At 46.3% G+C, this 136,782-nt stretch overlaps 40 protein-coding genes across 40 annotated transcripts; 14 read left to right on the forward strand and 26 right to left on the reverse strand.

Moving 5' to 3' along the window:
• Positions 1-3,546: 3,546 nt before the first annotated feature.
• Positions 3,547-5,788, forward strand: NECHADRAFT_73198 (uncharacterized protein; the record flags this gene model as incomplete). Its single annotated transcript, XM_003040472.1, has 3 exons — positions 3,547-3,622; positions 3,672-4,328; positions 4,374-5,788. The coding sequence occupies 3 exons, from the start codon at positions 3,547-3,549 to the stop codon at positions 5,711-5,713; spliced, it is 2,073 nt and encodes a 690-aa protein (XP_003040518.1). The 3' UTR covers positions 5,714-5,788.
• Positions 5,789-5,821: 33 nt separating this feature from the next.
• Positions 5,822-7,137, reverse strand: NECHADRAFT_102246 (uncharacterized protein; the record flags this gene model as incomplete). The annotated part of the gene is made up of 2 exons (XM_003040487.1): positions 5,822-6,954; positions 7,020-7,137. The coding sequence occupies 2 exons, from the start codon at positions 7,135-7,137 to the stop codon at positions 5,960-5,962; spliced, it is 1,113 nt and encodes a 370-aa protein (XP_003040533.1). The 3' UTR covers positions 5,822-5,959.
• Positions 7,138-11,938: 4,801 nt separating this feature from the next.
• NECHADRAFT_88401 (uncharacterized protein) lies at positions 11,939-12,902 on the reverse strand (the record flags this gene model as incomplete). The annotated part of the gene is made up of 2 exons (XM_003040488.1): positions 11,939-12,405; positions 12,890-12,902. 2 exons carry the CDS (start codon positions 12,900-12,902, stop codon positions 11,939-11,941), a joined length of 480 nt encoding a protein of 159 aa, XP_003040534.1.
• A 756-nt stretch (positions 12,903-13,658) lies between these two features.
• Positions 13,659-13,880, reverse strand: NECHADRAFT_9735 (uncharacterized protein; the record flags this gene model as incomplete). The annotated part of the gene is made up of 1 exon (XM_003040489.1): positions 13,659-13,880. A coding segment is annotated over one exon (222 nt), but the record flags the coding sequence as incomplete, so codon positions are not given.
• A 2,158-nt stretch (positions 13,881-16,038) lies between these two features.
• Positions 16,039-16,215, reverse strand: NECHADRAFT_55098 (uncharacterized protein; the record flags this gene model as incomplete). The annotated part of the gene is made up of 1 exon (XM_003040490.1): positions 16,039-16,215. A coding segment is annotated over one exon (177 nt), but the record flags the coding sequence as incomplete, so codon positions are not given.
• Positions 16,216-26,681: 10,466 nt separating this feature from the next.
• On the reverse strand, positions 26,682-27,933 carry NECHADRAFT_55099 (uncharacterized protein; the record flags this gene model as incomplete). The annotated part of the gene is made up of 5 exons (XM_003040491.1): positions 26,682-26,761; positions 26,816-27,221; positions 27,280-27,344; positions 27,403-27,523; positions 27,607-27,933. 5 exons carry the CDS (start codon positions 27,931-27,933, stop codon positions 26,682-26,684), a joined length of 999 nt encoding a protein of 332 aa, XP_003040537.1.
• An 8,970-nt stretch (positions 27,934-36,903) lies between these two features.
• NECHADRAFT_88404 (uncharacterized protein) lies at positions 36,904-37,575 on the forward strand (the record flags this gene model as incomplete). The annotated part of the gene is made up of 1 exon (XM_003040473.1): positions 36,904-37,575. One exon carries the CDS (start codon positions 36,904-36,906, stop codon positions 37,573-37,575), a length of 672 nt encoding a protein of 223 aa, XP_003040519.1.
• Positions 37,576-37,722: 147 nt separating this feature from the next.
• Positions 37,723-38,943, reverse strand: NECHADRAFT_88405 (uncharacterized protein; the record flags this gene model as incomplete). Its single annotated transcript, XM_003040492.1, has 2 exons — positions 37,723-38,389; positions 38,609-38,943. 2 exons carry the CDS (start codon positions 38,941-38,943, stop codon positions 37,723-37,725), a joined length of 1,002 nt encoding a protein of 333 aa, XP_003040538.1.
• A 272-nt stretch (positions 38,944-39,215) lies between these two features.
• On the reverse strand, positions 39,216-43,992 carry NECHADRAFT_88406 (uncharacterized protein; the record flags this gene model as incomplete). Its single annotated transcript, XM_003040493.1, has 7 exons — positions 39,216-39,687; positions 40,132-40,463; positions 40,533-41,051; positions 41,124-42,838; positions 42,907-42,983; positions 43,188-43,722; positions 43,785-43,992. The coding sequence occupies 7 exons, from the start codon at positions 43,990-43,992 to the stop codon at positions 39,216-39,218; spliced, it is 3,858 nt and encodes a 1,285-aa protein (XP_003040539.1).
• A 379-nt stretch (positions 43,993-44,371) lies between these two features.
• Positions 44,372-45,682, reverse strand: NECHADRAFT_88407 (uncharacterized protein; the record flags this gene model as incomplete). Its single annotated transcript, XM_003040494.1, has 1 exon — positions 44,372-45,682. The coding sequence occupies one exon, from the start codon at positions 45,680-45,682 to the stop codon at positions 44,372-44,374; it is 1,311 nt and encodes a 436-aa protein (XP_003040540.1).
• Positions 45,683-46,208: 526 nt separating this feature from the next.
• On the forward strand, positions 46,209-46,988 carry NECHADRAFT_88408 (uncharacterized protein; the record flags this gene model as incomplete). The annotated part of the gene is made up of 1 exon (XM_003040474.1): positions 46,209-46,988. The coding sequence occupies one exon, from the start codon at positions 46,209-46,211 to the stop codon at positions 46,986-46,988; it is 780 nt and encodes a 259-aa protein (XP_003040520.1).
• A 307-nt stretch (positions 46,989-47,295) lies between these two features.
• On the forward strand, positions 47,296-48,714 carry NECHADRAFT_88409 (uncharacterized protein; the record flags this gene model as incomplete). The annotated part of the gene is made up of 2 exons (XM_003040475.1): positions 47,296-47,326; positions 47,369-48,714. 2 exons carry the CDS (start codon positions 47,296-47,298, stop codon positions 48,712-48,714), a joined length of 1,377 nt encoding a protein of 458 aa, XP_003040521.1.
• A 1,814-nt stretch (positions 48,715-50,528) lies between these two features.
• On the forward strand, positions 50,529-53,557 carry NECHADRAFT_18507 (uncharacterized protein; the record flags this gene model as incomplete). Its single annotated transcript, XM_003040476.1, has 3 exons — positions 50,529-50,719; positions 53,185-53,256; positions 53,377-53,557. Coding segments are annotated over 3 exons (444 nt in total), but the record flags the coding sequence as incomplete, so codon positions are not given.
• A 2,437-nt stretch (positions 53,558-55,994) lies between these two features.
• NECHADRAFT_88411 (uncharacterized protein) lies at positions 55,995-57,778 on the reverse strand (the record flags this gene model as incomplete). Its single annotated transcript, XM_003040495.1, has 2 exons — positions 55,995-56,179; positions 56,236-57,778. 2 exons carry the CDS (start codon positions 57,776-57,778, stop codon positions 55,995-55,997), a joined length of 1,728 nt encoding a protein of 575 aa, XP_003040541.1.
• Positions 57,779-59,644: 1,866 nt separating this feature from the next.
• Positions 59,645-61,899, reverse strand: NECHADRAFT_88412 (uncharacterized protein; the record flags this gene model as incomplete). The annotated part of the gene is made up of 2 exons (XM_003040496.1): positions 59,645-61,049; positions 61,295-61,899. 2 exons carry the CDS (start codon positions 61,897-61,899, stop codon positions 59,645-59,647), a joined length of 2,010 nt encoding a protein of 669 aa, XP_003040542.1.
• A 1,665-nt stretch (positions 61,900-63,564) lies between these two features.
• On the forward strand, positions 63,565-64,050 carry NECHADRAFT_55115 (uncharacterized protein; the record flags this gene model as incomplete). The annotated part of the gene is made up of 1 exon (XM_003040477.1): positions 63,565-64,050. One exon carries the CDS (start codon positions 63,565-63,567, stop codon positions 64,048-64,050), a length of 486 nt encoding a protein of 161 aa, XP_003040523.1.
• Positions 64,051-66,576: 2,526 nt separating this feature from the next.
• NECHADRAFT_55103 (uncharacterized protein) lies at positions 66,577-67,427 on the reverse strand (the record flags this gene model as incomplete). Its single annotated transcript, XM_003040497.1, has 3 exons — positions 66,577-66,828; positions 66,855-67,105; positions 67,163-67,427. Coding segments are annotated over 3 exons (768 nt in total), but the record flags the coding sequence as incomplete, so codon positions are not given.
• Positions 67,428-68,626: 1,199 nt separating this feature from the next.
• Positions 68,627-70,553, reverse strand: NECHADRAFT_88415 (uncharacterized protein; the record flags this gene model as incomplete). The annotated part of the gene is made up of 2 exons (XM_003040498.1): positions 68,627-68,689; positions 68,733-70,553. 2 exons carry the CDS (start codon positions 70,551-70,553, stop codon positions 68,627-68,629), a joined length of 1,884 nt encoding a protein of 627 aa, XP_003040544.1.
• A 1,618-nt stretch (positions 70,554-72,171) lies between these two features.
• Positions 72,172-74,307, forward strand: NECHADRAFT_593 (uncharacterized protein; the record flags this gene model as incomplete). Its single annotated transcript, XM_003040478.1, has 1 exon — positions 72,172-74,307. A coding segment is annotated over one exon (2,136 nt), but the record flags the coding sequence as incomplete, so codon positions are not given.
• Positions 74,308-74,727: 420 nt separating this feature from the next.
• On the reverse strand, positions 74,728-76,194 carry NECHADRAFT_55114 (uncharacterized protein; the record flags this gene model as incomplete). The annotated part of the gene is made up of 3 exons (XM_003040499.1): positions 74,728-75,137; positions 75,183-75,779; positions 76,017-76,194. 3 exons carry the CDS (start codon positions 76,192-76,194, stop codon positions 74,728-74,730), a joined length of 1,185 nt encoding a protein of 394 aa, XP_003040545.1.
• Positions 76,195-78,701: 2,507 nt separating this feature from the next.
• Positions 78,702-79,870, reverse strand: NECHADRAFT_102248 (uncharacterized protein; the record flags this gene model as incomplete). The annotated part of the gene is made up of 2 exons (XM_003040500.1): positions 78,702-79,716; positions 79,767-79,870. 2 exons carry the CDS (start codon positions 79,868-79,870, stop codon positions 78,702-78,704), a joined length of 1,119 nt encoding a protein of 372 aa, XP_003040546.1.
• Positions 79,871-81,714: 1,844 nt separating this feature from the next.
• On the reverse strand, positions 81,715-81,948 carry NECHADRAFT_19726 (uncharacterized protein; the record flags this gene model as incomplete). The annotated part of the gene is made up of 1 exon (XM_003040501.1): positions 81,715-81,948. A coding segment is annotated over one exon (234 nt), but the record flags the coding sequence as incomplete, so codon positions are not given.
• Positions 81,949-84,118: 2,170 nt separating this feature from the next.
• Positions 84,119-85,249, forward strand: NECHADRAFT_73201 (uncharacterized protein). The gene is made up of 2 exons (XM_003040479.1): positions 84,119-84,502; positions 84,563-85,249. The coding sequence occupies exons 1-2, from the start codon at positions 84,173-84,175 to the stop codon at positions 85,070-85,072; spliced, it is 840 nt and encodes a 279-aa protein (XP_003040525.1). The 5' UTR covers positions 84,119-84,172; the 3' UTR covers positions 85,073-85,249.
• A 1,783-nt stretch (positions 85,250-87,032) lies between these two features.
• NECHADRAFT_98109 (uncharacterized protein) lies at positions 87,033-88,420 on the reverse strand (the record flags this gene model as incomplete). Its single annotated transcript, XM_003040502.1, has 9 exons — positions 87,033-87,051; positions 87,090-87,363; positions 87,393-87,493; positions 87,546-87,683; positions 87,736-87,773; positions 87,827-87,981; positions 88,036-88,077; positions 88,142-88,234; positions 88,366-88,420. The coding sequence occupies 9 exons, from the start codon at positions 88,418-88,420 to the stop codon at positions 87,033-87,035; spliced, it is 915 nt and encodes a 304-aa protein (XP_003040548.1).
• Positions 88,421-88,780: 360 nt separating this feature from the next.
• On the reverse strand, positions 88,781-89,890 carry NECHADRAFT_88422 (uncharacterized protein; the record flags this gene model as incomplete). The annotated part of the gene is made up of 1 exon (XM_003040503.1): positions 88,781-89,890. The coding sequence occupies one exon, from the start codon at positions 89,888-89,890 to the stop codon at positions 88,781-88,783; it is 1,110 nt and encodes a 369-aa protein (XP_003040549.1).
• A 2,414-nt stretch (positions 89,891-92,304) lies between these two features.
• Positions 92,305-93,596, forward strand: NECHADRAFT_88423 (uncharacterized protein; the record flags this gene model as incomplete). Its single annotated transcript, XM_003040480.1, has 3 exons — positions 92,305-92,722; positions 92,779-93,219; positions 93,331-93,596. The coding sequence occupies 3 exons, from the start codon at positions 92,305-92,307 to the stop codon at positions 93,594-93,596; spliced, it is 1,125 nt and encodes a 374-aa protein (XP_003040526.1).
• A 418-nt stretch (positions 93,597-94,014) lies between these two features.
• On the reverse strand, positions 94,015-95,334 carry NECHADRAFT_88424 (uncharacterized protein; the record flags this gene model as incomplete). Its single annotated transcript, XM_003040504.1, has 1 exon — positions 94,015-95,334. One exon carries the CDS (start codon positions 95,332-95,334, stop codon positions 94,015-94,017), a length of 1,320 nt encoding a protein of 439 aa, XP_003040550.1.
• Positions 95,335-95,906: 572 nt separating this feature from the next.
• On the reverse strand, positions 95,907-97,106 carry NECHADRAFT_88425 (uncharacterized protein; the record flags this gene model as incomplete). Its single annotated transcript, XM_003040505.1, has 1 exon — positions 95,907-97,106. The coding sequence occupies one exon, from the start codon at positions 97,104-97,106 to the stop codon at positions 95,907-95,909; it is 1,200 nt and encodes a 399-aa protein (XP_003040551.1).
• Positions 97,107-102,732: 5,626 nt separating this feature from the next.
• On the reverse strand, positions 102,733-104,825 carry NECHADRAFT_102250 (uncharacterized protein; the record flags this gene model as incomplete). Its single annotated transcript, XM_003040506.1, has 4 exons — positions 102,733-104,100; positions 104,149-104,238; positions 104,312-104,609; positions 104,643-104,825. The coding sequence occupies 4 exons, from the start codon at positions 104,823-104,825 to the stop codon at positions 103,127-103,129; spliced, it is 1,545 nt and encodes a 514-aa protein (XP_003040552.1). The 3' UTR covers positions 102,733-103,126.
• Positions 104,826-106,057: 1,232 nt separating this feature from the next.
• On the forward strand, positions 106,058-107,220 carry NECHADRAFT_88427 (uncharacterized protein; the record flags this gene model as incomplete). The annotated part of the gene is made up of 3 exons (XM_003040481.1): positions 106,058-106,419; positions 106,585-106,857; positions 106,977-107,220. The coding sequence occupies 3 exons, from the start codon at positions 106,058-106,060 to the stop codon at positions 107,218-107,220; spliced, it is 879 nt and encodes a 292-aa protein (XP_003040527.1).
• A 640-nt stretch (positions 107,221-107,860) lies between these two features.
• NECHADRAFT_88428 (uncharacterized protein) lies at positions 107,861-108,457 on the reverse strand (the record flags this gene model as incomplete). The annotated part of the gene is made up of 1 exon (XM_003040507.1): positions 107,861-108,457. The coding sequence occupies one exon, from the start codon at positions 108,455-108,457 to the stop codon at positions 107,861-107,863; it is 597 nt and encodes a 198-aa protein (XP_003040553.1).
• Positions 108,458-110,162: 1,705 nt separating this feature from the next.
• NECHADRAFT_88429 (uncharacterized protein) lies at positions 110,163-111,417 on the forward strand (the record flags this gene model as incomplete). The annotated part of the gene is made up of 3 exons (XM_003040482.1): positions 110,163-110,532; positions 110,583-110,905; positions 110,953-111,417. The coding sequence occupies 3 exons, from the start codon at positions 110,163-110,165 to the stop codon at positions 111,415-111,417; spliced, it is 1,158 nt and encodes a 385-aa protein (XP_003040528.1).
• A 2,362-nt stretch (positions 111,418-113,779) lies between these two features.
• Positions 113,780-114,391, reverse strand: NECHADRAFT_25866 (uncharacterized protein; the record flags this gene model as incomplete). Its single annotated transcript, XM_003040508.1, has 2 exons — positions 113,780-113,853; positions 113,899-114,391. Coding segments are annotated over 2 exons (567 nt in total), but the record flags the coding sequence as incomplete, so codon positions are not given.
• A 351-nt stretch (positions 114,392-114,742) lies between these two features.
• NECHADRAFT_55110 (uncharacterized protein) lies at positions 114,743-115,198 on the forward strand (the record flags this gene model as incomplete). The annotated part of the gene is made up of 1 exon (XM_003040483.1): positions 114,743-115,198. The coding sequence occupies one exon, from the start codon at positions 114,743-114,745 to the stop codon at positions 115,196-115,198; it is 456 nt and encodes a 151-aa protein (XP_003040529.1).
• A 523-nt stretch (positions 115,199-115,721) lies between these two features.
• Positions 115,722-117,833, forward strand: NECHADRAFT_98111 (uncharacterized protein; the record flags this gene model as incomplete). Its single annotated transcript, XM_003040484.1, has 3 exons — positions 115,722-115,793; positions 115,827-117,314; positions 117,369-117,833. 3 exons carry the CDS (start codon positions 115,722-115,724, stop codon positions 117,831-117,833), a joined length of 2,025 nt encoding a protein of 674 aa, XP_003040530.1.
• A 1,794-nt stretch (positions 117,834-119,627) lies between these two features.
• NECHADRAFT_106579 (uncharacterized protein) lies at positions 119,628-123,017 on the reverse strand (the record flags this gene model as incomplete). Its single annotated transcript, XM_003040509.1, has 9 exons — positions 119,628-120,986; positions 121,032-121,049; positions 121,089-121,203; positions 121,252-121,376; positions 121,422-121,694; positions 121,936-122,315; positions 122,349-122,374; positions 122,429-122,543; positions 122,618-123,017. 9 exons carry the CDS (start codon positions 123,015-123,017, stop codon positions 119,628-119,630), a joined length of 2,811 nt encoding a protein of 936 aa, XP_003040555.1.
• A 4,044-nt stretch (positions 123,018-127,061) lies between these two features.
• On the reverse strand, positions 127,062-127,366 carry NECHADRAFT_55105 (uncharacterized protein; the record flags this gene model as incomplete). Its single annotated transcript, XM_003040510.1, has 2 exons — positions 127,062-127,190; positions 127,241-127,366. Coding segments are annotated over 2 exons (255 nt in total), but the record flags the coding sequence as incomplete, so codon positions are not given.
• A 1,241-nt stretch (positions 127,367-128,607) lies between these two features.
• On the reverse strand, positions 128,608-132,072 carry NECHADRAFT_98112 (uncharacterized protein; the record flags this gene model as incomplete). The annotated part of the gene is made up of 8 exons (XM_003040511.1): positions 128,608-130,007; positions 130,083-130,386; positions 130,417-130,457; position 130,548; positions 130,603-131,431; positions 131,486-131,742; positions 131,803-131,943; positions 132,010-132,072. The coding sequence occupies 8 exons, from the start codon at positions 132,070-132,072 to the stop codon at positions 128,608-128,610; spliced, it is 3,036 nt and encodes a 1,011-aa protein (XP_003040557.1).
• Positions 132,073-133,785: 1,713 nt separating this feature from the next.
• Positions 133,786-134,234, forward strand: NECHADRAFT_98113 (uncharacterized protein; the record flags this gene model as incomplete). Its single annotated transcript, XM_003040485.1, has 4 exons — positions 133,786-133,854; positions 133,929-134,004; positions 134,059-134,060; positions 134,097-134,234. 4 exons carry the CDS (start codon positions 133,786-133,788, stop codon positions 134,232-134,234), a joined length of 285 nt encoding a protein of 94 aa, XP_003040531.1.
• Positions 134,235-135,036: 802 nt separating this feature from the next.
• Positions 135,037-135,788, reverse strand: NECHADRAFT_88435 (uncharacterized protein; the record flags this gene model as incomplete). The annotated part of the gene is made up of 4 exons (XM_003040512.1): positions 135,037-135,113; positions 135,150-135,301; positions 135,547-135,608; positions 135,753-135,788. The coding sequence occupies 4 exons, from the start codon at positions 135,786-135,788 to the stop codon at positions 135,037-135,039; spliced, it is 327 nt and encodes a 108-aa protein (XP_003040558.1).
• Between the last annotated feature and the right edge of the window lie 994 nt (positions 135,789-136,782).

A 136,782-nucleotide genomic window follows, 5' to 3' on the forward strand; every position in this document is an offset into this window, starting at 1 on the left:
AGGTCTTAGATCTTTGCCCTTATTAAAGCTATCTTATATATAATTATTTTTATTCCCTTTATAAGAGATTTTAATACTTTTAGAATTAACTCTAGGGAGCTATTTTAATGCCTTTTAATTTATCTCTTAAGGTATTTAGACTAAGATTTAGCCTTAAGAATAATCTTTAAGTTCTTTAAAACCTAAGGGGTTAAAGGGCTAGCTTCTTCCTCGGTAAGTATTAAAATCTATAGCTATATATTAAGCTTTAAAATTATATTTTCTAGGTTAAGAGGAATAAGCCTTATCCCCCTAAAGGCTACCTTAATATTCTTTTCTATTATTATAGCTTAAAATATAATCTAAAAGGCTAGAAAGAACTTAGTCTTTGAAATATAAGTTATAGAATATTTAATTAGATACTTTATTTCTTAACTATAAGTATTTTTAAGTATATTAAAGTATTTAATATTAAGGAGCTAAAATAGATAAGATAAATAAGGTAATATATAAAGCCTAATAATCTTATTTTCCTTATAATATCTCCTAAAGTTAATAGAATAATAACTTTTATAGCTATTAAGGATTAAAAAATAATAATAATTATTTAATTATTTAGCTATATACCGGTCAAAGTGCTTTAGCTACTTAAGACTAGTCTTATTATTAGTCTAGCTATTTTAAGTTATTATAATAGCTTAATCGCCCGGGAGGTTACTTTCTTAGTATTAATTAGCGAGGTAATATTAGTCTATATTAATAATAAATAGCTAGATCACTTAGCTATTTATATTAATTACCCAAATAACTATAATTTATTCTTAGTTTCTAGGCTATATTAATTTTAGCTTTTTATGCCTATCTATGCCTATAATAACTATTCCGCTATGAATTATACTTATTATAAAGCTAGTTTTATTAAAGTTATAAATATTATCTAATTAGATATTATATTTCGCGATTATATTTAATATAAGCTTAAATTAATTATAAATAATTATTAGATGTTTATATTTAATTCTTTAATAATTATATTTTTAAAAAAAATATATCTTAAGGTCTAAGTATTACTTAATAAAATTTAAAGCCTAATATATCTTAATTAATAGTATATTATAATTAATAAGTAATTAATTAGCTATTTCTTTTATATTATATAGCCGGGGGGGAAATCCTCGCGAATCTAAGTTAAGAATAAACTAAATAATAATCTATTTCTCTAGATTAGATAATCGATGCGATTAAGGGATCTAATTATATCGGGATTAAATGCCTTACTTATGGCAATATAGCTGTTACTTATTAACTCTATAGAGGGTTATAGCGCGTTAGATGCTAAGTTTTAGGTTATTTTAGAGGGCTTAAAGAGTAAAAAGGGTTCTAGCCTTAGTATTTAGGTCTAATATATTTAGTAATTAAGGAATTAATTAATTAAATATTGAGTTAGGTATAGGAGGGAGAAGTGCGATATATACTTGCCTATGGCATATACTTATTATATATGTTAAGCTTTAAAGTTATATCTTATTTCTATTATTCTTAAAAGTACTTAAAGTATAAAATACTTAAGGGTATTTATTATTACTCTAAGTATATTTATTATAGCCGCGCTTATAATAGTTTAGGTATATTAGTTTCTACTAATAAGTATAATTTTTATATTTATTACTTTTTTATTATTAATACTTTATATAATATTATACCTAATAGTAAAGAAGTATTATTTAAAGTCTAAGGAGGAGAGAGTAAAAAAGAAATTCATTACTCTTTAGTAATAAATAAATAAGTAATTGTCCTATCTAATATGCCTTTATTACTAAAAGAAGTAAATCTATAAGCAGGGTATAAAGATAATATATTAATAGTTAAATTCTCTAGATAAATTAGAGGAATTAAATCGCTAATAGGCTAATATTATAATAAATACTTAGTCTTTTAGGGCTATTAATATTATTAATTAATTAGCTATTCTTAATTTTAATATTAATTCTTTTTTAAAGTTATTAATAAAAATCTTATAATAGCTATTATATATTAATAAGGTATTTTAATAATTCTTATATATTTCCTAAGTCTAAGTAATTTTATTATTTAATAAAATATATTATTTTATTATTAATTTTATTCATATTAAAGATAGCTTTTATAATATATTCCTTTAATTTATTAATTTCTATCCCTAATTTACTACTAATTTTAATTTAGATAGTATCTTATATTAACTTAAATTAGGAAATATAAAAGATTGAATAAAGCTCAACTTTTAATAATAAATCTAATTTATAATTATATTTTAAGATTTTTTATTTAACTTTATAAGGTCTAATATACTTATAATTAAGGTTTTTATTTTATTATTTTATTTAATATTTTTTATTATAAAGTAAATTATATCTCTCTTTAAGAAAATTAATCCCTTAATTCTTTTTTTATTAGTATAACGTACTTAATAAGCAAGTGTCTCAGACAAGCAAGTGTCTTAATTTGCCTTATAGAGGGATTTATATTTATTATGAAATTAGTTTAAAAAATTCTAAGAAAATCAAGCTAAGCCTAAAATAGCTAAAATCAAAGGTTTAGTTATATTATATAATAAGCTACTTATAATAATTTTAATATATTTTTAAAAAAATCTTAGTAAGCTAGTATTTAAAAAGTATATTTATACTGTGTAAAAAGCTATTTCTCTATAAAGAAACTTTTCTAAAAATCTAATAAAATTATATATAGTTAATATAGTAGTTAAATACCTAAAATAGCTTTTTTTAAGTTTATAGCTATCTTAAAGCTATTTTTATTAAGCTTAGAAATCTCTACTTTTAGTGCATAGTATACTTGAGACATTTGCTTGTCTGAGACACTTCCTTATTAAGTACGTTATATAAGATATATTATTATATTAAGACTTAGCTTATAATTATATTAGGCGAATTTAATATTAAGATAATACCTTAAGGTCTATTTAGTCCTATATAAACTCTCTTTTACTATAATAAAGAAGAGGTATCCTATATGGCGCATTAAGGTCTTTTACTAATATGCCTTTAAGGATTTAAAGGGGATATACTCTATGCCATAGTTATAGCTATATATAATATTAATCCTCCTATTAAGAGTCTTCTAAGAGGTCTTTATAGCAAAGGCATAGCCTTATAGCGCCGCCTAAGTATTAATTACGATAATTAACTCCTCCTAGGAGCGATATTTATCTTCTAGAAAGAATATATTATTAGGGAAGGCAAGGGGAGTATTAATTAGGTCTATTATATAATAATAAAGGCATAATAAGTCGAATTACTATTATAGAAGGTATTAATTAATAAATTAAGGGATATAATTAGCGGTATATTATGGTATTATAAGAAGGCCACGTTGCTTCTTATATAATAGATCTTATTTGCATCGCCGGCTATGCGCCGATCACGTGGTCTTATTTGCATAGCCGGCTGTGCATGTAATGCTCGCCCCTGTTTTGAGGCTGCTTAGTCACCGATACCCTACCCCGCGCTCGAGGATAATGCCGATTATTCTTTTCCCGCTCCTTTCCACGCTCCTTTAACACCCAAGATGAGCTCGTCAAGTGAGGCAAAAGCCAGAATCCAGGCTAGAAAGATTCGCAAAGGCACACATAGTTGCTGGGAATGTTGGTCTGACACCCCTGATACATATGTTTGTTTCCTAACCTGTACAAGGCCGCCGCCGAAAGATACGATGCCAGTTCTCAGCACCAGGCGACCTGGTGTGTACGCCTTGCAGGAACCGCGGCTCGATATGCCGCGGTCAAGAGGTCGCCGACGAATCAGAGGCATCGCAGCTGTCCATGCGGCATCTCGCACGGCGCCTCAGTAGGCTCGAAGAATTGATGGAGAAGCTTGCGGAACAGTCCACGCTTGGATCATCCACTGATGTCTTCACTCAACACTCGCCCGGGTTCTCGTATGTCAGCATGGACGAGTTCGAGCAATCACGTGCAACGAAGACGGGGGGCAACGCTGTTCGTCCCGGGGTGTCAACCTTCTCCAGTTCCTGCGACGCAGCATCATCCTTCACTTCTGGGACACCACAGGAGACCAACGTGGATATCGATGGAGACCGTACCCTTGCGCTTTCGAAGACGCTATACAAACTCTTCCCCACCCAGGGCGATGTCAACGCCATCCTCGAAGCCAGCGTCGGATCGATATTTGTCACAAGATTATTTCATCGCCAGGCGGACGTGGCGGACGGCAACTCAGAACCTCCGGAGGCCGTCGGAGCCATACCGTCGCCGTCAAGCCGGCCTACTCTGCTTGCCAAGAGGCTTTTGCAGCTGGTCATCTGCATGCAGCAGATTTCCCCAACGTTCACTGGTCCACTGCCTTCCGTCCGTACTTCATTGTTGAGAACCATGGAAGAAATTGTTGACCGCGTGGATAAATTTATCACTGCTGATCGGTTTGTGTCTACATTCGAAGGACTGGAATGCCTACTGCTCTTAGGCTATTGGCAACAAAACGCGGGCAACCTCAGGAAGGCCTGGATTATCTTCCGAAGAGCTCTCAATGTTGGACAACTCATGGGCATTAACACCGCCGCAGGCCCCCCTCCGAGCACGCCATTCTCAAGCCGATATCCGCCGTCGCCGGCTATGCTATGGTTTCGATCAGTCGCTTGCGATCGCTACCTGTCCCTGCTACTTGGTCTTCCAGCTGGCAGCCACGATAACTCCTTCGCCGCTCCGCCACAAATGGTCAGAGATGCTCCCCGGGAGAAACTGGAGAAACTGCATGCGGTGGTATCGGAAAGGATGATTGAGCGCAACAATTCTACCCAGGCACAGGCTTATCGCTGGACCCAGCTGATCAGTCGTGATCTCTTAGCAGGTCAGGGCCTCATGGGCGAAGAATGGTGGAAACTTCCCCTCGTTGACTCTGAGCAAAGTCTGAGATCGGTACCGGAGGTAGCAGGACGGATTATTCTGCAAATGAATCATCATTTGCTCTTGATTCTGCTGCATATCCCGTACTTGCTAAAAAACCCCTCACCTCTTCATGGCGAGCAAAGCAGCAAGGCTATCTGCACCAGCTCGAGTCGCAATGTTCTAGAGAGGTTCCGTGCCTTTCGGAACTTGAACGATTCGGCATTTTCTTGTCGTCACGTTGATTACACCGCCCTAGTCGCGGCAATGACGTTGCTGGTATCGCATGCCCAGCATGGAGAGAGTAGGGATCCAGCCAACGATGAAAGCATACACCGGAGCGCAGATGAGGCACGGATCACTGCGGTCAAGGACCGTATGAAAGACCTCGCGTACTTGAACAGCGACAAGTTGTTCGAGGAATCCTCGGATATCATCGATCGGTTGTTGCCTCTGTTGACCTCCCCAGAGTCAGAATCTCCTAGCCCTCCTTCGCTAAACTATCAACTTATTGAGCTGCGAATACCCTATTTCGGCACCATCAAGATTGCGACACCCCCAGCTCAGCTGAGACCAGTGCACGAGACGAAAGAAGCGCAGCGTGTCGAGCCACTTGAACTGCGTACGGACAAGGACGCTAAGACACAGACGGTATCCACAGAATCTTCGCACCTAGCAAGCAGCGACATGGAACCTGTGGTTCCAATTCACTTCCATCCTGAAAATGACCAGAACAGTTTCAGTGCGACTGATATCACCGCCGGGGCAGACGCATGGCCACTCCAGGGGATAGATGCGACTTACTGGGCATTACTTCAAACGGAGTGGAATGCGTGACGCGTCATTTAAGCTGGGAAACGATCCTAAGGAATTGAAACTCGAAAATACTGCACTAAATATACAATGAGAAAGAAAACAAGGACCGAATTCTTGTCTGCCGTGAACACACGGTCAGCGGAGAACAACCGCGGTACGGCAGATCTTGCAACTTCCATTCGTAATGTAAGGAGAAGACTTCAAACTTGCTACGAGTCTTTTGATCATCCGCATTCAGTTCTTACTCAACTTCAGCCGGTATATGGCTTATTCGAGCGGAATCCCGAGCGAGCCAACAATACCAAAGATATCAGCATTGATGCGCATTTCCACGATCTTCCCATCCTCCCACCGGCAAATAGTGTAGTGGAGCAAGTCGAACTCTTTGCCATTGGGTTTGGCAGGCGAGGAACCCAAATACGAGGGCAGCTCAAGAGGCCCCTTGAAGGTGCCGCTCAGCATAGCAACCGTGGCAGTCCAGTCCCCTTGCGCGATGATCTGCCTGTAGGGCTTGTTCTCCAGATGCAGGTCCGGGAAAGTCTTCTTGAGACTTTTTAGCGCTGTGAGATAGCCCTTGACATCGAGAGGCTGATCGGTGAGCCCGTAAACCTTCAAGTCTTTTGAGAGGTGCAGAGCGTCTGCAGTGAAGGTGCCCGCGTTGAGGGCGTCGTCGGACTCGGTCATTTTAGCCTTGTTGGTTTTGGCGTTGTTTACGCCTGGCTTAGCGGAAAGAGGAGCAGTGTAAGAGTTGAGCTCGATATCGGGGAGGGCATCGGCGGGCGGCACGGGCAGAACGCCGAGCTGGCGGTACATGAGAGGACTATCGGACCACAGATACTCCTCCATCATCCACCCGCCGTCCCAGCGGGCAATTGTCATTAGATCAAAATGGACCGTCCGCATGGTGGGTGGTAGCCAATTTCCGGAGAGATCAGGTAGAGGGCCATCATTGACACCGCCCGCATGGGCAAGCACCACAGTCCAGTCACCTTCGCCAAACATGACTTGGTAGTTGTGGTTGTGAGGAGCCGCGTCCGAGTAAGTGGAGAAGGTGAGGCGAAGGTCTTCGATGTGCTCGGTGAGGTTCATTACGACGCCGCCGGTGTAGTACATGGTCGAGTTGGGATGGTGGTTGAACCGGGCAAAGTCTCTTCCGATGAAGGCATCGTCTGAAACTTGCATCTGGCGTGTGTTCTCGGCCACGGTCCAGTGGTCCTTACTGTTCTGATTGACCGGGTGTGGCGAATAATCGCTTGCGGCGCCTTTTGAGTGAGTACTTGTTAGCTGGCGATTGCAATAGTGCCTAGTCATTTTGGGCAAGACATACGCTTCGCAAGTGTTTGGGTCTCGCCACGAGCGATGAGATGGATGGCCGGTGGAATGGCGAGGCCACAGGCTGAGACCGTGGCCAAAGACGCCAGAGAAATGAGAAGTGGGAAGTACATGTTGGAGAAGTAATTGAAAGAGTGTAATGATTAGTTGTTCTGATACTCCCGGGACAGGTTGTTCAACAGTTCTATTAAATACTTTCACACAGGAAGGCTCGGCGTTCTCAGACGCCAAGGACATTGCACTAACCGCGGCAATTACTAAGATATGTCGTCAACAGCTGCCTCTAGGTAATTTCTTTTGATGTAATTTCGATTGAATTATGCCCATTTCCCCGCCGCTAAAGATGCCGCCTGCAGGGCCCGAGTTTTCGGCCGATCATTCTGAATCATCATGAGTGCAGGGGGCTCAAAATGGCCGGGTATGACTTCAACTACAGAGTAGTTAGGCCGCATTCTCGGCCGTCGAGTGTGATTTTAGTCATAACGAGTAGACTAAAACTTGAAAGAGCCTAGGGTTGTTTTCCCCCTTGTTTTCGGCCGACAGATCCAAGGTCTCGCTTAGTTACTGCTAGAACTGCTTACGAGAGACAGCGTCGTGCCGCGGAATTACCGAGCCGGCGGAGGGTGCGACGGTCAAGGTTCCCAACGTACAATCACGTGCCAAAAGTCCGACAACACCCACCTTCCAACCCCGCTTCTCAATAATACAGCGCGACAACTTCTTCTTTTTAACCACGCAGAATGCCACCTAAAATGCCCCCAGAAAGACATAATTTTGGCACTGAAATAAGCGGAAATCGCAGGAAGAACTAAGAATTTACTCCCGAAGCAAGGGCTGCCATAGTTGCTGAGTTGTACGCCGGCAAATCCACCTGGGAGGTCGCGAAGGATTACGGCACCGACTCGGCTACCATCCACTGTATCAAAAGGCGATGGGAAGAACAACACTACAACCACTCCAGCCCACGAAAAGGACGTCCGAAGAAGCTCTCGGCTTTGAAGATTATACGTATTAATTCGTATATTAATCGGCACCGCAGTCTCACATGGAATGATCTAATTCAGCCCGAAGGGCGTTTTACTTAGTTAGAAAGAATCAAGCGTAAAACTTCCTCTGATTAGCTAATTAGCATAGCCTATGCTTAACTTATGCTAGAATTAGTCGGCTATTAATACTAACTAAATAAAGACTATAACCCCCCTAAGCATTAATAAGGTAATTAGCTAGCTAGCTTAATAAGCTCTCTGAGAGTACTTAGGTTCTTCTTTTCTTTAATGCTTCTCTTTCCTATTAAATAACGTATGTGATAAGCGAGTGCAACATGCAAGCGAGTGCAACAGCATACTGTGCACCTAAAAATCACTAACTTTAAATTTCTAAAAACAGCTATAAAATAGCTATAAGCTTAAAAAAAGAATTTTTATAAATTTAATTAAAAAAGTTATATAATTATGATTTTTTTTAGATTTTTAAAAAATCTAATTAATATTTAAAAAATAAAAGATTATAAAAAAACAGTGCGAATAAGACTTTTATAAATAGCTTACTAAGAAATTTTTTAAAAATTCTAAAAAAGTTCTTTTTATAAGATGATTTTTAAACCTATATTAATATAAATTTATAGCTATTTTAGGCTTAGTCTAAATTTATAAGAATTTTTTAAAATATTCTTAAAATAGAGTGTAATTACTAAGAAATAAAAAACTGTTGCACTCGCTTATCATGTACGTTATATAAAATCTATTAGGTTATTAATAGTTTCTAGGCTTATATATTACCCCTATAGCTAACCTACCTCCCTATATTACCTAATTATCCTACCTCTAAGCAAGTAATTTAATATCTTCCTTCTATTATAATAATAGATTATTAGACTATTAGATAACTTAACTTACCTATATAAGATAAAGCCTCTCTGCCTAAGCGATATCTAATAGTCTAGGTAGGTAAGAAGTAAATATATATATATAGCTAGATAGAGGATAATATACCCTTGGCAGTTTAAAACTATTATACCTATAAGTATAACCTACCTAAAGTTAAATTTTAAAGTATTAAGAACCCTATAAAGCTTATAGGATAATATAATACCTATAGGGCATACTAAAAGGAATAAATAGCTAAGTCTAGAGCCGCGGTTATTACAATAATAACACGATTAATCAGCCTTGGCGCTCTTAGCGAAACCCGAAATAGACCTTAACTAGCTTAACATGGACAAAAGCCCTCCTTCTTGCTTGAAAACTTACCTGGATTTCTCACCTTGTAAATGCATATTTCTAGTTATTGTCAGGCAAGACAGGCGGATATTGACCCACGAACTTAGATTAGTATGTTAGCAGGTCCTTCATGCTGCTGGCACCTATAACGTTGCACCTGTCGAGCAGGGACAGCAAAACCACTAGGGGTCAACTGGGCCCGCACATGGTAAAGTAGTGCAGCCACTGTGGTGCCCGCTATATGCCGCCGAGCGACTAGTCATTATTGTGTATAGTCTGCATGTCTTACGCATACTTACTGCACTTCCCACTGGATAACATGGGTTGCATTGAAATTGAGAGAAGCCTTTAGAAATACTAGGCGGGAAGCTTAAGCTGCTCCTGCGGCGACTTTCTTCGTAACCTAAGGACCGTTCTCTACCGTTTCATAATACGACTTTTCTCACTTCTGGACATTATGGAGCAAATATTCTAGGATGCTAAAAAGAATTTATATCCTAGACTTGCTCTCTATGAGGTAGTTGCGAAATATAAAGGTGAATATGAGCGGCGGCGACTAGTAAGCGACCGCATATCCGAAACTCGAAGAGATTTTCTGGACTCCTTTGTATATCTATGTGATATCGAAAAGGGCGGTGTAACTGTAACTGCTGCAGGGCTGCAGAGGTTACCATATAGCAATATCCTCTGGCTCGCAGCAAATGAGGGAATACGAAGTGCGGTAAAGTCATACGCTAATGACCTAAGGGATATACTCGTTAATATGAATTCTGAGACCGAGGTGAAAGCTCGTGAAGATGTGTTTCAGTGAGCTGTACAATGTGCTCTCCTAGGCTTGCATTCTATAAGGAAGAGCTTCGCACATACGCAACAAGGTGCCGGATGGAACTAAGAAAAGAATTACTAGATGACTTGGGTAGGACGTCATGAGCTTCAAAGTCTAGCAAGCGCTAACCTTACTAGTGAGCGCTCTCCGGACTAAGCTCAAGAAGCTTTCTGAGCCACGAATTTCTTTCACCCTCGCGCGAATTGTTAACCTCTGCTATGATATGCGAGGGCATGAAGTTGACGCCATTAAGAAGAGATCAATAAACTCTAAGGATGATTTCGGATCACTAGCGCACTATATCGGCCGTCTTGGCGCAACTCGCTCCTCGGTGAATATAGTTGTAAGGGCGATGAGTTAGGTCCCTTCTCTCCGCCAAATCTCTGATATTCGTGTCATGGACCTACCTAAGGTTCGGTTTGTTACACTGAGCGCAGAAGATATAGTACCATACGAGATCGTATGGACAATCAGCAAAGACTCTGCGTCTCAGAATACCTTAGCTATCTAGTTAGCTCTTCATAATCTTATCTATCTCGATCCTCCGTCGACTGATGGCTCGGATAACCCCGTTCGCATCGTTCTGGCTGCCCGAAGAACGATTTAAATGAGAGTATATGCTGAGCTGCAGATTGGAGATTACTTTAGCCGTCGCAGCTTTGAATTCGTGGATGGCGACAAATATATCGGGTGCAGTAAGCCAGCTTGCTACTTCTGCTACATTTGGCTCATCAGCCATAACCACCACTACGTCCGGCCTGCGACGCACTCTAAGATTATTCCAGGCTGCCGAGGCCCAGATAACCATATCAACGAGTCCGGCGTTGCAATACTGAAGGAGATGTATAGAAAAATGAGTCTGCGCGTGGGTCAAGATATTCTCGACTTTCTACTTAATGAACGGAACGACGAGGCTGCAGGTCGAAGATATCATTATATGTCAATAGAAGGCATAAGTCGCGCAATAAGCATAATTTAGAGCCCATATGTATCTATATACCGGAGAACGCTTAATGTCCTTCTACCTAATGGTCAATAATGCTACCGGTACTGTGGGGGTCTCTAAATCGACTATCCCCTGACCTCCGTACCTCCGGCAGGGGGGTGGTCTGACTAGCAAATGGAGGATTGATTCATAAAAAATAGGTACTTCCGCCGCCACCTAATTTACTAGTGATTCGAAGTCACTTTATTTAAAGTATGTCCTCCAAATTTTGCAAATCAACCACCCCGTACGCAACTAAGCAGCCCCTGAATTGGCACTCAAGGAGACGGCCAAGAAGTCGGATTTTTTGCACACTGTTAAGGAATTACATAATAAATCAACTGGACAAATGAAACCCGGGGTAACTAAAAGTCTTTCTCCTCGTCTTCGCCCTTGACAACGATGAATTCCTCTCCCTCGCTCTCACCGTCAACTTCCTCTGTTATCTCTAGTCCGTTAACTTCATAGTCTAGCAACAGGGCTCTTCTTGCTTGCCGTTCCCGTTCCTCTAGGATGATGAACCTCATCGCCTCTCTAATAACCTCAGTATCGTAGATAGGGGGCCACGGCATAGCCGGCTCCTAGTCAGGAAGAAGCTTATTCTGTTCGTGAAGCTCACGATGCATCACATAGCGTTGACTTAGCCGCTTAGTCGAATCTAAGTGAAGTCTCCTATCGGTCTTTGACCACTAGTTAGTCTGTTTCCTAAAGGAAAGAAGAGGCTTCTAGTGCCTCCTCCTATGGCTATAAATCGCGTTGATCTTTACCTCTGTGATGCTGCGCCGGGCCCTCGATCTAACCTCTGCTAACCACCTTCTTATATACTTCACTTCTTTATGTGTATCTCTCTTTATAGGGCGGCGTTGTTCCTCGACCTGTGCTGCTTATCGATGGTATTCGTCACGGGCGACACGGAGCCTCGTATCAGAGACGCGAATTGGGCTATATTTGCATATAAACGACGTCTCCTCATTAAGCCTCTCTCGTCTTAATGCCTTCTCTTTTAGATGGTGCATCTCCTGAGTGGCGGCGATTCCGTTGAGGGCGAGGGTTACGTGAGCTTTCCTCATTTTATCGTATTTATGTGTGACTGACGGTGTGAGAGGCACCCCGGAAGCCACTGACGCCTCTATTCGCAACCTGACATACTCGGAATAGCTCTCAATTGTGCGCATACTTAAGGGGGGGTATAGTCGTTCCATGTAAATTGGCGCCTTGATAGGGGAGTTTGTGGCCCAAGAAGCCGCATAGAGGGAAGGGTGTAGTCTGATGACTTGGTGCCTTCTCTGACGTAGCCGGGAAGCCCCCGTGGCGATACTTGCTCCGTTAATGACGATAGAGGATCCTTGAGCTGTTCTAACACCACAGAAGGTTGAAAAGGGGAGATTCCGCACTTTTCCCAAGTCTTGAGGATAATGGACTTCTTAAGGTGCGATCACGGGCCTCCTGATCCTGTGAAACTACGGAAGCATATAGCACGCACTCATTTGCACTTTCTTATGTCGCAGCTACCTCAGCTATAAATACAACTTGGTTACACTCAACACCATTTAGCACATTACCAGACGTGACTTACACCCGCTCAGAGCCACGCAACCTGATCCTCTGCCAACATAAACCCAGCACGACCGGTTTATCCCTTGGGAAATCCTACGATCGTCACAGAATCCCACTGTACCGGGTCAACGTTATAGCGGTCCAGCAGGGTCTTATCTTATCATTAAAGTGGGAATGACAGGGGTTTTGCAACATAAACTAATTCTGACTGGCTCGCAGAGATTTGATAGGGATATATCGTTCGCCCCATGGTCTGACCGGGGTAGACTTGGACTTACCCTGTACATCCATGTTGTTAACTTAAACGAAGAATAAAAGGTTTACTAAGGATATACAAATATTAAATTTATTTTCGTCAAATTGGCTGACTTTTTATCTATTAATTAATGGGCTTTTTACCTTATGCATTATTATGGCTGATTTTTGATTGACTTAATTGCGTTTCTTACCGTTTCGGAACACACGTGCTAACCCGCAACCCGAAGCCCAACTTTGATTATCGGCTTATCCTTCTCTCCGTAGGTTTCGCAAGGGGGATTTCTCGCACTTTCTCGTGAACTGAATATCATAGAAAAAAAAAAACAAGGGCAACTGATCAATTGATAGTAATGAAAATCACTTCGAGGAAGAAAGCCCAAAGCTCCCCTTTCTCGTTGTGACCTCTGAAGAAGATGATGATGTGAAGTGCTCGCCAGCCTCTGACCCTTTTCTACGTACAAAGAAGAATGCCAAGTTGCCCAAAATGGCCTAGCACGCTCTTCTCCCAACCCACTAAGCTAGACAGCCTTATTGTCAGGCCTGTCACCCGCCAACAGCCGGGCTGTGTTAGCAATGCCTCTTTGCCTGATACTTCCTCACAGGGAATCTCAAGCCAGGTGCCGCCCAGATGTTCCGGAAACAGGACATTATCCAGGCCCATGGTAGGTTTCTTTCTATTTCTAATGTTCGTCGCAAAGGGAGGCTTAGTAGTCATGTCAAGTTTCGATTCTATCTAATAGTGAGAGTTCCAGACCCATCCCGTACTGATCTTCGTCATTCGTAGTCATTCCTCTCCGAGGACACCAAACTATCCAAAAACGCCCTTGTGCATGCTGCCGCTGTTGCTGCCGCGTACCGCTGAAACGATTTTGTCTTGCGGCTATCTGCGTAGTCGCAAGCTCCTTTGATCACCAAGCAGGGGAAGGTTTCCCATACTGCCGCGCCCTCCATCTCAAAAGCGATAGTATTTTCTCTTTTCGCGATCTCGTCTCTCTGCCTTTCCGACTTCATCACCGTGTCCCCTGATGCAATAAGACCAAAGTGTATGGTAGGCTTTGGCATATCAACAGAGTTCTGGCCCGGACGACGGCGAGATGTTGGCTCAGCTTGACCTTTTCCACCCTGGCTTGCAATTCTTCCAGGATAAAGCTGCGATCGCCCGAGAAGCTTGCCGGTTTCCGTAACTGGGTACTTGGCTCGTAAGTCTGGTTCCTTGCCAAGACTTTCAAGATAGCCAGTCATTTTGCTTTCCAACGCTTTCCTTCCAAGGATGCTCTGTACTTTGTTAAGAGTTGACCGAATCTCGAGCCCAGCTCTTCCCAAACATTCAAGAGGCTTGTCATTTCGCTCAAACCGGTCCGGGAGCTGTCGACCAAAATCATATTGAATGACCCCGTTGCTAATGATGACATCGCCTAGATTTCTTCTATGCGGTCTAGTTTAATCTATTAAATCTATCTAAGAGCTATTAGAATATTTAAATAATCTATAGAGTAATAGAGTTCTTAATGCGGATTTATTCCCTTATTTACTCCTATAATAACTAATTATAGTTTTTTTTTTTTTTTTTTACTTATTTCTTCTTAGATAATTAATATATATAATAAGCGAGTAAGCTAATTAACTAAGTAAGCTAAAAATCCCTTAATTTATATTATCTCTATTTAATTAATTAGTTCTTAATCGCCTAGTATATTATAATCTAATTATAAGGCTAAAATATTTCTTACCTTTTAAGCCCTTTAAAATAACCTAAGATTAAATATTTAGCGCGCTATAGAAATCTATATAATTAATTATTATACTTTATATCGCCGGTAAATTAATATCTAATGTTAATATAATATACTTATTAAATTATATTACTTATTTAATCTAAAGGAATAAATCTTTATTTATTTTATTCTTAACCTAGATTTATAAGAATTTCCCCTATAGCTATATAATATAAAAGAAATAATTAATTAATTACTTATTAATTATAATATATTATTAATTAATATATATTAGGCTTATAACTTTATTAAGTAATACTTAGACCTTAAGATATATTTTTTTTTAGAAATATAATTATTAAAGAGCTAAATATAAAGATCTAATTATTATCTATAGGTAGTTTATATTTATAGTAAATATAATTACGAAATATAATATTTAATTAGATAATTTATATAACTTTAATAAGATTAGCTTTCTCATAGGTATAATTATAAATAAAATAGTTATTATAGGTTTAGAAAGGTATTTAAAGCTAAAATTAATATAGCCTAGAAACTAAGAATAGGTTATAATTATCTAGGTAATTAATATAGAAAGCTAGGTAATTTAGTTATTTATTATTAGTATAGGCTAATATTACCTCGCTAATTAGTACTAAGATAATAACCTCCCGGGTAATTAAGCTATTATAATAACCTAAAATAGCTAGATTAATAATAAGATTAGTCTTAAGTAGCTTAAATACTTTAATTAATATATAGCTAAGTAATTAAATAATTATTATTACCTCTTAATCCTTAATAGCTATAAAAATTATTAATCTATTAAATTTAAGAGATAATATACTTAATAAGTAAGCGACGTAGTTAAATAAGTAATATACTTTTCTTAACCTCTCTTATAGAAATTATAATAAAAATACTATAAATTATTTAATTAATTAAAATTACTTATTATATTTTTCCCTAGATATCTTAATTACTACCTAATAGGTCCTTATATTATACCTAGGCTTACTATAAATATTATAACGCCGAATACCTAGTCTAATTAACCTTCCTTAACTACTACTTCTCGACGATTTAGCTACTACTTATATATCTATATCTATTTAATTAATTACTTGCCTTCCTTCCTCTACTATTATAACCCCTCTTTTCTATAGTTTAGTTCTTTTTGCCCTCTAGCGCTAGCTTAGTATCTTATTTACCTCTTAAAGGTCTCTAACCTTAGCTATTAATAAGGTAACTTAATATATAATAGCCTTTATCCCCTTTATAAGAGACTATAGAGCCTCTAAGATTAACTCCGGCGAGCTACTTTAATGCCTTTTAATCTACCTTTCGATATATTTAGGCTAAGATCTAGCCTTAATTATAGTCTTTAGGGTCCTTAAAGCCTAAGGGGTTAATAGTTTAATTACCTCCTTAACCGGTATTAGCATCTATAGCTAAATATTAAGCTTTGAGATTATTCTTTCTAGGTTAAGGGAAATAAAACTAGCTCTTTTAAAAGCTCCCCTAATATTTCTTTCTATTATAATAGCTTTATATATTATATAGAAAGCTAAAAAGAACTTAGTCTTTAAAATATAGGTAATAGAGTATTTAATTAAATATTTTATTTCTTAATTATAAGCCTTCTTTAATATACTAAAGTACCTAATATTAAGGGGCTAAAATAGATAAGATAAATAAGGCGGCATATAAAGCTAGATGATTTTCTTTTCCTTATAATATCTCTCGAATTTAATAGATTAGCGACTTTTATAGCTATCGAGGATTAAGAGATAATAGGAACTAATTAATTACTTAGCTATATATTAATTAAAGTGCTTAAGCTATTTAAGACCGGTCTCGTTATTAGTCTAGCTATTTTAAGTCGTTATAGTAGCCGAATTGCCTAGGAGGTTATTATCTTAGTATTAATTAGCAAGGTAATATTAGCCCGCGCTAATAATAAATAGCTAGATTATTTAGCCTTTTATATTAATTACCTAGATAATTATAATTTATTCTTAGTTTCTTAGCTATATTAATTTTAGCTTTAAATACGGTTTTAAATATATAATAATTATTTTATTTATAATTATACTTATAAGAAAGCTAATTTTATTAAAGTTATATAAATTATTTAATTAAATATTATATTTCGCGATTATATTTATTATAATTTTAAATTATTTATAGATAATAGCTAGATCTTTATATTTACCTCTCTAATAGTTATATTTCCGAAAAAAATATATCTTAAGGTCTAAGTATTACTTAATAAAGTTATAAGCCTAATATATATTAATTAATAATATATTATAATTAATAAGTAATTAATTAGCTATTTTCTTTATATTATATAACTATAGGGGAAATCCTCGCGAATCTAGCTTAAAAATAAAGTAAATAAAGATCTATTCCTTTAGATTAAATAAATAATATAATTTATTAAGTATATTATATTAAGATTAAATATTAGTTTACTAGCGATATAAAATATCATAATTAATTATATAGATTTTTATAATGCGCTAGATATTTAGTCTTAGGTTATTTTAAAGAGCCTAAAAGGCAAAAAGTATTCTAGCCTTATAATTAGATTATAATATACTAGGCGATTAAGAACTAATTAATTAAATAGAGATAATATAAGTTAAGGGATTTTTAGCTTACTTAGTTAACTAGCTTCCTCGCTTATTATATATGTTATTTATCTTTAGTAAGGTAAGTAATTATTTAATAAATATAGGAGATTCCGGGGGAAAAAATATATATAGTAAATTAAGGAGATTAATATTTATTACTTAGTCAAAGGTAAGAGATAAGGTATAAAGCTATTCCTTAGTAGAAAATATAAATATTACTTTTAAAATTCCTTAAAATTAATAAATAATATAAGATATAAAGCCTATAATTAATTAATAGATATAAAGCCTAGGAGATAATGCTATTTATATCCTAAGTATATTAAATATTAGGGGTAATGTTTTAAGACCTCTAGATATCTAAGTTTAGGCGGCTATCTTTATTACTTAGTATTAAGGATTAATCTAGTTAAACCTATTAGTTTTTATCTATCTTAGCCTAAGGTAATATAGTATTAATTATATCTAGTACCGCAAGGTTCCACTAGTAATTAGCTATATCCTTTAGACTAAGCCTAGGCTATATACCCCCGCTAGCATTTTCTTTTTCTTCTTCTTCTTAATAATTATATAAATGCCCTTAATTCCTTTCTAAGAAACCTTTTACTAAGTAGAGATCTAACTTAGAAAGAATATTAATATTATTAATATTTACCTTACTTTTAATATCTAAGATATTTAATTTAGAGCTAGAGTCTACTTTAAAAGCATCTTCTAACTAAGACTTAATATTAAATAATAATTTATCGCTAATACCTTCTTCTTAATAGGTTATATTCTTATCTTCCTATACTTTACCTATTTTATTTTTAACTACTTTATATATATTAGGGTTAAGAGGGGCACTTATTCTCTTAGGTAAGAAGCTTAATATACTTTCTCTCTCTAAGGAAACTAATATAATAGTATTATATAATCTTAAATCTAAAGTTTTATAGATATTATTATCCCTAGTAAAGTAATACTAATTACTATATAGTCCTATTATATATAATCTTAGCCTTATATCTCCTAATAAGCTAAGCGAATTTAAGCCTATTTTAATTATTCTATATAGATCTAGCATATTATATAGATTCTATAAATATAGCTATACTAATATAAACTCTTTTATTAGCTATAGATATAATCTATTTCTAGCTATAATAGTATTACTTATAATATAGTTTAAAGCTAGTAGTAATAGCATCTTAGCTCGATCTAACTAGCTAGCGGCATTTATAAGGATATTAAGGCAGCTTTTTAACTTTATATAATATTATAGTAAAATTAGAGGCTATAAAGCTTCTATCGGTTAAGGGATATAAACTTAAAATCAGATATCTCTATATACCGAGGAGCTCTAAAGCTATTATTAAGCGCGTTTAGTAATAATATCTTGCCTTACTTTCTCCTCTAGTATATTATATTTTCGAGGCCGCCTACGCTTTTTAGGTACTTTATGTCACGACCTAGGAAACCCCCAGGCCACGTGATAAGAAGGACCCGCCTTATCCTACTAATCGCAAGCGGATTAAGGCGGATCACGCCCTGTAGGTTATGATCCCCTCTGATCTATTAAATAAGATTATGACGGCTTAGGCTCTATAAGCTATGATCTATTATGATTTATTCCCTCGCATAAGTATATAAAATGCCCTTATTATATTTTCTTATATAGTAGCTACCTTAGCTATTAATATAACTTAGTTATACTTAATACCTTTAAGTATATTACTAGATGTAATAAAACCTTATTTAGATTACGCGATTATCCTTACTGCTAGTATAAACCTAATATAACCAGTTTATCCCCTAGATTTAACCGCACCGTTATATATTAATAGCTCTTATTTAGTGGATTACTTATATTACCTTGAATAATTTCGAATATAATAGCTACTTAGGCTACTCCTGCTAATAATTAATAATAGGTCTTACTTACTAATTATTTACTTATAGTACCTATATAGGCCGCCTTAATTAATAAAGAAATAGACGAAGCGGATAGTTCCAATAACGAAGAAGTTAAGTAGCTCTAAGCCTAAATTACTACTATGAGTATAGAAATAGATAGACTCTGCGAGCTTATCGAGAGAATAGATAAGACATAGCGTATTTAGAATACGTAGTATCTAAATAGCGTCTAAGACCTTAATAATATAGCTATTGCCGCTATAAGAGGTAAGGATACAAGAGAAATCCTAAAGTTAAACCTATTAGAGATATTTAATGGGACTATGTATAAGCTACTGATATTTCTTATATAGCTATGCGCTTTTATAACCTATTACTTAACTTAGTTTACCTTAGCGGCTAATAAAGTCTAATATGCCATAGGAAGACTTAAGGGCTATGCTGCCGCATAGTTTAAGCTAGTTATAAGGGAGTACTATATGACCTTATTTATTAAACTCTTATTATAAACTAATAACCTTTACTTAAGTTATAAAACTTTTAAGGCCGCGCTCTAATAAGCCTTTAGAATAATTAATAAGAAAGGATAGGCTAAAAGGGAAATTAAGACCCTTAGATAAACCTAATTAGCCTTAGAATATGGAATAAAGTATTTCTAACTTGCCTTAAAGCTTAGCTAGGATTAGGAACCTTTAATATCTTTTTTCTTTAATAGACTTAAGAAAGAAGTATAGGTAGAATTATATAAGGAAGATTGACCTAATAACCTTATTAATTATATCGGCAGGGTAGTTAGAATCGATGATTAATAGTTTTCCTAGAAAAAACTATAGAACCCTAGATTTAATAGTAATAAGGCAATTACCCCCTGATTTAATACTAATTAAAGATGATCGCGGTAAACTAATATATCCTATGGAACCTATGTAAGACCTATAAAGCTCGGGATTACCTAATAGGGTAAATAGAATTACTATAGACTTGAATGCTATTACTACTATAAAATAAATTATATTAAGAAGATCTACTATAAGAAGTAATAAGATATCTAGGAAGGATACTATTAGCCCCGATAATAATTATAATTACCCGAAGGTAAGAAGTAAGTAAGATTCGCTAAGATAGATAATAAACCTTAGATAGCTATTTGTATTACTAAGACCCTAGGGATAGCCCATATGGGATATAATAATACTAATCTTAAACTAAGAGAAATTAATATACCTTATGATTAAGCCTACCTTATAAAGGAATAGGTAATATATAACTATAGTAATAGCGTGGGAAAGGGATAGAGGACTCTATATAAGGCTACTAGGCCTTTAAAGAATATCTATATAAACCTTATTAACTAAGATATATAGAAACTACTCCTAGAACCTCTTAATAAAATTATTAATATAGATGCTAAGATTATCGCAGTAATATAGTAAATTAAATAATATAATAAGGACCTTAATTATAGCGCCGGAACCAAGGCCTAATAATAACTATTAGTGACTTAGATCTATAACTAATAAAACCCTAAGATAGATAATAACCTATAGAAGGAAGAGTACTATTTATAACTCTATGATAAATATAGTAACTAATATTAAAACTTAATATAAGAATAGTATATCTAAACTACGAGAGAATATATAGATATAGCCGATAAGTAAGAAGTTTGTATTAGGGCCTATTATAAGGAATTAGCCGAAAACCCCTAATATCCTAAAGTATTATTTAATAATAAGGATAATATATAAACCTACCTTATATACCTAGAATATCCTAGTATCTCTTAGATATTATATGAATATTATTAGTATAAGGAATATTAAGAAGAAAAATAGAAATAAAACTATTTCTCTATTATATTATTATATTAGCCTAATAATAGACCTTACCTATAATATAAAATAGAAAGATATTAGATCTTTTATTAGTATTACTTTATTAGCGTTACCTATGCCTAATATAGCAATGAATTATACTATGTTATCTAAGAACGGAAGAAGGTAGACTATAAAATCGGGAAATAATAAGAAAAGATTATTTAGTAAGAATAGGAAGACCTAGGGGCTTAAGAAGAGCGAAGCTACTAAGAATATCTATATAGCTAGATTAATAACTATAACTATAAAATATACGCCGATAGCGAGTATAAATATAACTATATAGCCTATATAATATTAAAAAACTAGATAACTTATCCGATATAGGGCAATAAGTAGATAAATACGAGACTATATTACCCTAGAAGGCTCTCTACTCTATAAATAGAGAATATAAGCGATAATGCCTAGAACTAAAAGTATAAGTTAAGGGAGAATAATTAAATACTTTAGTAGATAATAGAGCTAAGTAGAATTACTTTAACCTAATAATAGTAAATAGGCTTAAGCTACTATAGAAGCATAAATAAGAGCCCTATATAGTATATAACCTCGAAGGAATACCTTTTAATTATAATAATAGAATTATTAACTATAGGATTAATTACCTTAAGGTTTTTATTAAAGGAAAGAACTAAGGAATCTTATTTAATATTATATTAAATTAGAACTATAACCTTATGCTTAGGTACCTATAGTTATAATACTTTAACTTATATTTCGACTAAAGAATTAGCTAGATATTCTCTTGCGATGCTAAGATATCCTTTATATTAGATAATAACTTAGGTTAGAGATCTTAAATTTTTATTAATAATAGAGAAATTAAGCGGAGGTAAATATAAGATACCTCTTTACCTATAGGGATAAAATATAAATATTATAACGGATAGAAACAATAATAATAATAAATAATCGCATATATTATATAATAGTTTTATATACTTAAAAAAGAACTTAAGAAACTAAAGAAGAATAACCCTAGAGAAGAATAACTTAAGAATATACTATAGAAATATCGAATTTATAAATAACTCTTCGCGAAAGAACTTAAAATAGGCCTACTAGAATATACGGCCTATAACCTCGAAATCGAGTTTATTAATAAGAAATAATCCGGCTTTAATAAACTTTACTTACTTAATAAAGTATAACTTCTAGTATTAAAGGAATATATTAAAGATATAATATAAAAGGGATATATTAGGGAAAGTAAGTTATCTATTAGATACCCTATTATATTTATTCTAAAGAAGAATAGAAAGCTCTAACTTTATATCGATTTCTAAATACTTAATGCTATTATAGTTAAGGATTATATATCGCTGCCTCTTATTAGCGAGTTAAAGGATTGACTTTTTAGAATAAAGTATTTTACTGCGCTTAACCTTAAAGGAGCCTATAACCTTATTTAGATTAAAGAAGGATATAAATAGAAAACTGCTTTTTATACTAAGTATAGACTATTTGAGTACCTTATTATGCCTTTTAGACTTACTAATATACCCGCTATATTTTAATAAATAATTAATAATATATTATAAGAATACCTAGATATATTTATTATATATTACCTAGATAATATCCTTATCTTTTCTAAAATAGAAGAAGAATATATAGAATATATCTATAAGGTATTATAGATATTATAGAATGCTAAGCTATTAATAAAACCTAAGAAAAGTAAATTCTATGCCTCGGAAGTAGAATTCCTCGGATATATTATCTCTTATAATAAGATATATATGGACCCTAAGAAAGTCTTAGTAATTAGAGACTAGAAGGAGCTAACTAATATTAAGGAAGTATAAGCCTTCCTCGGATTTGCTAATTACTACCGTAAGTTCCTTAAAGCCTTTAGGAAGATAGCTATATTATTAATAGAACTCACGAAGAAAAATAAAATCTTTATATTTAGGAATAAGGCTAAGAGCGCCTTTAATAAGATTAAGGAATTTATCCTAAGCGAGCTAATACTTAAGATATTCGATTTATCTTAACTAATTGAACTTAAAACCGATGCCTTAGATTTTGCCCTAGGCGCCTAGATCAGATAACGAGATAACAAAGGATAACTATACCTAATTATATTCTACTCCTATAAACTATATAGGGCAAAACTTAATTACCCTATTTATAATAAAGAATTCCTCGTAATTATTAATACTTTTAAAGAATTTTAATATTACTTACTTAGAAGCCTATACTAGATTAAAGTATATACTAACTATAAGAATATTATATATTTCGCGACTATATAATAGCTTAGTAGATAATAACTCTATTACGCCGAATACCTCTTAGAATTTAACTATGTTATAATCTATATATAGGGAAAGGAGAATAGAAGAGCCGACGCGATTAGCCGATGACCCGACCTAGACAATGGGAAGGTCAAAAAGGAAAGATAACTCCTCTAATATACCCCTAAAGGACACCTCTAATAGAAAACCAATACTAATATTAGATAAGATAACAGGCTTACACCCCTATAAGAATACCTCTAACTTATCCGGAACTATAGAGAACAAGTTATTAATTTTATAGACTACGCACGAGGATTTAACCGCAGATAAGATAGAATTATAATATTTAAGGGAATAATTATTATCCCCGATGAAGTATTTAAACTAATTTTCGAGTATTACTATAATTAGCTCCCCCACGATAGAAACCACCGACTAACATTTAAATAAATAAACCGAATCTATAATAATTACTAATTTAAATAAAAAGTCAAATAATAAGTATGGAAATATGCAACCTATAATAAGCCTAATAAACCTATTATCTATGAATAGAGCAGGGTCACAGGAATACCCTATAAGATTATCGGTATATCCTATATAGTAGAATAGGGCAATCTACTCCTTATTAGAATCCTAAAATATAATAAATAACTCCTAGATAATAAGAAAATAAATAAGTAATAAGTCCCGGACGAGTTATAATAAGACCTTATACGCGAGATCCATAGCTACTAACTATATGGGCACTAAGGGATTAATAAAACCCTAGAATAAGTTAAAATAACCTATATATTTCCTAATATAAAGAAAATTATTTTAATAATTATTAATTAATACGACCTTTACGCAAAAACTAAGGCACGACGCTATAAGCTATATGGGAAATTATAGCTACTCCCGGTTATATAATAACTATAGGACTCGATTACTATAGACTTTATTACTAAACTACCCCTATTAGAAGAACTAGCTATTAGAAACTTCTATAATAGTATTCTTATTATTATAGATAAACTCATAAAATTCTCCTATTTTATACCTTATAGGGAATTAATAACAGCTAAAGAATTCGCTTACCTTTTCTATTTTCATATTACTAAGATATATAGTATCCTACTCGAAATTATTACGGATAGAGGACTATTATTTGCTTTAAAATTTTAATAAAGCCTTATAGGATACCTAGGAATTAACTATAAACTCTCTACTATATACCATAAGGAGACAAATAGATAAACTAAACGTATAAATTAGATATTAGAATAATACCTTTAGTGCTATATTAACTACGAATAAACTAATTAGGTTAAAAAGCTATTAACTGCCTAGCTAGCCTATAATATAGCTACTAATAAAAGCACGAAGATTATACTAATATATACTAACTTTAGATTTACCCTAGATGCCTATTAATAAATACGAAATATTATTATTAACCCTAAAGTAATCCTTACTAATAACTAATTATATAATCTATACGAGGAAATAAAAATAAAACTCGAATTTATTAAAAATAGAATAATAGCCTATATTAATAAGAAAAGGATTAAGGGACTAATTTTCTCAGAGGGAGATATAGTCTACCTCGCAGTAAAAAATATTAAAATAAAACGATAAAATAAAAAACTTAACTATAAGTATATTAGATTATATAAAATTAAATAAAAAATCTTAAAATATAACTATGAATTAGACTTATCCCCTAAGGTTAAGCTCTATCTAATCTTTTATATTTTATTACTTAAATCGGCATAAGGTATTATCTAAGTTAAAACCGGCAATAAATTAGAAGCTAAAATCAATAGATTAAAAGAATATATTATAAAAGTTATCCTCGATATAAATAAAATCAACGATAAAATAATATATTTTATTAAATAGAAGGACTACCTTAACTTAGAAAATACATAGGAACCCCTAGAATATCTTATTAATATATAATGCTTTTTAAAGAACTTCTATTAATAATATTAGAAGGAGAAATAAACTTAAGATTAATAGCACTCTAATTAATAATATCTATAGTACCCACGGACTAAGCGGTAATTATAGCCTCTAACTCTGCCTTTTTAGTTGCCTCTAGCTCATCTAGGGAACAAAGCCCGCAGATAGCTATCTTAATACCTTTAGTATATAATTAGCGCTTTTAGCGACGAAGTTAGGTTAAATAAGCTAAAACCTTATTTACTCTTACTTAGGCCTCCTATACTTCCCGCTATAAATGCAAGAAGTCCTCTTTAGTATACTCTTCTTCGGAGTCTAAGTAATCAGACTCCTAGTGGATGCGATTTACTAGGAACTATTAGTAATAGAGCCCCCCCCCCCCCGCAAATAAAAATACACAAATAGGCACTGGAAATGTTCGCCGAAGTATCGCATAAAAGACTATAATAGGCATACTCTCTATAGCGATTTGACTTCTTAGGCAAAGCTATATAACAAAGGCTATAAGAACGATAAAACAAGTAAGGCATAATTTTAAATCTAAAATGGTTAATAGTATCGCCTAGTCTAATAGTAGCTAACCGCTTCTTAGAGAGGATAGGATAACTAGATATATTAGCAAAGATTTTTATAGGTTAAAGATTAGTATATACATATAAAATAAATAAAGGTCATAGAAATGGCCTTAAGGATAAGACTAACGGAGGGGAGATATTATATTATGACCTAGGAAACCCCTAGGCCACGTGATAAGAAGGACCTGCCTTATCCTACTAATCGTAAGCGGATTAAGGCGGATCACGCCCTATAGGTTATGATCCCCTCTGATCTATCAAATAAGATTATAATGGCTTAGGCTCTATAAGCCATAATCTATTATAATCCATTCCCTCGCATAAGTATATAGAATGCCCTTATTATACTTTCCTATATAGTAGCTACCTTAGCTATTAATATAACTTAGTTATACTTAATACCTTTAAGTATATTACTAGACGTGATAAAACCTTATTTAGACTACGCGACTATCCCCACTGCTAGCATAAACCCAGTACGACCGGTTTATCCCCTGGATCTAACCGCACCGTCACACTTTGGGCATAGTAGTGATTAAGATGCAATGCTACAATTATTGACTTGGACTATCTTGAAGTTCCTACAGCTTAATGAGATGAGCTTGCCCCTAAGGTTGACCGCGAAACTCAAAAGGACAATTTCGACTGACCCGATGGCTTCGCACACAAGGCACATCACGGGGTGTAGAATAGGGATTTATATAGTGCTCGAACTGTCTGTATTAACTATTGTTAAACCTTTAATGCAACCGGCGAATTCTTCATACTGCACCTGCGCAAAGTAGTAAAATTAAAGATAGGAGAGTGCTCAGCCGCTTTGGGCGCAGGGTCGACGTAATACCTAGTTTCTATAAGTAGAAACTACTATTAAGCTCTAATTCTTTCTAATTTACAAGCATCTGCGTTAGGGACATCTATGCCCTAGAAATAACCTGGTGCTTAGCATCTTTTTCAGCCTCAGAGCCAAAGACATTAATATTCCACTTTGGTATAACTGTATTAACTATAGTTAGCATTTGTCTGCAAATTATCTATAACTGTAACTTACAGTTCGCGGGGATACTAAACCGCTGTGGGCTCTGGCCGAACTTATGTAGAGCACTAATAGCTTCATCATCTAACTCGACTTGCTGAAAGTTTTCTGCGATCCGCGATGGCGTAAAGGACTTAGGAACAACGCTGTGGCCGCCGACCTGGCCCCAGGCGATAATAACTTGAGCCGATGTTATGGCCTTGCCCTGGACCTTAGATAGTCGCTCAGCTATGGCCTGGACCTCTGGTTCGCTAACTAGAAGGGGGACGCCGATGTAGTTGTTGCCTAAGGGTGAGTAGGCAGTAATATGGATATTGTTTTTCCTAGCATACTCAATGAGTAGCGGGTCAGGAACTCGCGGGTGGCGCTCGATCTGGTTGACGGCGGGAACAATGCCAGTGTCCTTAATGATAGCCTCAAGCTGCATATAGAGTAAGCGCTGGGCGCCGTTTCCGCGGGGCGTCTTGGTTTTAACTTACGTGGTCAATCGTGAAGTTAGAGACACCAATCGAGCGGACCTTGGTCCTTGGAAGCTTAATAAATGCTTCGATTTGGCTAAAGTCAGGGTCGTTTGTTTCTCAACAGAAGATACTAGGACTTACCATTCCAAGTATCAGTTAGTGAGCAGCCATCATAGATGTCTATCTCCTGATCGTTTTCAGCTCGCTTAGGCATGAAATCGTCACCAGGGCGGAAGGCTATGGGCCAGTGGACAAGATAAAGCTATAATGTTAGACCTTGTTAGCATGTGCTCCTAATTTCGATTGTTCGGCGGTTTATTAGGCTGTCGTCTCTTTCTCACGTACATCGAGATAGTCTAGCCCTAGCTCAGCCAGGGTATCGTCGAGGGCAGGCTCGACATCCTCGGGGCGATGCTTCGTATTCCATAGCTTAGACGTAATAAAGATATCATCACGTTTTAGGCCGGGAACCTCGGCGAGAGCCTTCCTGATGCCCTGGCCAACCTCACGCTGGTTGTTATAGGCCTTGGCTAAATCGAGATGCCGGTAACCAACTCGAAGTGCCTCGTAGACACCTCGGCCGACGTCGCCAGGGGTAGCCTGCCAGGTGCCGTAGCCAAGATTGGGGATCTTATAGCCGGAGTTAAGAGTTGCCGTTCCTCCGAATGACATGACTGCGATCATTTGCTTAAGTGAAGGAGGTGGGTGGTTGCTAAGATTGAAAGCAAAGAGAATCTGCTACAGGTAATAATAGAGAATAATACCAGAGGCAAATAACTATAACCCTTGAGTTACTACGTCGTGTAAAATAGGTCTTGAGGAACACCTGCCTTATTTATATATTAAGTACCGCTTGAACGCTTTGACCAGAGGTTGCGACAACCACCCAGGGGCTGGCTTTGCGAGACGTGCTCTATTAGCCTTGCAACGTTAATCGGTTCTCCACATAGCAGACCGCATCTTCCCACCGCCAATCCCACAGTATAATAAGAGGGGAATTAGTATTACTAATGCTAATATCACTTCCCACAACCTTACTGCTTTATCATGTAGTCTTAGACTGCAACTAGAGACTTCGGATGTGCCACAATCGGCATGACGGATTAGTGCGGGGCCGACCCGAATGAGTGGAGTAGAATAGTGTCGTACTGTTGCTAGGATAGTCCGCTTAATAGGACTTAGTATAAGTAAAGGTTATAGTAAATTAGTAGGACTAAGTATAGGTATTAGACAGTGGCGCCTCCTTCTATACGTTCTATATTAGATAACTAGCTCTATAAGGATTATTAATAGCACTAATTAATTAATAAGAATTATTTAAAAAATAAAAGAAATTAAATAGCTATATATTTAAGTAGAGTTATTTAAGTTTATATTATTAAGATTAGAATCCTTAATGCGATAAATTAGATATAAAACTAGATATATAACCCTAAAGTATAAGCTGCGTTTTATATCTTATCGCACGAACCTAGTAGTAATATGCGATATTCTGCCATCGATAGAACTTTACGTCACTCGAGAACTTTACCGGCTCTGCCATCAACGGCATAGCTAGCTCGGCCATTATGCCCGAGGGGCAAGGCATATACACCCTCAGAACCATGCGGAATAATACTAAAGGAACGACGATCCTTTATAAGGCACTTTATATCCTAGACGCTTACTATAACCTTATCTTAGTCTTAGCCCTCGAGGAAGATAAAGTAATTATTTTACTATAAAAAAAACGAGCTATTATTATAAGCCACGGTAAAGTTATCTTTAGCGCTACTAGGAAATTTAGTCTATACGTAATCGACGAGGACGACGAATAACTATATACTACTATAGCTATATACTCTATTAGCGACCCTAAATTGCGGATCTAATATAACTAATTTAGCTATTTGGGAGAATAGAACTTATATTTACTCATAAAGATATCCATAGGTATTACTCCTCTATCTAACTCTAATATCTATAAAGCATATATAAAAGGGCATATAAAGGAAAGGCCTTACCGCGGATATATTTAAAAAGGAATAAGACCACTAGAGAGCCTACATAGCGATATTACTAGCCCCTTCCCAGACAAAGGTGTGACGGCAGTCACAGCTGCGGGCACCTTAGCCGCTGCACCACGGGGCAAAAGATTGGGCTATAATCGCTATTGTAGCAATTATAGAAGGTGCTTTAACTGCCTATAGGGGCTTATAGCGCTGTTCGGGTAACCAAGCCGTAACAAAAGGCATCAACGGCTATAGATACTAGGCCTGCTTTATAGATAATTTTACTAAAATAACCTAGGTCTTCTTAATCAGGCAAAAGTCCGAATTTAGCAACTACCTTCGACGACTTCTAGAACAAGCCGAGATACTAACCCATCGCTGCTATTACCTTCGCCTCGATCGAGGGGGAGAAAACCAAGCTAATATAATTACTCTCTATTAAGAAATAAGATAATTAAGGTAATCTTCTCTACTACTAAATAGCACGAATAAAACAGGGTAGCCAAAGTAATAAACTATATCCTACTCGAGAAACTTATAATAACTCTTATCTATTTAAGACTAAAAAAGAAATTCTAGCTATATATCCTTAAAGCTATAGCATATATATAAAACCTCTTATTAGCCTCGGGTTATTAAATTACGCCTTATAAAGCATAGTATAAAAAAGTATTAGATCTCTTTTATCTCTGAATTATCAGTAGCTAAGGCTTTATAAAAATAACTTTAGCTAAATAGAAAAAAATAAATAATAAGATAATCCCTTATTAACTTCTTAGCTATTAAGGGAGTATAAATTATGCCTTAGTTAATAATAATAGATAAATATTCTCTATAAATAATATTATATTTAATAAGAAATCTTTACTAAGAAAATAAATTATATCTAAATAACTAACTAATAAACCTAATATAAAATAGATAGATCTTATATTATCTCTCCTAATTATACCCCTAACTAAAAATATTAGAATAGATAGAGAGATATAGTTAGCCCCTAACTAATCCTATTAACTAAATTAAGATAAGCTAAGCTTCTATATAGAACTAGGGACTCTAGAAAGAATACAAAGCCCCGATAGTGCGGTCAATAAACACCAAGTCGTCGCGGAAGTAGCTAATAGTTATCCCTAATAATGTTTTCTAGTACGGTAAACCAGAGGATAAATTCCATTAAGAACTTAGAACTTGTTTTTAGCAGACCACTTAGACTATTAGTTAGGTATACCGACCCAGACTAGGCTAGCGACCACGATATTAGACGATTAATAGCTGGTTATGTCTTTAACGTTGGCATAGGCGCTATTAATTAGAGCTCTAAATAATAACTAGCGGTCGCACTATTATCCTACAAAGCAGAGTATATAAGGCAAATATAATATACTAAATAAGCGATTTAGCTACGAGGGTTACTATATGAACTTCTAGCCTAATATAAATATAGAGACCTTTAAGTAACTATCCTCTATAGGGATAATTAAGGGGCAATTATAATAGCTAAATATCTATAGTTTTATGCTAGGACTAAGTATATTAATCTTTAATAATATTATATTTGAGAATAAGCCTTAGATAGAGATATTAAGCTCTAATATATCTTAACCGAGTAATAAATCGCAGATAGACTTATAAAAGCTCTCCTAAAAGACTAGTTTATTATATTCCGCAATGCGCTGGGTCTCTCTAATTTATAATCTACTATTAGTCGCATAAGTATGAATTATAAGAAAAGGAGATAATTAAAAAAAAAAGAATAGCCTAGCTAACTAATACTCCGCACTGTCTCAATAACTAACCAAGCTACTAGCTAACTAAGTTAGGAGCTAAAGGTAATAATATCGAAAGTCTATTAACATATATAATAAGCATACAATGCATCTAAGTATACGACGCACTTTTCCCTCCTATACCTAACCTTCTACTTAATTAATTAATTCTATAACTATTAATTATATTAGACCTAAATATAGAGGCTAGAACCTTTTCTACCTTTTAGGCCCTTTAAAATAACTTAAAGCTAAGCGTCTAATACGCTATAAAGATCTATAAGGTCTTTAAGCTAAGGCTATATTATCATAGATAAGGCATTTAATCGCGATATAATTAGATCCTAAAGTTATGCTAATTATCTAATCTAGAGGAATAGATCTTAATTTAGTTTATTCTCGACCTAGATTTATAAGGATTTCCCCCGTAATTATATTTTATTAAAGAAATAACTAATTAATTACTTATTAATTATAATATATTACCTATTAATAAGCGCTAGGCTTATAACTTTATTATGCGATATTAAGAGCTTAAGATATATGTTTTTTATAAATATAATTACTAAAGAGCTAAATATAAAGATTAAATTATTATTTATAATTAATTTAGGCTTATAGTAAATATAATCGCGAAATATAATATTTAATTAAATAATATCTAGAACTTTAATAAGACTAGCTTTATAATAGGTATAATTTAAAATAAAATAGTTATTATAGGCATAGATAGGCATAGAAAGCTAAAATTAATATAGCCTAGAAACTAGGAATAGATTATAGTTATTTAGGCAATTAATATAAAAGGCTAGGCGATCTAGCTATTTATTATTAGTATAGGCTAATATTACCTTGCTAATTAGTATTAAGAAAGTAACCTCCTAGGCGATTAAGCTATTATAATAAGCTAAAATAGTTAGACCGATAATAATATTAGTCTTAAGTAGCTAAAATACTTTAATTAGTAACGTACATGATAAGCGAGTGTTACAAACAAGCGAGTGTTACAAAAATCCCAACCTTTAAGATAGGAATAGCCGTAAAAACACAACAAATCGTCTAACCAACCAAAACTAATCGCTATACTCTTCTTCAGATATCGCTACAACTATTTGACATGTTCTTGCATTATGTCCCGTCTTTCCGCATCCTCCACAGCGCCTTTCCCTCGGCCTCGCTGACCCTCCTTGACCACCACTTCTCGACGATTCGCCCTCTACCCGCCCATCTACACTAATCTGATCAATTGCTCCCCTTGCTTCTCCTACTATCATCACTCCTCCTTTCTGTAATCGGGTCCTTTTTGCCCTCCGGCGTCGACTTAGCAGGTCATTTGCCTGTCGAAGGTCGCGGTTCTCTGCCCTCAATAAGGCATTCTCATGCATCATTGCCTTTGTTCCCTTAGCAAGTGACTTGAGAGCTCCTAGGATCGACTCTGGAGAGCTACTTTTATGCCTTCTGATTCGTCTATCGAGGTATTCAGACTGAGATTCGGCCTCAAGGACCGTCTTTGGCGTCTTTGAAACCCATGTGGTAGGGGGGCCGGCCTCCTCCTCAACCGGCGTCGGGGTCCGTAGCTGCACATCAAGCTTCGAAATCACGCTTTCCGCGTCAAGTGGAACAAGTCCGGCCCCTCTAAAAGCCGCCTTGATGGCTTTCTCCGTCATAGTGGCCTGGAATGCGGCGTAAAAGGCGGCAAAGAACTCGGTCTTGGAAACGTGGGTTATCGAGCATCGGATCAGATGCTCGATTTCTCGACCATATGCCTTCTTGAGTAGGCTAAAGTACCCGACATCAAGGGGCTGAAGCAGGTGAGACGAATGAGGCGGCATACAGAGTGTAACAATCTTGTTCGCCTGGCAATATTTCTCAAACTCGAGAGAATGGTGACTTTCGTGGCCATCGAGGATCAGAAGACGATAACGACCGACCGATCGCGTCTTTGTACACCGGTCAAAGTGCTTCAGCCATTCAAGACCCAGCTCATTATCGGTCCAGCCATTGGGAGATGTTGCAATAACCCAGTCATCCGGAAGGTTGCTATCCCGGTACCAGTTGGCGAGGTGATATTGGCCCGTACCAATGATGAACGGCGGGATCGCTCGGCCTTCCGCATTGATCGCCTGGATGACGGTAATCCATTCCCGGTTTCCAGGCTGCACTGATTTCGGCTTTTCACGTCTTTCGGAGCCTGTGACGACCATTCCGCTTGCAATAACGCCCATCATAAAGCCAACCTCGTCAAAGTTGTAGATATCAGCCAGGTCGATACCGTATTTGGCGATTGTGTTCTCCACGAGCTTGAACCATTTTCGAATCGCAGCTGGATCTTCGCATTTGGCCCTCTGGTAGTCGTATCTACGAAAGAAACGCGTCTTGAGCTCATCGTGTCGCTTGACGAAGTTGGAAGCCCAGCGCTTGCCGACGGGTGATGCGTTCCGGTCGGCGAGCAGTCGGTTGGCCATTTCTTCCACACCGCGCAGTCGCGGGGGAAATCCTCGCGAATCCAAGTCAAGAATGAACTGAACTATGGTCTGTTCCTCTAGATCAGATAGTTTCCGTGATTTGGGGGTAGTATCATGTCGAGACTGTATGCCCTTGTGGCGACGCCATAATCTCATAGGATCAACTTTATAGATCTTTGCGGCGCGTCGGAGAGATAATTTTCGGTCATTTTGAATGGCGCGAAGGGCGAGGATGATATTAGCTTCATTATTAAACTCAGGCATATTGGGTGGTTAAGAATCAATCCACGAAGCGGACGTGTTGTAGGTTGAGGGATTTTTGTAACACTCGCTTGTTTGTAACACTCGCTTATCATGTACGTTATATAAGTAACTAATTAATTAATTCTTATTATCTTTTAATCCTTAATAGCTATAAAGTTATTACTCTATTAACTTTAAGAGATATTATAAGGAAAAGAAGATTATTATACTTTATATATTAGCTTATTTATCTTATTTACTTTAGCCTCTTAATATTAGGTATTTTAATTTACTTAAGTAGGCTTATAGTTAAGAAATAAAGTATTTAATTAGATACTTTATAACTTATATTTCTAAGACTAAGTTCTTTTTAGCCTTCTATGCCGCGTATTAGGCTATTATAATAGAAAGAAATATTAAGTTAGCCTTTAAAGGAGCTAAGCTTATTCCTCTTAACCTAGAAAGTATAGTCTTAAAGCTTAATATATAGCTATAGACTCTAATACCTACCGAGGAGGTAATTAGCCCTATAACCCCTTAGGTCTTAAAGACCCTAAAGACTATACTTAAGGCTAGGTCTTAGTCTAAATACCTTAAAAGATAAATTAGGAGGTATTATAATAGCTCTCTTAAGTTAATTATTAAGGCTATAAAGTCTCTTAAGAAAGGGATAAAAGTAATTATATATAAAGTTACCTTATTAATTATTAAAAACTAAGACCTTTAGTAAATAAATAAGATATTAAGCCGGCGCTATAGGGCAAAAAGGACCTAATTATAGAAAAGAGGGGTAATAATAGTAGATTAAGTAAGGCAAGTAATTAATTAGATAGATATAAATATATAAGTAATTGCGGAATTATCGAGAAATAGTAGTTAAAGAAGGTTAATTAGATTAGGCATTTAGCGATATAGTATAACGTACATGTATAGCGAGCCGGACAGTAAGCGAACCGGACAAAAAATCCCTCAACCTACACCTTCTCTATTTAATCTATTAATTCTCAACCACCCAGCATGTCACAGTCTAATAAAGAGGCTAGAATCCTTCTTGCACTTCAAGCCCATCAAAATACACCAAAATTAAGTCTTAGAGGTGCCGCAAAGCTCTACCAAGTCAAGCATTCAACACTCTTTGACCGATATAATGGCATCCAAGCCCGAGTCAATACTATTCCTAATTCACGCCGACTATCTGATCTAGAGGAACAGATCCTTATTCACTTTATTCTCGACCTAGATTCGCGAGGATTTCCCCCCCGGCTTCGTGGTGTGAAGGAAATGGCTGATCAATTGCTTGCCGACCGCGACGCGCCACCAGTCGGCACGCGTTGGGCTTCAAACTTCGTCAAGCGACACCCAGACCTCAAGACGCGTTTTTTTCGGAAATATGACTACCAGAGAGCCAAGTGCGAAGATCCAGCCATTATCCGTAACTGGTTTACGCTTGTGGCGAACACAATCGCGAAGTACGGCATCCGATCAGATGATATCTATAACGTTGACGAGACTGGCTTTATGATGGGCATGATACAGAGCGGAATGGTTGTCATAGGCACAGATAAGCGTGGAAAGCCAAAATCGGTGCAGCCTGGAAACCGAGAATGGATTACGGTTATTCAGGCGATCAATGCGGATGGCCAAGCGATCTCGCCGTTCATCATCGGTGCGGGCCAATATCACCTCGCTAATTGGTACCGGGATAGTAACCTCCCGGGCGATTGGGCTATTGCAATGACCCAAAATGGCTGGACCGATAACGAGACCGGTCTCGAGTGGCTAAAGCACTTTGACCGGTGCACAGCCAAGCGATCAAATAGTCGCTATCGTCTTCTAATCCTTGATGGCCACGAAAGTCACCACTCCATCGAATTCGAGAGATATTGTGAGGAGAATAAGATCATCAGGCTTTGTATGCCACCTCATTCATCTCATATACTTCAGCCCCTTGACGTCGGGTGCTTCAGCGTGCTCAAGAACGCTTACGGCCAAGAAATAGAGCATCTAATCAGATGCTCTATAACTCACGTTTCAAAGACCGAGTTCTTTCCGGCCTTCTACGCCGCATTTCAGGCCACCATGACGGAAAAGAATATCAAGGCAGCCTTCAGAGGAGCCGGGCTTGTTCCTCTTGACCCAGAAAGTGTGGTCTCGAAGCTTGATGTGCAGTTACGGACTCCAACGCCGCCTAAGGAGGAGGCTAAACCGTCGACCCCTTGGGTCTCAAAGACCCCAAAGACCATACTTGAGGCTCAATCTCAGTCAGATTACCTCGAGAGGCGAGTTGTAAGGCATAAAAGTAGCTCCCCAGAGTCAATTCTAGAAGCTATACGGTCTTCTTCTAAGGGAACAAAGATAGTTATGCATAAGGTTGCCTTACTCGAGGCTAGGGTTAAAGAACTTGAACAGGCAAATGAGATACTAAGCCGGCGCCGGAGGGCAAAAAGAACCCGACTACAGAAAAGAGGGGTAATGACGGTAGAGGAAGGAAGGCAAGCAATTGATCAGATGGATGTTGATGCGCAGGTAGTGGCCGAATCGTCGCGGAGTGGTGGTCAAGGGAGGTCGGCGCGACCGGGAGTTCGGCATTGTGGTGTCTGCGGCAAGTCCGGCCATAATGCAAGGACGTGTCAGGTAGTGATTGAGATATCTGGGGAAGAGGATAGTGAGTAGTTTTAATTGATCAAATAGTGTGTGGTATTTTTATAGTGATTTCTATCTTAGAGGTTAAGAAAAGTGTCCGGTTCGCTTGCTGTCCGGCTCGCTATACATGTACGTTATATTATCTCAGTGTCGCGGTTTTCTATTCAGGGCTTAGCGCACCGCCGCTTTTAAACCCCACCCAGGATCCGCCATAGCCGATTTATCTGTCAGCTTTTTACATTGAAGCCATTGGCAGTAGGAATATTATCATACTGCAACTCCGGGACTTCCAACCAACCAATTATATTTCCTCATACATACTCACTACACTCAGCATCTTTCAGTATAGTACACGTGATTACGCGTTTATATATTGCCCCTCCTCGCGTTGCGTAACAATTCGCGACTCTCACCTTACAACAAGGCCAAAACCCATATAAGCCAAACCGACTTCACTAAGCCTCCCCTCCTTACCCTTATACCCTCAAGTCTACTATAAAGTACGGCAATATCCCTCCTTCAAGAGTTTCAGCAATGGATGAACTTATATTTCTTTCCGAACCTAAGAGTGAGGAGCACTTCAGCCCATACCAAGAAGCGCTCTTCCCCAGGCTTGCCGACGACAAATGTTCTCGCGATGAAGCTCAGGTCATTCTCAAAGGACACCTCCCAGACATATATGGCAAGTATGAGGCATTCCTAAAAAGCAAGAAACCATCGCCTGCTCTGCCGCATATGCCGGCCTTTGAGCTTCGCCCTTGGCACCTGCCCATTCAAGTACAGGACTGGTTTATAAAGGCCTTGCCATTCATCAACGGTACGGGTAAGGGTCGGCCCTCCTCGCTCGTCCTTATTGGACCGCCCGGATGCGGGAAGACTACGTTGGCTCTAACCTTTGGCCACCCGGCTTTCATGGTAGATCGCTGGGACGTGGGTAAGGTGCGGAGGCCCGGCATCACTCACGTCGTGCTGAAGAACGTCGACTTGCAAAATCTGTCATGCAAGCGGCACCTGGCTGGCTATCAAATGCAGCTTTTCGTCGAGGGACAAGATGGAAGAAGCATGACCATACCTTTCGGACGTCCAGTCATTTGGGTATGCGACCCAGATATAAGCCCTCTCAATGATCCAGAGGTGGGACCATATATGACCGACCCTGGCTCTGGCACCGTCATCGTGAATATCACGGATAAGTTATATGAGTGATTATTAGATCCCGGGGGTCCTTTCGATTACTAGAGCGCTAGGATAAGAGAACAATAGATCTATATATTATTTCGCCTCCACCCTGACTAGGTAGTACCTAGTTTACGCCTAATAATCATAAACCCTAGACCGTTTATCCCCTCATACCTACCCCATCGCATTAGCCAACATTCGCAACCTATATATCGCCGTCCTTTGCTTCCCCCCAAGATACTTCTTCGTATGTTCGGCTATGTGTGCCACCACGGACTGCCACGCATCCGTCGAATATACCGGCCCGCCATCACCGGGTGGTCCATCCGGCCTAGAACCCCCCTCGTCGTTGATCCATTCGATGCTCACCATATTCAGCCTGCTCTGTACCTCCATCATCCACCCCGACTCTTCCGGCCAGGTCGAGAAGGCATCGTCGAGCACGAGCACCTTGCTGTAGTGCACTATTGCTCGCAGCCGTTCCCCGAGGTCGACATCCATCGGCATCGGGTTCTTGTGGAACCGCCCTCGGCTGATAAAGTCTCTATCCCCATCATTCTCTGAGATTGCTGATCGGGCGAGCACTGCAATCCACCACATGAGCGGGTTGTTCCGCGGCGTCGACTTGGCCTTCCTCAACGCCTTCATAAGCAGCAGCTGGATGCGTCCCCAGACGCCCTCGAATCCTCCCTTTTCCCGCCTCCGCGCTATCACCTTGAGGTCCACCTGCCAGACCTCTTGCTCGATATCTAGGATGTCATCGATCTGGCTCTCCGTCAACCGCATACCCATCTCCTCTAGCGTGCCCTCGTCTTGCGAATAAGCGATAAACCCCACCAGGCTCATCCAGATGGACTAGTACCGTCGTCGCTGGCTGAGGTCATAGACGGCAGCGAGGCTCTCAAACGCACCTCGATCTTCGTCTTCTCCGCCCCCATCCATGCTATTCAATGCGGCCCGCGCCGCCCGTGGCCATCGCTCCGCCATGGCCTCTATCCCATCCAGCCCATTCCAGAAGGCCGACTGAATAATCATACGCCTCCGACGATCCTAAATAAACCTCCGTCTCTGCTCTCTCGCATCCTCATCCTCGTCCTCATCCTCGCCGCCACTCCTGAACTGCACAACCTTGCGGTTCGGTGCCAGCGCTGCATCCGGCGTGGGGCTCGTCGCCGATAGGTATCCGATCCAGTTTCTCTTAATCCTTTCCCAGACTTCATCGTCCTCTGCCTCCCCTAGGCGGAGGAAGTTCATCTCCTGGAGCCATCCTTCGCAGGCTGCGCGGTCTGTATCTAATAGCCGTGCCATACAGTGCGGAACCTCGTTATGCTCTATTGGCAGATCTAGTCGCGTGGACCGCTCGAGCGCGATCGTATAGAGTTCTATAGCTATCATGACTGGATATGCCGGATGTATGCGTTGGCCATAAGTATAATTCTACTATAGTTTACTAAGAGTTAAGGTAACTGGTATTTGCCGTGAAAAAAGAAGATTTATTGAGAACTATTGAGAACCTTGCTCTCTCCCTCTGACTACTGCAGGTTATGGTTCTATATCACGTGACCCTTAAGATTATGCTACCTACCCTGCTGCTGCTACCTATCCTCAAGCTTGGCTATTGCCATGTGGTATAGAGGCCGCTAGTTTTCGGTCTTATTACTAGACGATCATGAGTCGATCGAGCCAGCCTCTTCCAGGTCGTCGTCATCATCATCATCATCGCCTCCCGAAGAGGAGTCGTCTTCTTCCGCTCTTTCCTCCGCCTCCTCCTCATCCTCTTCATCCACAGGCTCGATATCCCGTTCCGGCGGCTCACACTGGTAAAGAAACCGCTCTAGGAGGGACCGGTTCCGTGTCGATGGCTCCACTTCCCGATGCCTAGCCGCGAGATAGCTAGGGAGGTCATATCGCTCGCCCTGATTATTAAGCCGACGTCTTGTCCACGATAGACGTTCTGCAATGTTTGAAGAGGGGCCAGTAAGGGTCTCTATAGCATCCAGCAAACCGATGATATTATCACTGGTAGGCAGCAGAATAGTCGGCTGGCTTGCCGTGTCCTCGAAGATTTCCTTCGAGATATATATCTCAGCCACAGGCACATAGAAGACATCCCACTCATTGCTACTACCACAGGATTTTCTATTAATAGACCATAGGACGATAAAGTTAATATCATCCTTATCTAGACCCCAAGTCGGGCCGGCGAGATAAGAGATATAGAGCAGCGCGAGTTTACAGTGGCGTCGAATGGATTTACGGCGTCCGGAGGGCAGATGACCCAGATCATCATGCAAGTGATGCATTATCTCGATCCAATGCGGCCAGGCCGCTCTTTCAAGTTCGTGAAAATGCCGGGGCGATGGAATCGAGGGAGTAGAATGAGGAGAGAGACCTTCAGGATAAGTGCGGCGATGGTATAATAACGATAAAGAGGTCTTCTCCTACGCCCGGGGTGGGGAGAAATAAGGAGCCCAGTACTGGATCTAGAAGAAGGTCGGCTTGGCGTGATACCAGGTGCCGCGAGCGTGACTGGTACCGACCTCCTTGGTGTGGTCACTATTGAATGCAATCTGGATATAGTACCCGATCTGGCGGCTAAAACGGCTATCAAAGGGGCCCAATGGCGCACATATGCCCTGCCAAACCTCCTTGAATCCTCTGTAGAGCTGGAGAAAGAGGAGTGCATTCCAAGTTGGCGGCTTTGGGGGGCAGAAGATCTGATCGGAGAGAAAGTCAGACCAGCTATTCTTGGGAGGCATGCGTCGACGAGTATTCATCCAGCAAGGCAGCTCCTCGGGTAGGGTGGATCGCAGCGGCGGTGATGATGATGATGCATTGATGTCGCCGTCATCATCATCGTCCGCCGTAACTTGACAGTACTTGGCCCACGCCTCGGCATAAATGCCGTGAACAGTCTGGGCGGTGGTAATACGACCAGTCTCGGCTACTGACTCCTCTTGGGCTTGCTATAACATATCAAGGACTGCAAGTTTCTGGCGCCCGATCTTGCCTCGGAGCCGATCCCAGTATGAGTGAAGCTTGGCAAGAAAGTGCTGATGATAAGCCCGGGCGGTCTCCTCAACCGCAAGAGTGATGGCCCGGTCGGCAAGACTCTCTGCATCCTCGTTACGCCCTTGGTCATGTTCTGCCCGCGCAGCTCGAACTAATCGCTGAAACAGCAGCTCGATGGTCACTTGATTTGCGGTAAGCGCTTGAACGTTGGTCTGGTGGGCTAGCTTAGCCTGGAGCGGGCTCCGAGATATGTAGAGGTCTACCAGCAGCTCAAGCGAAATGTGACCTCTCTGCCAATCGAAGTGGCCATGGGGCATCCAGAGCGTGCCGGAAGAGTCGATGGAGTTTCCTAGGCCGAGACCCTGCCGCTCCTTGCGACGGCCGTTTCTACGACTGCGATCCTTAACCTGCCATGCTGATCTCCATATCCAGTAATCAAATCTGTATTCTCGCTCACTGCTGACAGCGTGAATAAGCAGACAACAGAAGAGCTATGCGGTATAGAATGTGAGGATTTGCTGAGCAGGGTCAGGCAAGGAAGTCAGATGATCAGCTAATGATACCCTGGTTATCTCAGAGAAGATGTAATCGAGCGGAAGCACGAAGCGGGCAGCTTGCATAGACACGAATGCGGTTAACATCTCAGTCGGAATCACCCAGAAAGGGCAATGCTGCTGCTCGCCGTCGATGGGAGGAGGAGGAGAAATAGAAGAAGGAGCGAGAGGAACTTCCCAGCACATTGGGCCAGTATGGGGGCTCTGGCCAGGTTCTAGCCTACCACTAGCCCACATGGCCAGGATGACATCGAGCCGGAAGGTGACCTCTTTCCGAACGCCAAAGTTCGCATGTATCCTCGACGATGAGACAGCTCTCATATGCCGCTTATTAGCGTCCCACGCATCCAGAAGACGGGAGCGGCTAAGCTGCGAGACAAATGCACGCTGGCGGCTTTGATCTGTGGCGGCCAGGTCTTTCAGCATCCCTTCGTCAAAGGCGAGAAGCGGTAGAAAACCGGAGCCGAAGAGCTGATAATCGCTGAACATGACGCCAAACAGTTCCTTGCTGCAGTTATACGCCTTGGCCCGGATAACACCGGGTGACCTGGCTTCTGGGTGGCCAGGGTTCGATTTCCGAGATGACTTCGCCTTGGCGTAGTATCCCCCTACGTCCCGGAGAAGGTGGGATCGATAATAAGTGGCCTCCATAGGGGCCTCTGGGACTATGCCGGCTACTTGGCCGTGAAGATGACGGCAGCAGTCATCCTTCCAAAGAAGCGTCCAAGGCTCATGGGTCGGCGACGCGGGCGGCGTGCGGACATGATCTCGCATGCCCACGTCAAGCCAGCAGGAGTGCATGTCGATCTGGGTCGGATCAAGGCCAGCCAAGACAGTATCCCGAAACAGAGCCAAGCTTTCTTGGAGGCTCTGTGATGCGAATATGTTTTTCAGATCGTGGGCCTGAAAGAGCAGGCGAGGGTTCTGGAAGTAAGGGATGGCGTCACCCTTCTTGCTCTGGACACGATGCAGGTTCGCGTTCCTCACAACTGCTGCCCAGAACTGCGGAAGGACACTGGCAGGGATGCCATATGCCAAACGAAACGCTCGACTCTCGTCTTCGGCACCCCAGCGACCAACGCCTGGCTTTTCCTGGTAGGCGCGTGACTTTGCGTAGATCAGGTCGTATGACCTGGGGATTTCCTGTCGCACGTGGTCTGGAACCGTTTCGCGGACAGCCGGGAGAATGATTTCATCATAGAGATCTCTGAATCGTGCAAGGGAGAGGCTGTTGGAAGAGGCTCGTGTTTGTGAACTGGCTCCGCTAGGGAAGAACATCAAGACAGAGAAGCGGACGTCGGCGGCGGTAAAAGTGCCGATAGTGGTGTGACGCGTATGTGCCAGGTCCAGGCCATGAGGCTGTATCACTTGAGCGGTGGAGATGTTGCTCTTGTGAGGCGAAAAGAAGGAGAGTCGGAACTGATTGGGTGCTCGGATGGCTGACAGGCTCCCTGCCCCAAACCAGATACTATCGACATCCCACAGTCGCGCAATGGTCACGGCGTCTTGGGACAACGAGGCCTGTGTCTTGCGGAATGACAGCGGTTGGGCCGTCTGGTCGGAGAGGAAGCTCTGCCATTGTGGGAAGGAAGCACGAGGATCGCAGGCCTCGTCGCGTCCCGCAAAGACGGTAGGCAAGGGAGGAAGAGAACGGCCGATATATTGGATATACTCGGGAAGGGTAGAGGTATGTTCTGGCTCACCACGCGCGCGTGGTTCTTGACCTGGTTGGGATAGAACGTAAGTCAATTCACAGAGTCACTCTAAACGGATAGTTGACGAAGCAGCGTACAGTCGCATTGGTTGTTGAAGAACTTCCGTAGTATCCGGTCATACACATCGCTCTGTGCGCGTAGAAAGTCAGGGCCGCTAGCTATATCTTGTTGGTGGATTGCGTCGAGGAAGCCGCCGAGAACTGGATTGTCTGAGCGGAGTGAAGGGGTTACTGCAGCTGCATCGGGCGACGCAGGAAATATCGGCGTGGGCAGGAGAGAGCCTCCACGCTGGGGTGTTTAGATATCTCGCCGAGTAGAGCCAGGAGGTGATGGGGGCGTCGGGGACGTCCGAGCTGACGCGATATCATTGTCAAAGCCAGAGCTCTCCGATCTGGCATCGCCCTCGCCCTTTTCTGCAGCTTCGTCAGGAACCAAGGAAGGAGCTGGGCCATTACGCAAGGTCAAGGCAGAGAATTCCAAGGTAGGCGGGAGACCGTGTGAGTCGGTAGACCACTGGACAAGCTGCTGCGCCCTTGTGAGGTGCTGCCGGTCGCGGTGTCGCTGGACACGGAGACGCGTTCGCTCATGCGGCGACACGGCGGGATCTATCCTAGGACGACCAGCTCTAGCAGCCTGTTCCTCATCATATTGTATAAGGAAAGTCGGGCCTGCAACGTCGACTGCCGAGATAGGTTCCGTCTCCTCCTGATCTTCTATAGTCAGAGGATATGTTTGCTCGTCGATCGGCCGCAGGATCGTCCCATTATCCACTATGACTATTGGGTCGAGTGTCGTCACGATCGGTTGATTGGCGAGGGGAGTGGCGGAGGCTGGTTGGTCGTCGGTCGGCTGTAGGGTAACGTTGTCGCGGTGCTCAAGGTCATGATGATGTCCTATCGAGTTTATATATCAGTCTAATAGTATAGAGGACCATCTAGGCAATCTAGGCATATACCAATAAAAGCGGTTTCGTCTGATTGTGTTTCTGGGATCGGATCGCCTGGGAGCGTTGACGGATGGGTGTTTATGCTATCAAGACGATGAGCGTCGATGTGAAGCACGCGGTTACTTAGCCGGGGTGCCGAGCGGTACTGTCTCAATCGGACTCGTTCTCGGCCTGCCTTTTCTGCCTTTTCTTCTGCGGTGAGCGCACGACGACCCATAGTGATACTGTAAAATAGTTTTGATGGAGCATATAATGGGGTATATTATGGTGATTATTCTCCTCGCCGATATAACAAATAGCCACTCCTGAAAGAATCTTGCTAGCCTGCTTGTTTATTTGTTTGTTGTGACTACGTATTGCTGCTGTTTACTATTACAGAGATATAGAGTTTCATATGCCTGCTCTTTTTGCTTTTCCTTCTTAGTTTATCAACGTGTCGCGCCCAGTGATTGGGTTTACGCGTGACCGGACGGACGGTTGAAATTAAAGAGGCGCTGAGGGACAGGGGTAGCACTACCTAGACACCATTAACTGCCGAATACTTGCAGTGGAGGGGATCCCTCCTCAGGCACGGTTTTAACCAAGAAGATGCGTTCTTATTGATTCGTCTTGGTCGATAATGTGTCTATGATAGCTATCAGGCCCTGTGTGCTCCTTGCCTCTACTCGTTCTTCATGCATATCTATATATCCCGCCGTACAACTGTCCATGGAGAAGTAGCTTATACTAAGCTGATCGCGGATGTCATTGACGAGTGACGGCCAAGATTGTGGTCCATCTGTGAGGTTGATGTTGTTTAGTCTGATTTCGCGAATCGTCCGTCTATGGTAGAGGATGAGATCCGTGAGCTCCTCTCCGCGGCAATCTATCATCGAGAGTACCAGCACCTCCAGTTTTGGTATGTGTAGCATCGCAGCGACCCCTGAGAAGCGATCCTGCTCATCACGGTATTCGAAATCGAGCGAAAACTGGGAAAGCTCTGGAAACAACCGGAGGAATCGAACGAGGCCAGAACCCCAAGGTAAGCGACTGTCAACGTTGGTGACAGTCGGGTCGAGCACGATGTGAAGTTGGCGGAGGCTAGTGATGGGGGATGGCAATAGAGTGGGAAGCATATAAGGACTTATTCGATTGCCGTTTTCCATCGAGCATCCGATACTGATGTCTAGGTCCGCGATCTCCAGTTTGCTAGCGGCCAAGGCGGTAAGGACGGCACATAGTATGTAGCGAATGAGATGGATGCTGCGAGTTGAAGCAGATGTTAATGTCCTCTGCGGAAAGACACCGATGGATTGTTTCAGAGAACGTAGGCCCCACGCGCGATTGTCATCATCGATGATGACGTTCTTGCAATGATGAAGATTTCCCATAGCTTGCTTCAGGCACTCGATGGCATAATCTGTCCCGACGACTTGATCCTGATCTGCCAAGTGGGTGAGGTATGCTTCTCTACGAAGCTGGCCGAGGTGATGATTGTTGTCATTATGATGGTTGGGGGAAGAAGATCGTAAGAATGATGTCCTTGCTCGAAACTCGGTATCGCCGTGCTCAGATGCCATGAGTTCCTCATATTGGCTAGGCGATATGGTCTGTATCATCTCCTCAAATTCGCTATAGGGAGGTTTGATTCTTGGCAACTCTTCTAGTGGGAGGAAGTGGTATACACATATTTCCAATGTCGTAATGGCAGGACCGAGAGTTCGATGCTTTGAGATCTCGACAAGAGTATCCAGGCTTCGCCTTTCCAACATAACATAGCGCGTCTGGAAGTAATGGCGGGCAAATCGAGGTGCTATTCTGGCACACAATTCTGTGCACGTTTGCCGGAGAGAAAGAAGATCCCGCGGTGGGAGGTTCCTAAGCACCATTTCCGTGATCTCGGCGGAGAGACCAAGTATAGAAGCCATCGCTCGTGACCAGGATGCAGACGGTGCTGATGTTCAAGAGACGGCTTTAGTCCTAACCCTGAGTGCTACACGTGGCTTCGTGTTTCTTCTCGGGTTGGGATATAAAGTGGAACACAGCGTACGCGTTTATTCTTCATCGTATTGGCTCAAGCAGAATGACAAGGATACCGTACGCGTTTATTCGTATTTCCATTGGTTGCTGCTATGAGCCACCGACAAGGGTGTAACGTTATTTCATAAGCAATACTTTGGTGCGATAGATTTGACTGCGAAAGATGCTAAAGAAAGCAAGATGCACGCCATGAATGATAATTAAAATAGTATTAATATAGATCAGTAGATTTATTACTATTTTTCTTACTACTAAATGTCATTTTTGTCTTATATCCTGCTGTGGTTGATTTTTGATGGATTTTTATTGTGCTCTCTGGCCAGCACTCAAATTTGACAGACATTCACGACTCTCCCAACCCGGACCCTAATTGCATTATTGATCAAAGTGGTTAAATAGCGGCTACGACCGAGCATGAATACAGTTCAGTTCGGTTCAGCCTTTGCCAGCAGCGTAACTGTCGTTGGCGGGGGGCACAGTGGTCACTGTCTCTGGCCCAACGTCGTCTCGGTCGATATGAGCGCCTTTCAAAAAATATACATTCTCGCGGCCGGAGAAGAGGGAGAAGAATCGGATTTTAATTCCGAACCTTTAGTCGTCGTCGAGGCTGGCTGCAAGACGGGTGACATTGTCCGAGAGACCATGGCGGCGGGCGTGACAGTGCCCCTAGGGGCTCGCCCAAGCGTCGGCGCGGGATTATGGCTACAAGGCGGAATTGGTCACCTCGCCAGGCTGCACGGGCTCGCATGCGACGCAATCGTCGGGGCCGTGGTGGTCAGCGTCGACTCGGGCCAGGTCCTCTGCATCGGCCGTGTGCCAAGCCAACACCAGCCGACTGCCGCCGTGCGCCCAGAAAACGGTGATGCTTTATTATGGGCAATGAAAGGCGCCGGGACCAACTTTGGTATCGTAGTCAGCGTTACTTTCAAGGCATACGCAGCCCCTACCTACCTGATTCGAAACTGGGTTGTCCCGCTGGACGACAACGCCGATGCGCAGGCCAAGCTCAGTGATTTTGATGAATTGGTCGCTACAGAGGTCCCTAGGAACGGCTGTGCAGACGCTTATTTGTATTGGGACACCGGCCGGCTGCGTCTCAGTGTGACGATGTTCGAGTCCTCCGTGACTAGGCTCAGCCTGGAAACACCCACACCAACGCATACGCTCATGAGCACAATCCTGGGGCCAGAATAAAGTTCCAAGATCGTGGACAGCATTAGTTTATTTAAGACCGAGATGTACGTATTTAGTATGCATGGCGGGCATGGCGGCGGTAAGACGTCCTCATTCAAGCGATGCATATTCTTGAAAGGCGTTGGAACATCGAATGTCGCCCGCATCCTGGTGTCAGCTGTTGAGACTCGTCCCTCAGCGCTCTGTTATCTCCATCTACTGCAAGGCGGTGGAGCAGTCGGCGATGTGGCGGACGATGCCACTGCTTTCGGTTGCCGGGACTGGGACTTTGCTTGCGTTGTGACTGGCGTCTGGCCCCGTGATCAAGATGGAACAGAGACTGCTCGAGCTGCTGTGGAGTGGGTTTACAGGGTCGCCGGGAATTTGTTACCCCTGAGCAGCGGCGCTTATGGCGCCGATCTTGGGCCGGACCTTAGAGACGGCGCTAGCGGCCAAGGCTTTTGGCTCAAACTGGCCACGTCTGGCCCGTCTCAAGCGCAGCTTAGATCCGCACAACGTGCTCCCTTACGCCTGTCCGCTCCTGAATCCGCCGGTGGAACAGAAGCTCATCATTCTTGTCACGGGCGAAAGCTGTGTCGGCAAGGACTATTGCGCCGATATCTGGGTCTCTGTTTTCACCTCTAAAGGCCTCAGGACACGAGCAGTCAGCATTAGCGATGTGACTAAGCGAGAATACGCGGCGGCTACTGGCGCTGACCTTGACCGCCTGCTTCGGGACCGGGCCTACAAGGAGCAACATCGGCAAGCATTAACGGCGTTTTCCCAGAGTCAAGTGGGGCAACGACCTCAGCTGCCAGAGGAGCATTTTCTGAATGTCTTTTACGAAGCTGCAAATATGGATGTATTGCTGATCACAGGGATGAGAGACGAGGCACCTATCACATCCTTGTCGCACTTGGTGCCAGACAGCAGACTGCTCGATGTCTGCGTCAAAACTAACGAAGAAACGCGTCGAGCTCGCCGAGGGCATCAGGGTTACCGTAGCGGTGGCGATGACAAGAGCGAGAGCAAGGGCAATAACAATGGCAGGTCGGATCCGACCGTCTTGAACTACTGTCCTACACTCATTTTCGAGGATGACTCGAGCGGAAGCCAGGCGGCAAAAACGTTTGCCCAACACTCCCTACTTCCCTTCTTACACAAGGACCTGCGGAAGCTAGCACGTATGGTACGCGTGGTGCCCGACTTTCCGCGTCCGGGCATCGAGTTTCGCCACGTCCTGAACATCTCCCAGCAACCGGGCGGACTGGCTCTGTGTGCATCTCTACTGCGAACTCACTTCATAGGTGACTGGGCCAAAGTTGACGCGGTGGCTTGTTGCGAGGCCGGCGGCTTTGTCTATGCTCCAGCGTTGGCTGCGCTGGTCGGTATACCCTTGGTATTGATTCGCGAAGCCGGCAAGCTTCCCCCACCCACTGTTTCTATCATGAAGCACCGATCGCACATCTCGTCTTGGACATCAAACGATTCAAGAGAAAGGAGCATTGAGATGGATCGAGGTTTGGTCCACAAGGGCGCGTCAGTGGTGGTGGTGGACGACGTATTTGCTACAGGGAGGACGCTCTTAGCGGTGCTACGGCTATTAGGTGAAGCCGGCGTCGATGCTAAAGATATCAGCGTCATGGCTGTGGCCGAGTTTCCTGTGTACCGTGGCAGGAAATTATTGCGCCAGCATGGCTTTGGCGCAGTCAACCTTCAAAGCCTTTTGGTGTATGATGGAGCTTAGAACGAAACGAAAGGGAAGGATCTCTGGGCCTTGAATGTGCAACAGGGAGGCAATCGCCCACTAATATGGGCTATATGGACGACATGGAATTTGCCCATTAGGTGGACGTAGAGTTGATGTATTGTAGATCTGCAACACTGTTACTCTGGCATCTCCCAAGCCCAGAAATATGAACTGGAGTTCGTCAGTTGCCAAACGACGCGGGGCATAATTGTTAGGGAAGTAGCTGGGACTACGTGTGCTATATACTATACGATTTATAGAGAATTTAAGAAACAATAGAAGATGCGTGATTCCTCGAACTAAGCAGGGCTGGCTGGCACGGTCCGTCGTGTAAGAAACGCGGCGCGTCTCGCGCTGCAAGACGGAGAATTGGGTAGAGTTCTATGTCTCAAAAGACGAGTTGTGCAACAGAGGGTGTGGTCAGAAGAGATTTCGTTGCGCTGCCTCTTCTATCTAAGGAACGACGAAGGTCGGTCTCTTATACTTGTGTTCGACCTGCTGATCTTCTAGGCAGCAGGCTGTTGCCTGCAATGTGGCGTTCACTCTGACCGTGAATTTATTCACGATGATCGTGATCCATGCCCCACTTCTAACAGGACTAACCTCAGGGCCAAATTCTTTCGGCCGAAAGGCTCTCTGCACTCTTGAATTTCCGTGGCTCAGGCTTCGACCCGGCAAGCCATACGTGCATCGTCGGCGGTGCACGTAAGACTTGCCACTTGTCAAGCTTCAATCCATCAAATATTTCGAAACACCATAACTTATTTCATAGGATAGGAGAAAATATAAGACTAGCCTCATTCCATTGCATTTTTCTTTCTCTATTGTCTATATCATTTCTGTTCTGTTCTGACCAAAATTTTCGGAACTCACCCGTCATCCCTAACCCCCATATTCCCATATGAAGGCAAGCCCAAGCAGGCCTGTCTCCACACGGAACATTCACTAAATACTCCTCCGGTTATTTCATTCGACATCGATAGCATCTTGGGTTTCGTGACTTCTCCTGCGACGGCGGCTCATGGGATTCGGTTCTATTCTGCCCCTCAGTATGGTCAGTATATTTCCACAGACGTCCACCTTACCTGGGATCGCGTGGATCCAGATCCGGAGCGGCCCCGGTTGATCCCGTCACGACTGAAAGACGTGCCGCGTTTCATCTTCGCAAGGGCCGAAGGCGCTGATTTTATCACATTTCACCTATTCTTTCCACATTTGCCATGCTCTCGCGACTTCAATCGGTTAACTGACGAGCAGCTCTCGCGGTGGTTCGATGATATCTTCTATCCCGCTGTCCGTCAGGTCTACGATGTCGATACGATGTCGATCGACTCCAGCACTTGCCGGCAAGTTATCGTCACGCATTAGCTACCTGCCGCGCTCCCAAAGTGGAGGGTCGTTTGCTTGAGACACCTAGTTATCGGACTCAACTCCGGATGACCTATTTCCTACCACCGCAGGGCTTGCAGCAATTGTGGGACCGTATTCTCGCAGCGGTACGGCAACCTGGATTGCAGGACTTTCGCGATCCAGAGCTTTTCGTCGAGGCAAAGGGCACCAAGCTTCTGTTCAAATACCCGGATGCGCCATCTGATCTGCTTGCGGTCATGGAGAACTTTGACTGTAAGCTACACCATTTTATAGACTTCTCCCACATATGCAGTGACCGGTTGTACATCGATGTGGGCAAAGAGACCTGCCCACTGCACGACAGCGTTCCATCGCCTGAAGCTCAGACATACCTCTGGCGGCATTGTTGCATCCGTCATCACCTCGATCAGCTCTATGATGGGAACATTCCCAAGACCGGCCAAAACTTCTACTACGAGTCAATGCTTCGAGATGCTGGCGGCATGACTACACTGACACCTCCGAGCTCTCGACTTCGCCGCGGAGGCATTCTCTATGGTCAGATGTACAGTCTCACCAAGGAGATCATAGACGCCGCTCGCACGTTTCCATTTCAAAATCCAGTTCTACGGCACTTGGCATTAGACCCCCAGTTTCGCAATGGTATGCAAAGCATTTGCGGCAAGTCAGCATCAGGCAAGGACATCACCGATCGAGCGTATCTGGCCAGCAAGCGCCGTTGTCACTATGGTCTAACAGATTCTAAGCAACGATCCTTTGGTGTCCGCGAGGAATACCATCTAGTACCCCTCACCCGGTCATACCCCTCACCCGGTCAGCAAAAAAAATATTCCCCCATACAAAATGCGATTTTTCATTTGAACAGTTCTTGAACAAAAGCGAAGCTATCAGCATGGAAAAATGTCTATTCTATTGAAAATTGCATGGAATTTATCATTTCAACGTTGCTTCCCCCGTGACGCATGCGGTATAGCCGTATGGCACTAATATCAACTGTATTGAAACGCCTCCCTCATCACCCTCCCTCCGCCAGGTCTCATCGGATTTTTCTCTACACCAGCCTCCCAAAACGACGCTCAAAATGCCCCAGATGCCTTATACAGAGGATGATGTTATTGAAGCCATGCTGGATGTCACAGATAATGGACTCTCGCAGCATGAGGCCGCCCAGAAGCATGGCATGCCCCAGACCACCCTCTCTGACCGACTAAGAGGCATACCGCCTAAACCTGAAGTCACCCATCCTGCCCAGCTGTTATCCAAGTCCCAAGAGACCAGGTTGGTAACCTGGATACTCCGGCAAGAGGCCCTGGGCTATGCTCCGTCCCACAGTCAAGTCCGTGCCACCGTCGCTGCCCTCCTACGACAACAAGGCAGGGAACGGCCTATCGGTGTACATTGGCTAGCCAGGTTCATGAAACGGCATCCGTCCATAAAGACGAAGATCGGAAAACGCCAGGAGGCATCGAGGTTCAATTGTTTTACCCCGACCGCCGTCAATTGGTACTTTGATATCCGGGAGAAGGAATATGGCTGGATCAAACCCGAGAACACTGTCAACGTTGACGAGGGCGGTATCATGGCCGGATTTGGTGAGCATCAGTCGTTCTAGCTATTGAATGAGCTAATCCATTGGGAACATAGGCTTGGATTCCTTGGTTATTGGCAGTAGCGACCCCAGGAGGAAGACCTTCCTCAAGGGCTCTCAGTCCCGCACTTGGACTAGCTTTATCGAAGCCGCGACTGCAACTGGCCGTCTTCTGAAACCGGGGATTATATTCAAAGGCAAAGAGCTTCAGCAACAGTGGTTTATCGATGAGTTCAGGGAGGTGGCCGACTGGTATTACGTCACGTCCGACAACGGCTGGACAGACAACCACATCGCAGTCGAGTGGCTCAGAGAGGTCTATCTTCCCCAAACGCAACCGGAAGATGAGTCTGATGCGAGGCTTATCATACTGGATGGCCATCGAAGCCACGTATCTGTGCGTATCTGCCTGTTCCGAACTTTCTGGACCAAAAATGTTGCTGACTCCCAATCCAGGATGAGTGGATGGCTATGTGCTTTTTGAACAACGTGTATTGCTGTTACCTACCAGCTCACTGCTCCCACGGCCTACAGCCACTCGACAATGGCCCATTCAATGCATCCAAGGCTGCCTATCGCAAAGAACTCCAAAAGCTTACAAGCCTGACCGACTCTGCGCCGGTGGATAAGGTCAACTTCATCAGGGCCTATGCCAAAGCCAGGGAGGTGGGTATGACGAAGAAGAACATCCTCTCGGGCTGGCGAGTGACTGGAAACTGGCCGGTTTCACGACGGAAAGCACTCATACATCCAGAGATTCAGCCAGACAAGAAGGAAACTACACCTGCATCAGATGGCCCGAGCGACGGGCAACGCGACTCTGATAACACGCCAAAGACCAGCCGTCATATCAGGGATCTGGGGAAGAATAAGAGCCCCTCAACGAGAAGGCGCTATTCTGTGATATCGAAGGGTTTCGAAGCACAAGAGTCAAAGATCGCCTCGCTGAGCGCAAGAGTAGCCAGTTTAGAGGAGGAAGTCGGGCGGTTGAGCAGAGGCAAGAAGAGAAGAGCGATACCGAATCCCAACAGGAAGTTCATAACACTAGCCGAGGCTCTAGTGGCTGGTGACACTATTTCTAGGTCAAACGAAGCAATTGAAGAGGCAGAAGCTGTTGAGGAGGTGATCGAGGTGGGAGGGGTGGAAGAGGATGAGGGCTCAGATTCGGAGGCGGAAGAATTACCAGTTGTACGGACCCGCGCAGGCCGCGCAGTTAAAAGACCAAGAGGATATTAAAATACATTCAATTCTGATCTTGATCCTAAATATGAATTTATTTTTGCTATTTTTATCAGGTTCTTGCCAGCATGATGAAAAATCACATTTTGTATGGAGGAATATTTTTTTTGCTGACCGGGTGAGGGGTATGACCGGGTGAGGGGTACTAGATGGTATCGTATTTCGTGGACCTTGTTTCAAAGCGTCCTGACGGTCCTACGCTCTTCGACCCCCGAAACCCGCTCCATCAAGCTACCGGGGCCTCCACCTCATTTATGGGCAGTTCGCAGTTCTGTTTTTGTTGATTTTGTCTGGCACAATATTAACAAGTTTACAACCGGGTTTGAGCTGGTCCGAGCCCAGTGCTCCGCTGGATTGATGACATGGGAGCAAACCAAGATAATGGACATGTTTCTCCGATGTCTCCGAGTCGCAGTCGGAGGACATGATTACTCCCGAGAAGGGGCATTATGGTGGAGTAGACGAGAGCTGCCCCAACCAGTGGGCTTGCCACAAGTGCGTTATGGCCTTGGCTTTAGCCAAACACTAGAGCAGTATGGCTACTGTTGGATTGAGCCTAGCATCAACTGGACTCTATTGAGGTTTCTTCCAGGTCTTACTGATTCGGTCTTATTTGGGAATGGCACCCTTCATCAACGATATCTCAAATATGGTGGCCATGTCAGGCATTTCTTTGACCTCAGTCGCCGCGCTGATTTGGGCCTCGAGTGGCTCCGGCGGTATCCCAGGGAAGATATTATAACCGATCAGATTGTGTCATGGCTCTGTCACATTTGTCTGCAGCAAATGAGGGCTGACGTCCTTCATTCCATTCAAGGTGACCTCCGCCCGAAGGTTCGCACTACGATCCTAGACGATCATGTCGACTTTTGCCGCAAAGGTCTTTCCGCTGCCTTGGTCAATGGTATGGCGGCAGTATCGGGCAATCATGCGAGTGTCAAGAGCCCTCAGGAAGTTGCCCAAGCATTATTCGGTTTTAATGACGGTCGACTGCGAGGCCATTGGGGAAACAAACCGTTTCGGAAGCTTCATCAGTGGATATGTGCTGCATTGCAACATATTCCAACGGACAATAGGCTATCACAAGCATTCGCACGTCGACTTCAATGCTATTTATTTGCACACCACTGGGTATTGCCATATCCTACGCCGGGAGGGCTAGCACCGAGGACCAAAGATGGCAAGCGCCGGTGGTTCTCGATAGATATCCAGGGTGAAACGGGACTCGCAATAGAGAAAGCTTCTCCGGAAAGCTGGTGTTGGGCGAGAACCCGCTGGCGGCCGGGACACCCTGCACCCCTCCCCCAGTACCTCGGTTGGAGCCAGGATCAATGGCAGTCTTGGGTTGATCGACACATTGGCCAAACTTTGTCATACGAAGTATGGGAGCTCGGCTACGATCAGGAGAATCTTGCTTTCAACGTATCAGATAAATCGAGCGGTTTGCGACGGAATCCCCTGCGGAGCACTCGTGACTCTGCTGTTCAAAATTCAGGGAAGAGTCGTGACATCAACTCCTCGATCCCAAACCCATCTGGTGTTGAAAGCGAGGCGCACATATCGACGAGACCACAACCGGTAATCCCAAGCCACCTGCAACCCGAACTAGAATTTCAAATGTGTCAGCAGGTTGAGCGGCACATAACGAGTTTTCGGAAACACATTGCGCATGGATGTGCGCAAGTTTTTGAGTCGCAAAAGTTAACCATGGCTCGGTCGATACGTGAAGATATAATAAGCTGCCAGGCACCGCCATTGGCTGTAGAACCGCGACTTACCCCGAGGCCACTACTACCTAAACCAGTGCCCCCCATTATTTCGGAATCACAACTCAACCCCCCAAGTCTCCCCCGACCAACTATGCAAATACATCACATGATCTGCGCCAACCAACAGCCACATTGCGGTACAGAAAATAGACGTCGATCAGTTTCTAGACGAGGTCGGCCCGCAAAGTACGCAAGTCGAGAAGAGAAGGCGGTGGCTGATGTTGCCCGAAGACGAGCCCAGCGGCAAATGGCCCTTGATCGACGTGCAGAAGATTTCCCCGATTTCACCAAGTCACCTGGGTCGAATAAGGTATGGATTGAATGGACTCCAGAGTCAGCAATCAACCAATATGTGCTAGAAAAGTACAGAGGTAGATAAGTGGAAGTAGCACAATTAAGAACTATTATTTTTTACTGGCAAGAGCCAAAATTTCTCACTTCTAATGATATGCTAGTAGTAAAGCGTAAGCGTGGTAGGCCTCGAAGGTATTCCACATCAGAAGCCAAGGCTGCGGCGGATGTAGATCGGAGACGGGCGAGACGGCAGAATGCGGCCCTCGTGCAACGCGATACGGTACACGCCGACCCTCACAGCCTAGTTTTCCCTCTGCTTCCTCTACCGTCAAGAGGAGGCGCCGGATGGGTGAACGGGTTCAGCGACTCCTATAACCCGGCCAATCCCACTGATACACCGGAGCCAGACAAGGCGGACATCTCTCGGTTCCTACCCCCGGTTGATCCTCAACCATTACAAGACATAGAAGAGGATGTTATGACCGATGTTGGGACTCTCGCAGAGGCTATAGATGCGGTATCTAGCCCGAGACACGAGAGCCCGGGCGTGGGCCAGGCCGTTACTTTCGATACGGCCTCGGAGATCTCACAAATGGAGAACAGCGAGCCGGATCCAGTTGGGCACCTCGCACAAGAGCTGGCAGAACAACTTGTGAAATTCCGAGGATGCTGCAACGACTGCCATAGAGAATGGTTGTCCCATTTGGTTGATTGGGTAGTTGACTTTGTAGGTATTAAGAGCGCAACGGGCCAACGGCAACCCTGAAGTAACAGCCTACTCAGACCAACCCAGACAGACCGACTGTCGCCGGCAAGAAAACAATCAGAAAAATAGTTCGAGCTCTAGTACGCGATTTCTAGTTACGGTCTGCTGTCTTGATAACTTACAAGATCGACTCACTATTGATGGCAAGCGACACGGCGGTGCATTGCTAAGCCATAAGCATTATCTGGCCCCCATGCATTATTCCATACAATCCGGTTGGAGTGGTCTCCCCCTTTGGTTCGTTATTTACTCAAATACATTCAAAAATTCCTTGAACCGCTTCCGTGTTGTACGAACGAAACAGTCGCTTAAGGGCGCCTGAAGCCCACAGGCTCGAATTCTGATTACTTCGTGCCATTGCTCTGGCCGCCTTCACATATCGACAAACTTCGACTGGCCCGGAAGTATCAGCGTGTCTCGGATCACTCTGGAGTGCTGGCGCTTTGTAAATTACTTGATTCATACTGCTGTGGTAGGGAAGTAGGTCTTACCTGTCGTTCGAAGCTTGCGGTTCTTAAAAGTCAGAAGCAGCAGCGCCATATCAGGCGCATCAAATGGCCCAAAGCATTCCCTTGCCATGTTGAACGCATGGAGTATGTCTTGCAAGGTCGTTTTCTGCTCATTGTCCCAGCAAACGCGAAGGTCTCGCACTCGGTTCGTCCATTTCCCCCTGGCTTGGGCATCTCCAAACTCAGGATATAACTCATAGAGTCCAGCTTCTACCAAGTCTTGCAACGAGAAAGTGCATGATCGGCCGCCATGATTGACTAATCCCTGAGAAAGGTATTCTCCATTATCGTATTCTGAATTCCCAAGACGAAAACGGAAAAATCTTTCCTGATCCTCGCTCAATCCCGTATTGTGGTATGCTTTGAGTAGCGACATATCTCGTGCAAATTGTCCGGGTGGAAACATGCTTGTATCTATTGCACAAATACGAACCTCAGTTGGGGAGAGATTGCCGATATGGGACCTCCAAATCGCATATTGAATCACAAACATCAGAGAGCTGCTCCAAGACATGAGATTGTCGGATGCTTCTCCGTTGAAACAGCCTTTGTTTAGGTGCTTATAGAGCATTTCCGACGCGTTATGTGTTCCCAGCGACAAAATATCAATCTTACTGCGCTCTGGGGTGCCAAACTTGCTCATAGTTGAAGCCACGACGTTGTCATCGTTTCTACCAGAGCTTTTCGAGTCGAAGGCCCGGAAAAGATACCGTTGAATATCGTTGAATGGCCACTCTATAGATCTTGCGGCAGAAGAAGCACCTGGTGGGTAGAACAGTGTCGGGCCACCCGGGCAGTGGTTCAATGCTCGAACCCAAAAGTCGACCCAACTTTGCCTTTGTCCTTGCCTTTTTCTGGTCTTGCGGGCTTCGTTTAGTTCCATATTTCTGCCCCAAGCCTCGGCGTAGCGTTCGTCGACATCTAGACGATTTTCGTGGTCATAGTATTCCTCGCTCTCGAAATCCGGGTCGTAGGGCCATTCAAGACATGCTTCCTCTAGTGGGACGAAGTAGTCGTCGGACTGCAGTTTACCGGAAGGACTAATGGCTTGGTTATAACACTCTTCCGCAGTCTTCCATAACACACAAGCCCCATCATTGGAGCTGTTGAGGACATCCCGGACAATGACCCTAATTCGCTCGTCGAAATGGTTTAGAAGTTCTTTTGTGCGAGGTTCCCGTTGTCCTCCAAGCAAGCTAACGCGTTCGATGATTGATCGCTCCGTTGCATCGCTAAGGGCGTTGGCAGCATTCGCAAGCTCGTTGGCTCTCCTGCGCAGCGAGCAGATTTCTGCCACAGCTCCGCTACTAGCAATGTGGGTATCACTAGCTGAAGCAAGGACCTCTTTTCCCTGCAGGCATGTGGCTGTTGCGACGTGATTGAGATTATTTATCGCTTTTGTGAGTGTTGACTGGGATAGGCGGGAGCGGCTGTGGACTTGAGGGTGATCGACAATGCTCAGTCCCGCGATCAAATCGGCGACGTCGCCGAGCCCAGCACGCGTTGTAATAGTTGGTTCACCCATTCTGGAAGGGGTCGATGCAAGCGGCTTGAGCTACTGAGAGGATATTGGAAAAGATGGGGAGAAAAGACGTTGAAATTAAGTTATTGTGGTGGTGCGGGGTTTAACCACGTCAACATCATCATCACATGCTGCTACGTCTTGGGGTATTACATAAAAGTGATGACATGCTTATGTGTGAAAGGCTTTTTGACTCTCTGGAGTGGAGTTTATCTTCGGTATCCAATACACAATCAGCCGCCCATCGCGTACCTCCAAACCTCATACATCATAGAATCTCACTCCTCTCAACGATGTCAGAAGCTGTGGCGCTTCATCAAGTATGAAAGGACGGCTATCATATTAATAGACCTCCAACATGAGCAAGTGCTGGCCCAGATCACAAATCGACGACCTGGCCTTTGCGAACAATCGGAATTCGTTTCGTTGATCAGACCATAACCTCAAGCCATACGGTAATGATTTCTACACGGACCTCGGAGAAAATTGCGAAGTACATGCATACTTCCGGTCTCCTGAATAAGATAAATCTAACTCCTCGACAGATTGCGGGAGAATGGCGTGTTTACCGACTTTGCATTCAAATGTAAAGGTCATACCATACCCGTTCACAGGGTGATCATTTGCAGCCAATCCCAGGTATTTCACGCGGCATGCACTGGAGAATTCAAGGTAGCATATGCTTCTCCGTGGCATTGGCATCATAACTGAAGCGTTGCCCTAGGAGGCATCTACCCGAACGTATATCCTCGACTCTCATCCCCTACCAATAGTGCGACGGATGGTGGACTTCTTCTACACTGGTGACTACACAGAGGAATCTGAGGAAGAAGATACAGGCGAAGACACGACTCCCGTTCTGTCGGTTCATGCGGCAATGTTGGCCTTGGCAGATAAGTACAACATTGACGAGTTATCAATCCTGTCGGCAAAGAAATACTCGGAGAATTTGACGAAAAGCCCTGACGTTTTCAACTTTCTTCTTTCAATATCCGAGGTTTACAACTCTACACCAACCTCTTCGAGAGGACTTCGCGATCGCGCTCTAGCTTTTGCTAGAGAGAGGCTCCCCGGGCTCCTGACCTTATCGGACACCAAAGCAGAGTTCGATAAGGCTACCGCCGATACTCCCGAGTTTATCAAAGGCCTTTTATATTCGTTCATACAGTACCCGCTGATGGGTTATTACCCTTATTGTGACAGTGATAAGCTAATACACGTTGAGCGTCTTCATGTAACAGCGGTCACAGCTGCGGGCACCTTAGCCGCTGCGCCACGGGGCAAAAGATTGGGCCATAATCACTATTGTAGCAATTACAGAAGGTGCTTCAACTGCCTATAGGACTTACAGCGCTATTACGGGGGACCAAGCCGTAACAGTTCATAATGCCAACAGTTTTATTGGAAAAGTGATTACCTAGGAAATGCTAACAAAACTGTGAGGGGACGAGAGGAAGGAACAAGTCCAGGAAAGATCAGAAGGTACGCCATAAACTCAATTAAGCTGTTATATTCTGAGGATGGCTGAGGATGTTGCAAAACTCTCTGGTGGATAAGCAGTGGTAATCATATGTCATCTGGCTACATGTAACGTATACAAGAACATAAATCTAATGATATAAAAATATATTTTCACGTTTTTTAGTGAATAAGCTTCCGGAATGAGTTAACATAAGATAAGGATTCTTGGTTGTAGTGTTGAAAACCTAAGTGCTGGTTCCCCCCTGTTCATTAACCTTAAAATCCCCGCTTTTGCCCGTCACAGCGGTTGGGGCCCTATAACAATTCTCCCTTTGAAATAGAGCTACAGGGGAGCGCGTACGGGCCCGGCGCAGTTACCCTAGGTATAGCACAGAGCCTTACGCAGTTTCACGAATGGAATGGGATGAGACCTTTAAGATACTCCCGCAACCCAGAATCACACGCGTACACGTACGTCCCCCGGATCCCGCGCGTCATAAGCACGGCATAGATCTGCGTGATGAACCGCAATAGGTCGTCGTCCGAGTAGGTCCTGCCGAGGGCCGGGTTGTTCTCCTTGCCCTTCTTGTCAAAGTACGAGTCGCGATCGATAAAGAGACGTCGCCGCGTGGGGTCAAACCGCAGGTCCAGACCTATAATGACTCCGACGTAGTTCAGGTCGTAGCCCTGCACCGTGTGGATCGATCCCACTTCCTCGAGCGCGTTGCTGGAGGAGATCCAGTCGATGGGTGTGCTGTTCCAGCAGAGCTGCGTATCGCCGATCTCGATGTCGAACGCCTTCTTGTCCTTCTTCGTCTTCCACTCCCACGTGTAGCCGGCGACCATGCGTGCAAGACCCACCTCTGCATCGCGCTGGAAGATTTCGTCTCGCATGCGAGCGACGCAGTCAAAGGTGCGGAAGTCGTAGTCCCCGAAATCGGGTCGCACCGGCGGAAGCGAGAGAGGGTGAGGGTCAAGAATCCAGCGGATGTAGGACACAAAGTCGGATCCCGCCCGCACGCGCATCTGCGTCCGGAGTTGGAAGTGCCGCCTCGACGCACGAGCATCTGCCACGAGGCCCGACAGCAACTCGGGCGGTAGGTCGGCAGGGCGGACACTCTGCGCTGCGTCTAGGAGGAATATCTGATGCCTGCTCTTGGCCCGTATCCAGTCCAGTTGGGTCTTGCTGATGTCCTCGCCGCCAAAAATCTCTCTCGTGATGGTTGCAAACTTGGCGTTGAGCACTCCCGAAGGTTGGATGGCATGTTGATTAAGCCGATGAGTCTCGTCGACGAGCAGCAGACTAAATGTTCCATTTGCCTCTCCCACTTCAAAGGGTGACATGACCATAGAGGGATGAAGTCTGGGCGTTTTATTGAAGACAGCTTTGATGGAGGATCGTAGTGACTGTTGCGGTACGACCAAGCCGACACGGAGGTCCTGGAGCAACCCCTTGTTGGTGTCAGTGAAGAAAGTAGCAAACCGCGCGTCACTATCTAAATCTTCGAGCGTGGTGAAAGTTTGAATGTCGACGAGCAGCTTGATCAAGTATATGGCCACCACCGTCTTGCCGGTGCCTGGGTCGCCCTGGATCACGACCATGCTGTCTGTGCCGCTCTCGAGATCAGTGAGGAGGCCCTTGACAATCTCCTCTACCGAGGCTGCTTGATCGTCTGCCAATGCCTTGAACGGTGACAATTTGAACAGATCGCTGTTTTCGATCTCATCAAGACCCCGCGTGAAGACGCCATCGGCTCGAAGTCGCTCAAAGATTTTGCGGAAACCCTTGCGATACAACTCGTGTTGGAAGTATCTGGACTCGGTGATGCCGTTGTTTCAGTTGAGCACCCGGTTAGCACCATCACCGGCCAGCATCTTGATGAGGTAGGATTCTAAATCAAGGCAGGCTGACATGTTGAATTCTTCATCCAAGATGACGTGGATGTCTTGACGTGCTGCCGCAGTCGGCCAGCTGCATTGAGCGACTTCCCGACATAGATGTCCCTCAGCTGGGTCGAACTTCCCTGGGTGGTGTCGCAGCCATCGTCCAACACGTACACGACAGGCCAGTTGCTGTGTCTATCGCCATGGGCTCTCCACTTAGTGATGGCATCCTTGGAGAAGTCAAGCTGGGCGATCCTCAAGTTGGCCGGAAATCCCTGATAGATGCGATCACAGTAATTTTTGTGTGGCGACCATCTCGTGGACATTTTTCCACCGGCAGCTGGCGCTCGTTTCAGTTCAGCATCCAAAACTGGGCATTTGAAAAGCCGGCCAAGATCCATGAGGCACTGAATATCAGTTTTCAGATCCTCTGCTATCTCTTCAAGGTTATCGGCTTCGAAGATGGACGACTCGTCCTTCAAAGTGTCGTCATTACGCTCTTCGGCGTCATCGTGAAGGATATCTAACGCTTCCTTCGTAAGAGTCTGCACGCGTTGCGACGATTTGCTCAATTTTAAGGACGCATTCACAAGTGGCAAGAGTCTTTCGGTAAGCGTTCTGCTGATACTCGTGAGGAACCACACGGTTGGGCGTCGAACAATCGTAGACGTGGCCAAAATGTCATCCAGCTTGCCCTCCGACATGCCGTCCTCATTCCAAAGAATCAGGGAATGGCAACGTCGCTCGAAGTGGATGCAGATTTCCTTCGGCCCATCCATGTTCTTGATGATTCCTTTGAACAGAACGATGCTGTCGGCACAGAGTCGGGCGGCGACGCTTCGGTCGTCAGGCACTGTATTATCGGTTGCTGGTTGCTGGCTCTGCTTGATCAATAGTCCCGGGTCGCATCCTTCGTTTATGCGGGCAAGCGCCGCCATCTTTTGCATTCTGCTCCAACGGGCGCAGATTCCGTAATACACTGAGGTGGTGCTGGACTGCGATGCACTTCAGCCCGACATCAGCTTCTTCAATGTTCTCGTATGATATGTAACGAACCGCCTAGATCTCAAGAGATCACGTGCATGCGACCAAATCGAAGATGGGATATCTAAATGTTTAAATATTTTCAGCAAGAATTTTATTCTTCGTGAAAATCAACAACAGGAATGTACAGGGTAAGTCTAACTACTACCCGTGGGAAGAACGGTATCCCTGTTAACTCTCCAAGAGCCAATCAGAGTCAGTTAATCTTGAACTGCTATCTTATCTTATCAGCTGGCGCAGCAACTGAAAACAAACAATCACCCGATCACGTCTATACACACCATCAATATACTCGTCCTCAACGTCACTCATCGCACAATCGCAGAACGGCTCCAAATCGTCGTGTCTGCAGGAGTCACATGGACTCTCAAGTCATTGCCGCCTGGATCTGTGACCAGCACCTTCTGCTCCACACCTGCTCTGATCCACAGACGTGTTTGTTGCCGCTCGAGTACGAGTACGAGTCCTCAACCTCTCCCTCCCCGCGGCGGCGTCAACACGTGCTCGGCCTCTGTCCCTCAGCGAAGCGACAACGGATTGATAGCGCCGGCACCGATCCCATCTCCGACGAAGAAGCACCGAGAGAGCGCGATATGCGACGCAGCCCGAGAAAGAAAGACGACAACCACTCAGATCGGCAAGACCCGTTCACGTCCGACGACAACGACGCCAATATAGCCGCCCATCAAGTTACACCACGGCCCCGTCGGACTATTCCTCAGCAACAGCAGCAGCTGCATCATGTCTTTCTACCGCCCATGTCGTTCACCGCCAAGCTTAGCACAAACGACCGGCAATCCTTTGCCTCGGGCTCAAGAGAACGAAGCAGTGCCACCAGCCGCACACGATCTACGAGCCCCGTCAAGAACCCAGACGACCTTCTTAAGCTCGAGAAACCTGTCACATGGACGAGCCCTGACCCTCGTACATTGAGGGACACGGTGAAGGAGACAGGGAGTGCCCAGGCGCTGGGCTTGTTTGACGACGTTTGGAGAGTGATACAAGGAGAAGGATACTTGCCGCGGGAGCTGAAAAAGATCTTGAAAGATGAGCTGATGGTTAGCGAGTCTCGCTTCGCGGCTGAGGATAGAGTTCTGGTCGTGGATAAGAAAGAGGTGGACGATGCCAGCCAGCTCTTCCCATCTTTTGACGCCGGGATGGCCAGCCTCCTCGCCCTTTACAACGAGCTTAGCGCTATCCGCAATATCGTCGCTACTACGATACGGTTTATAAACACGACCCGTTCTGAAGCGACGTGGAACGACCACATCCATGGTCCCGCCCTTCGCCTCGCTGTCTCTGGCGTACCGCACGTCGGCGCTGAGAACATCACTCAAGCCGCCATCGCCAAGGCTTTTATCCCACCCTCGCGCGGGGAGCTTGAGACCTTGGGCGGGAAAATGATTGACTACGCTCTTCTGCTCCAGCCTGACAGGGATCTCGCCATCCGCATCGCCGACTTCGTCGACGGCTTCGATGGCCCACGGTCCTTTAACCAATCGACACATGGCCCGCTGTGCTATGAGCCCACGGGCGTGCTTGTCGAGACCAAGGTTGATATCCGACGGCGTGCTGAGGGTAAGGCTCAGCTGGGGGTATGGTTAGCTGCTTGGTACGGGCGTGTGGCCAAGTTTGCGCCGCTGCCTTCTGAGGATCCGGGTACGTTGGTGAACCTGCCCTTCCTCCCAGTCCTCCTTGTTGTGTGCGAGAATTGGGAGCTATACTTTGCCTTCGACAGAGAGAGCGAGGTTGAGGTGTGCGGCCCGCTCGAGATTGGCAGCACCGTTACCGTGGATGGCTCATACCGCTTGCTCGCGGTGTTGCGACTACTGGCAGGCTGGGTTAACCAAGAGTTCCGTGGGTGGGTTGAGCGGTGTGTTTCGTAGTCGACGATAGCAGATATCATGATGATATATTACAGCAACGACTAGCGAATCGTCCTAAACCAGCAATCCAATCAATAAATCAATCACATTTATTAACCTGAACTTCGAAGAAAGCCTGTCGCTATCAGCATCAAAACCAATACGGTCAATAGCCCTGAAAAGGAAGCTTATGTATAGCTGGAGTCATAGAGTCGAGTTCAAACAACGATAATTTGGGCCATATCGTATTCTCCATCTTAATACACGTCGCCACGAATAAAACGTCTTCTTTATCCGACTTGCCTTTAATATGTTCAGGGTATGGTAACTTGAGTTTCTTGATCTCAATGCCTCGAAGAATCACTGAAGGAGGGATATCAGTACATCATTTGGGGGCCTAACCTCGGTTTTACTTTAAGGCTGAGACTTCTTATCTCCTACAGGGCCTACCACGTCTCAATTTATTTTTACAAGTCAGTGCAATAGGTGGCATGAGCCACTTGATCGGCTCGATTTTTAAAATGGAAGAGATATTACGGGATGATGACCCTACAGGCAGATGATCAAATTAATCCCGGCCTACACGCCTCTTATTTCGGCTCAAAGATAAAAGTCGAAAACGGCCTTAGTTTGGGAACTACTGCTCTCACGCTCGAGTACCCTTTAGACCCTGATGGGATGATCGACGTTATCTCCTCTCGGAGGAAAGAGAAGCTGCATCGATCCATTGCCGTTTTTGGTTTAATGGAAACCCTTATCGAAGATACCATTGTCAGCTTGTTTAACCAGCTGCAGCCACAAGCGCCCCGTCGCAGTGGTCGAATCTTACTACGTACAAGCAGGGCGGACATGAGCACACGTCAGATAGGTGCCTAATTACAGGCAGCTAATCAAGTCGTGGTGGGGACACATGGGTATCGGACTTCGGTTACGCTTGATCGGCGGGCGGTAGGTGGGCGGGGTAGCGTTTGTTCAACTTGGCGGGGCTGGTGTTGGAGGGGGTAAGGCGCAATCGTCTTGGGGGAAGACGTATACGACGGCGCAAGTGCGACTAGATTCGAAATCATTGGCCCGTCGTCATCTGCCTTAGTCAAAGGTGACATTGAAAGGTGCACTAGTGGGTAGCTGAAGCCATCGCTTACCCCGCACACCTTGTCAGATCAAATCGTGGGAGGGCACACCGGCCCGCTCCGTGCTGATCGCTTAGAGCCTACTAGATGGTCTGCGTTATCTAGTCGCCCTCAAAGCAAAATCTTGCTGCTACGTTGCAGGTGCTGGCCATAACCGAGCTTCCTGTCCTACCTCACATGATACGAAGACCCATGAGTTGCTTATCTACCGGCAGCAGCCAAGGCGGACAAAACCGGCAGGATGCGGTGTTTTCCCAGCCAATGTTGCTGGAAATGCCTCAAACCTGCAGCAACACCAAAACAGTCATGCACTTTGCCGTCCAAACTGCACCTTGCCTTGGTCGAACTGAGATGGCTTACTGGGGGTTTGCCGAGGCGCGTGATCAGCTGTGCTACGTTTGTGGGGGCCCGAGCGGGGATCAGTGATCAAACGACACTCCTTGTGTTGCTCGAGAGGTGCATCCTGACGAAGTATTGACGAAGTATTGGGTCCGGGAAGGGAGACCCTGGTAGCTCTTGGTGTTGTGGATCTGTATTGTGGTGGTACGGAGTAATGAGGCCAGACGGCAAGTGGGGCACAGACAAGCAGCGTGTCCGCGATTACCACAAGGGGGGGTTTGGAGAGTTGACCTTTCTTCTCGCTGCTTGCTAGCTCTCAACATCGCCTTTCGGCCCTCTTCCCTTTGTGGTGCTTATGGCTCCTCTGGGCCTCGACTTTTCTGGCCTCGCGAGCCTCCGACATCCTGGACTTCGCGCCCTCCCCCATCTGACCGACTTCTGCAGCCTCGGCTGCCGCCCGGGTCACAACCGGGCCTCGACCGGGCCGCGATGATTTGTCTCACTTGCTGGATGAACTAGATGAAGTAGCGGTCGCGTGCGGACTTGACTTGAACGGTCTGCATTGACATCCTAGATGATGTGCTTGAAACCGCCATATGGTAGGCGCCCAGGACGCCGAGACACAAGGCACGTCTCTCGCCCAGATGTCGCAGGCCGGCCGCTAGAATCAGAGCGTAGCAATCCTCCAGTCCTGGAATGACCTCGATTGGACTAGTAACCGTCGAGATATTCGCATGCGTCGTCGGGTACTTATCAGATGGTAATTGTGTAATCACATACGATTTCCCGACATTACTCCGCAAAACGACCCCACGATAAGTTCTGCTTATCGTGTACGTTACTACTACTACTACTACTACTACTACTATTGGGCCCTCCGGTGGGCCTACCTACTACGACTGCAACCTTTCGTCTCACCTCTCAGCCGACAAGCTAACAAACGCTCCCGCGGCCTCAAGATTCGCTAGTATTTTTCAAACATGTCATAACTCTTATGCGCCGTTCATAAAAATGACAAGCACTATGAGGTATTTATTATTAAATTAGCCTTAACACTCATTCATAGATGTGAAACTGCTCACGTAGCACTGGCAGAAGCTAGGTCTATAGCCTTGGACCTCGTCAATAAGGACAATGCAGTAATAAATGAAATTGCTGCGAGAACGAGGATTGTTATCCTACTTGTCGAATCGTTCATCGCATTGCAAATCATAACGGGTACCAAAATCAGCAGCGTGACGAGGGTCGTAAGCAGAACGCGAGCTGCCTTGTCGGTGAAAGATTGATCCAGGACATGGACCTTGGAATCATCCGAGTTCTTTTGTTGATTCTTCTGATAGGACGTTAGTATTTTACCTGCTGTGTCGCCTGGACCAGATCTACCTTGATGAAGAACTCAACGCTGGCCGTCACGGCCATCTCCAGCCAGTAGATGACGCCATCCTCGAGCAGAGCAACCGTGAGCAAATCGTCTTTGTGATCCAAGAATCGACCTTCTTCACGCGCGATGCAGGCATTGCCTTGGAGCCAATTCTCGAGGCTCAATACGTGTGCGGCGAGTGGTCTGTCAAAAGAAAGAATCCTTTGACTCCGCTCTAACAGCTCATCTATAGAAAACACGTCAGACAGGCCAGTCTCCTTGATCAAGTTCATCCTTCACGCACCGTATGAAGCTAAGGCGTCATCAATTTCTGCGAGCAGCGCTGCACGCTCTGTTGAGCGGTCCAACCTGCTACTCGCGAGGAACAATGGTGAGGGCTCATCATGGTCGATCTTGTTGAGCTTCTTCTCTAGGATGCTCGACTTGTCTTGTTTCAAGAGCAAAGATCTGATGCGAAGGTTGTCAAATCGGCGGAAGATGTGGAAAGATTTGTGAGATGCCTGGAGTGCCGAAAACCGGGGATAGCCAGGTCGGTAGTCCTCAACTTGACGTAGGTATAGTTGATTAGTTACTTTCAAAGCCGACGTGACTAATATGTAAAGGGAACAAACTCGTGACGCGCCTCTGGCCGCCGTTGGCTTCAGCACCACGCTCTAAACATCTCAACAGATAGATAAGCTTTTTGAGGACTTGGCATGCAAGGGAAGGGATTCCACGAGGGATCCCTTGGCCTAAGCGACTTGTCGAGTGGGGGTTTCCGAGCTCTATGTCGTTGTTAGATACGTGCTGACTCGTCATTTCGGCGTTGAGACAGTCTGTGGTGGTGAATTAGGAAGAAGATGAGAGTAGAGGTATCAACCACCGAGTCAAGTTCAAAATCAAACTATGGTGTGAGGACAAGGTAGCCCTGCTGCCTGGGCTCGTTGATGGAACAATGCGGTTAAAACACTGTTACGGTTGGGTACTGCCGCGGATCTCCACTTTGCTGTTCTTTATCTCGCACCGCTAATAGCCGATGGCAAAGAGCGAATGGTAGCCTAACTATGCAGCTGCCTTGTTCTATTGGGAACACTCGCTTACAGCCTGCGTGAGGCGGCTGGTTTTGTACTGGGTTGAAAAGCAAGGCGGCCCGTGGGGTAATAAGTACCATATAAACCCCGAAAGGTTTGCAATTTGGTCGTTCTCTATTCCCTACTCCCACAAATCGTTATTTCACACTAGAAGCTCTCCCCTCACTATGGCGATACCTCAGCAGGATCAAAGGTGAGGCATCGAGAATGTGTTCTTTCCTCCCTTGGAAAGCATGTTAACACACGGCTATTAGTGAAGAACCGCCTCTCGTCGTCTTCGCAAAGGACGGGAAACGCCCATGGATCGACAAGTACGGCTTTGAGTACAAGTTCAGACCAGCTGATGAAGTAACTACTGTTCATCCCACCACCAGGGCTCAGATAGGGCCATATTGCATTTCTGAGGCAAAGGATGGAAAGTACAGTCTTTATGACCGCGAGGGTCGGCCTCTACAGGATGGAAGGCTATTCGAGGAGAGCATGTTGACTCTGTATGACCCATTCGCAAGTTGAAAGATGGCCCCAGGGACACCGAGCGACGCTAGATCTGGTGCTAGATAGTCTAACTGTGCTATGGTTTCAATCTGCTGGATAAAAAGTTCGCAGGAAGAATGTTTGTGTGCTCCAGTTTCCCTCATCACCTCCTCTCATTCCAGAAAGTCCCCATATGCACTCCTTCAAGCATTCAATTCTGTTTCGGTGCCCTCGTAACTCATCATAGCCGAGCTGGGGGAGTAGCGCTGCTGGAAACATAGTAGGTTTGCTTGTGATGAAGATTTTGACCACGTCATTTGCGTGCCGTCGCCCTCGATCAAGTAAATCGGAAGGGACCTCCATCCTCAGTGGTATTTCTTTCTCTCCCGATTCATTGGAGCCTTTGGGAAGAATTGTTAGACTGTATCCTTCCCCTCCACACAAGATGGGATTTGAAATCTCCCAAGAACAGTCAAAATCCATCACCGCCACGTATTTGGGAACAGTCCCAAGGTTCTTGAAATGAAGCTTAAAACATTCATGGTGCTTCATCTTGTAAATGCCATTAGAGTCAGGTGTTTGATCCGGACAGGCCAGGGAAAAGGACGCCTCGAATTGTGGATCTGGGTTAAGATTCTCGATCCGCTCATAGAACTTGAAGGCGGCGATGTGTCCAAGTGCTTTGAGAAGAGCCTGGTTGGCGCCGGAAGCAGAAGTATTGATTACAGGAAAGTTCTCGACTTTCTCGGCGCGTTGATCCAGGACCTCATAGGTACAGTCACCACGAGCTGTGACTTGGAAGACAGCCCTTTCACGTGGGTCGCTCTCGGATCCATCACCGCGATCTTGATCATCCTGCAACACAAGGTGCAAGAAAGGGATCTTCTTTGCTTCGTCCAAAAGATCACGAGCGTTTGGCGCGCCTCGGATAAGCATCATTCGAACTGGATGCGGAGATAAAGTGGTAAGCATCTTTGCCTTGCAAGTCCAGCCCTGTGCAACCTTCTGGTCTTCAGAACAGTCGTCTATGCATAACTTGGACGCGAAATGATCAACAGTGACAACCTTGGCTTTGATGTGTGCCTCTTTGCGTATTGCGATAGATGTCTCTGGTGCAGCAAAGTCGTAAAGAGCGTATTCGTCACCGACGTGGACCCCATTGACCTCACCCGCGTCTAGGACCAGGTTATCCATATTATCTCTATGCGCAGAAACAAATGTGATGAAACTTCTTCGTGCGAGGTCATTGAAGAAAGAGAGGCCATTGCTCCCGTAGAGCATTGGGGTCTGGGAGCCATGACGGGCGTGAAAGTTGCCCCGGACGTGTTGATGGAGTGAATGATGGCTGACTTCCACCCCCCGATTTCGCAAGATCGTCAACGAATCCAGTAAGAAGTAGCTCAGGGCACCTCGATTAGCCCCGTCTGGAAGGATCACCTCGCCGGCTTCTTCGTGTGAATCGCAGGCCGAAAGAACCGAGTATCCAGTCGGGTCAAGCAGACGCTGGCCGGCTTCTGCACCCTTCACTAGCGTCAAAGATGAACTACGTGTGCATTCCTCTGCAAAGGGATCGATGTGATCAGAACAGAGATCCATGGTGGTGTCATACTCGATATAGCGGATCCCTGAGGGTTGGAGATGGCCGTTTCGAAGAACGTTCCCTGAGAAGCAGCAGTCCAGAACAAGGGTAACAAGCATTCCTGCCGACACCATGCGGTTGATTGCACTCCTCAAGACTATGCCATACAGCAATCTCGAATTAGCGAGTTTGGCTTCGTAGAGAACCAAAGCAAGCGATCCCTGGTTGTTGGTCCCATGTCCAGAGAAATGAATATAAACGTAGTCCCCACGCTGGCCATGTTTAATCACCTCTTGTAACTGGTTGATGACATTGTCGTAGGTGGGTGCGTCCTGCAGCGAGGCTTCTATTCGAGGTTGATCCTGGTCAAGGCGCTGAGTCGTCAACGTGCGGACTTGGACGGGCGCCAAATATGTCTTGAGATAATTCTTCATCGCCATGACGTCTCCAATGGCGCCTTTGACGGATCGGTTCTGGTTTTCGTAGCCCCGAAGACCTCCCACACCGATTAGAATCGCCCACCGTGTTGCGGTGGAGTGTGTCCGGTTCATGTCGATGTGGAGGCATCCAAGACGCTTGATAGCGTTTGGAGAATATTAGATGATCTGCGAGGAGAGCCGATACTCGGGAGAGGGTTTGGGAGTCCCTAGAAGGCGAGGCTGGAGGCTAGTAATTGTGTCACTCATGAGATAGGCGAGAACCAGATGTGCCCAAGTGGTCAGACACAAGACAGCGAAGAGCGAAGCAGAAGGTCCTTTATGACGAAAGGGAGATATGGTGGTTTGAAAGGTTGAAAATGGAAGCCGCGGGCCGGCTACCTGATCACATTCTCGGTCATCCTCCGCGTCATACCGAAAAACGCGTTAACCAAGTAAATCCATTTGTGTGGTCAGGTCGGGTCCCTTTGTGGTATCAAGCTAGTTGCAGGGGGGGTTGTGGGGCAGCGAGGGCCCCACCAGCTCATCCGCACTTGAAGGGATAGAGCACAACGTCGACAGATACGAGCTCATGCAGAAACTCGAAATTCGGGCTCACGCAGCTGCATTGCTTATTGGACGAAGAGCTTGCCGACAGCTTGGTTATTCTCTTCTTATGCATTTATGCATCGTGAAGGAGGGCACGTGGACGTTATCATGCAATCCGAGCCCTGATGGTGTTGTGAGGGTAGCCGACTTATGCGTAGCCCTTCAGCTGCTTGATCATCTCGCCGAAATCAGGCTTCGACTGGCTGCTCTCAATATGCCACTGCTCTTTGATCCAACAGACCTGTTCCCCGCACCTCCTTTCTAACATGCACTTTCGCCCGGCTTCCGTTGGGTTGCTCATAAGCCCACCCCCCACCGCTTCTTCGAGCCCTTGACCAAGCACTTTCGCCCGGCGTGTATGAGACAAAACATTGCCGGCTTAGGGATGTTACTAAAATGGCTGCCATGCGTAACCATGCCAACGCCGCCAACACAACGTTGATATGCAAGTTTATCTTTCAAGGGCAGATATCGGCTGCTGCCTGATAGCCCCCTTATTATATTAGCCTCCTGCCCTTCAGATTCTAGCACATCTTCACAACTAAGCTGTATCCTATTTCACTTAACCTCAAGCCTCTCAAGAAGCAAAGACGCACGAATCTGGTATGTTTCCTTACTTTCCGAAGTTGAATCAATCTGGGGCTAATACCCTATTTAGGTGTCACGTGAGTTTCAGTTTTGCCCGACAACCTGCGGTATGGCAGATATGGAATTCGTCTCATTGGATCTCCGGGCATATGTCGGGGAAGGATCTCCCGAAGAGGTAGAGAGTGCAATTGCTCTCTGCGAATGGCGCGATGAGGAAGATCAAGGAGGAGAACAGGCACGAGACACACTTGTCGCAACCCTCTTGGATCTTTTCGAGTCAGGCAGTTCCAGGCACCACCTAGACTGTGCTACCAATCTCGCCCAAGAGCTTTACGGACTTGGAGTCACAGTCGGATATGACAACCGTCAAACCCAGCGCGCGAGCAATTACGCCAAGGCCTTAGGGCATCGGTATTGGCAAGACGGAGATCCTGAAGACCTCCACAGGGCAATCGAGCTCAGCGATGAAGCAGTGAATGCTTCACCACAAGCTAGATCCATTCTAGACAGACCCAAAGGCACCATCCTACACGACCCTAGCGTTGAGATCCATTCGTTAAACACCCTGGCGGCCAGACTCGAGGAGCGTTTCCAAATGGCAGGGTCCTTGGGCGACCTGGACCGCTCCATTGACATCAGGGAAAGGCTGATTGCGGCTGTTCCCTGGGAAGAATGGCAGGCCATCCGGGTGGAGTGGCTTCTCAACCTCGCTGCCAGTTTGCAAAGACGCTACGAGCAGGACGAAGGCGACTCTCGCAGCGATATAGACAGAGCTGTCGAGTTGTCAGAGGAGGCATTCAGATATGCAAGCGAGAATTCCCTTTTGACGTGGCCCGCTCTGTGCACACTTGCAAATGCGCTTGGCGGACGAGCCGGGGTCACACAGCAGGCGAACGACCTTGACAGGGCCATTCAATCACTTCGAGAAGCACAGGAGAACATCCCAACCAATCACGCCAGTGGCTTAGAGATCAGTATCAACCTCGCGATGCGCCTCTTCCAAAGATACGAAATGACCGAATCGGAGACAACAGCTGACCTTGATGAGGCGACGGACGTTGCGGAATCAACACTTAACAGAACACCAGATGGCCACCCCATTCACGCCCACCTACAAAACTTCCTGGGCCTTTTCTTCTACGCCCGCTTCTGCCGGTCTGCGTCAGAGTCAGTGGCGGATGAGGCACTGGGCCACTTCAGGCAAGCCCTCCGCAGCCCCCATTACCCGTCGGTCTTCCACCGCGTGCAAGCCGGCCGGATAATGCTCCGTATCTGCTGTGACATGGCCAGGTGGCAGGAGGCGTACGAGGCCTCCCTCGAAGCCATCGAGCTGATCCCCAGGCTCTCGTCACGCGCGATCCGCATCTCAGACAAGCAGCGGCTGCTCAGCGCCGACGACGTTGTGGGTTTCGGTGCTGATGCCGCGGCCGCGGCTCTCCAAAGCGGCAGGGATGGATACGCGGCTCTTAGCCTGCTTGAGATGGGCCGTCAGTCACTAGCCGCCTCCGTGGCCGAGTTGCGTCCCGATATGGTCGCGCTCCACAGAGATTACCCTCCGCTCGCTGAGCGGTTTCACTCGCTTCGGGACGAGCTGCAGGTCGACTCACCGCGACAACACGCTGCGAGTAGCGAGTTTGACATCTTATTGGACGAAATTCGCCAAAAGGAGGGATTCGAGCGCTTCCTAGAGCCGCCAAGCAATAAGGATATCCACGAGGCGGCGCAGGGCCATCTTATCGTTCTGACTGTGAGCGCGTATCGGGGTGTCGATGCCATCCTTATCGAGAGGGATAGAGTCCACGTCTTGAACCTCAACGGGGTTACGCTTGAAGGTCTGGAAAAATGGTCCAGGAACCTGCAGAGGCCTGCTGTGCTCAGGTGGCTCTGGGATTCCATCGCCAAGCCGGTCCTTGACGAACTCCGCCTTACTCGGCCGCCGCCGGACGGGTGCCTGCCACGTATTTGGTGGATTCCCACTGGCATCCTGAGCAGGTTCCCTTTTCACGCCGCGGGCTATCACTCTAAGGGTTTGACGGACAGTGTGATTGAACTTGCCGTGTCGTCGTACAGCTCATCAATCAAGGCCCTTGTAGACGGCCGTCGTCGTGCCTCTTCCCTTCCGCGACCAAGAGAAAGCAAAGCACTTCTAGTCGCCATGGCTAACGCGCCAAACCGCTCACTTCTGGGAGGCGCGGTCAAGGAGGTCCAGATGGTAGAGGCCCTCTTCGCATCCAAGGATTTCGACAGTGTCAGGCTCGGCGATAGCCGGGTGCACAAACAGAACGTCCTTCAACATCTCAAAACCTGTCAGATCTTCCACTTTGCGGGGCACGGCGTGGAGAACATCTCCGACCCTTTGCGCAGTGCATTGTTGCTGCATGACTGGGAAACGGATCCCCTGACTGTGGGCGACGTTCTCGAAGTGAATCTGAGCGAAGGCAGCCCTTTCTTGGCCTACCTTTCCGCATGCGAGACTGGCCAGGTTTCCAAGTTAAAGTTCCGAGATGAGAGCGTTCATCTCATCGGCGCATACCAGCTAGCTGGGTTCCGCCACGTCATTGGAACCTTGTGGGTGGTTGATGACCGCGACAGCGTCATGATGGCGACAACCACGTATGAGAATATGATTGAGGACATGACAGATGAATCCGTTTGCCGTAGCCTTCACAAGGCTGCTTTAAGGCTGCGGGATGACACGAGACGTCCAAATGTAGGGGCAGATCAGACTGGTGCAAGAAAGAGTGTATTCGTGGGCCCTAGCGCGTATGAGTCGGGCGAGGACGGAGCAACTTGGATTCCTTTTGTTCATTTTGGCGTGTGAGCTGCTCAAAGCTGTGAGATATTCCTTTCTGAAGTTTCTTTAAAGTGGTTCTCTTCCTACTACCGTACGCAGTCGTGAAGTAACTCGTTCAATTACATTGAAACTGGTCTGTGCACGCTACTAGAACCTCTGTGCACGTGTCGTGGATTCCTGTAATTCATTGAGGAATCAGAGCAGCCCAGCGGAAATAACACAACAGTAACACAGCTAAAACTTATACTCAAGGCTTTCCTATTTACTGATAAGCCATTTATAAAACCTGGGTTTGAAAAGGAACTTCTTTCTCTAGAGTCAAACTTGAAGGCCCGCAAGTTTACCATAGTCCGCAGAAAACCGGAAGTCTTCTAGCGTTAAGACAGGCGCCTTGCTCTCCACCCTGTCCAATGTTGGCCTCATTTTACCCGAGATGCTGCAAGTGTGTGGTAGATTGTAGGAGTGGTAATGCCTAATTTGGGAATACCACGTTGGTGAGGCGAAGGTGTCGACCATCTGCGCGGCCGAGGCAATGTTATAGCCCTCAAAGGGCTTCTTGATTTGTGGCTTCAGAATGTCGCGCTTGCTTAGTTCCTTCATTAAGGAACCCAAAAGCATGCTTGAGCATTCATAGGAACATTCCGACTCTTGGCATAGAGTGTCGAGTAGTTCGTATAATTTCGAAAAGATTTGAGTAAGAGCGTTCTGACGCTCTTCGTTAATCCGTCCTGGAAGTGTTAATAAAGGCATTGACGAAGAATTTTAAAACTTACTTAGAATCACGTGAGGGATTGGAACATACCCTACCGTAATCAACCTCTCGCTATGCCTCAACGCAAGCCCAGTCATCTTTTCAAAGATATCTTGGCGTTGAAACACCCATGATACGAGAAGCCAGAGCATGGAGTCTTTGCCGTAAGTGCCTGACTGGCTTTCCGCCAGCGCGTCTACCCAGATACCTGCAAAGACTTCGACAATCTCCAGACAGTCGTAGTAGTCGACGATCATAGCGACTTTTGCAATCATCTCAAGGGTAAGCTGCCGTGGCACGCTTCGATTGTGACCATGCATGATGTCAAGGACGATGACGAGAGCCTCCGGATCCCATCCAGTTGTCGTAATGCGGTAAAGCCCTTGGCTATCAGCCACCGCCTCGGCAAACAAACCATTGAGCATCTTTCGAAAGACAGGTGAAGCCTGGCTCAAATGAGCCGAGGACACCAGCATTTGATAGCACACTTGTCCATGCCTAATTCCAGGGCTCTCTCCAAGGGTCCGCTCAGCCGTCTGGGTAGTAGAGTCCATGTCGATATTTTCATTGCCGTTCGAACCACAACTTGCTGGAGACGGTTGCTCGTTATGGTGAACACCTTCACTCTCTCCACCGGCAGTGAGCGTACTTCTCGGTGTTTCGTCGTCGATGTGCCCTTCGGTTGGCCCTTGTTCAACCGGTACCAATACGGCTGGGGCTTCCTCAACTGTCGGTACCTGATCGACAGCTGGTACCTCCTCCGCAATAGGGGTGTTATCGGTAGGCTGTGAATCTTCGAAGGATTCGGCGATAGTGCCGATGAAGGCTTCGAGAGATGCATCTGCTCTTGTTCCACGGCGCTTCTTGCTCTTCTTGCTCTTCTTTCCCTTGCGCTTTATGCTATCATTCTCAATTTCTTGCTTGTAAGGAGTCCAAAGGCTATCACTGGACCACTGGAAAGAGTGTAGACGACATGTATGAAGGATCAGGAGTGTGTCGTTGCTGTGGCTAAATTCATAAGTCGATCGCTTCATCGTGAAACACGGCAGGGTCGGATTTATGAATTGTATAAGATGGTTAAGGACACGATGACTTAGCGTATGAGTTGTATGTTTTTTTTAGATGCTAGAGGCTAGAATGAAATCTCTTCCAGTTGCATTCTTTTTTAATGATACGCCGTAGATATGTGTTAGAGAAGAGTTGTGATAATAACGATCACGCAGGAATAGATGCGGGGTAAAGCAGCATCCGTTAGGTCATACTTTCCTCTGATTGGTTTAAAGATAATCAAGAGAGACAGTACATGCCTTTCGGTAGTGGAAAACCTTCGTCACGTACCTCGCCCCGCACATCCCTATCACATGACCAGTACATGTGGGAGGAAGACCCAGCAGCCTCGAGGGAGGCAGCATAGAATAGATTCCCCGCCGACAACGGAGTAGAATGGTGGTTGTCGAGTACGTTGGCGTGGGCAATCTGCTGATGCATGTCTCTCTAAGGTTGCGAAGGAGGAAGAACCGACGGCCGTGCGCCTGCGTCCATGAGAGAGGATGACTGCACAGTAGACAGATGCCTTGCACATCGAAGCAATAGCAGGTGCGTGAGCGTGGGCATGACCATGTCGCCAAGGACCCCCACGCTGGCTGTCCATGTATCGAAGAATCACTGAGGGAGGGATATCGGTACGCCATTTGAGGGCCTAAGCTCGACTTTACCTCAAAGTTGAGTCTTAATGCCTCCTGCAGGACCTGCCACGTCTCGATTTATGTTTACAAGTCAGTGCAATAGGTGGCACGAGCTACTTGATCGGCTCGATTTTAAAATGGAAGAGAAATTACGGGATGACGACCCTATAGGCAGATGATCAAATTAATCCCGGCCTACACGCCTCTTGTTTCGACTCAAAGATGGAAGTCGGAAACGGCCTTGGTTTGGGAACTATTGCTCTCACATTCGTAGCATCGCTCGAGTGCCCTTTTGCCAGCTTCCAAAGCTCTCAGGCCTTAGCTTCGACGCGGAGCGGGAGGACCAAAGGTCCCGATAGGATGATCGATGTTATCTCCCCTCGGGGAAAAGAGACCACTACGTCAAACCCTTGTCGGAACCTCATTGACGGGCTTGTTTGACCGGCTGCAGCCACAACAGCCCCGTCGCAGGGGTCGAGTCTTGCAGGCAGGGCGGACTTGAGCACACGCTAGATAGGTGCCTAATTGCAGGTAGCTGATCAAGTCGCAGCGGGACACATGGTTATTAGACCTTCGGTTGCGCTTGATCGGCGGGCGGGTGTGGGAGTAGGCGATCCCAAGGGCAGGAAAGCGTTTGTTTAGTTTAGCGGGTCACTGGTTGGTGTGGGAGGGGTAAGCCGTAATCGTCCTGGAGGAAGACGTATGCTATGTACTAAGAAATCGTGGTGGGGTAGTTAGAGGGGAATCTGCCTACTCAGCAGCAAGCGCGGTCAGATTGGAATCATTGGCAGTGGTATCTTGCATCTTGCCTCAGTTCGAGGTGGTGCTGAAGGTTGCAGCATTGGGCAAATGCAGTCCGTCGCTTACCCCGCAAACCCTGTCAGGTCAAATCACAAGATGATATGCGTTATCTAGTCCGCCTCAAAGCAAAAAAACTTGCTGCTGCATTATAGCTGTTGGTTGTAATGGAGCTTCTTGTCTTACCTCACGCGATACGAAGACCCATAAGTTGCTTGTCTATCGGCAGCAGCTAAGGCGGATAAAACCGGCAAGATGCGATGTTTTCTTGGTTAGTGTTGCTAGTAATGCGTTGACCTATTGTTGCCTGATGCCTAAACCTGCAGTAATACCAAAATAGTTATGCACTCTGCCGTCTGAGCTGCGCGTCGCTTAGGTCAAGCTGAGGTGGCTTACTGAGGGGTTGTGAGGGCGCGTGATCGGCCATGCTATATTGGAGGGAGGCCCGAGCGGTGGCCAGTGATCAAATAACCCTCTTCGAGTTAATTAAGACATGAACCCTAGTAAGCCATAAGATCCAGGAAGGGAGGCCCTTCCGTCGTAATTGCAGCCTGATAGGTCTTGGTGTAGTAGATCAGTATTGTGTGTGGGATGTAGTGTTGAGGCCAGACGGCAAGTGGGGCACAGACAAGCAGCAAGTCCGCGATTACTCCAAAATCAACGCAAGTCGATTGGCAACCTATTCTCGAGACACTGCTACTTCAATCGAACATCTTCGTGCATTATGCCCTATCTTTCCGCAGACATCACATCGCCGTTCCTTCCGTTCTGGCACTCGATTCCGACCACCAATTCGACGGCTTTCTCCTTCCAACTGCACATTTACCTCTTGCTGACTATGCAAATCTTGCCCTTCGCCTAGAGTTAGACTCCCTCCGTCTCGCCAACGTTTCTTTTCCCTCCGTCGACATTGACTAAGTATCTCATTCTCCTGTCGAAGGATCTAGATTTCCGACCTCAATAAAGCCATCTAGTTAATCAGCATTTGCGTACAGAGAGGCTTAATGGAGCCCGAAGCGACCAGAATTTCCCTCATGAAAAGCTGCATGACCTGAGACTCATCCTGTCAGGTCGGATTCGTCGGATGCCGGCGGTGGGGGGGTTCGGATATATCGCCAGCCGTTGTCGTTTGGTGAGGGGCTTTCCGTGGGTGCCGGCTCAGGGCAGCTTCCATCTCCATCCTCTGTGAGTAGTGTGCCTTGCCTTTTTGCCTTTTTTTCCAATAATGAAGCAATTTCCTCCATTTCACGGACCGCTTCAGCTTCAGCTTCAGCAGCTTGAGCCTTGGCAATGCTTTGCGCCACGGCAACAGCGGCAGCTGCAGCCTCTTCCGCTTCCTTAGCAGCTTTTTCTTCGGCCCTCTTAGCTGCTTGCTCCTCGGCTTCCTTCATAGCTCGGTCCACATCCGAAGCCTTGCCTTTTGCTATCGGTCCGGTAGCGGTGAGGCCTCGGAGAATCTCTACCAGTTCCTCCTTCCGAAGTGATTCATCGCGTGGAGATAGTTCTGAAGTTTGGAGCAACAGAATAGTCTTCAAGAGAACCATGCTGAGCGTATTAGGGGTTCCAATCTCAGCGAGTATCTTTTCTGAAGTTGGACAGGTAATATTCTCCGCAAATGCAAGAATGCGTGACTCAACATACGCGGCTATTCCCGGCAGAGTGCCCATTGACAGATTTGACTCTTCCATGATATTAATCAAGGAAGGTAAGCTCAACCTGTCGCCGAGATCGATCATCTCTCTTCTTGCCAGATCACGAAGAGAGGGCAATTCAAAGGTTTGAGCTGCGGCGTACACGCGAAGCGCAGTTGTAAACTCGGATGTATACCTCTTGGTACTATTATCTCCCTGTGGCTTCAGGCATTGATATCTGCCGGTGGCCAGAAAGTGGATAAGGACATGGCCGGTGTCGTAGCCAATATCGTTCAAGTGAAGCTCGCGGAATGACGAAGAGCAACAGCCTGTTGCGACGTCTCGGGAAGTAAGCTCGGCGCTCTGGTGTAGGAGTGCATGAGGGATATGGAGGGGTCCATTCCCCTGGAAGTATACCGCACAGACTTGGCTGGCGTAAGGTCTACTACATTGTCAGCTAACGGTCTTCAAGAGAAAGCGCAAATTTCTGACGAGTGCTCTGGCCTGCTGTCCATGTTTTTGCCGATACTGTCTGGTTCGCTATCCCGAAGATGGGGTGCGGCCTCTCCTTGCTTGTCAACTTGGTCAATGGACATATTTGTGAGTGCTCGGTAAGAGCTGGAGTATGCTAGGAACTAAATAATAAAAGCCCGTCGCCATAGGTAGAAGGATGATAGAAGGGGCACTCCGACATATAAAGGCATTGACAAAGGGACCCGGAGTGGAATCATAAACACCAGGTCTGTTATAGCTAAAGACTCTGCTTGTTTTAACATAGGGGTCAGCGGCTCACACAAAAGCTATCGGCAAGCTCGGAAAGCCTCAAAGGCAAAGGTCATTCCAATGACGTGAGTGTGATATAATATTGAGTTTATTTCTTTTGGGAAGGTGAGACTTCAGACAACCTAAAGCTACGCTAGGCTACGCACCTTGCCTACTGGCAAAGCCCTAGTTTTCCTATTCGGCATTTCGCTGATGGCGTGCCCATTCGCTTCTTTGAGAGGCCTGCTTGGAGGTTAATTTCCGGAGGTACTCTACATTGTCATATATCACCACTAAGTGCGTGCGACTGGATATGAAACGCGGCCCATACTTTGGGGTCGTGTATCCGGTTTCACATCCAGTTTGTCGCATCAAGGATTCCTAATCTCTGCGCTCTATCCGTTTAATGGAGTAATCGCGAACACGCTGTTGTGATCTGAGTCCCACTTACCGTCGGGCCTCCTTACCCCGTACCACAGAGAGTGATCCATCGTAATGATCCACAACACCAAGAGCTATCAGGCTGTAATGACGACGGAATGACCTCCTCTCCCAGATCCAATGTCTTGTCAGGATGCACGTCTTGAGCAACATAAACAAGGTTGTTTGATCACTGACCACCGCTTGGGCCCCCCTTCAAATGCAGCACAGCCGATCATGCGCCCCGCAACCCCCTCCTAAGCCACCTCAGCTCGACCAAAGCAACGCGCAGTTCGGATGGCAAAGTGCAAAGAAACTCATGGGTCTTCGTATTGTGTGAGGCAAGACAGCAAGCTCGGTCACAACCAACATCTGCAATTAGGTACCTGTCAACGGAGTAGCGTGTGCTCATGTCCTTTGGGGTCTTCGACAAGTGTTTCCATCAAACCCAAAAAATGGCAATGGATCGAACGCAGTTTTCTCTTTCCTCGGAGAAGAGACGACGTAGATAATCCCATCAGGGTCCCTGGTTTCCCCGCTCCGCATCGAAACCGTAGACTGAGGGCTTAGCAAGCCGCCCGCGCTCGAGCGATGCTACGAATGTGAGAGTAACTATTTCCAAGCCAAGGCCAGGCCGTTTCTAGCTCTTGCCTTGGAGTAGAAATAAGTGGCGTGGAGGCCGGACAAAAAGGCTGGCGGGGTGACCGCCGAATTTGAAAAGGAAATTTACGCGAGCCCAACTGCTTCTCCAGCAAGGCACACTACGAGGTTTAGAATGATTGAGGCGAAAGAGGATAAAGCAAGACACGGTAATACATTGCTGACCCATGCGCCACCGCACCCGCTCACCATTACAATCGCACTTCATGTTCGCACCTCATGTTCGTATCTCATGCCCGCATCTCAAGGACTTGCACAGTTGTGCAGGTTCAAGAGCGTTGTCCTCGCCATCAGATCGTCCTCCGCAAACTCACAACCTCGTGAAACTCGCTTGCCAGGCTGAGTTTTTTCTTTTTTTCTCCGTCCGCCACCCAGCCCGAATCCCACCCTTGCTTATCAGGCACCACCGGTGCTAGCGGTCGCCGCGCTGCTTCAAGTAGCATGGCACGCTCAACGTCAATCAGGACCACACTGCCTGTCTCCCTGTTGACCAGAGTGTTTGCACTCCGTACGTCCTTGTGAACCACGCCTTCCTCGTGAATCGCCCGTAGAGACCCGAGCAACTTGCCCTCGAGTGTTCTTCGCATGTCGGCTGTAATTCAATCTCATCGATGTAGTTTCCCTCCCACGATAAGAATGTTATGTGCGTAATGTATACCCGATGGTTATAGTAGTAGACCCTCTTAAGCGAGCGACCGAAGATCGATGGCCCTAGGAAGACGGGCACATTAACGCCCTGGATCCGCTCCAGACGCTTGTATACCGCCGCCTCATGCTCGAGGTCTCTGATAAAGGCCTGCACTGTCTCCTTGTAGATAAAGGTGTAACCGTACGCAAGAAGCGTTACCTTAAATAGAGCCCCTCGCGCACCGTGTTTTCCTAGCTTTATGATCCCAGCATCCAATGACTGCCGGGCGCCGCCTAGGCGGCGCCAGCCACGTGGAATGGTTGACCGGATGGTATGTGTGAGTGTAGCCTCGGGTTCTGCCACGAGATCTGCTGTGATATCCACTGTCGGGGCCTTTGTGAGATTCTATATTGGGGCGTCTCGGATCGAGAGGGCCTCCTCTGGTCAGCCCGAGTAGGCATGCTTGAGTATAGTACTATCGGTCTTGGGCAGCTCCTTCGTGTGGTCGACGTGCCAGTATTCGTTGACTCCTTCGAGGCTATTTTTCGCTGCCTTGTCCTCGCTGCCCTCGCCCTCCACGCCCTCCACGCCCTCTACGCCGTTCAGAAGGGCTGGGGGTGTCAGGAGGGTGCGTCCCCGACTCATCCGATGATGGTTCCGTCCGGTCTCTTCTAATCGCAAACTTGTCGTGCTCGTCATCCCCCTCAACCTGCTGCCGCCGTGGCCGTCTTCGTGGTCGTTGCCTTCCCCCTCAAAGCACGCATAGTGATCGGTCAAAGTCCTTGTATATCGTAGGTGCCCAGCTCGATGAGCTCTCCGGCGCTCTTCGTTCCCCCTCGGAGAAGGTAGCTTAGAGAGGTTAATAATACCTCTATGGAAAATCATAACGTCCAATCTATAAGGAGTTCTAATGTCCTAGCAGGTACAACCAATGCTTATGAGACAATCTCATGTATTCTCAGCTGCGCTACTGTACGACGGCCTCAATGCGCCATCCTAAACCTGCAGACGGGCAGGTAATCACCGTGCCGGCTGCATTTGACTCGCACAAATATGGGAGGTCGGCCATGGTCAGGATTAACGGAAAAAGTCTAGCGTCGTCCCTTTCCCCAGCGTGCATGTATATTTCGTCTCGAAGTCTGGCGGTAAGGTCGGGTAGTTGCCGGGTACAAATGGGTGTCCTGACTTGAACTCCAGCAATGAAGTCTCCTGGCACCTTGGCCATCATGGTCATCCTAGCAACACAGAGTGCCACGTCCACAGTCGACTGTATACCATGAAACATAGCCAATATTCTGTAGCTGTCGGCAGATATTCCCCCGCGGATCAACACTTCGTATAGAAATCGGTCGGGTTTTTCGAGGCCAAGAACGCGGGCCATGGCGAAGGCATCGTAGATTCCGGGCAAATCCTTCAACCAAACGGTGACAATAACAACTTCGGTAGCACCCCGCTCTATCATCCACTTCCGCCGCCGCAGGGCTTCATTCCAACTGGTAAAGAACGAGACAAATGGTCCTCCTTCCAGTCGCGGCCACATGAGGTGGTCACGGCACGCTTGGGCGTCACCAGGGCGCAGAGGATTGCGCGCTCTCATGTTTCCATACTCATCGAATGTGCAGTTTCGGAGGCGATGATTGTCGTGCACCTCAACGCGGAAGCCAATGTCACAGGGCCGATGAAACTCCTGCAAGTTAAAAGCCATGCTTTAGGATTGGAGAGGACGACTGACGGTCAAACGGCCCAGAAGACAGCTTCGATGGAGGCTCGGTACGCAAAGTCCTCGATCCCAGAGCACCCCTTGCATTCCATCCTCAGGCAGCAATGCAGATGTGCACTCTATTAAGCCAAGTACTTGTGTTAAGCTAGTACGATGATATAGGGAGGTTTTGAGCCGACTGCCTTATTTGGGTATCATAGCTACATCGGGCATCGAGCTGTGTTACAGCCGAGACACCCGGCGCCTTTCAACAGGTCACACTGGCCCATGGCGACCACTTTGGGCCAGGCCGGTCACGTGTAAGCACATGAGCCCCGGGATCACCCCGTGATCCCAAGTTGTTCAGCTCATATATGCCCACTCAAACCTCCCCTACGGCAGCTCTGCTCTAGTTCCTAGGCGACTTGTCTACGATCGTGACCCTACTACGCAGGCTCAGCCACATCGCCCTACCCCGTCTGTTAACATAAACCCACGTTACGCCCGCTTGATTACCAGTAGAAATTCCGAACGTCGCAAGCTGACAGCCTCCAGCTGCCCCGTCCACGCCTAGCTTCCCCGCACGCTCCTCTCCCAACCTTGTCACGATCCAAATCCACCGCTCAACCCACACCAAGTGGATGCCATTTTCTGGTCCCAGCAGCCAGGATGTACGAGTGCGAGACCTGTACGGGCATCTTTTACAGCAGAGACGATGTCGAGGACCACATGAACAACTATGACCACTGGCCGGAATGCGAGACCTGCCCGCGTACCTTCCGTACTCAACACGCCTGTGATCAACACATGGACGACACAGGCCACTGGGCGCCGCGCTTCGATTGTGAGACTTGTACAAAGGACTTCGGCTCCCAGAATGCTGCAAACCAGCACATGACGGCCGTCGGACACTGGGCGCCTAAGGTCTCCTGCGATACCTGCGCGAGGAAGTTTTTCACCCAGCAGGCGGCGGACCAGCACATGCGGGACCTAGCGCACTACACGAACTATTGCAAAGCCTGTGATAAGAAGTTTCGGAATGAAAACGAACTGCGGATGGCGAGTCTTCGCTCTCTTTAATCTACTGAGTGTATGTTATGCTGACATGTGTACGTGCAGCACCTCAACTCCAAGACTCACCGCGGGAACAACGTCAGATGCCCCTTTTGCGGGCGGAACTACACCTCCGCCACTGGTGTTGTTCACCACCTTGAGTCCGGCTCGTGCCCCAGCGCGCTGAAACTCAACCGCGAAACCATCCTCGGCATGGTCCGCGAACGTGACCCACATGGTGTCATCACCAGCAAACAAATTGAGTCGCACAAGAGCGAGGACATTAAATATACGGCCACCAGATCTGCATACAACGGCTCCGCCTGGGAATGTTATATATGCCACAAGGAGTTCAGAGCGGTAAACGCCTTAAATAGCCATCTCAACTCGCCTGCGCACAACGAAAAGGTATACCATTGCCCAAATACAAAGAGCAGGTGTGAGAAGCAGTTTGTCAGCTTAGCTGGCTTCTTTAACCACCTGGAGAGTGAAACCTGTGGCTTTATGAGGTTTGCGAAGGTGCAGCGCCGAGTTGGAGATGTGCTTCAAGGACGGAAACTCATTGCGTTCTCGTAACGTTAGGCCTACCCTGTACTAAGACAGAATCAGCACGATGTTCATTATACTCTAGCTCGTATGTGACATTATTCTGTACTAGGATTCTGTAACTGGATACCAGTATCTGCTATTGTTATGCAGCCCTCAAATTAAGAAGGGTTGGCCAGGGTTACTGGTAGTTTGTTGACGACCACTAATCATTTGCCTGCAACCGATCACTTTCTCTCTACGTGTCCATATTGCCAGCGTTTGCCGCATACCACCGGCCGCCTTTGTGGCTCTCGAACACACTTCGGCGGCAAAGAATTTCGACGTGAGCGAATTCCGGAACAGTGTCTGGGTGACACGGGACTTCGCAATGACTGTCAAGGGGTCCTTCGGGCCAAACAACTACGCGGTCTCGTTTCAACGGTCCGTGCAATGGATATTGACAAGCAAGGGAGAGATTGCTAATAACCGCCTTCTGGTTATCAGTCCGTACGAGGCGCAAAATCTTCTACCGGATATCGAGACGTCTCGACACGTCACCCTGCGGCTCTACTCCCCTTGGGTGAATCTTGGGTTTGGGTCACTTGATCATGTCAACCTCTACACTATTCCCCAAACAAGAAACCGTGACACCATCCCACGGGGCCTTATCGCCCAACTCAATGTGTTTGCTAGGCAACTTTATCTGTCGTCCCACAGCGACTATGTCGAACTGTGTGGCTCTCTGGGTCTTGCGTGGAAGGCTGCCGATGAATCCGTCACACTTGGGCCGGATGGATTCATTCCACTAGACTCAACAGCTGGCAGCCCCAGCAACAAGTCGGGGCTCTCGAAAAGTCCTGTCGGATTCTTGAAGATCCTCATGTCGACAATACGCCAGGAGTGCGAGCTGATCGGGAGGACGCACATGGGGAGAATCTTGGAGGGAGTACGGCTGCGTGGGGAAGAATGGGCAGAGATTTAGGGACAGGCTTGATATTTGTAAAGACACTCAGCAGTGGACAGATGGGAGATGACTGAGGTCCGGGAAAATTATTCAGACATTGCGTCTCTGCTTGCAAGGGGTACCAATGCTTCAGTTGTCAATCACAGAGCGGTGTCCGCCATCGACGTCGCGGTCCTTAGCTAGCTTCGCCGGTCTCATCAGGCCAGTTGGCAAGAGCAGCGCCGATTTCACAGCCCAGACAGAATCCGGAGTGACAGCATTACTGTCGCACTGAGCGTGCTGAAAGGATCAAGGATTAGGTAAAGAATAATGGGCAGCAGCAGTGTGTTGATTGATTGTTGTCTGAGGTTGTCTCTTGTGCGGGGTATTCCCTCCCGCAGAGCTACTTAAAGCATACGGCTAGATTACTAACGCAGTTGTTTCATGAGGCCGTGAAGATCATGCCTACCCTGCGACAATTACACTACGCCGTTCTAGGCGAGATCCTCGAAAGGGTTAGGGCAATCCCAGGCAACGGCGCTGACTAATACGGCGATGGTGCGACTGGCATACCAGTGGGTCTTCTACCAAAGATTATCAAAATACTGCTCGGGTCCGGGAGCGGACGCTTCTTTGGGGAATGATGATGAAGATTGTGTCACATTTTACGAGAAATTTTGACTGTGTGTTGAAGCTCTTGATCCCTAACTGAATGAGTGACTGAAGTTGGTCTGTTTTATCCTTCCTTCAGCAGGGTCGTATTTGTCAGTTGTGATGTGGTGTTTCTAACCATCTAATTCATCCAAGTCTAAGGTCACACAGCCTGTGTGTCAGAGCGGCCATAACGATATGATGTGACAGCATGTGTGCGATTCCTCCACATGTCAGTGAAAAGCTCAATTGTCTGCTGTCTGCTCATTTTTGTATGGGTCACGAGGCCCCAGTACTGGTACCACCTGCATATACCAAGCGGCTGCCCATGCAGGTTGTGGCCGTGTATATCGCTAGAGAATTTTATCCGTTCATAATTCCTAAGCTTTAGGCTTCCTCCCGTAAACCGAACGGCTAGTAGAATATCAGTACGCTGAGGACAGAAAACAGGGTGGTGGAGAATACATTGACCAGTAGGCATGGATACTCGGATTGTTCAAATCATTCCTGACGTCAACCAGGAAAACACGAACCTGCTCAGGAGTCCAGCCAAGGCATCTTGTGAACAAAGCCATTGAAAGCCCCTCAAGAGATTCCTGTGTGTTCACATTGCTCCAATCTCCGAGCTCCTTGAATTTTTTATCCTTGGGCCAGCGGTTTGTCGGCCATTTGAATGGCGTCTCCCCGATATCAACGAACCCAACATCAGCCGGAATTCGCAGGTCTCTATGAAAGGACATCCGTGCTCCTGGGCTGCTTTGGCCAGAAGATCACCCCATTTCCGAAGAGCATGATCCTGCGTAAGAGTGTTGTCGTCTGATCGCAGAATTACATCGATGTCCTGGAGCTCAGCGTAGCCGCCCGGAGTAAGATTCCTCGTCAAGTCAGGGCTAGCCAACTCATTCGTCAAACGGTGAAACAACTCACTTGAACATCTTACGTAAATACTCGGGCCAACGCTTGACTGAGGCGTTCATCATTCTGCTGTGAACATAGTTAAAAGGCTGAGAGCAAGACCAGTCCTCGTCAACATCGTCGACCTCGAACTTCAGATTCGGGGGCACGCTGCTTGAGTTTGAGCTATCATCCGTCTTTCATGTGGGAACTCATGTCTTACAATTCCGGTTGGATAGGTGACAGATCGACCCCTATCACCTATGCAGATTGTTAGCCTTGGTCGCTCTTTGCTCTGAGATACTTCCTTTCACCTCAGTCTCGGGATGTTCGTCAGCAAAGTCGATCGCCCAAATGCCTGTACCGGTACCCAGGTCGAGAACCCGGCCGGTCTTGAACTCGGGAAGGTTCGGCGGGGAGAGACTAAGCTTGCTATCAAAAGTCAGGAGGAACAGATTGTGCTGCAAGTCTGTAAAGATCTAAGTGTAAGAATCTTGGACAGTGGAGGAGCGTTCTATCTTACCTAGTCTGTTGTTCTCTATTTCGTCATTGGGCATGTAGTATTCTACAGTAGGCAAGAAAGGCAGTGAGCTCCAAAATCTTATAAGGGACAAAAACATGCAACCTACTTCCGTCCTTGTACGCGTGGTATGTTCTCCCGTTTTCGAGTCGATAATTGAGAATGGAGCTGGTCACGCTAGCAGTTGATGACGCGCGCCGTCCTGTGTCGTGGTTTGTATCAGCTATTGTATGTGTTTCGGTCTTTAATACTTGAGTAGGTTTATGGCCAATCATAAATTCAACTCTACCCCTTGCTTAAATGAACTCTACCCCTGGTAAACATCAACTCTACCCCCCCTGTTGACCTGTAGAGTGATTTTCTGAAATTCAACTCTACCCCCCGGCATAAATCAACTCCACCCCCTGTAAAGTGGGGCAAAATAAATCAACTCTAAAGTTGATTTTGGTATGTAGCAGTGGAATGACTCGTGACTAAAGACGTAAATGCTGGTTCTCCTTTGGAGACCGCGACATTCGAAAAGACGATTTTGGCTGACCCGACTGCATTGTCCAGCGCCTCCATATTTATACTCCCTGCATCATTGTAGTCAAGACTTTGTACGTCAGAATCAGTTTTGTCACTCTTTCCGCACGAAAAGGTCAATCCTGGCTTTTTTAGCCATCCCAGATCAAATGCCTGTTTCTTGAAGCCCTTACCACCGCAATGCTGGCATGATGAAGATTTCGTCCGTCCTGTGTGTTATTATCTAACCAAACTTCTCCAGCATTCCCCCTTGAATTGCTAGTTTGTCCTCCTTGACGTATTCCATCGAAACATTTATTTCAGGCCGAGCCCGTCCGCCAAGTGATTCTCGCATCTCGTTGATGTTGGTAACGAACCTCTCGCGTTCGGACTCCAAATGTCCCGCGTAAGTTGCCACGATAGCTTGGTGCGCCTGTTCGATCACACTGCTATCCGGCCTTTTGGCTAATCCTCCTCGGATACGTCCCAGTAGGTCCCTTTCAAGAACACCCGGGCGCTTTTGAGCATGTTTCATTGCCGAATCAATAGCTTTCATGCCTATAATAGAGCCCAAACCCACCCTTAGACGCGTGTGTATCTGACTACGCGAAATTTCGACGAGCCCCAGGCGTAACACAGCGACTATGCGCAATTTCTCAACGCAATGATGATATTTGAGAAATGCTTCTAAGTTGTCGATATCGATAGAACCTCTAAGCGAGACATCGGTCAGAGCCCACCATTTCAATTCGCTTGGCAACTTTATGGTCTCTATGTCGATGTTTATCTTCGTCAGATTGTGAAAGGCTGTCATCGGAAAGTCCGGTGCTTCATCCGTGATCAATCGAATTTCTCGCAGGGCTGAGAGAATTGGCGGTGCTTTGGGATCGTTCACACATTCTAGGATACTAGAAAACTTCCCATCATCGCCTTGACACACAAGTCCCACTTTTGGTAGTCCTCTGAATTGCTCTTGAGGCATGGACTTGCCCAGTTCAGGATCCATCTGTCGCCGTTCCTCATTCAAATCCGTCAGGGCGAAGTCCAGTTGCAGCAAATCTGTTGCTGTGACTAAAGGATCCGATTGCTCGAAGGTAATGGCTCTGACACAGCCGCATAGACGTTTGTGACTGAATAATTCCATGAAGTGTTGAGACCCCTCTTCGCCGATAACGATTTGGCGAAACAAGAGCTCGCTTGCAGTGCAGTTCCAATACTTGCAAACAAGTCGGCATGCTTTAAGAGATATGGTATCGACTTTCCGAAGAATTTCAGACAAGACCTCCTGGGTATCATGAGCGATTGATTGCAAACTCAATAGATCAGCTTGAAGTACAGGAACTATACCGTTCATCGCGTTCAATGTAGCATCAGAAAACGCATCGAAGGCTGTTGGCAGCAGTGTTCGTGAAGGCGGCGAAGGGGCTTCACGTCAATCGGACAATAAGAGGAAGTTCAATCCTGGGATACGGCCGTCGGAAATTTTCACCAGGGCGGTCAGTCGGCTACTCGGGTTAAATGATATTCCGGTCAGCCAATCTTAGTGGTCAAATGACGCACGTGTTTGACAGGGAGCGATGCAAGATAATTACTCCTCAACTTACTTCAATCTAATACTTTAATCTAACACCACTCAATCTATCGCCGTAAAAAATCTTCGGAATGGAGTTCAATCCATTTGACGCTCTCGGCGTCGATGCACAGATGATGACCATGGTTGAGATTCGTTCATGTTGGAGGGATGCAATTAAGCTTAGCCATCCTGATCATCGGGCCTCTGAGCTTTTGGAACGATTTCTGATCCCTGATCATGTTCACGCCGCGGAAAGCTATCTCTCGGAAGCCTTACAGGCCGGAAGCCTTGGAACACGTTCAAATGTTCAGGGAGTAGCCCCGAACATTCTTCCCGCACGATACCTCCTATCCCTACAAGACACCACAATTACCTAGCGGCTTTATGCAATGCTCTATATATTCCATGGTAATAGGTGATTGGTCCCTTGCTACCCATATTTCCACGCACGACCAGGAGCTTTGCCCATCTTACAGAAAGAACTTCCTGAGAGAAACTTTCGCCGACCATGCACGGAGCGCTCACCAGGTAACAGCCTATGTCACATATAGGGATTAGCTTTCAGACCAAGACATGCTATGCCACGCCGCCTTTCACCGCTGCCCTTTTCGCGAGACTCGATTCGCAAAGGGATCTTTAATCCATCATTTCGAAGCAAAATATTATGGCAAATGGTATGAGGAATATCTAGAGCCGACCAATTTAGCTTCCCACGCACAGCTTATTAGACACTTATAATACTCGCTTGAATATAAGGTACTTACCTATGTTTTTTGCAGCGAGATTTTATCCCTCTACTAGAAAAGATCTCTTCTCGAAGACAATCATATATATTAGGCTTACGAAGATTATGATCCTTTTACCGAAGATTTCACTAGCCACCTCATGCTTTATCATAAGGCACAGCCTTGCCTAGTATACTGCTGCAATATTATAAAGACCGAGCTTATAGTCCACCTACGCAAGAACCATGACTTTCAGAGATATGCTGGATATTCGTAGTCTAGTAATGATCTAGATCACCTTAGGAAACATCATCTATGGAAGAGGTATCCCGAATACAGAGAGATAAAGTAGAAAGACTCCCTTCATATACATCTTCTGGTTAACCATTGCTGGCTTAAGTGCCAATACTATCACCACCTCGAGAGTATGCCCTAGCTCATTAAAGATCATATGATAACCCACCGTTTCAAACAATGCATGTCATATTCAGAGATAATAGCGGAGGAGGAATTCTACGATCACTTACGTAGCAGACACGAAATGAGAGACTATCCGTTTTATAACGTGCAACCTCTTCCCGTCCACGAGCTTAGAACTCATATTTCAAAGGAAATATCCACAATTCTCTGAGCTACAAACAGAAGCTGGGCTCCCTATTCACCTTCGAGAAAGATATAGTTGGGTCAAATATCCCTTTTGCGATACCGAATTCCCGGCGGCGGCCCACCTAAATCAGCACACAGAGGGGCATGATCCCACTAAATGCACCATTTGCGGCATAGAGCACCCCAAGCAAGATCTCGACGCTCACCTCATCCGAGAGCATAGATACGTTGCCCAGCCGCCGACTAGCAGTTAAAAGAGGAAGAGGATGCCCTGCAATGACTCAACGATGGCAAAAACCAAAGCCAATTTTAACGCACCGGGTCATTACCATAACTATAGAGAACACTCTGAAAACTTATATACACATAAAAGGAGGAGATACGGGCACCTAAAGAGAAACCGCGTAACTTTTAAGAAGGATAGAGTGAAATGCGTGGTAGAAGAAAAAGATCATTCGATAGGGAATCAACCCCGGTGCAGAGCATCCAAAGCGGCAGAGCAGAATAAGACTTGCTGAAGAGGATAGAGACAAGTTAGTATCTTTAGCCTAACATCACAATCAACTTAATAAGCCTCGAGACCTAGCATGCTCTAGCTTACTATAGTGGAAGCCGAGCTTATCTAACCACTGAAATCATTAAGGCAGGTAGGGCTGAACAATGATAGAACAACATCCAAACACGCGGTAGTAGTAGAGGGGACTCTAGAGACGCGACAAGTATAAATACCATGGAATTTAATGAAATGAAAGAAGGTGCAGCGCGTGCATGGACGACTTAGCAACATACACGGACCCGTTTCTGTGTAATTGAACGAATTACCAGCACGACTGCGGACAGTAGTAAACGAACCGCGCAATAGTAATGACTTCACAAAATGAATTTCAGCACCAGTCAAGGCGGATCGAGCTTTTTGACCCCAAGAAATATTACCCAGTTCTGGAGGTCCTGTCTTTGTACTTGACCATTGCCGACATGTTGGTGCTTTGCCGAGTGTGCAAGGAACTTGATGGACTCAAGGACTGTATGTTGAAAATCTCCAACGTCAATATTCAGCTCAAGGACTTTGTGGATGACCCTCCCATGTTCCGATCCAAAATGGGGAAGTACGGTGCCTTGATCTCGGGATCTTTCGCTCTCAATCTCCTCGAGTTGGGCCAACGGAAGGTCTTTCATCTTGATATCTTCATCAAAGATGTGGCTAATGCCGATCACTTCACAAATTATATGCGAGAAAATGAAAAATATCAGAGCGATAACCCAGAAGTTGAAACGGTGCAGAGTCAATTACTGAGAAACTCGAGTCTTTTTGTTCAGTTCTTGCTAACTCCTTTCCAGACGCCAAGGCGTGCCATCTAGGCAGCAGCGCGGGGCCAGGCATAAAGCTTCGCATTGCTCGAACGAGTGGATCTCCTATTAATGCCATTCTCACTTCCTCGTACACAACAGCTTGCGTCAATTTCCTCACGTGGAATAAGGCAGACTCGATCTTTCCCCTACAAACGTCTATCAATCACCAGTTTTATCCACTAAGATCCCTGGATGATGACTTCGGCTCTAAACTGAACGAGCTTGCTAGTCAAGGCTGGACTACTCGAAATATTGTGTGGCCTGATTTCGAGGGCGCAAAGACTCACAGGTTGGCAGGTCTTCGGCGCATTGGTAGTAGTTCCAGTTTGGTAATTCCACTGGATACCAATTCCGTTCATGCGCCGGCAACCCCGGACTTCGTGATTGAGTATGCTCAATTTGAGGTTTCAGGGAAAGACTTGCAGTTTGGTAGTCGTCGGACTGGCTTAGCATAAAACCAGTTTGGATTTAGTGCCATCTAGAATGGGTCCCCGAATGAATCATTGCTAAAGATCCGAGCGTAGGAGATGATATCACTAGCCGTGCGCTATGCCTACACCACTGCTGCTACGCGATGGCGTGATTACGTGCAAGCACGACTGAAGCGTTGGGCCTGGCTCGAATTGTTCAAGTTGGAACCAGAGAATCGTCCCTTCCAATCCCCGAGCGCTCTCCCACTCATCTCTAGTATTTCTATTCCACAAGGGTTCGAGATGCCACAGTCTTGGGACTACGCTGACGATCAAATACCGGAGTGGTATCAAGAATGGGAGCAGACATGGGTGGGAAAAGGGGGGCTGCGATAATGGAAGGGGAGACCGCACCCGACATTCACGAAGTGAGATCGAATCCCCAGTTCGTACAGTATCAAGTGGATCAGTATATCTTCAATAAGATGCCCATTGTTGTAGCGCGGGGATCATTAAGAGGAAGTTGCGGTACAGCGCGGACAAAAAAGAACTCAGTACAGAAGAGGCAAACCGGTCGTTTTCGCGCAAATGAGGTTTGAGGAACAGATTTTGATATGTATCAGAGATGAATTCACCATCAGTCTACAAAGGAAGCGATAGGAGGTTAAGAAACACGGTCTAACATCGCGAAAGAGACTGAGGTTGTTGAATAGGTCCTGGCGAGTTATTTTTGATGCACGGTTTAGTTTTGGTGTGATTGAACGATCTACTATGACTGTCGATAGCATACAGATAACCTCTATCTTGGTGTTCCCTATCTAGTGCTTGCTTCATTCGCATCAGAGGTCCGCACGCCGCTAGAATTCAGAACATTCTTGATATCTCGCTCACAGCTGGGACCATGTCGCGACAACCCCCATCTGTGAATCTCGTTGACCCAATTCCCCAGTTCTTGGACCGCATACTCATCTGTACAATCCGCCCCAAAGAGCCTCGTCATTTCGCAACCAGTCCACTTCTTGCATTCGTCGCGCATAGGTCGAAGGACCCAAAAGACAAACTTATGCCCAACCAAGGTGAGGGTGTAGTGCCGAATATTCGATACGTCATCGGCAAGTTCAGGATTGACCTTCCGTGCCTGAATATGTAGAGAGTAGCGATTGAAAAGAGCGATGGCACCTGCAGCACACGCCTGCCGCACAGCAACATCTTCGGACTCTCCATCCCGTTTGAATTCAACGGTAAAATAAGGACAGGTGATTGAGTCGCGGACATAAGTGGCATTTTGAATGTGAAAGCGATATTTTGCGTTGAACCCTTTGAGCGATAGCCAATAGCTGCAATCCGGCCGGATGTCCCACGTCCAGTCCGTCTCTTGAGCGAGTGTTTCATCCAAGAGGGGAGGGATGCGCCAGTGGGCGCTTTCCTTTGGAGGGCATACAAGTTGCAGCATGCGCTCTGCGCGCCATTGCCGGTCTTGAGATACCGATCGTGATCTTCGCTCGCCATGGAGGAATAGTTCTTTAGCCAGTGTGGCAAATTCTTCCTCGCATAAATTTTGCCCCCTCATCTCCTTATATTCGTTGGTGATATCTTTGATAGCATCATCATCGAGCGTAATCCAGATGTTGACGCCGCTCAGACCTGGAACCATTTTGTAATCGATCGCTTCATCACCCTCAGGCTGCTCGGTCCCAAAGTGTGAGAATGCGTTCGGCACGATCGAGTTGGTATCGTTAATCAGTATCCCCCGAGGCTCTAGAACGAGTTTAGCGAATTTGGCGTTTCGGGGGGAGATGCTCCGTGTAGCGTTCGTTATAGTGCTTTCGGGGGTGACCTGCGACTCCGAGAGATCAAACAGGCTCCGGGTAGATGCCGATGTACTTCGTTTACCGGCGTCGGAGCCGGTCTTGGTTGTGGCTCGGCCAGACCTGCTGCCCGCGGTCCTTGACGCAGGGCCTCTGCTGGACATTGCGATTGTGGCTACTGTCATCCACAGCTCCTTCGTTGTTTTGGGGTCGGTATCCCAATCTTTGGGGGGTGGAGAGATACGTGGCTCCCCGTGGCCAAATGATGGTTGCACGGTGTGACCAGGAGCAGCTAGCTCCATGCAGCATCCCGTAGAGATGGACATCAACGAAACGAAGGCAGCATCAGGCGTTTCGGCGTATCAAAGCAGAGCTTTGTGTTTTGGCATAGCCTGCGTTCGCGTTATCATTATCGGTTTAGTTGTAAAATGGGTGACCAGCGGGGAGTTTTGCGGCCATGGATGACGTGGTCCCAGATCGCGTAGCCGTTGCCACGTCAACCGTTTAATATTCGGGCGATCCAGCAGGTTGGCTTTGACGCAGCGGATAAATTTATCTCCTTTCGTGAGCGCGCGCTTGATCGAACAGTCGATCCAATTAAAAATTAAAGCACACAAAAGCAAAGATACTTGATCTGCTATGAAGCCCTCCCAGAACAAAGAATGGGCCATGCTAGTCAGTATGCCAAGTCTTACCTCGTTGCTTCGTTCCAGAGCCAGCAACAAATTAAAGACCCTAGATTTTGGATATGGGCTTCAAGTCTATGTGATAGTCTTAGCAAGAGTCCCAATAGCTCGAGGTATATTCAGAACCATTCCGTGATAAAACAGTACTACTCTTTCATACATAGCCTGCTTCGCCCATAAGCTCAACAATGCGACGGGCTTCTTTGTTAGGATTACATAATCTTAATACCGACAGTAATGCCGAAGTGATCACTAACCCATACATCATTCAGCCCGACCCTGGTCTTGAGCCCTAGTCCAAAGCGGCCCAATCTTCCGGCTGTGTCCTGGGCTTCACGAACGGGAAATGTCTCAATGGGGCCCGTGTAAAGAAATTTGTCCAGCCGACTTCCGTAGTCTTGATACAGTCTTCCCTTAGACTGGTAGCCCCATGTATTTCCAAGATCCTTGCCATACGTGAAATCTTTGTAAAAAGGCCGAAGGGCCGGTGGTGTCGGGGCCAACTCATCCTCCCAGACGTCCTTGAGGTCGATGTCGGGGTTTCGATGGTCGTCGTGTTCAGGCGCAAGAGTCGAATTCATGTCGCCTCCAACTAGGCCACCGTAGACTTTCCGCCCTTGAACCAACTCGCTTTTCAACAGCGCCGATAGTGCAGCGAGCTGGCGAAAACGGTACCCGTATCCGAGATCAAGAGATTCAAGGTGTGTTGTGCACAGCCGAAGTATTCCATTCGTTTCATCAGGGGGACCGTTCTCTGATACAGGAAGGTGAACCACGAGGACATCTCTCTCTGATTCTGAAACGAAAGGAACACGAAAGCAATTTGATATCCTAAGGCCCCGTGGGATCATCATGAGCGTAAAGTGACGGGTGGGCATACTGCCGACGTTCTCGTCCCGGACGTCGTTCCACTCCTCACGATAATAGAAGGGCGGTGGCTTGACGGCAGTGACGGAGAAGTTATCTTGCGTCCATCGGTCCTCAAGTATCGCATGCAGTGATTCTTGGCAGACTTCTTGGAACATCACCACGAGGTTGTGAGGCTCTTGCCCAAACAGTGTCCTGAGGTGATCGAGAGCGGCCGTGGCCCGAGTCGCAGGCCCACGAGAAGTAAAGAATAGGTTCCAGGAAGCAATTTTCAGTGAATCTCTCCGCTTGAGTGTATTAGTTTGGTTGTTTAATGCTCTCCAGGTTGAAACCTGCGTGTAATGAACACGGGGTGTGCACATTATTGGGCCTTCCTCATCATTCGCGAAACTGGCCATGGCCTCCCGATATAAGTCTCTGAACTGGCTGAGCGGGATCTCATGGAGCCTGCGGGTGTCGTTCTGGCGTCGGAGTTCGTGAGATACTCGGTCCAAAAGGTAGGAGACTTGTGATGCGTATTGACACGGGTGGTGAGGACCGATCATGCTTGACTTCCAGCGACGATGCAGGCCTCTCTGGCGTTGAAATGGAGAAAGCAGAGAATGCACTATATATTTCCCAGATCGAACGCCACGGCGCGTAAGTTGATGATACATTATCGGGAGCGCCGCAAGACTACGGAAACTGTGGCAATGTTCTGTTCTTGCAGACCAATTCGAGCTTGAGCATGAGAATGCATAATGGGGCCCACTATGTAAGTGGCCCGTGTTAGAACTGAGGGAACGATACCCCGCCGTGGTTCCAAGGCTTAACACCGAGAGCCTACAGCAGATGCGTTCAAGCGGCCGGATAAGCCGATGGCTAAGTTAAAACTGTATTTAATTGGGCCATTATGGCGGGTCATAACCCGCCTGTGTCGCCCTTCTCGAAGCTCTCATGACTATTACGAGCATTAACGTCATATCTACACCTTCCATTTACCCCATGACATACAAAAGGATGATGATTGGACGGCCCTAAAAGGATGTGAGGGACGAACTCTAAGCGAATGGGTTTGCTGACGCGCAATGATGCGTAACAGCGAATGTTCGGTTGGTTAACTTAAGGCTTGAGTAATGGCCTATGTAAAGAACGAACCTTGTTCGCTCGCTAATCTTTGCGCGACATAGAAGTTGCAATCCAAGAATTTAGCAATGACGACTTGCTCGACCCATCACGTCGTAACGATCACCTTGAACTATTGTGTCAACAGCGACTTCATGGCCGTAATAGCACAATGCTTTGCCTTGATATACCCGTTCCCCGCTGTGTCCAGGGGCTTATCCGCGAGCCACCGGTTTGCTTTTCTAGTGAGCCGGACATCCAAGCAGTGAAGCTCATCAGGAATTTCGGCGAGGAATTCGGGCGACCGAGAGACGAGATTGATCAAGCATACAGTCTCGCCTCTAGACAATCGGACTTGGTCATACTTCTAGAGCGACCGCACATATCATAAACTTACCACGGGACCTTTAGCGAGTTTGTGAGACGATGCGAGACGCTAAAGAGAGTTAATGAACTCATCAGATTCGGCTCCAAGGGAGCTCGGAGCATTCATACTGTGACCGTCCTTGACGCATTCTCTTTCAAACCACAGGATTCAACACCTATCCCTCCGGAGCGATGTCATCAGCTAATCGAGGAAATCTTGAAGCTCAAGAAGCCCAAGGTTGTTCTATGTTGTTGGAATCGGCCTTGCTAACAGCCATTCGTCGCTCAGTTTAAGTCATACGGAGTCGGTAAATGGCCATTTCGTCATGAGGTAGACATATAGGGCAGTACTACAGTCGCAATCCGGTCGTTCCACCTAGCTGCAGCCATCTGCTACGATGAATCTCGAAAAGCATGTTGTCGAATGCTGCTTATCTGTTATTTTGCCTTGGCATTTGCCGAATTGGCAGGTTCAACTACGGTCCCTGGGTGGATAGAGACGGCCTATAATAATAGCTCCACTAAGCATATGTAAGCCCACAAAGTTCCAGCTATAAAGATATAGTCTAACTTTTCAGAAAATCCAATAGCTCTAGAGCTCTTAGTTATTTAACGAAGATAGCCGCGATATTGATCATTCTGCGAAAGATAATGGGAATTCAGAAAGGGCCAAGATATTACCCACAGTCCGAAGGTCGACTTGCTAAACATCAACGCCAGCAGGTGAACACTCTGCTGAGACAGTTATTTGCCTCAGGTTACAACAAAGGGGCCGAAAATATTGCAAGGCTCTATCTTTTATAGAGAGATTACAAATATTACCGGCCCTCCACACGGCAAGACATCCTCAGCCGACTTGGCGAGCTCGGAAGTCAGCAAAACTTGTTACAAGCTGTTGGGGAGGTCTCAACGTCTTCACCCTCGCGACTCAGCTACGTCATTGGCATTTCAGATGATGACGACGATTCTAATCTTGAGAAACAGCTTGGTTATTTGAACATTCACGAAAACGCATTTCCAGTTGACGACGAGCTTCTGACCGTCGCACGGCTACGAGCACGACTTTCTCGTCAGACAAAGCTCCTCGAGAAACTGGAAAGCGTTGCAACTGAGGCTTTATTCCAGGTTCAGCTGAGTATCAAGCTTCAAATTACTATTTTAAGTCCTGATAGAATCGATCTCTCGAATGGCATTGCGGAGTTAGTCAAAGACATGTATCGCCACCTGGACGAAGCAATAGGATAAATCATGGCAGCACCGTCGATTCTGGCGGGGAAGAAGGCCTGGTTCAATACGAGGAACAGCCAAGAAGGTCTTTGGCCCAGCGTCCCGATGCTCGCACTATCATGGGCTCTGTTGTCTTGAAAGTTGAAATCTTAGCAAACCTGGCATTTCGTTGCCTCTTGCTGTGTTCAGGATTACTCGCCCAGGGGAGAATTCTTTTCAGTCCATCACAAGATCTAAATGACGATGTGATGGAAGCACTCTTCGACATACCCAACGATCTTGAAGATAAGTCGGCTAGCATTAAGTCTAGTCTTGACACTTTGGTGATTCTTCGGGAGCAACTAGACCATTCTGACCAACTGTTTAAGGTTGAAAATCATACCAAGCTCCCACACTAAGACGAAGGTGTTGGCGCACTCTACGAGCAAGTTCGGAGACAGGCTTCGTTTTGACAGTCTCTGAGCTGATGTACGGTCAACGCCATGATAGAGTAGTTGCGGGGATCGTCCAGCGTTAGTTCACGACAATCTTCCTAAGCATTTGCAACGCTGGCCAGGGAATCGGCTCCGCCCGCTCATTGTGCTTTATTAGTGCAAATTGGGTTAGTACCCCGACTGTTGTTAGGGGATTGCTGTCAGTCGACGCCTGATAGGTGTTTATTCGATGCGGGACTACCGTTGTTTGCGCGTCGCCTAGAGACCATCAGGTTTGAGTAGATTGGTCAGGACCAAACAAAGGGGTAAATTGTATTTTTCCTTCCAAATCAATCGGTGGGAATGACAATCATGGCCATGGATATACTGTATGTCCGGTAGTCTATAGCCTAAATATCAAATCGCTAAGAGGAGTCAGTCGTGCTCGATGCTCACGAATAGAGAGAGTAGCTTGGGCTGGCTTCTGGTATTCTGGTTGCTTCATAAATCAGCAAGTTATGTGCTTCATAAAATTATTGGCCGTTGGATCAACGTTCGGTTGGGACAGTTTTGGGTGCAGTTCTCCGTAAGTTGGAAGGTGATTCCAGCGGTATGTTGTTTAGTGAGGAATGTTTTCCTTAGGCTCGGCTCTGCCCAAGAATGAGCCCTGATTATGTACGCTTTTCTTCCATCCGCTTCTATTTTTCTCAGACCTACCATCGCTCTTATGAGACCGAAGGCTTACCAGCATAGACAAGGAGAGAATAGCTCCTCAGAACAAAGTCTAGGCCCTGTGCATGTCCAAGTAGACGACACAGTCAGAAAGACGGTCATAGAAGAAGCCGGACACAAAACCTCCCCGCTGCCCGCGTATCTGCACTACGGTTGGCTTCTGGAAAGCCTAGCTTTTTAATACCATCCAGTACCCCTCTGCCGATAAGACCCCTCTACTGATAAGCAAAAAAAAAGTTTCCCCATACAAAATGCCCAATTTCACTTACACGGTGCTTGGCCAAAATTGAAGTTACTTACGTGAAACAAGTTGTGTCTTATTGAGAGTTTCATGCTGTTTCGTATTATGCTATTGTTGCTTACGCTATATGGGCGGTTTGGCCGCATGGAACTATCGCAAAATTTCTATCAATGCCTCCTCCACGAACACTCCTCCCCAAAGCTTGTAGGACTTTTATCTGCGCCGGCCTTCCATAATCGCCTTGAAAAATGGCTCGAGCTTCTTACACAGAGGATGACGTTATTGAAGCAATACTGGATGTCACAGATAACGGTCTCTCGCAGAACCAATCCGCCCAGAAGCACGGCATCCCTCAGCCGACTCTTTCGAACCGATTAAGAGGTGTACCGCCAAAGTCCGAGGTCACCCATCCCGCCCAGCTGTTATCCAAGTCTCAGGAGTCCAGATTAGTTTCCTGGATACTTCGACAAGAGGCCTTGGGCTATGCTCCTTCTCACAGTCAAGTTCGCGCCACCGTCGCTGCCCTCCTACAACAGCAAGGCAGGGAAAAGCCTATCGGCGTATATTGGCTAGCCAGGTTTATGAAACGACATCCGTCCATAAAGACCAAGATAGGAAAACGCCAGGAGGCGTCGAGGTTCAATTGTTTTACCCCGACCGCCGTCAATTGGTACTTTGACATCCGCGAGAGCGAATATGGCTGGATCAAACCTGAGAACACTGTTAATGTTGACGAGGGCGGCATCATGGCCGGATTTGGTGAGTATTTTGTCGTTTCTTTCATGAGACAAACTAACCAGCTGCCAATATAGGCTTGGATTCCTTAGTTATCGGCAGTAGCGACCCCAAGAAGAAAGCCTTCCTCAAAGGCTCCCAGTCCCGCACTTGGACCAGCTTTCTCGAAGCCGCAACTGCAACTGGCCGTCTTCTGAAGCCGGGGATTATCTTCAAAGGCAAAGAGCTTCAGCAACAGTGGTTTATTGATGAGCTCAAGGAAGTGGCTGACTGGTATTATATCACGTCCGACAACGGCTGGACAGACAACCATATCGCGGTCGAGTGGCTCAAATAGGTCTATCTTCCCCAAACACAGCCGGAAGATGAGTCTGATGCGAGGCTTATCATACTAGATGGTCATCGAAGCCATGTATCTGTTCGTATCCGCCTTTTCCGGGCCACCTGGGCCGGGGATGTCGCTGACCGTAAATCTAGGATGAGTGGATGGCTACGTGCTTTTTGAACAACGTGTATTGTTGTTACCTGCCGGCTCACTGCTCCCACGGCCTACAACCACTCGACAATGGTCCATTTAATGCATCCAAGGCGGCCTATCGCAAAGAACTCCAAAAGCTGACAAGCCTGACCGATTCTGCGCCGGTGGACAAGGTCAACTTCATCAAGGCCTATGCCAAAGGCAGAGAAGTGGGTATGACGAAGAAAAACATCCTTTCTGGTTGGAGAGTGACTGGAAACTGGCCGATTTCACAACGGAAAGCGCTCATACATCCTGAGATCCAGCCTGACAAGAAGGAAACGACGCCCGCATCAGACGGCCTCAGCGACGGGCAACGCGACTCTGATAACACGCCAAAGACCAGCCGTCACATCAGGGATCTAGGTAAGAACAAAAGCCCTTCGACAAGAAGGCGCTATTCTGTGATATCGAAAGGTTTTGAAGCATAAGAGTCAAAGATCGCTTCTCTAAGCTCAAGAGTAGCCAGTTTAGAGGAGGGAGTCGGGAGGCTGAGCAGAGGCAAGAAGAGGAAAGCGATACCGAATCCCAACAGGAAGTTTATGACACTGGCCGAGTCTCTAGTGATAGGTGACACTATTTCTGAGCCAAACGAAGTGATTGAAGAGACAGAGGGTGTCGAAGAGGTGATCGAGGTGGGCGGAGTGGAAGAGAATGAGGGCTCAAATTCGGAGGCGGAAGAGTTAGCTGTCACACGCACGCGCGCAGGCCGTGCAGTTAGAAGACCAAGACTATATTAAAATACATTCGATTCTAAGCTGGAAAAATAGGAATTGACTTGTTTTTCGTATTTCTGGTGGCTCTTTGTGAGGGGGTTGAAAATTAGCAGTTTGTATGGGGAAACTTTTTTTTTGCTTATCAGTAGAGGGGTCTTATCGGCAGAGGGGTACTGGATGGTACTGTAGGCCTGTGATCAAACTCAGGTGGAAGGGGCAAGGCTTCGCCTTGGAATGGGTGGTATGAGACAGTGCTTGGTCGTTAGGTATGTCGTATATTTAAACACTACGACAGCTAACTTAGCTTCTGGTTGTCTGCTCCACCACATGCTTAAGATGACGGCCATTATTTTTTCTTTCTTTCTTTCTTTCTTTTTTTTTTTTAAAAAAAAAAACAAAAAGCCAAAAAGCCAAAAAGCCAAAAAAAAACCTATTAACTAAACAAACGAGACGATAAAAACTAAAAAAAATACACCGTTCCACCCCATGCCTGACTTCTACCTTTCTTGACCGATCAAGCAACCGCAATGCCTCCATCACCCTCCTCGTCTTGCTCAGCTAGGCCGCTCAGACTCCCCTTAACGCTCCAGTTATCATCTTCTTCCTTAACAGAAGTTGTTCTCGTAGGAACGCCTGCGCTCAAAACCATTCCTGAAAGGCGAGAAGCCATGTCGCTTGTGGTCATGGACTCGCTCAAGAGACCTTCAAATAACTTAGGCATCCCCGACTGCGTATTGGAATCATGTCTTTTCCCTCGGGGTAGTTTCCCTTGCAGTGTTATCAGCGCATCCCGACGGATATTTCCAATGATCTCAGTCATGATCCTGTCGCGTTGCGCAACAGCTTCAGGTCCCTGGTGCTCGTAGATATCTGGGAGTCGCCACTTGGGGTACAAATTTTGGTGCGACGGCCTCACCTCCACCTTGTCCATGTGGGAGTTGAAGTAGTATTGACAGAGACGGCATGTACGTTTGCTGCTGCCAATATACTTCCAATCATTCCAAAAGCTGCTCGGTGATGTGAAACCATGCGTGAGTAAGTAGTCATGGACAAGGACCTCGCAGTGAACGATCGGCCTAAAGCGGCGGTTGGCGAGCTGCGCCCTGATATTTTGATCCAGGTCGAAGTTTTGTAGATCCTCGATATAAGGCTTATATGGCGTCAGGTCTTGTTCAGGCATGATTTGGCCGATGACGTCTGCGGCCGTAGTCTCCATGGACTTGGCGACAGGCTTCTGCAACGGAACACTAGACGGTACTGGAATGATTTCGAAGCCTTCAAAAAGCAGAGGCCATCTTTTGAAGGCACTGATGATAATCTCAGCTGCCTGGCGATAAGAGTGTAGGCGACCAAAATAGTGTCGTAAGTCGCACCAGGGCTCCGAATTGGACATTTCCCCATCCCTGGCCCTGCTCCGAATAGCTTCATCAAGTTCTGTGTTCGCATTCGCATGAATGGCTTTAATAAGGCTCTCGCAGTCGCTCATAACTTATTTAGTTAGTTCAATCTTTCACAGATGAGCTTTTCAAGACGCACACTTGGGCAAAGCGTTATCGGATGACTCGACATCTCTCGGAAACTCGGCTTTTCTTTGAAACTCCTCCAACTGTCGGACCAAAGAAGAAGCTGGAGCAGCCAACCGGTTAGTGAAGGGGTGTATTTCGCCACCACTCGACACGGGGAGCGGTGGTGTACATACCACGGCTGCCTTGTCTTCTTAAGCAGTCATCAATGCAGCCAGAAAGCGCCCTGACAAGGTTACCCAAGTAGGCATCTACCCTGGGTAAGTTCCAGTATAGGATGCGCCAAAGAACCTTCTTTAGAAAGGGCTTGCGGTTAAGATTTTCGGGATTGAACCTCACGTATTCGAGAAGACTTTGAACAAACTCTTTGGTCTCCTCAAGCTGCTTGTCAGTTCGCAGATTTGACGCAAAGATATATGCGGGACCACAGTCGCCCTTCACGACAGTGAACGCTGTGATGGTGTTTCCACCCCGCTCGTTATCACAGACCTAAGCTAGCTTATAGACGAAAGAATGGAAAGCCTGTTCTTGGGTAAGGAGCGAGTCATTTTCATTGTTTGCCTCTCGCTCGAAGCCGGCTTGACTCTTTCGACAAGCTTTGATGAGGGCATTTTCAAGGATAATTGGTAGGTAAAACTCTCGGTTGCGAGTAGGGCTGATAGGAACGATGGTTCTTTCAATTGACTCCATGTTTATCAGAGAACTATTTTAAGGCTGCGTTAGCTAATGTTTCCCCGGCGTCTGGTCAAAGGAGGTGGGCATCAGGAAGCTTTGGTGGCAGCATATGATAAACTGACTTGTATGTGTTTCCAATACACAGTTGTTTGCTTTATGAAATTGTCTGTGAAAGAGATGGACTTCGAAGTTCGTGTGCTTTGAGGTGTTCTTAAAGGTATGCTCAAAGATCAAACGAGGGAAGAGAGTAATAGGGTATTTGTAGACTTGAATTACATCTGACCTGGAACAAATCTTCGGGTAGAATCAATGTAACTGCTTACGTGAATGAGAATTACGCAAACGCACGCGTCCTGACTTGCGAGAACTCAATAACTTCAGAATAATCCCTGGCGTAAAGTGGGATACTACCGTCGCGAAGTGCGCAAACGCGGTTTCGCCCTGTATGCGGGAGGCAGACCACTTTGATCCCGGTTCTTAGTCTAACCCAATCATGTGCTTGCAATCTAGGTTCTCCACCTCTCTGAAATCGAGACCGAAATCGATGGGTCGCTAGACCCACATGAGCCAACGGGTAATGTGGGAGGGAGCCATTTCATGAGCTCAAGGTTTGTATGATTGGTTCAACTCGACCCCGTCGGACCCGTTCCCTCCACCAAGTGGTGACTCCCTCAACGCATCTAGGCGCTAACAGCGTGGCGGGATCTTCAGCATGTCATTATGCCGATGAGTGGTGGAGCTCAGAGTGGAGTCTCTATTCCAACATCGAATCTCTTGACGAATCAACAAGGAGGCGGTCTCGCATATCCATCCATGAAAAAATGGTTTCCTCCCGCAGAAGTGGGGCACCAGCACCAGTGAGACGTTGGCGAATTCTGGTTCGTTATTTGGTTCGTGGAGGAGTGGAAAACCCGAAAGTGTGATTGTCTACCAGCAAATGCGACCCGCTCTTGCGCCTTGCTCTTGGCATGTTCTTTTCGTTGAGAAGGCCAGGCCAGCATTCCATGAAGTTTAAAGCCCATGTGAGCGTTCAGAATTTCTCTTGATGTCATTGCATCAGGCTTCATCACCGGCCTTCCCTTTGATTCCTTATATTCCTTCCAGGCAAGCGATAGGCCCACCAGTCTCTGTGGTTCAAGAAGAGGGAATCATTGTCGTGCAGCTGCGAGAAACGCAGCACCACGCTGCTCAGGCAGGTGCGCCTAGCGGGTGTTTGTCAGATCTAGGTGAGAGTCTCCGCCGAAGTCATGACCAAGGAAACATCGGGTTTGACATATGACGAAGAGCTTACTAGGGTCATGCGCATCGGATCCATCATGCACAACAAGATGGTCAATAAAGACCCTGCTTTCAAACCTGGCGCTTATGATCCCGCCTTGTCGCTGGGTGCAAGGGAGGTGATCTGGGAGGAGGGATACGACTACGGGAATTTGCCATCTCGCCTGGATATAAACGGGAGCGGTTCTGACGAGGCATACCACACCGCTTGCTGTCTGCCTGAAGAGGAACCCGTGACTGGCACCCTGAATCCGCGAATGCTCGAAGATCCTGCATTTCAAGGGAACCCTACCGATCCCAAACATTACGGATACACGGCCAATGTATCTTTGTACGAGCCACTGCCTTGCACGGCCGGAAATGTGCCCCAGAACCTATAGGGTGCTAGCGGCTCCCCATCCGGACACGACGCAGGTATTTTAACGTGGCCCCAACGAAGTATCGGCTTGGAGCCTAGTGACCATCATACCATGGATTTTTCTTCTGTTTCTACAAGCTTTCCTCGAAATCACTTGTCCCCCGACGTCCTAAACCCACAATCCCTTGTTCATGATCCGATGGAGCGGGGGAGCGCTTCTCTCCCTACTGGCTATTGTACTCAGGATGGAAACCCCGACGCTTCCAAAACAGATTCCAATTCAACAACAAATGCTGCTTCGAAGCCCAAGACGAAGTCGAAAAAAAGCTCATCATCAAAAACCAGGAAGGGGCCAGTCAAATGCGAGTTCGCTGGTTGTGACCAGGTCTTCCTAAGGCCTACTGAACTTCAGTCAGTAACTTCCCTTTCCCTTTGGCTTAACGCATTGCCAAACTACATCAAGCCAATCAGAAGAAGAAACGAAAAGAAAATTGCATCAGCCAGTGATAAAACTGATTTCTTTTTTATAGTAAACATCATCGCACGCATGTTCCTCCGGTACCATGTAAAGCAGGCTGCGGGAAAGTTTTCCAATGGAACGATGCCATGTTTCGCCACGTCCGACTTGAACACAGGACATTTGCGGACGACCCGAATAATGGAATTCCTCCCGATGGAGGAGAGTGCCCTTATTCTGACTATGACGAGACATTCACTCGAGACGACAACCGCAAACGGCACATTGATAAGCAACATCTTCAGAGAAGATCGTGAGCAAGCATTATGTATATCTGAGGCGGAGGTCTAGTGTCCGGACTCGGCTCTGCAGTCCATTCAGGAGACCCGTTGGGCTAGTCTATTCTAAGTAGTTCCTTTTAGCCTTTCTTTCCTATATCTTGCAGTTCACATGTTTTCCCTCTCATTATTTCTTTGCTTTTCAGGTGGATTTAGATTGGCAACGCCGACCACAGGGTTATGGCTATTCTTCGTATTGGGTAAAACGCTTGGCTTTCTACTTTGACTAGACGATATGATTTAAAAACAAGAATTTTTTTTCTTTCTTTTTTTTTTCGTTTTCGAATCAGCTTTTCAAAGAACACTAATGCAGACATGATATTCTAATACTATATCTGGCTCCTGTTGGGCCATACCAGCCCTGCCTATGCTGAGGGCTGGTCTCAGAGATATTGAAACCTGTTAATTAAATCGTGGTTGATCGACCACGCAATGCCTGGGGTCGAGGATTTCCTGAACTGCTGAAGTTGGGAATATATGTCGCCGCCAGCTGACGCCTATTGAACCATTTACCACGAGTGGCGATACCAACGGGTAACTCTATTCACTAGTGTTTAATGACAGATCCACTCCACTCATTAATGAATCATCATTTCGTTTACTAATTCACGCGAAGACATCATAGACCGCGGTCATTAAGCATCTCCTGTGGTTTGGCGTCCCAAACACTGCCAATGAACTGCACTGCCCTGTCCCCCACCGTTGCTTGTTTCACCTCCAAGACATCTCCAGCCAAGCAGACAATCGTTTGTCTGCCGTCTTTACCGACGCTGACGTCCCCCAGAATAAGTGACTTTTCCGAGCTCGCATCATGATTGCGAATTGTAAGGTTCTTCTCAGTTGGCGACGACGACAGAGGCAACTCCATATCCATTTTCTCCATGTGAATATACAACCGCGAAAGCGTCTGGTTGAGTTTATGGCCGCACTCCTGCAGCGCTGCGGTGGTTATGAGATGGGCTTCGCTTAGGCCTGTTGATGAGCCAGAAGATGACTGGGTCGTCGCCCTTTCTGACAGGAGCTGAAGTTGTGCCGCATCGATACAGCAGAGCACTTCAGCGCAGGTCTGAAGGCATTTCTCTGTTCGATCTCGATCGTGTTTAATTGTGTATAGCTCCGCTGGGGAGGAAGTCACACTGGGAGGCATTGTTGATCTGATGCTAGTCGTAATGGGGTCGAGGTGATCTTGAAACTCCCGAAGGGAATATGTCACCATGATTACCCGTGGAGGTGGTGTTAGTTGATTGTTACTTAGACCGGAATGAAGCAGCTGAGAAGCAGGGCGTGGGAGCGTGGTTAGAAGCGTGGTTAGAAGCGTAGTTTTATACTCGTCGATCGTCGAACTGTAACGCTCTGAAACGGGTGCTAGGCTCTGGGAAAATGACGTGGAGACTCGTTGCTAGACTTGTCGCTAGGTGATAGCTCTAGAGATGATGTCGTTGATCCCATGACTTATTCCTAGTGATGTCCCTGGGCACGTAGTGGGAGATTCTATAGTCATTCCAATACGTTTATTAGCGACAGCCGATCGTGAGCTGATGATAATAAAGAACTCTCTGTCCCTGTTATACCCAATGGCGTCTCTGGTGACGCCTATTGCTTCTCGTCTTATGCTTGATTTTCCACAGCAAGGTTGCGAGCACTAATGGAGTACTAATGGAGAAGCCAGTAAGGGAATAAAACAACCAACGATGATAATGATGGATCTTCCCGACCCTAATGATCCCCTTGCCAAAGGCTTGATGAGATGGTTGACGTATTCTATATTATCACCCGGGGCCAACACCACAGTCATGCCCTGCGAAAACTCCCCGACTGTATATTTCCGCATCTAGTCATGGACACATTGCTGCTCTCAATGTATCACAGGTACTGATTTGGTCATGAGGATCAAATGAGCGCTTGATTTTGCTATGTAAAGGAGTGACGAGAGTCGGTGTCTTATACCTGTGTGCAGGCTGCTGGTCTCCTAGGTAGCAGACAGCTTCCTGACGCTAAGTATGATGTAGCTTTCATACTAATGATGAAACTCTCCATGATGATTGTGATCCCTGCCCTTGACACCTACAAGCCATAGCTGTGTCACAGATCAACAACTGTGCAAAAGTGGTTTTCCGTCGCGCCAGATCCAGTACCACGAACAGCACATCCCACAAGAAAACTTTCTTATCTAAGAAGGCTGGATTTAGATCCCTGTCATATTTAATGAGGAAAAGCCGGACTTCATGCTTTCACATCCCGGAGACGGGCCAACTGTTAAGGTAGCAGATACTAGGCGACTGATATTTCCAATCAGGAATTTTTTCGGTTTGCAACACTTTCCACCGCATGGTGGAAGCGCCAGCGCATCCTGAACATAAAATTTACCCTCCACTTCAATTAGAGAGCCCCAGACCTTACATTTTTCCTAATACTAGTTAGCCTGCTACTACAAAGCAGATCGATGCATCTTCCTGCCATGTTGCTTTTGTGTTTCTGTCTTGACTCCTGTTCTTCGCCGTCAACTAAATAAAGATGGAACTCTTTTCTCGCCTCAGTCCGTAGCTACCTTGCATAATAAATCCCCTTCCTCTATCGCAATGACTTCGCCCTCGTGCTACGGCATAAGTGTATCTCCCTGTCAAGGTGTATCCGTGCTGTGATTGACTGTCACTGGAGGATAGAGGGCAAGCGAGAATTCATGCCTGAGGCAGAAAGACGCTCTAAGCCCACGTGACATCTTAGTCGTCAGGTGATTGAATCTTTCAGTGGGGCGCAGCGGATAAACTTTCGGGGCGCTTCGGCTGTCGGCCAAACCCCACTTTCCGGGCATGGCTGCTGGGAAATGGCGACTAAAACCGAGAAGGAATAGAACCTGAACCTGAACCTGATTGCATCTTTTCATCTTTTCAACTCTAGACCTGAAATCAAGACAATCAATAATGGGGCCTCTCCATCGCCATAGATCCTCACTTGAAGGATTCATTGATCTTTCTGAGAGCACGTGGCGTCCATTGAGCCCTATTGAAAGTGACAAGGCTAAGGCCACTTTTTACGATATCATCAATCACTTCGAAGACTGCTCGAGCTCAACCGAAGAGAAAGGATATAATCATACCAAGCTGGTTCGCTTAACATATGAATACTCCCGTTCGGACGATCCTAGATGCCCTTTCCTACAGGAATTCCTCAGATTTATCAAAGTTGCGATTGACGACTGTATTAATTTCAATGATGAAGCAGCGGTGGAAAGAATCCGCTCGGGCCTGAACTCGTTTGCAGATTTCTTGGTAAATGACTTCTTTCTCCCTCGTAGGTAATCGCCAGAACCGTTTGGAATTTTTATATTAACTCTATCCCAGTCAAGGCGTCTGCCACCAAGACGCCACAACCCTCGCCGGCAGGATCCTCCCAAGCCCCGAGCAGATACTCTGCTCTAGAGTCTAGAGAACGAGTGGCCTCGCTTAGACGCGACTGCCTGAGTCATGATCGACATCGTTGTGTGATATCTCGTAAATTCGACAAGAAGGAGGCTAAGCAACGTTTCGACCAGAGTGGACGCCACCACGCCTTAGATAATAACGGACTACCTCTCAAGGACCTAGAACGTGGGTCATTTGTGGCCCTTGAGGTTGCGCACATACTCCCTCATTCCTTAAATACCACGACAGCAAACTCTGAACTAGTAGGTCGACTTAAAACTTGGAAACCTTGGCTAACACGGTATTAAAGAATCAATCCAAGGCTTTCGCACGGCAAATACTGGATATGTTCGATACAGGGGTTGCTAGTTTGATCGATGGTGTAGACATTGATCGACCTCTTAATGCGCTGACCTTGGAGATGGACCTCCATCAAGACTTTGGCAACTTTGAGGTTTTTTTTGAGCCAAGACCTGGGCCTCATACTTACCGGATTGATTCAACACTCGACCAAGCGTTGAAATATCCTGTTCTTCCTATAACGCGGCAATTATTCTTGACTCCTGAGCGAACGATCGATCCTCCACACCCCCGGCTTCTTGCCGTTCATCGCGCAATTTGCCTTATCTTACAGCTTAGCGCTGCTGGGAATTATATCAACCGCATACTTCACGACATAGACGAAGGGGCTATAGAAGCCGATGGCTCAACTCACCTGGCTAGCTTAGTGCGTCTGAAGCTAGATGGTTGGTGGGATGGCACTGTTATCAGATAATTGGATCCGGTAATCTGTTAAGCATCGCAGGATTCGCGCAGAACGAAGAATCGCAAATCACCCAGGATTTTTGCATGTAGGATCGAAGAATGGTTTTGCTACTCGAGTATCGTAGTTGACGTTGACATGTGTTACTTGCGCTGTTGCCTCATCCTCTTGTACCAAGGACAGCCTGCAATTTAGTAGATTACGCAGGTTTCGTCCGCGTATTGGCCTGTCATCATCATCTTCACAAAATTATCTTCTTTTTTCCGTGGACACTGGTTGAGTTTCGAACGCTCTAACGCCTCGGGGACCCTAGTCGCTTTTGCACATGGCCCAATCATGGGGTAGTCATATTGCTCTCCCCGTGCGACGCTACGCTCCCCTCTCGTAGGGATCACGTTTTGGCCATAGGAAGACGTACAAGGCCACACCTGAGTATTAAGATCGAGCGTTAAGAGGCTTTCCTTGGGTTATACTCCGCCTACAAATAGCCGTAAAGAAAAAGATCGGCAAAACAAACGAACATAAAAAAGGAAGGGATAAAACAAAACAAATAAGAAAACATAAGGAGAGGAAAATGGAAGGAATAAGAAATATAAAATAAAATTAATAAGTGAGTAACATATACCTTCAATCAAATATACGGCACATCATTCACCTGAGCAAAGGGCTCCAAATATCAGTTTCACTCTCGATCCCGCCTCGGCTTCGTGACAAGGCCTCTTCCGAGCAACGTCTATGGCGGAAGGAGTCCTCACAGCTAGAGGAAGGCAGCAGCATCTATTTCCTATCCCCATAATCCTTTCTCTCGAGGTCACCCTCAACAACACCAGCAGTGACAAGAAGGGCGAGAATCTGAGCAGTCTCGTGTTAAGATTCACCACCTACAAACACTGCCGAGTCAATGACATGGGTGCAGCAAGACTTCGCCCTCCTCGCTCGATTCGATAGAGAAAAGACTAGAGACTTCCTCATTAAATTCCATGATCTCATCCTCGTCATATTCCTTCCCATACTCAAGAATCGCCAACAAATGCACCATACCGGGAGATGGCATTACAACAACGAATCTTGCCCAGTTATGATACAATAAAACCACCCAACGGGAAGATCAAATCCATCCACCAGCGTGTGCTAGGAAGCTGGATTTCGAATTTCCTCTTGAGGCGATTTTGAAGCCCGATGACCGCCAGCTTAGTTTGAAACCTTTTGCTCCCTCTCATACAGCGGATATCTCAAACCTATAGACATTGTCCGGTCCTGACGCCGGCCCATATCGAGGACTGATTGCAACTCTCACCAGGGAACACGCCCTAATCCACAGTTCGCTGGGAAATGGGAAGTTGTACTTGGACGTACAACTAGCGTAGGCTATACTAGGCAGTAAGATTTAAGGGAACTGGGGATCAATACTCGCCATATGAGTATCCTCCTACAGCAAAAAGCTTCTGCCCTGTATGGTACCAGGCAATCTGTGTCTTTCTGTGCTAGCAATGTTGAATTATGCTAAGAAATGTTAGTTATGTAAATCACGCCTTAGACGAGTTCCTGAAACACTTCCTTGATGTAGGAATAAACATAACCTTTCGCATGGGAGACGGCAGTTAAGCGCCCGAGCTTACGGGAAAGAATCTTCAAGTGGCCAGCAGAGGAATCCCGAGGACGAGATGAGATCTTGGACTCTCAGCGAAACCTATGGGTCACTCGACCAATCACCTAACCCTCTGGGCTCGGGTGTCTTCACCCACTGCCCGGAGATCGTTCGTCTAGTAAATCTTTTTGGCCACACGACTGGAAATTAGTAACACTCCCAGGCATCAAGAGGTTTTGTGGTCACTCTAACACTTCGTTAAAGGCAGTCGGCTGAGGCCTCCCGATGATTTAGACTATCTACCCAGCGAATCCCCATTTTCGCACAAAAACCCTTGGTTAAAAACTGATCATCGGCAGTTTGAGGCTAAAGGTTCAGGTATTGGGCTAGTCTTAAGCCTTTCACCTCGGTTTCCGCGGCCTGCAACAAAGGGCTGATGAGATCTTCCAAGGAACAGTGGTGACGGACGAGAAGTTGGGGCGTGTCCTTCTGGTCCAGAGGAAACCCCCAACCAGACGGGATGTTTTGTCCAGGATTCTTTGAGTAAGAAGGATAAGAGGAGAGCCTCCAGCTGCCTGAATGTTTCCCGAGAGGAGTGTCCTGTGTCGAACTGTAATACTTTGGTGATTCAAAATTTCGCAACGATTCGATAGCCGAGCTAAGACTTGAAGAAGGGAATAGCGTGGATGGCCGTGGCGAGTACAAAGAACATGCTTTCATGTCTTACATCAACGTCCCAAGCATGATTGATCTACATCCCCGGCTACAACCCAGCTCTTAGCTAAGTAGTCGTTGTTCTAGGTCATACAAGCCATTAATTAACTTGTCCAAGGCATTTTCTCTCCTCTCCTCGATTTCCCCTGATCCAGTCAGCCCTCATCTTAAGCTAGAGGCTGCTAACTTACAGAGGATGTTTGGCCGTATTGGAAGGTTGAATGTGGGCACAAGACCTGTATTGCACGTTATGGCTGTCTTTGTTGATGTTTCGAAAAGGACAGCGTCATCAAAAACAAACGAAATGAGGATAAGCTGGGTGAGCTCTTTGTTCATCCGTTTCGGTGCGCGATTCTTGAAACTGAGGAGCCATCCTTTGGCAAAGAACCAAAGAGCATCGTGGCATTCCAAGTCATCGACGACAGCAGAAATTCCAGCCAGAAGGTCTAATTTGACTGTTCGAGGGATGTCACGGGTCTTTCCATGAATGATCTTCATTACGATCTCAAAAGCTTCTGGATCGAATATTGCCTCAAATTTCCAGTGGTGAAGGCCGTCTATTTCTTTTGGTATGGCTTCTATGAAACCACTTGCAACTATCTTGTCGGCGCGACGCGATGCCAGTGTCAGATGCTTTTTTGAACATAAGAAGTGGAGTTCAGGCTGGGATCCCAAGCTTTCAGAGCTGCCGAACTGGGCAGAGGCTGAGCAACCATAGGAAGGGTGGTTTCTTGGAAGAATGACCAAAGTATCACCGCTAGGGTCGACTTCAATACGGTTGGTCGACATGTTCTTTAATGAATGTGGGCTTTCGGCCAGGAGGGAACGATGAGTGTATTTGATGGTTTAGTTACTCTGGAGGGGTAAAGTTCTTATCGATAACTCGGCCCGAGCTCCAGAATGGGGACCGGGTAAACCAAGGACCACGAGACCATGGCCTTAGGCTAACACGGTGATCGATTGGTGCAGTCTTCAACTTGCACCTCTGCGGAGGTGATCACCTCAATTCTCCGAAGACTGACAGGATTGGGCGGTATGCACTCGGTAGCAGAGAGAACCTTGCTTCGATGGCACGGCTTTCTGTGCCTGTCTCGACACCCACAGCCGTGGTACAAGGACAGGTTGCGCGAGGAAATCCGCGAACGACGCCTCGCAATGACCCCCCTCCAAAAGCTCAGCGAGACGGCCGATGTATTCTATATTATCAGCCGAGCACAGCACGATGGTCACCCTCTCCGAAGACTCCCCGATTTTGCCCTTCCGCATCTCGTCGTATACGCGTACCTGCTTTCGAAATACACATCGAGGTGGCAGTTTTACCGAACAGCCGCCTTCTTGTGCGATCATTCCGAGCCGTCTTCAATAAGCGAAGTCGTCAACCCGAACAAAGATCATAAGGTGCAAGAGGTTGCGTGCCGCCATGCGATCGATCCGGCCAGCTTTACACGAGTTTGTCGTCGGCTTCGGATGGTATGGCCCCTCCTGCCGTGACCGGAGTGTGGTTGCCAGTAGGCGCACTGATGGGATGGACCTAGACGTTGGGAACAGCTCGTTGCTCTCTAACTAGAGGCACGCCGATCGGTTGTCCTCGCTACGTCGCGGACGTGCTGAGTTTGTTGCACTTGTTCTCTCACATGGAACAGGCGCCCGCGTATCGGTCAAGATAAGGGTTGGCCTCCCGCATAAAGGGGTTGCTGCGATGGCAGGTCATTGCGTCGTGGACGTTCTGGGCTTGCACTTGTTCTCGTATAGAATAGGCGCCCACGTATCGGTCAGGATAGCGGTTGGCCTCCTGCATGAGGGGGTTGTCGTGATGGCAGGCCTCATTGATATACAGTATCATCAGGATGGCCGGTCTGATCCATGTTGCCCATGGCAGGGAAACAGGTATAAAGCGCAGCAATCCCAACACGATATTTCTTACCATCTTTACCACTCACCAATCTTTCACACGCACATTTTATCCTTTGCTCTCTTGAACAACCCGCCTGCGCCGTCTCCCGCCGTACTCGCAATGGCCACTGCTCCAACCATCAGCGTTGGTGATGGCAACTCCAGCCGAGACATGCACCCCTCCATTGCCACTGTGATCAACACAAGTCCAATTCTAGACCCCCAGGCAGGGCCTAAGCCGACAGTCATTGGGCTTTATGGGATTTCTGGCTCGGGCAAGTCGTTCCTGCTGAAACATCTGCAGCAGGAACTCAGTCCGACCGAGTTCGCCTTGTTCGAAGGGTCGGACAAGATTGCCTCCCTCATCCCTGGCGGTCTGGAGGCTTTTCACAAACTGGATGAGAAGTGCAAGTCTGATCTGCGTGGCCAAGCGATTGAGGCAATCAGAAAGGAGAGCTGCGACACCGGGCGGGTGGCGATCGTGACTGGACACTTCATGTTTTGGGGACAGGAGGATGCTACCGGCCAGCCGGTGTATACCTCAAATGACCTGGCCACGTTTACCCACGTCATCTACTTGAACATCCCCATCGATATTATCTCGCAGCGTCGCTTGAATGATGGGCTGAAGGACCGCACTGCCATGTCTCAGGAACATCTACGCAGGTGGCAAGAGGCAGAGGTTTCCAAAATGCGCGGCGTCTGTCGAGAGCATCACATCCTGTTCTCTGTCGTCTCGAACCCTGAAGCTTTGTTCCCAAGAGTTTTGGATATGATCCTGCATTTTCGACAACCCATCACCGCCAAGTCTAATTTGGCTCGCGTACGGGCTAAGCTTGATGGGATTCTTGCTCTTCCCGACCGAGACAATCTAGAGACGGTCTTGGTCATGGATGGCGACAAGACTCTAGCGACAGAGGATACTGGTGCATTGTTCTGGGAAATGATTGCTCAGACTCGACCGAGCCTAGCAGCAAAGTCTCCGCTGCAGGAGCTCTTCGGCGGTCCCCTGGGTTACTCGGATACTGCATTCCATCAAGCAACCCTGCTATACGAAGAGGCGACCGACAATGAACAATTCGAGACTGCGTGCGACACTGTGGCTTCGTCAGTGGTCATGCACCCGGAAATCATCTCCCTCTTGCGAATTGTTGCAGAGCAGAGGCATGTCGGTGCCCTGGTCGTCACATGTGGCCTTGGTCGCGTGTGGGAAAAGGTTTTGCAGAGATATGGCCTGTCAAAGACGGTTGGTGTGATCGGTGGAGGTAGAATCTCAGACGGATTCGTTGTCACCGCAGCTGTCAAGGCTGCCATCGTCTCTCAACTCCGCAACGATACCCGCCGGTACGTCTGGGCCTTCGGGGACAGTCCCTTGGATTTGCCGATGCTTAAGGGGGCTGACCAAGCCATTGTGGTTGTCGGCGATAAGCGAACTAGGAGCTCGAGCATGGATGAAGCCTTATATAAGGCGATTCACGTTGAAAACTTCCGGGCGCGACAAGTCCTACTCCCGAGCCAGTCACCACCGCGTCTTAATGAAGAAAAACTGCCCTTGGTCCGCCTCGATGATGAGAAATTCGTTGAGTCGATCGTGTGCCACCGTCGCCCTGTCAAGATACTACACGCCACGGACAAGGCTGCGGCAAAGTTGTTGACGTCCCCAACCCGCGACGCGTCGGTTGCTGGCCCTGCCCTGCGAGATGCTCATGCCCGTGTTGGGCGGTACTTGGCCACCGAATTGGTTTCCTAACTAATTGGGCTCGAAGAGTACGATATGCCGCACGTGCAAGGCCATCGAATAACCGGTCACCGGCTACGCGGCGAACAGCAAACCACCATCGCAATGTTGATGCGTGGTGGAGAGCCCATGGCTTTCGGGGTCAATGAGGTATTCCCAAAGGCAAGGTTCATCTATGCCGCGTCCGCGGGGGACATAAAAAGGCATCATGTGGATGGCCAGTGCACTATTCTTCTGGTGGACTCGGTGGTGAATAGTGGAAAGACCCTGATGCAATTTATCGAGCACGTCCGTGGTCTACATGCCAACATCCGCATTGTCGTCATGGCTGGTGTTGTCCAAGCGGAGGTTGTTGTGGAGACACATCCGCTCGCCAAGCTCATGGGACGTCATGGTGCTTGTCTCGTCGCGCTCCGGCTTTCCGAGAACAAGTTCACAGGCACCAAAGGTACCGACACTGGCAATCGACTCTTCAACACCACATATCTAATTTGACCATCGAGATGCTATACGGGGGGCTTGGAGGAATCAATATGTGCTACACACCTTATTTGAACATGTATTGCTTAGGAGATACGCATTTCCCTGCACAATCGACTTGGTTGTACATGTTTCTCTGACTCGTCTCCTGCCTGGTGATTGGAATGTGTGACTATTTTTGTCAGGTAGTCACGTGTCCATAGGAGAGACTTACTTTCCCAGTCTCGAAACAGCGAGAACGAATATTAGAAACAAAAGACCCAAAACAAATCCTATATGCCTCTGGGACCGGCTAATTGGATAATGGCCTAAGGCTGAGACCATCGCCTAGTGCGTTTTTAGACCGTCATGGGGACCTCATGGCTCTAAGAGCCTGGTCTGCTGAAGTCTGTTGAAGTCTGCGACTACGCCGCGTAACTCGGCAAAAGACTCAGGGATACCTTCCTACGTATCAAACGCGCGAGATACCAGCCTATTCTCTAAGACCTAGCGAAAGTCACGGATATGAGCGCCTTATCCCTCGTTAATAGGATCCATGATATCCTAGACCTCGACGTTGTAGATGGCTTACTCTAGATGGTGAGAACTGAACATCGGCACCCCCCTTGCTATAGCTAGTTTGACTATACCTTCCTAAAGATCTAAACTCTAGCCATGAAGCATAAGAGAAAACCCGAATCAAATCCTAGCCATTCAGAGCCTCGCTAATGCGCTCAAATATGTAGTGAAGCTGCCGCTTCCCGTTACTCCTGTGTTACGCCTCTCCTATACTGTCTACTAAGGTGAAAGTCGACTGAGAGGTATAATGACGGCTAAATATGCTATGTATTTCTTTATGTGGTTGGATTAGGTCACTGATTTACTGAAGAATTAGCCGAGAGCGGCTCCCGCAGTAACACGAAATCAAGAGAGGCGTAACAAAGGAGTAACGGGAAGCGGCAGCTTCACTGCATATTTAAGCGCATAGCGAGAGACTAAAAGGCCGTGATGATTGAGGGTGGAAAGCTGGGTTATATCTTGCCAATATAACCTCGATTCATGAGTCAAGTTTGACGGGCATCGATCATCAGCTGCATGCGACAAGATAACTCAAAATAGGGCCCTTAGCAAGGGGAGAATAGTAGAACTTGAATATTATAAAAGAAGCCATTATATACAAGTAGACAAAGAGTCTGCTACCGCTACTACAGTCAAAACTAGTCTACCGGCCATGGTCGTGCTCATGGGTGTTATTGTTGGCGAGCCATCTAATGCACTTATGACTCTCTTGCTGATTGAAATGATGACGCGAGGCCGTGGCTATGAGAATGCCCTGCCGCAGATCTTATGGCTCTACGACGGAAGGATCAACCAAGGCTCGATCAAATCTCATTTTTCGCCATCATATTTCGAAAGTGATGTAGCTTTCGATCACGGCATCACATCATATGCTAGTCAGTTATTTGGTGTATTGCAATGAGCGAGAAACATGAACATTAGGATTAAACCGACGGTAGAGAAAGCTCATGGAGTAGCTTCTAGGTGCGGCAGACTCCAAATCACGAAGTCACGAAGAACAAGTATTTGCTGGACTTGCCATCTCGTTCATTGCCGCCGTTTCATGAAGTGGCAACTTGGTCAAGGAAGCATTAATTTTATACTACAAGGCCCGGTCTTCGAACATATCGTGACGAGAATGCGTGACGAGAACGCGAGGCATGGGTGGCCTTGTCTTTGATAACACATAAATAACGATCGCACTTGCATGCTCACTCTTGGAAGAGCTCCTATCAAAGCATATTTGACATTCTAATTTGGCTGATACTCATTCTACAAGTCCAGCATGTCTGTTTCTTCACCGTCTTGCCCTGGCCCTCGATCTTGGTCCATCTCAAGTTTGGTGATTCGCTTGCCATCCGGCCGCAGAACCCGGTACATATTCTCAATAACTGGGATTGGCCTCTGTCCTGAAGCTGCTCCCTTGGACGCCTTGATAAACTGGAGCTGGCGGCCTGAAACCTGCCACACGAACCAAGAACGTTGATGATGTAGTTTGAAAGTTAGACTGGCTTTCAGCAGCTGCCAGATATCCAGATCCGGCTGGGGAAAAGGCTGCCTTCTCAGTGACCACATCACCGCCAAAGCCACTTCTGACTTGCAATCAACCCTCGGAACGATCTTGCGCCATGCTTCGCATGCTGGAACGGCTTTTTCGATATATGATCTACTGGAATTCATTGACTTGACCCAAAGTGAGACGCAAGCTTCGATATCCAGCGTCAAGTTTGAGCGAAGCTCCGAAGTCCAAGTAGATGAAAGACGATGTCGGCGCATGAATTCGTCCGCTTCTTTTTCAAAGCTATTCCAGTAGCCAGTGAGGTCTGCGTCAAATGTTGTTGGTCTTGATATGCCATCGTCGCCATCCTTCACCAGCAGGGTCTTTCCAAAATCCACCAACCCGTCTCGAATAATCTTAGAGAAGGTCAATTTGAGGTAGTCGATTATATGGCAAGTCTCCGGGAGGTATCTGATTGTATTCGCTTTGTACGCCGGTGGAGCCAGATCCAACATGCCACCGCCCATCTCCCTCTTGATCCGTCGCCAAATGTCTTCGTTGAACACAAAGCCACTCTTATCTTGGTCCACAAGATCACTGAGAAGCCAGCTTAGGTTGATAACAGACTCTTCGCTGATGCTGTTCTTGTGATAGGCCAGCTTTTCCTTGTGGCTTGTGCAAATGCCGATAAAGGTGGGCGCAAGGTGAAACGCAAAGGCCTCTTCCAATAATCGATCCAGAAAATGCTTTTTGCCATGGCAAGAAAAAAGGCCCCCTAATTGTCGAGTATTTGGCAGGAAATACCTTTCAAACGAAGGCTTAGGTGGTATATCAACACCCTCAAAATTGTTGACCATATCCGGATCCCAACAGATCCACGCCCTATTACCGTCGTAATTACCACCCGATAGCTTTTGCGCGAGCGGTTTGTCTCCTGTGCAAGGGAATATGATAATGTCTTTCAAGTGGCGGAGCTCCGGTCTGAAGACAGCCTTCACTTTCTGTATGTCGCTTGGAAGGTGCGCAGGGCAGCGGCCGACCAGTACATCCATTCCTTCTAGGTCGTGTAGCTCTCTGGTACCATCATTGAAGATAGATGAGAAGCAGAGGTGGACTTCATCGGCCGCTAGTACCTTTTGAAAATCAACAGCCATGAATGCATAGGTTGACTAGCCAACCTTGACATTCAACTTGTCCTCGATTCGTTCCCACCGTTTTCGTTAGTGCTCGAAAACAAGCTCGTTGAGGAACTGAAGCTTCAACGGATCGAAACCCCCGTCCACGAGGAAGTTCATGATATCTGCAAAATCCTTAGGCAGTCCCCCAACGAACCCTGAGTCGCCTTGACTCCTCTCAGATGCGGTGTAAGAGGTATCGTGAAGCCATTTTCGAAATTACTCAGGCTGCCTCATGGCATTCTTTGCACGTTCCAAGTCGCTCCTGAGTTGAACAGCCATATGTTGGACGATAGTTTTTCGCATCAACTCTTTATCGATTGCTCCGGCCTCCAGGATAGGGACAAACTGAAGGTTTAGGTTTGCTGGCTATAGTTCTGATGGTGAAATCACAACCTCAAGAGTGCGATGGGCGGGATCGAACCAGTCACATGCCCATTTCCGCTGAGAGCTGTATATCTCAATCCATTTCTCATCGCCCACTGAAGTCATGTCTGTTATCCATAATCCCTTGGCGCTCCCTATTCTCCCTTGAATAACTAATGGAATGCTCTCTAGACTAAGAGCATTCCCCACCTCTCGCATAAGCGAGGGAGATAGTCTTCCAATACCATCATTCATGATAACACCCTTTGGTGATAGGATGTTAGCACGATGGTTACGTATCTAATGCTCTGCGAGCACTACAGTTGGGGTTGCTTTGCTTAGGCCTATATGAGCGTCCGATAGAATAAGTATAAGTTAGCAAACGTGGAGGGATATAGAAGAGCAATAAGATGGTTGTGAGCCTACCTAACTGAATGCGATGGAAGAGCTTCATATATGGCTGATCTGTATTCCGATTAAACTATAAAAGCCAGTTCAACATATTAAATCGGCTGCATTCACCCCTAATTGCTAGCGCGACGGTTCCGGTAACTGCATGTTCGCTTTTCATAGAGGGAATGAGGCCATGCCCTCGCTCCGCAAACAAAAACACTCGTTTAGGGAAGGTTGGTGCAATGTTGCAATCCTGCACGAAGAAAGCAGCCCACTCGCGATGGAGAAAAGCTTGGCGTGTGTGAACTAGCCACCGAGCCAGTGATTTCCTTAGATCGACGTCTCGGAAAGACTTTGACAGAGAGCCTGACAGCAACTGAAGCTCTATAAACCTGTCAAACCCGAACTTTCGCCGAAGCCTGGAACTGGTCTCCAGCACAGGAGGCTCAAGCTCAATTTTATGATCTCCCTTCTGAGTGCCCAGACAAAGTTTAGCCTTCCAAATGACTGAGAACTGAGGCTTAAGTCCTTGAGAGACACTCTCAAGCCAAGCCTAGGCACTGCATCGTTGCGGGAAAGCCTTTTCTCTGAAGGATTTATGCTGCTGAAGGTCCTCCCAAAAAGTATCCTAGTCTCTCCACGATGCTTGATATAGTAGTGAGATAGTTGCAGTGTTTATGGAGCAATGGAGCGCGACACGATGAAGCTCCCACTTAATGATCATAGGAGCATTTTCTATACCGATAGGACATTTCGCTTAGCAGAAATTAATACCAAGTAACACAGATATAGGAATAGGAATTAGCACCGGGGTTAAGGGTAAGACTCACGCCACAAAAGATCGAGGCTAGAGAGTGAGCCGAGATTGCGTCGGTTTTGATCCTCTCCTGTTAATAGAAAGGGGGGTTGATAACTGAGATCTTGCATAGCTGGTGGCTCCTTGGAAGCTAGCTCGTGAGTGATATGTGTCTCTCCGTCCTGAGTTGGTGGGCAATTACACCGGACAGCAAGTTCCTCCATGGCGTCTATGAGTGAGGGTGTTAGCGAGTATCCCCCATCATCGCTAGACAGCTCCAGGTCTGACTCCCCGCCTTGCGAGACAGGTTCGTTACTCATATCTCCATGATGGGCGACATGATGCTTATGAGACATTCCGGCAGGGTCAGGATATGAGCTTATCATCCCAGATGCCTGGGAATTTCGGTCATCGCGAGTGCAGGGATCATGCATAGGACTGGCCGAACGCGATGTCCTAATACGAACCGGAATTTAGTCAATCATTCTCAAAACAGTGCGGGAATTGATGTCGTTTGCGTGCACCCCACCCTTGGGCTTTTACTGTTCTTCCATGCTTATAGTAGGGCATGGAAACCCCAAGGCTGAAATCTATTCCCCTTCGAGAGATTTATTTTATTCGATAATATGAAGGCTTAGTTGATGGCTTGGCACGTTTGAATGTTAGCCTATGCCGGAGAGGGGATCGTAAGTGACTTGCGTAGCCCTCTTCATCAAAGAAGAGGTGGCGGCGTCGTGAATTAGTCAGCTGCCCTGGGTACGTAAAATCCCCCATTTCTCGTAGGATGGCCTAATATATGCATGCTCGAGGAGGGTGGCCTAATAAGGCAACATACCAATCTCCTCAATAACAAGCAGGAGGCCATCCGTTTATAGCCTCGTGACAACTAGTCGCCCACTTGCATCTGAGTTCCATATCAGCGTCATCCAGTGCGGGGCTGCTTAGTGGACGCGGGTGAGCATCTCCTTTGAGTGGAGGGTTGAGTGTTCGTTGATAATGCGGGAGGCCGACCATTTTATTAAAAGCGCCAGGCTCATTGGCCAGCAGTGCGTGCCGCTGACTGCTAAGCAGAGCAAGATCGTAGCCAAAGTTGTAATTAGCTTGCTGTTTAGTAAGACATTTTGTCGATGACGTTTGATTTATAGAAAACTAGAAGGGCAACAGTAAATCCCAAGATTATAGATTCATTAGCATGAATCCCCTTATCGCTCACAGCCCCTCCTCAGCAGCCCTTGTTTTCTTCTCGAGACATAGAATTCTCTCCAGGCTATCTAGATTCAACTCAAGAAATGACGTCTTTACGACGAGTTAGATCAGACTGCTACATCAGGCAACAGGATCCTTCACAGCTCTCTCTTTACCTCGACGACAATAATCATCCCTTCGAGCAGATGAAAGAGCCAGCTTCGCAGCCTCTTGACGACAAATGTTCTCCCGCTAGATCAAGCAACCATGGGCAGCTCATGAGAAATAGCGAGGTCAAAGACCTGGGAGGAATGTTGCAACATATTGAGAGTCTGCACGACACTATCAGACATCTTCTTAACGAGAACAAATCCCTGGAGTCACGGCTCTGTACCACGCTAGAGGAATCAGTAGCCTTGCGGATGAACTATTGTTCATTGAACCGAGATATCTAGAGCCTTCTCATAGAGAAGAGAGCGTTATCGCAAGAGGTGGATGAGCTCCGCACTCGGATCTCCAAAACCAGGCTACCAGTGTTTAAAAGCACACGTCGAGGTATCATTGTCAGCAAATTGCTCTCCAAGTCAGAGTCAATATCTCAACTAGCTGATGCAAGTGGCAACCATGTATCCCCAGATACTATGGGTCGTCGTCTGGTTCCCGACACAGAGGGTCTACTCGATACGGCACTGAACGTTGATTAAGCTCAAATACTTTTCGACTCATTCGACGAGTGGTTTGGCGAGACGAACCTGGAAACAATAGCATTGACTACCTGCTCGGTGTGCCATAAAGTTAAGCTTGAGCAGCGTGAGAGTGACAGATCAAAAATATTGGTCAATGAATTCACCAGAGATCTCCCAAGGCCCACCTGTACCAATACTGTCTGCTCGGATTGCTGCTTAGGGTCCCTCTTAATGTTTCTGGAGGCATTGCGGGAGAACTGGTGGTCACTTCCCGGATCGATGATATCTATGCCGTGTCCTTGCGGCTGCTCGGCCGAGATTGCTATATGCAATCGCGGCTCTTTGCAATGAATGCTAAGGCTGACAGGAGATTGATCTCCGGCACTAAAACTTAGGATGTGAGTGAATCAAGGAGATGAAAAAACCAGTAGCTAAATATAATCATAAAGATACGACACAGCTTAGCACCTTATGGTAGTCCTCGACGATACCGACCTACAGCCGATATTGGAAGCCCGCAAAGTAGCGGAAGGCCTACACCGATATCTGATATCAAATAATCGGATGCGATTACTATTCGATCTTCGGTTCTCGGATATACACGCCCATGAAAAGAGCTCACCACTCAATGCAAACTTCAAACTTGTTCAGTTGTATGACATAGATTACGCTGAGGGAACACTACGTGTCCTAATTTTCACATGACTGCTTTAGATATAAAAGACACCGTCCTAGTGTTCTATCTGCACTGAGCTTATTCGTGACTTCTCCTATGGTTCCCTCGATGAATAGAGCAGTATCTGCACCGGCTACCGCGGCGACTGGCTGTGGAAGATCTTACTTTTCCCTCAGAAATTGGAAGCAAATTGCAATCACACTATCGACTTTTGCTTAGCCTGCTTACGACGTTATATTGAGACTTAGCTTGACCAGCATGGAAGGGGTGGATGCCGTCTCCTTACGTGCCCTTCTCTAGGATGCGGACGTCGACTCGAATACGAAGAAGTGCGGCTTTATGTAAGCGACGAAGCCTTCTTTAAGTAAGCCCCATCACTATGCTATATCATTGCTAATCAAGCTTCTAATGTTAGAAAGGTATAATAAATACTTAAAGATAGAGGCACTGAATTAGATTCTGTCTTTTAGGTGGTGTTTGGCCGAGCATTGTTCAAGTGGTCAGATATATGACCTGATTTTTGACAGCCACGTTGCATACGGGGATTATGGCTATCAAATGTGTTTTTATCACCAAGTAAAATGGCACGAGGGCCTGATATATGAAGAATACGATAGTCTGAAGGAGAATAGGGATCCGCGGTTTTAAGAAACGCAAGACTGGATGATGGCCAACACCAAGTCGTGCCCCGAGTGTGGCATTAATCTCCAGAAAGGAGACGGTTGTTTTCATATGATATGTAAGTTTCTATTTGGACGCGCCTTCTAAAACTTATCATCTGATTCCAGCTGTAGGTACGCTATGTCGCCATCAATTCTATTGGGAATGTCTTGCCAGCTGGAACGATATTATGACAGGACCGCGGGGGTATAATCACCTAGCTCACAAGGATGACTGTTATTTTAGGTCAAGCAATGAGCAGCCTACACAAGTCAGCGGGACCTCTGTTCCTCGACACGGATAAGAGCTGGTCAGGGTTTTCTAACTCATGATCAACCTATCAGCGTACGACTCACCTTTATCTGATAACTATAAATAAGACATTATGCTTCATAATAATCTAGCTCATAGTGACATTTATTCTGGAGGTAAGATGGCGCAATTGGCTAGGCGGCAGATAGCGGCAGTTTCACTCAGGTGTTTGTATTGCCTTCCCAATAATCTAATGAACTTTTATATCATAAAGCCTCTGGAAGATATTGGGAATTTCGCCTTGGGCTAGATCAACAATCTCATACAATATAACAGACTTTTCTTGCTTCGCTGACGATTCTAGAAGCATAGAAGGTACAGTTTGGTCAGTGATGCAGCTGGCCTAATGTGGTCAAATTGATATTTGCTCGGCTGGTAACGCTTAGGTGTTTAACATTACTGTAAAGCCATCCATTTCATCTCCGCAATTCAAAACATATATGCCCTCTTCATTTTCCCCGAATACCTACCCTGATTCTCCGCACTGCTCGCATTATGACCTTCTTTACCTTGTCGGTCTGCTTGGGCCGATATACGACTTAGTTCCCGATTCGGTAAGTGGTCCAGTTTAACAGCCTATAGGTACAGTTCGGATAGTAGTAATTCTTCTCCGAGAATTCGCCACGAAACTAATATTAGCATGAAGGGCATTTAAACCGAGGTATATTCGTAGAAGTCTTCTCGGAAAGAAAAGGAATAAGGTCGGCAGAGAAATCAGGCATCTTCCTAAGAAGTTCATAGAAACCATCGTGTCTAAGGAGCTTATCAATATGCTTCCGAGAGGTCTCTATAGCCAAATCCTGAAGTCCTCTTTCTTCCGAAGGGCTAGATTCATAAGCCATAGTGATAGCAAGTGGAAAGTCGTCCAAGCTCCAACCCGTTGCAATGGCAGTGCCGAATTTACTTTTGTAGTTTACTTTAAGCGCGGGAATATCATACTTATCGGCAATTTAGTAAACCTAGGCGTCGTAAACCATTATGGAAGAACCAGTGTTGTTGCTATAGTCGAACGAGTACATAAAACGCAGCATCGCTTCCACTACGCTTACGTCAAAGTCCTTGATTTGAATCTTCCTATCGGAACTTTCCTTGAATATTATGAGTAGATAAGTCGCTTTTTTAATGGAATCTACTATACCTTCCAGCTGCCATTTAGCTCAGCCGTGAAGTACTTTGAGTGGGCTGACAAGATCACTCTGTGAACTTGGAACTCTTGATCATCGCAGACGACCAAAACATCAGAAAGAGCGGCCGTGTTGTAATATCTGCTAGCGGAGTTAAAAATCGAAAGGAGAGTCTAAAGGGTCTGTCGAATATACTTTTTTAATGATTCGAGAAATTTCTCGGACGCTGGGGGCGTCATCGTGGCAGAGGATACCGTCGTTGAACAGTCGATGTACTCGGTAATGGCTTCCTGAGAAGCCGCCGGTGACAGAGGCAGACTCGTCGGCCGCAGGTGTCTTGAGCTCTGTTTCTTTTTTCATGTCCTTGGGGAACAGATAAAAGATTTAATAAATAGATGGGGTATTGTTGAGATGATTGAGGTGTTCTTGTCGGGACGGATTCAGCGACATCGAGTATGATAGACGGACTCGAAATTGGACAGCTGCCCGCCCCAACGTGTGACACACTAGCAGACACCACCCTTCAGCCACTTAGAGCATTGGCTCGTCATCGGCGAGCAATCACCATTCCATTGGGCTTGCTCGACATCTTGAGTGAGATAGATAGTGGCCCGCTTCCACGACTAGCGTAATAATTACGTAGTAGGCAAGATGTGAGGCATACCGGTATTGGGAGTGATTTTCAATGGTATGTATGTGTTTGTACCTGAATTCTCATGTCCTTTATATCATCAGAATTACTAATTAGTCTTCCACTTATTCCTTGCAGCCAACACGCGCGAGAACACAGGATGTGTCCCAAGGAAGATTGCACTTGGGATAAGGCAACAGAGGAGAAGGAAAAAAGGCGCCACGTTTGGAAGCACCATAGGAGATGGGCAGAGGAAACTGAGTATCCTTCAATAGGTGGGACGTGTGACGTTTGCAAAAAGACATTCATCAGGCAGGATTATGTACCCCGCCACAAAAGAGAAACACATAACGGGCAAAAAAGGGAGAGAAAACTTGGTGGGTAGCCTTCGTAGTTTCCATTTCTGTCTAGCTATCATTTTTGTCCTATTGTCATCCATCAGCATTGCAGTGATAGGAGCAAAGATCGTGTTGAGGAGCCCCTAACTGCGAGGCCGAAGGTCGTCTATGTAGCAGGATATCAGTCTCCCCGGAGTGAGAAATCCCAACCGCCATTCCCAATCCCATCACGCCGACACAAGCACCAAGGCTCTAAAGACAATTTTAGCCAAGTATTCAAGCCCAAGACTAAAACAGCCGCTACAAGGGAATGGATCTCATTACACACAGACAAAATTTCCATGACACCTAAACCGCAATCATCGCAAGACATTCTCATAAGACGCACAGGTTTCCAGTATCCGACCCTTCCCTAAGCCCCTCCAAAAACTAAAAGGCTCTGAACTTTGATTCCGCCAAAGCCATGCTGGCGTAAGAGCTCCCGACCTCGATACACAGGGAACTCGGCCACAACAATGATACTGGTATCTTCAACACCAATGCCAACCTTACTCAGTAGCTGAAGCACTGCACAAAGCGTCTCCCCCGTGGCAAGTACATCGTCCACCACAACCACTGACGCGCCTCTGGAAATCAGATCCCGGCTCATCTCAATTCTTTTCGTGGCATCGTTATATGCTGAAGACGAAATGTGCGACGGTGACTTGATGACAGAAATAGTGGGCGGAGGGAGCTTGCTAGCTTCGCGAATCAGCGCCAAGGGTATATCGACCCGTGCGGCCAACGCCGAGGCATAGACAAAGCCGCCAGCTTCGCAACAAACCACCGCATTAATTTTGGCCCAGTCACTCGTAAAGTGAGTCTGCAGTAGAGAAGTGCACAAGGCTAGCCCACCTGGCTGCTGGGAGATGCCGAGTACGTGGCGGAACTCGACGCCTGGGGATGGAAAGTCGGATATCGGCCGTACCATACTGGCAAGACGGTCCAAGTCTTCATGGAAGAAGGGAAGTAGGTAGTTTTCGGCAAATTGTTTTGCCATAGTATTTCCGGTTGTGTCATTGTTGAAGACGAGACTGGGACAGTGGCCTGAGGCAGCCAGATCCGATTTGCCGTTGGTCTTGTTATCCGCATTGTTATCATAATTGTCGCTGCTAGCTTGGCATCCTCGGCGAACCCGACGCGTCTCCTCAGTAGCCTTGACGCGTACCTCGAGTAATCTGCAATCTGGCACCAGATGCGATAAGGTTAGGACCGGTGCCTCGTCTCTCATCCCGGTGATAAGCAGCATATCTACACCCGCAGCACTATATATGGCATTTAGAAAATGCTCCTGTGGCAGCTGAGGTCGCTTTAGTACTTGGCTTTGGAAGAACTTGGTCAACTCTGGCCGGTGTTGCTCCTTGTAAGCACGATCCCAAAGCAGGCGGCGCAGGTCAGCGCCGGTAGCTGCCGCGTACTCCTGTTTGACCGTATCGCTGATACTGACTGCACGTGCTTTGAGACTCTTATGGGCGCGTGCGGTGAGCATAGAGACCCAGATGTCGGCGTAATAATCCTTGCCGGCGCAGCTTTCGCCTGTGATAAGAATGACAAGCTTGTGTTCTGCTGGTGCTTTTGGAAGTGGACAGGCATAAGCTAGCACATTACGTGGGTCCAAGTTGGATTTGAGACGGACCAGACGCGGCAGGTTTGGTCTAAAAGCCTTGGCCGCTAGCGCAGCATCTCTGGGATCCGGCCCGAGGTCGGCGCCGTAAGCTCCGGTGCTCAAGGGCAATAAGTCCTCAGCGACTTTGTAAACCCACTTCACGGTAGCTTAAGCGGTCTCGGTTCCATCCCGGTTGCGGGGCTAGACACCGGTCACCACGCAGGCAAAGTCCTAGTCTCGACAGCCAAAAGCAGTGGCGTCGTTTGGTACGTCGCCCACCGCTCCCCCACCTGGCAGCAGATAGAGATAGCAGAGTTGCGAAGGGCGAGTCTCGATAGCTGCTACCAAGATCTTGGTAACGTTCGTAGCTTCAATATGCTTCAAAAATAAGCATCGCTTGAACGAGGACGTCTTGCCGCCACTATGCCCGCCGTGCATCCGGGAAATGTACATTTCAGTCTCGAATAGACCAACTCCGTTGACGATCTCGGAATTATCTTCTGGTCCTAGAACTGTGTGTGCAGGCGTGGGTATGCCAAAAGGGAGCTAGGTCACGGCAGATTCGAACATGGTCACGCCAAGATGCAGCTGTTCGTTGTCCCAAAACAGATACGCGTCTGTCGAATAGTTCCGGGTGAGGTTTCTGATAAGTTAAGCAATATCCCTAAGCCTCAGCCGCGCCTCGAGGCCATCGCGCAGCGGGATACTCTAGTTTCGAACCGAATAGGTCGGTGCCGCGAAAGCCTTGAAAGTAACGCTGACCACGATGCCAAAGTTGGGCCCGGCGCCTTTAATCGCCCACAACAGATCGGCTTCGTTGTCTGGGCGCACGGCACCAGCCGGCCAGTATTGACTTGGTACACGACCAACGCAGAGGACCTGGCCAGAGTAAACGCTGACCACAACGGCACCTACAATAGCGTCGCACGCAAGCCCATGCCGTCTAGACAGGTGCCCGATGCCGCCTTGTAGCCACAAACCCGCGCCGACGCTTAGGCGGGCTCCCAGGGGTACCATCAAGCCCGCTGCCAGGGTCTCGCGGACGACATTTCCTGTCTTGCAGCCGGCCTCGGTGACGACTAGAGGCTCAGAATCAGAAGCTGATTCGTCACCTTCTCCCCCAGCCGCAAGAATGTATATCTGGTCAAAGGCGCCCATGTCGATTGAGACAACGTTAGGCCAGAGGCAGTGGCCACTGTGACCTCCGCCGATGACAGTCAGTTTAACCTTATGTCTCAGAGCCCACTCGACACACTGTTGGATATGCCGGATCTGTAAGGGCCTGAGAGTCAAGGCCGGATGATAAAGACGGGCCTGCTGATTTTTAACCACCTTGACCCCTTCTAATAATAGAATATGCGCTGTCAGCTCTTCCAATGTGGTGGCATGTCGGGTAAAAGCCACCATGATGTTGGGCGAGCTGAAAAGGAGATGGTCTGGGCTGGTTTCTTCGCAACGGCCCAAGGTGCGGCATATCTCACGCCACTTAACTCGGACAGCTCTATCCAGCTCCGTATCCTTCATGAGAAAACCTGCGATAAAAGGAGAGAAGCAGTCTAGGATGTCGTTGTCGTTTGCCACGCGAATGACCCTAGTAGGGAAGGAAGCCGTTTAATGGCCCGCTAAGCCGTCGAAGTGCAAGGACCCTGCACGATGGAAAACCACCACTATTCCGTCCTCCGGTTCTTTAACGAGCATTTCCAGCGCCTGTTCGATGAAACTACGTTTAGGCTTCATTCTATATATGCTGTGGCAAAAGAGGATGATATCGAATGAGCTAATACCATCATTTGAACCCCCGCTATCCTTTATGTTACTATTCAGAACGAATGGCCTTCGATAAATGTCGGGTCGGCTTCCTAGGCAGGGCAGAGGTGACTTTGTGTCCGAGGCGGAGCAAAGCTACCCTTCCAACCTCGCCGCGAATATGTCATTGGGTTCAAAGGCAACATATCTGCTGACCTTCCGTCTTAGGTAGCTAGGCAGATATCTAAGTGCACTTCTCGGCCCCGGTCCGATTTCTAGCACCGAGGTATGGGTACGTGAGTTGAAGAGAGGGGCTAATAGAAAAGATAGTTGAGGAATAATAAAGTCTTTGTATATCTCCCATTCTGCATCCCGCAAAATTTGGAAGCCAGCACAGTACTGTATGTCGCATAGCGTCTATACCGGGGACGACGTCGTTAAGGCTTTCTCCCTGAGATTCTGCTTGAGGATGTCGAGAGTAGCCATCTTAATTCAATATGAGCGTGTAGGTGTGTCTGACATAAAGAGAGGTAACGAATGAGCCTGAACCTGTCTAGTTGTGGTGGCTATTTAACTACTTGAATGGCGTAGGGCGAAGGAAATGTAATGATGGACGTATAGAAGATAGCATATCTAGGCTTTACTTGACGGTTAGAGATGCTTTGTTAATGAAGTATTGGTGCTTAAGTATTCCTGAGCTCCTTATTCCTATGCTTGTTCAGCGGGCGTATGATTGATGGTTATGAGCCTATTCTCCGTCGTATGCAAAGACTACTGAAACCGCCTTGTGTTATCTTGGCTACTATGAACGCAAATTATGAGCATATTATTAGGTAAAGGGGTTCGGAAGTATCCAATGGATTTATTCTATATTATCTATGGGTATTTTGCGGGATTTTCTACCATAAATGAACTCGTTGTGGACGGCCTCCGGCATGACTAACTATGTACGACGATAATCCCAACGTGATAGTATAGTCAGATGGTATCTTTAGTTCCACTAGGAGTGGAAGAATGTATGAAATACGAGGTGCGATGAGACCTACGTTGCAAAGATAAAGGTGCTACTATGTACTAATACTTGATTATATGTGAATCTGTCATGCTTGTGCAGTAGAGCGGCGCGTGTTCGATATGTGTGGTAATTATGTAATGTTCTCAGGCTCTGAGTGTCGAGCGTGACACATGGATGGCCTCCGGCAGAAGAAGGGAGCGGCCTCAATATCACCATTCGCGATTCTCGCCACACAGCAACGAAGAATGACAGGGAACGGGCTTGGATCCGTAAGAAATCCTAGGACCGGCCTAGAACTTAATTTGCTCATGGGGCTGGTATAGCTATAACTTGGTGTGAGCTAGCTCTGTGCCCTATACGATGTTTATAGTGCATGATAGTATATCTGGGAATGAGATTGTATGGCCTGTTGGTGCCTAACGTTGAAATAAGCTAAGAAGGGAACCCGCTTTTAAGTTCGCTTTCTCTAAATCGTACCGGCTTACTCGAGTATGCAATCTGGATTACCTCTCAGAACCCTCCTCCCTGAAGCTCTAACTTCTTGCATTCTGTTTCCTGCTCATTGCTGATAACAAACCGGCTTCTTATTAATCGTGGATAATGATAGCTCCTAAGGATAGTGCTACCTTCCCCAAGAAGAGAGCTTGCGGTAATGCTAGTGTCTCTGACTTAACTAGCGACACTCCAACATATAAAAGGGGCAAGCGTGAAACAAAATCTGGGAATAAGGTCCCTGGAGACCCCTATGAAGAAGCCCCCACAGCCAATAAGGATGTTATCGTTGGACATGGCACAGCAACTTCACCACTTAACTAGGCAATCGGTGTTGATTGGCCTAGTCGACCAGGTAGGTTCCTATTATCTCTCTCCCTCATATGCACCCAAAAGGCCTTTGATAGTTTGAACTAGGTTTTGTTAGTATTAGTGGTTAACGCGTGAGCCTCGCAGTTCTGGAAACCAGATAAGACCGAGAAGAACATGAGGGACAGGCCGTTATGCGCCTAGAGAAGATGCAAAGCGCTGTGCGAACTTTACTGGAGTGTATCGGTGAGGATGTCGATCGGGAGGGCCTGTAAGACACACCGTTGCGATATGCCGAGGCACTACTGTTTTTAACCAAGGGCTACTAAATGAGCGTGGAGGATACTGTCAATAATGCGCTATTCTGCGAGGGCCATAGCGAGATGGTCATTATTAAAGACATTGAGATTTTTAGTCTCTATGAGCATTATCTTGTACCTTTTACTGGAAAGGTAGGCACCTCCCTTTCTTCGCGTATGCACCGCATACTAGTTCTCGAAAAGACTAGCTAACCTTTCTCCTATAGATGCACATTGGTTACATTCCCTCCAACACCGTCATTGGACTCTCTAAGCTCTGCCGAATCGCCGAGATATTCTCTCGTCGCCTGTAGATCCAGGAGCGCCTCACTAAGGAGGTTGCCCAAGCTATCATAGGTGTACTATAGTCCCAGGGTATGGCCGTCGTCATGGAGTCCAGCCACCTGTGCATAGTAATACGCGGTATTGAAAAGACGAGCACGACGACTTTAATAAGCTGTATACTAGGATGTTTTGAGACTAAGAGTGAGACGCGATATGAGTTTCTACATCTGGTCGGCATGAACCGGTAGAGTAGGAGCCTATTAAGCTTTATTCAAGAGTCTTATGCACAATTTCGGTCATAAATTCCTATCAAGTATCGTTATATCTAACAATTAATAGACCATGGAGCTATCTGATCCTTTTATCAACTTCCGTAGGCCGAAAGTCTTATGCCTTATGCACATTTAAACCGCGCTACCAATAGGCATACCAGCAGCACCTTGGACAGTAAGGATCAGAGGACTCGACTTATCTACACACCGCCCACCAGAAGGAATTTTCTAATAGATCGGGTCGTATAGCTAAAACATCGTGTAGTCACTGCCTTCCCTACTTGCGAAGACTTTGTGCTACTTTTTAACCTCCTGGACTATTGAGGCCCGTGATAGCATTATCTTACCCTTCCCCATATCCTCATAATGCCCTTATCTTAGAGATCCTTAGTATCTTTTTATTTCTTCTTTTTCTTCCTCTTCCTCCTATGTTTACTGGCTTGCTGAATACCCGCCGTTATTATTTGTTTCCTAGCCACCTTGGTTGGGCACCTCGAGATGGTATTGTTTCCCTTGCTGCACTTGGTAACTTTGCTAACTATCTTCTTCTTCTTTCTTCCTGAGTTTAGCATAGCGAGATGCGTCTTTAAAACGAGTGATCGAGCTACTGGAACCGTGCTTGGTCCTACTGATGTCTGCTAGTCGTCAATCAGGTCATGAAGATCTTGTTCTGCCATTATCAACTGTTCACCTTCCATATAATTCTGGCGTGTTACTTTTTTTGTCCCTTGACTGCTCGCCAGTATATTCCAGTGTCCCTTCTACCAAATATCTTCGTCTATAGGGGCGACTTGTCGCTGGGCCATATTTCATATCGAAAGTCCTCGGCTTTTCCTCCCATAGTTAGATGCATAACTATGATCTTCTTAACGTGTCTATTCTCTATCTTACCTTGAATAATAGGCTCCTCTACTGTTTGGTAGAATGTGCGTCCGGAGGGATGGAACCGCTGGGGTGGAGGCTGCGATAGGACCGTTACCGAGTCTGCTTGGGAAATAAACCAGGCAAATATGACCGAGGCTCTATGAATGTATCCCTTCCACCTAGTAGATGGTTTTAGGTGAAATGAAGAATGAGGATAGGAAGGGCTAAGGAGGGGCCCTAATGCCGTCGTTAATGTCTGCAAGCTGTGTTTGTCTGCCTATCGCTGGGCCTTTTCACGGGTCATGCCGCTCCATAAGACCTGCTGGTTTCTGATGTAAGATTTTTGGAACTGTTGGTGGATTTCCCTGGCTTCTTGCGGGGTTAACCAGGAGCGAACCAAGGCCTGTATTATAGGCGATGGTACCTCTGGGCCGAAACTGCCTGGAGGCAAGTGGGGTGGGTTTTCTTTCGACTGTCGTGGTTTGGCTATTAAGTGAATTCAGGTTACTTGTGAGAGTTGCGTGGTAAGATCATCTTGGGCTGCCTTCGTCTACTAATTAATAATTGTGTCAGAGGTCTGTCATATAGGTGGGAAGTCGGCAATTGGTGAGAGGTTTAATCGAACCTTACTTTGCAGGTAGATGAATATCCTGACTGTGGCGACATCTTGATACTAACGATGCACTTTTCCGAATAGATGTATCTTGTTTTAGGTTAGAGCTAAAACCCCCATAGCATCTTGCCAGAATAGGTGATAAGGAGCTGCCTGTGAGCCTTAGCATCCTGGAAGTGGATCTTTGCGACCAGCTGAACCAAAACCAAAGGTAATTAATCTTCTTAATATGTGAATGATGTGGTTCACTAGCTAGCTTTTCTGTTCGAGGATCCCTTTAAATAGCTTTTATGATATAAGACACTGGACTAGGCCTCGGGATGAAAGAATAAGCTATATATGCGCTGGAAGCTGTGTCCTTCGCCGTTATGACCGGGTATCTCCCTAGCTGAGACCTGACATTCATACAGAGCAATGCGGCTGGATGTTGGAGCGTGCCGAGACTACTCCCTCTCAACAAACGCGGGCATTATCCCCCTGAAGCGCGGGTGCCTTTGGCGGACCGACGGTGACCCATGCAATAAGATATTTGCAACAAAAGTTAATCTCAGATTGCATATAAGAACTGCTCACGAATGACCATAGGCAGTTTCAGAGTAATCTAGGAGAGGAAATAGTGTTTATTAAGATAGTGAGAACGATAAAAGCCGCGCTTGCGCATAACTATTACGCTTATAATCCTAGACCGAGAGTGGGCCTGCTGTATATATCGCGGGGTGCTGGCTGACCAGGTGCATTGACTAAGGTATCGCTCTCGGAAAAGTCTCGGAAGTGTAATATACTTAAGCCTGCTATGAAGCCGCGTCCTGTTTACTTATTGCCCCCCCAGAAGCAACCTCGCATATCTACTAATATAACTGAGCCCGGCACTCTAGCACTAGATCTCGCCGCGCTCTTTTCTAAAGCCCGTCGAATATAATAGTGGACCAAGTCTCGATACGATGAGATGCAAAAGTAGCTTGATGTTATTGAGGCATTTACTTAAGAGCAGAAAGTTAAGCCAAAACCGAATAGACGACGCCCTCGTGGCAAAGCTCGAAGAAAGGG

Source organism: Fusarium vanettenii (assembly GCF_000151355.1).
Source record: "Fusarium vanettenii 77-13-4 chromosome 14 genomic scaffold NECHAsca_63_chr14_2_0, whole genome shotgun sequence".
NCBI lineage: Eukaryota > Fungi > Ascomycota > Sordariomycetes > Hypocreales > Nectriaceae > Fusarium > Fusarium vanettenii.

Coding starts and splice junctions, on each gene's coding strand:
- NECHADRAFT_73201 (XM_003040479.1), top strand. CDS start 84,173: ATGAACAACTATGACCACTGGCCGGAATGCGAGACCTGCCCGCGTACC. Junction 84,503..84,562: donor ATGAAAACGAACTGCGGATG/GCGAGTCTTCGC, acceptor GTGTACGTGCAG/CACCTCAACTCCAAGACTCA.